The 139438-nt window shown below is 51.9% G+C and overlaps 5 protein-coding genes and 1 pseudogene across 6 annotated transcripts in view; 4 read left to right on the forward strand and 2 right to left on the reverse strand.

Moving 5' to 3' along the window:
* Nucleotides 1-19743: 19743 nt before the first annotated feature.
* On the forward strand, nt 19744-20407 carry LOC129681991 (60S ribosomal protein L10-like; annotated as a pseudogene).
* Nucleotides 20408-26590: 6183 nt separating this feature from the next.
* Dagla (diacylglycerol lipase alpha) lies at nt 26591-81563 on the forward strand. Its single transcript, XM_055614011.1, has 20 exons — nt 26591-26654; nt 59675-59812; nt 60182-60393; nt 61594-61695; nt 62075-62213; nt 65425-65512; nt 67293-67427; nt 67978-68055; nt 69751-69875; nt 72935-73088; nt 73560-73643; nt 73724-73801; nt 74157-74237; nt 74955-75097; nt 75444-75512; nt 75824-75896; nt 77040-77239; nt 78100-78229; nt 78626-78813; nt 80587-81563. The coding sequence occupies exons 2-20, from the start codon at nt 59718-59720 to the stop codon at nt 81545-81547; spliced, it is 3135 nt and encodes a 1044-aa protein (XP_055469986.1). The 5' UTR covers nt 26591-26654; nt 59675-59717; the 3' UTR covers nt 81548-81563.
* Nucleotides 81564-88426: 6863 nt separating this feature from the next.
* Myrf (myelin regulatory factor) lies at nt 88427-120007 on the forward strand. Its single transcript, XM_055613745.1, has 27 exons — nt 88427-88634; nt 100344-100431; nt 100537-100800; nt 104008-104069; nt 104864-105143; nt 105713-105963; nt 106040-106163; nt 107873-108068; nt 109061-109137; nt 109310-109420; nt 109809-109899; nt 110271-110471; nt 110693-110804; nt 111223-111332; nt 111906-112066; nt 112146-112218; nt 112457-112545; nt 112831-112899; nt 113265-113345; nt 113520-113605; nt 113696-113875; nt 114096-114347; nt 115711-115798; nt 115993-116067; nt 116404-116509; nt 117543-117617; nt 117751-120007. Exons 1-27 carry the CDS (start codon nt 88589-88591, stop codon nt 117829-117831), a joined length of 3429 nt encoding a protein of 1142 aa, XP_055469720.1. The 5' UTR covers nt 88427-88588; the 3' UTR covers nt 117832-120007.
* Nucleotides 120008-120535: 528 nt separating this feature from the next.
* Tmem258 (transmembrane protein 258) lies at nt 120536-124195 on the reverse strand. Its single transcript, XM_055613744.1, is given in 5 exon segments — nt 120536-120641; nt 121110-121246; nt 121875-121984; nt 124087-124113; nt 124115-124195. Coding segments are annotated over 4 exon segments (345 nt in total). The 3' UTR covers nt 120536-120641; nt 121110-121119.
* A 61-nt stretch (nt 124196-124256) lies between these two features.
* On the forward strand, nt 124257-128963 carry Fen1 (flap structure-specific endonuclease 1). Of its 2 annotated transcripts, none has more exons than XM_055614248.1 (2): nt 124257-124667; nt 126995-128963. In XM_055614248.1, the coding sequence occupies exon 2, from the start codon at nt 127014-127016 to the stop codon at nt 128154-128156; it is 1143 nt and encodes a 380-aa protein (XP_055470223.1). In that variant the 5' UTR covers nt 124257-124667; nt 126995-127013; the 3' UTR covers nt 128157-128963. The 2 variants fall into 2 exon arrangements, with proteins under 2 accessions (XP_055470223.1, XP_055470224.1); XM_055614249.1 differs by having other exon boundaries at nt 124257-124560.
* A 2359-nt stretch (nt 128964-131322) lies between these two features.
* The window catches only part of Fads1 (fatty acid desaturase 1), a 14286-nt gene continuing 6170 nt past the window's right edge, over nt 131323-139438 (reverse strand). Inside the window, exons 6-12 of the mRNA XM_055613979.1 lie at nt 136958-137018; nt 135275-135351; nt 134390-134487; nt 134110-134206; nt 133817-133896; nt 133611-133736; nt 131323-133352 (exon numbers count right to left, since the gene is read on the reverse strand). Coding sequence (XP_055469954.1) covers nt 133301-133352; nt 133611-133736; nt 133817-133896; nt 134110-134206; nt 134390-134487; nt 135275-135351; nt 136958-137018 — 591 coding nt within the window. The 3' untranslated portion in view covers nt 131323-133300. The remainder of the gene's footprint in view (nt 133353-133610; nt 133737-133816; nt 133897-134109; nt 134207-134389; nt 134488-135274; nt 135352-136957; nt 137019-139438) is intronic.

Genomic DNA, 139438 nt, shown 5'->3' on the forward strand with positions numbered 1-139438 from the left:
TTCGACTGTTCTCCCTGCCCTGTCCTCACAGCCACCTCTACTGCCATAAGTGCCATGTTGACCATGTCACATGGAATTGCTCACCTAACCCTCATGACAGCAGGTACAGGAATTGCCTTATTAGAGACTGACAGGTGCAGCAAGAGGAGAGTTTGTCTGCTCCCATATGGAAGGCTTGTAGGCTTCAAGTGTGGTGAGATCAAGGCTCCCCCGTCCTCACTTTCCTCTGTATCCCATGGCTTCCTTGGTGGCTTTGAGGTGGCCATGAGGGGCATCCAGGTACAATGCTTCTCTATTCTTGTCCAGCAAAAGAGAGACTGAGCTTTCTAGAGTTATCTTTCAACAATGAGGAGGATGCTCACCCTGAAACCTCATCTTACATTTTGTTTTCCCAGATTGGCTTAGACCTACCCATCCCCTAACCCAGTGGTCCTCCCTCCCAACTAATGGAACATCAAAATCACCCTGTGATTTTTGGAGAAAATTAAAAATACTGACACCCGAGAACAATGTTAAGGACCATCCCCCTGGTAAGTTAGGACTCTGTGTGTGACCCCAGGCACCAAGGTTCTAAACAAGAAACCAAGGTATGTCTAGCATACAAGGAAAGCTTTGGGGTTAGAATTTGGGCACCATTTCCAAAAGAGGTCCTAGCCCTGGGCTGAGGACCCTGGCCAGAATAAATGAAGACGTTATCAGAAAACATCACACCCATGGCCTGTTGCTAGACCCCACTGCCCAGAGTGTACCAGTAATTAATAATTTTTAAAATCCTGTAATTTTCTTGTGAATAGCATAATTATATTGCTTGGCAATTTGCGTGTGTGCTAAGAGCATTAATTTGCTAAATGTAAACATCTAAATCTATGCCGCAATTATTGTAAACCATGTTAGCATGCCTTGATTTTTAATATCCTGGGAGCTTCTCCTATTATGAGGCATCCAGGAGCTGGGGATGTGGCTCAGTCAACAAAGCACTGTCTTGCAAGCACGAGGGCCTGATTTTCACCCCTAGAATCCACATTAAAAAGAAAGAAAAGGACAGGTATGGTGGGACAAACTTGTACTCTCGGTGTTGGGAACGGGGGAGGGGGCGCTGAGACAGGTGGATGACTGCCGCTTGCTGGCCAGCCAGCCTAGCCCGCTCAGTGAGTTCCAGGACACTGAGAACACTGCCAAAAACCAAGGTGGATGGCACTTGGGGACTGACATCTGAGGTTGTCCTCTAGCTTACACACACACACACACACACACACACACACACACACACACACACATCCAAGAGCTCCTCAGCTCCTAGAGACTTCACATCTGATGCTCAGCCATGGGCTGAGCTTCACAGGCCTGAACACACATCCCTTCTGTGGATATTTGCAGACTCGATCCAAGTCTCCACTGCCCTCGGCTCCATTACACACAGTCTCTTGGCCATGGCTTTGTGGTGGGTTGGATATTCCCTCGGTCCCTTAACTGTGGCCTTACTATGCAGTTAGTACTGAGCAGTGAGCTAAGAGATGGACAGGGACTAAACAGGTCCCATATGGCTGCGGCCCATCAGCCTGAGCCTGGGATGGTTCATTGTATGGGTGAACTGGACTGGACTAAGGGATGCCCGGATAACTGACAGACACCATGGGTGGGAATGGCTGTAAGGGCGTCTCTTGTCTCTGTATGAGATTAGCACTGGGGTCTCTAGGTGACCACCCATGGTACTTACTTTTTGTTGTTGTTGTTGTTGCTGCTGCTGCTGCTGTTTTGACAAAATACCCAACAAAAGCAACTTAGGAAGGGAAGGGCTTATTCTGGCTCCCGGTCTGAGGCTACAAACGGTCATGATGGAGAAATCGTGGGGGAAGGAGTGTAATGCATCTGGCCACACTGCATTCAAAGTCAAAAAGCAGAGGGAGATGGGTGCTGGCCTCAGCTCACTGGCTCCTCTTCATTCAGTCCAAGACCCCGGCCCATGGGATGGAGCTGCCCGAATTTTAGGAAGTATCTTCCCACCTCAATGAACCTAATCTGGAAACTCCCTCAGACGTGCTCAGAGGTGTGTCTCCTAGGTGATCCTACAGCAATTGATAACCAAGGCTGACCATCACATCACCCTCACCAATGGGCCTAGACAGCGGCAAGTCCTCCAAGGGCCTGGACTAAAGGAGGGAGGAGGAGGGGTGAGCTCTCTTTTCTCCAGCTAAGCTGATGCTTCCTCCTGCTCTTGGATATCCACACTCAGATTTTTATTCCTCTGCTCTTAGGCTAAAGCATATCCCCTGCTTCTCTGGCTCAGCAGCTTGCAGGTGGCATGCTGTAGGACTCTTTGGCCCCCAGAGTCATGTGAGCTGATTTCCACAATAAGCTCTCGAATGCACATGTGCACACTGTTGGCTGATACAGGGCCACAGGAAGACACAGAGCACTTGTGCAGTGCCTGCAGCTATGTTTGCCTGAAAGCTCTGAGGGAAATAGCCAGACTCACTTCTGGAAGCTTCTGGAAGGACATTTCAGAGCGGGTTGACTGAGGAGGATGCCCTGCCTCTGATGTGGGTGGTGCCACCTGATAGGCTGGGAAGAAGGAAAGAAGAGCGAAGCTCCTGCCTCAGGCATTCTCTTCTGTCTCCTAGAGGCGGACAGCCATGTCTTCCTCGCTCCCCTACAGCCATGTTGTTCTCTGTACCTGTGATCCCAAAGCAGTGAGCCTGGCCAACAACTAGCCAACACCTCTGAGACCATGAGCCAAAGGAACTCTCATCCTCGAACCTATCTTTCAGGTATGTTTCACAGAAAAATTGACTGACATGTCTGCTTTCTGGAGCAGAACCATGCCACCAAGCAAGACTGTGTTGTAGAGGGTGCGAATACCGGATTGTTGTTTTATATCACCCAGCTTTGGGATGTCAGTTACGAAGCATCATTTGCAGCATTAGCTGCCTAGTACTCATTTTGAGACGAGGCTGGAGATAGATATTCAGCCTTAATGATTTTTTTCCCTCAGAGATTTAAAGGCCTAGCCCAAGGGCAAAGACTGACCAACAGAGAGAACTTCCCTGTTGGTGCCCGGTGATCACATCTAGCATTTTGAGGGATGTGGTCAAGTCTTAGTCGATGGGTAGAGATTCTTTACCTTGATATTTCAAAATCAAACAACTTAATTCCATCTCATCTTGTATGTAGCTTTAGCCAGGCTCCTAAACTTCTCTGGGCCTCAGTTTCCTCCTCTATAGAAGGGGACAATAATAACAATAGCTGCCTTGCTGTGCAGATTAAATAATCTTCATAATATGCCTGGAGCAGGGTGTGGTCCACGGTTACATCAGAGGAGCAGGTGTTCTGTCCACATGATTCTCTTAATAAACCAGACAGTCTTATCATTCTTGGGAGCTGAAGTAAAGAGAGGTCCACTGGCCAATTTTCTGTCTCCACTACTGTGGTGGATTGAATGAGACATGGCTCTCATAGTCTTGAGCATGTGAACACTTGCTCCCCAGTTGGCGGTGCTGTTTAGAGGTATAGGAGGCACAGCCTTGTTGGAGGGCCCGCAATATTTCTGGGGGTGGGCTTTGAGAGTTAAAATCCTGCCTATGTCTAGGGGGCCTAGGTCCAGCCCATGCATGTTCTTTGGTTGGTGGTTCAGGCTCTCTGAGGCCCTATGGGCCTAGGTTAGTTGACTCTTTAGGTCTTCTTGTGGTGTCCTTGACCCCTCCGTCTCCCTCGATCCTTCCTCCCACTCTTCCACAAAACTCCCCCAGCTCAGCCTATTTGACTGTGGGTCTCTGCATCTGTTTCCATCAGCTGCTGGATGAAGCCTCTCAGAAGACGGTTATGCTAGGCTCCTGTCTGCAAGCAGAGCAGAGTCCCGTTAATAGTGCTGGCTCTCTCCCATGCGCCAGTTGGCTCTCTCAAGTTGGGCCAGTCATTGCTTTGCCATTCCCTCGATCTCTGCTCCACCTTTATCCCTACAGCTCTTGTAGGCAAGACAAATTTTGGGTTGGTGGTTTTATGGGTGGCTTTGTGTCCCCCCCCCCTCCACTGGAAGTCCCACCTAGCTACAGAAGGTGACAAGTTCAGTCTGCTAGGAGTCTCAGCTAGGGTCAAGACTCCTGGGAGCCTGCTCAGTCCCAGAGACACTGCCCTGGCCCACAGATTTCCATTCTCCCTCCCAGTTCTCCCCCAACCATCCCACCCCCACTCTCTCCACACCTAATCCCCAAACCTTCTCCCATTCCAGCTCCCTCCCTTCATCTACTTCAGATGTCTGTTTTATTTCCCTTCTGAGCAAGATTCAAGCTTCCTCCCTTGGGCCCTCCTTGGCTTCTTTGGGTCTGTGGGTAGTAGCATGTTTATCCTGTAGTATATGGCTAATTATGAGTGAATACATACCATAAGTGACTTTCTGGGTTTGGGTTACTTCACTCAGGATATTTTCTAGTCCCATCAACTTGTCTGAAAATTGTATGATGTCTTTGTGTGTAATAGCTGAGTAGTGTTTCACTATGCCACATTTTCTTTATCCATTCTTCAGTCGAGGGACATATAGGTAGTTTCCAGTTTCTGGCTATTCCAAATAAAGCTGCTATGAACACAGTTGAGCAAGTGTCCTTGTTGTATGGTGGAGCATCTTTTGGGTATATGCTCAAGAGTGGCATAGCTGGCTTTTGAGGTCGATCTTTTCTCAGTTTGTGAGAAACCTCCAGTTGATTTCTACAGAGGCTGTACAAGTTTGCGCTCCCACCAGCAGCGAAGGAGTGTTCATTCCTCTTGCTCCACATCCTCACCAGCGTGTGCTGTCGTTTGACTTTTTTATCTTAGCCATTCTGATGGTGTAAGATGGAATCTCGGAGTCGTTTTGATTTCTATTTCCCTGATGACTAAGGACATTGAACATTTTTTAAGTGTTTCTTTGCTATTAGAGATTCCTGTGTTGAGAATTCTCTGTTTAGCATCTTGGTCATTGTGTGGGATCCCTAACAGTGGGAGTAGGGGCTGTTTCCGACTCTGTGGCTGCCTTCGGATCCCTTTCCCCTAGTTGGGCTGCTTTGTCTGGCCTCAGTGGGAGAGGATGTGCTTAGTCCTTCTGTGACCTGAGGTCCCAGGGTGGGTTGGTACCTTTTGGTGACCTCTCCTTTTCTGAGAATAAGCAGAGGGCATTTGAAGAAAGAGGGAATAAGGGTAGAACTGGGAGGAAAGGAAGGAGGGGGTTGGGATCAGGCTGTAAAGTGGTTAACAAACAAACAAATAAATGATATAAAAAAAAATCCTGCCAATGCTTCCAGTCTGCTCTCTCTGCTTTGTGCTTTTGGTTCTGTGTGTGAACTCTTTGTTCTTGCCACCATCTCTGTTGCCATGCTTCTGCTCTTCCGTCATGGATGCTTAGCCCTCTGGACCCATAACCCAAATAAACCCTTCTATAAGTTGACTTGTCATGGTGTTTTATCATAGTAACAGAAAAATAACTAATATAAGTACTCACTTTTATTGATGTGTGTGTGTGTGTGTGCATGCACCTGTCCATACAGGTCAGAGGACATCATCAGGTGTTGTTCCCTGGGTACTATGCACCATTTTTTTTAGCCTTTCACTGGCCTGGATCCCCAATGAGGGTGCCCAATGAGCCCCAGAGACTTTCCTGTCTCTATCTCCCCAATGTTGGGATTATAAGTAAGCACTATCAGACCTGTTTTTTTGTTTTTTTTTTAATGTAGGTTCTGGGATTTGAACTCAGGTCTTTGTGCTTCTACTTTACCAGCTGAACCAAATCTCCAGTGCCTATTAGTGAGTACTTGGCTCACATCAGACAACCATGAAGTGGGAGAGTACATGAATAGCATGGCAGGGTTGAAGCAGACTAAATTGTGAGCAAAGCCCTTTAGCCAGTGCCCTCATTGTGTCATGTGACTTTGAACTGGGCTGAGGATTGATTGGTCAGAAGGGACCTTCCTGGGGTTGGTTGGACAGGGGAGGGGCAAGTTCCCTGGGTTGGTATGTGTGTCCTGGAATTGCCTTCTAGACTCTAAGACTCACTTTGTTGCAAAGTGGAAAGGGGAGGCTGCTGGGAAGTGGGGTCAGAGCTTCCTGTCCAGTGTCCTCCACTGCCTGTAGCAAGGCCCCTCCTTCCCAGGAAGAAGCTGAGCCCTGCTGAGCCGGCAGATCCTGGGGGCCTGACAGCTGTGTCCACAACCCCATCCCAATACAAAGCTGGTCTCTCTAAAAGGCAAGGATAGGAGCAGGGTTTTCTCTGGAGAACAGTGTGCCAGGGGCCTGACCTATACGCTGGGCTCAGAGGTCACCAAAGCCAGGTGCTCTGGGCTCTCTCCTGATGGAGAAGGTTGGCAGATCCCTGAGGCCAAGGTCAGGGGAAAACAGAGAGGGTGTCCTAACGCTGTCACTTTGCTCGCGGAGTCGCATTTTCCTTGACATGACATTCATATTCTCATGCACCTTGGCCCAGGACAGATCTTCCAAACGGGTTCCATGTGGGAGTTGGGGTGAGGAGAAAAGACCTTTGCTAAATCGCAAGGATCCAAAGGTCTGAGGGGCTGCTCCTGAGTGCTCAGTTCCTGTGCTGTAAAACCCAAGCAAGAAGCTTAAAGAGCCTCGCAGCAGGGACATGCCTCTTACCCAGTCCTTCCGAGTGACACTTTCTTTCTAACTCTGCCTTACCCAGGAATGTGACGTGTGCGTGGGAGATGCCACCAACCCTTTGCACTCTTATCACTCAGCTACAGTCACAGACTTCTTTTTTTTTCCATTTCATTTAGAGACAGGCTCGCATTAAGTTGCTCAGGCCAGTCTTGAACCTGTGCTTGTCATGCTCAGCTTTCCAAGTAGCTGGAATAACAGGCCTGTGCCTGTATCTGAATCAAAAATATTTCCTTACCAGTCTCATGTTTTGAACGGCCAGGCCCCGGTCTGCATCTCTATTTGAAGGCTGTGAAGCCTTTAGGAGGTGGCATCTGGCTGACAGACATGGGCCACTAGGGTTGGGCCTTTAAGATTACACGTCCTATTTCTCATCTAGATGTCTCTGTTTTCTGATCTGTCCCATGTCAACAGTCACCATCACACGCTCTGGATGCCATGAACCTGCTTGGCCTCATGATATACTGGTCCCTCCAAAAACCATGAACCCAAATCAACTTTCCTTCCCTTAAATTGCCAGATATGTTGTCATAGTGACCAATACACTGAATGGCTTATGCCTGTAAATGTAGATGACAAGGGATGAAATGACCAAAATGACACAGTGCCGTCATGATAAGTCAGTCCCAAAGCAAGGCTGTCTTAGTTTCATTTCCTGTCACTGATTAATATACTCTAACAAAAGCAACTTACATGAGATAGGGTTTATCTTGGCTCACAGTTCCAAGTAAAATCCTCCATGATGGAGAAATAAAGGCAGGAAGAGCTTGAAGCAGCTGGTTACATCCCATCCACAATAAGAGATAGAGATGAGTGCTGTTGCTTAATCCCTTTCTTCAGTCAGTCCAGTACTCCAGCCTGGGAATGGTCCTGCCCATGGCAAAATGGGTATTTTCACGCCAATGAACAGAAGATAATCCCTCATATGCAGACCCAGACACCCATTTTCCACGTGGTTCTAGAGTCTATGGCGAAGCTGCCTCAGTCCTTCCAGATCTTTCTGACACAGGGACTGGGGAAGCTGAGACTTGAGGGCCTTGTGGTATCAAAAGGACCCGCACTCCCGGCGATCAGCATGAGGGATATTCAGGGACAATGAAGGAACTTGAGGATGGCGGAAAGAGCAGATGAGGCTTAGAGAAGTGGCTTGCTTGCTAAGCATGCCCAAAGCCTGAGGACCAGTGTTACAATTCCCAGCACCCACACCGGGTGTCTCACAACTGTCTGCAACTCCAGATTCAGGGGATTGTGTAGCCTCCAGGGGCTCTGTCTGGCCTCCAGATATCTGTCTGGGCACCTGAGCACATGTGCCTCAACATATGGAAACACGAACCCACAAACACATAAAAAGTTAATCAAATAAATAGTTTTTAAAGAAGAAAGTTATAGATGGATTGGCAGAAAGAGGCTGAGGCTGTCCCTGACAGCAGGCAGCAGGCTCTCATATTGACTAGAACAGTCACACTCCTAAAAAGAGGCCAGACAATTGGCTGTTTACAGCGAGACTCACCAGGGGCACAGAATGACAGCTTTATTTCCTTATTTTTTTTTTCTCATCTGTGTGTTTAACTTCCAGGATAACAAAGGTTTATTAATTTCATTTTGAAACAAGATCTCAAATGCTTAGATTCTAGCCATCCTTCCACCTTGGCCTGCTGGATGGCTGAGAGTCCAGGTTTTGTTACAGGCCAGGCCCATTTATTTATTTATGTATTTATTTATTTATTTACTGGAGATGGAACCCATGGCCCTTTATATTCGAGGCAAGAGGTCTGCCACTGAGCTGCAGCTCTGCCACAGTTGGGAGTGTGGCTTCATTGGTAGGGTTCTCATCAAGTATGCCAAAGCCTTGGGCTTGATCTCCAGCTCTTCTAGTATAAACTGCTTGGCTTTGGGCAAAGAATTGCTTTTCCAGGCTTCAGTTAACTCCATCACCCATGCTGTTGCTTTTTGGTGGTGGTGGGAATCAAACACAGGGCTTTGCACTTGCTAAGCAAGAGCTCTCTCTACTTCTGAGCTATATCCCTGGTTTGTTAATGTCCCCACTATAAACGGTGTTGAGGGCAGGCCCTGAGTCCCAGGGCTCGTTGAAGGGTATCTGAGTTGAAGGTGGGTCCCAGTGCTTGGTAGCTAAGAGGTATGGGTGTCATTCTTATTGATCATGCATATAATTGACTTGTGCATGGTGTGAAGATGGAGAGGGGGATTGCAGCCCAGCTTCCAAAACCCACAGAACACGCACTTTGTTCTGCTCATCATGTTTTGCCTACCACCTCTCAGGGAAGACGTCAGCAGCCAGGCACCTCCAGTTAGCTCTGGTCTGATGCCACTTCCCAGGACCCCTCACAGGGTCTCCCCACCTTCTTCCCAGCCACCACAAGTTGGCCCCTACACTCTATTCTTTGAAGCTGTCACCACACATGTGGCTCAAAGAACAATGGTGCTGAATGAGCCCCGGCCAGCTCCTCAGAGGACTCTGGGAGATCTACAAGGACATCTTCTTGGTCACAATAGCTGTGTGCATCTGTGTGTGTGCAGGAGTGTGACCTGTTTATATATAAACACGAAGTAATCTTTCATGCTTCTTATATACACAGAATTTTCTGGGAACGAGACTATTGTGTATTCAGAGAGAAGATTGGTCCTTTGTTTTGTTTGGCATCTTGCCAGGACTCGGCGCCTAATTCATGTCATTGGCAACAGGGCGGCTCATGGTGGCTGAGTCAGCCTCACAGCCACCTGTGTCCACTGTCTTTGTGGCTGCTGTACCCCTCACGGTAGCATCTCTAGGAGCAAATGTGGGGCCATGAAATTTTATCTACCTACTATAGTCGGTTTTCACCCTGAAATTCACATTATTATGAATTACTTTTCATTTTTCCTTCATAACATAGTTAGGGTATTACATTGATTTTTTTTTCATTTGCTTAAAAGCATATGCGCACACAGGTTCGGTTATTTATGAATTTCATTTCCACTCAGTAAAGGGGGCACTAGGAAATATTTGTCATCTACATTAGGAGTCAGGCACCAGCCTGCAAACCACCACTCCAGGACCCAAATCTGTATAATCCAGGAGACCCATTTCTGAACTGGCCTCAGCATCGGCCATCAGCCGGGAAGAATGTTGGTGCTGAGATGGAGTGCTCAGCCGCTCACTTGCCCGTGGGGTATGGAGTCTTCCTCCATTGCTCCTCTCTTAAATGGAGCCTTTCCCTCTCATCCAAGGAATGTTCTGGATTTGCAACTCTGTGATTGGTCTCCTTGCCCACTCCTGTCAGTCAGTGTCTTTTCTAGACTCCCCCAAGGTCTGGAAAAAAAAAAAACACATACTTGACTTGGCCACCCTGTCCCCTCATATGCTGCCACAAAGCCTCCTTGCCTTGGTCCTGAGGCCTCTTCTCTCCAGAATATCCAGTCACCATCTCCTCTTCCAGCTCCCACCATCCTCACCTCCACCCGGCTGTACCCGTGACTTCCTATTCTGTTCTGGCCTCAATTAGACATTCCCACCCGGGTCTGGAACTTGCCAGAGAAAGGTGGCTGCTGGTGGCGGTTGGGGTGGGGGGCAAGATGTTCGATTTGAGAGGCCTCAGGGAAGAGGCTCTTTCCATCCATGGCAGAGCCATTGTAAGGCAGAGGGAGAGGTGTCTCCCTACATCCGTTCATACCCAGGCCAAGTGGGCTTTGGATGTTCTCATCCTTGAACCTGACATTCGTCTATGACACTGCTGACTCCGGCTCGGTGGGAATACTGGAAGCTGCTGTCAGATCAGTAGACAGTTTGCACAAAGATGGGGCCAGGCATGGCCCGAAGCTTCTCCCACAGATGGCTATCAGCTAAGTCACGTCTCAGCAGAGGAGGAATGAGGATGGTGAGTATGGGCATTCCTGGGACTCAATGGCTCCTCAGTGGAGAGAGGGCAGGGAGGCAGGCCAGCTGCTGATGTCCAGGCTAGTGCTGATAGAGGCTTAGATGGCAAGGGAAGCTGAGGCTGAAGGAAATCCAGAGTTTCCTATTAGGATTTGTGCAGAGAATTTGCTTGATTCAATATGACATTATAGTCTTGTGTGGGAACATATACTTGTAATCCCAGCACTCGGGAGGCAGAGGCAAGAGAGTTGAAGCCAGCTTTGACTACACAGTGAATTTGAAACTAGCCTGGACTACTTGAAGCCCTGTCTCAAAATAATCATCAGTCAAATAGCACCTCTCCCCTTTATTTTTTTGAAATAGGGTTTTGTGTTGCCCAGGCTGGCTTGGCCTTGAACTTTGGATCTTTCTCCCGTCACCTCCTAAGTGCTGGTATGCCACACTCCTTGGTTTATGCTACACTGAGTGGAGCCTCCTGGGAAGAAATGGGAGCAGGGCAGGGTTGCAGGAATGTAAATTATGGGTTTACTGGGGGATTGTAAACAAGCACTGGAGAGTCTTAGAAACATCAAGAAGGGTGCCGGACTCTCTGCTGCCATTTTAACAGGGTCGCAAGGACAGTGAGCCTTCTGTCTGATGTGAACCCTGGGCAGCCTTGCTGACTGACACCCAGGACCCATCTCTCTTGATTTTAGAACTCTTATATTCCAATCTCACCAATTTCACTGTTTGTCGGTAGCTGGCTTTTAATTTTCATTTTTAAAATCGTAATATGTGGGGTGGCATCTGTGTGCATGTGACTGCAGAGCCCAAGGATACCAGAAGCAAGTGTCAGAGCTCTTGGAGCTGGAGTTACAGGTGGCTGTGAGCCACCTGACATGCGTGCTGGCAACCAAAGTTGGGTCCTTCTCAAGTGTAGCACTTGCTCTTAACCACTGAGCCACTTCTCCATCCTCCAACAGCTGAATCAAATCATGTGTATTTACTTACACATCATGGCACCCACGTGGAGGCCAGAGGACAACCTGCAAGAGTTGTTAACTCCTTCTACCACATCAGTCCCAGAATCGAACTTGGGTCATCAGCCTTGGTGGTAAACACCCTTCCGAACTGAGCCATCTTACCAGCTCGGTAGCTGAAGTTTGATATATTCATTGGCTCAGAAAACACAGCACAAAAGATGACTTTGAGTTTTGGAATTCTTTTCAGGAAATGGATGATATTAATCACTAGGGCATATGCATACATTTGAGAGCCTTTGTGTGTTGTAGAAGCCAAATGCTTTCCAGTGAGGCTGCCTAAGAGGCACAGATGGGAAGTAGGAAAGGTATGTGAAGGGCAATTGACGCTTCAGCCCCACAATCTCTCATTGTATTAAGAGGATAGAAGCAGTCTGATCATGTGTCCAAAGGTGTGGTCCCCCGGAAAATATTAGAGTTAGATAAGGTCACTAGCTGATGACCACCTCATGATTGAATTGTATTGGCTTTACAAGAGAGAAGAACACACACACTCACTCACTTATATCCACACACTATCTCTCCCATCCCACCATGTTGCTTAAGGATGCTGCCAGCAAGAAGGCCATTGCCAGTTGCAGGCATTTGACTTTGGTTGGACTTTGAGAACTGGGAGTCAAAATAAGCCTTCCTTCCTTCCCTCCTTCCTTCCTTCCTTCCTTCCTTCCTCTTTTTCTTCCTTAAAATTCTATGTGTCTCAGTGTTTTGCCTGCATGTATGAATAAATGCCATGGCATGTGTTGCCCATGTAAAATGATGTAAAAAGGCCAGATGAGAGTATTGGGCCCCCTGAACTGGAATTACAGACTGTTGTGAACTGCCATGTGGATGTTGGGAACTGAACCTGGATCCCCTGTAAGAGCAGCAAGAGCTTTTGCTTGCGTTGTAAATTGCTCTAGCCCTTAAGCCATCTTCCTTTATAACTCCCCCAGTCTATAGCCCTGTGTGACTCAGAGTAATATGGGAGGACTTGGTGCTACTTGTTAGCAAGCCACTCCACAGGAGGGTAGACTGTTCAAAGTGCCTTTAGGTTGGAAACCAGGCCAAGACAATCTGCTATGACCAGTGAAACTACTTCAGCAGATGGAAAAACAAGCAGGCTGGGACCACGTCCCCCAAAAGGTGCCTGGAAATTTTGCTAAGAATGAAAATTTATCTGGCAGGGATATGAAGTGACCAGAATAATCTTATGTAATTGGTGGGAGTAAAATGAGAAAACCTGCTTTGAAAAGCAGGAAACATGGATTACAACACACCCCAAACATCTTCCCCTTGGAATATACTTCACAAAAATGAATGCATGCCTGAAGAAAAAGAAGAAGACGAGGAAGAAGAGGAAGAGGAGGGAGGGAAAAAGACAGGAGAGGAGGAGGGTTAGAAGAGAAAGGATGAGGGGGAGGAGAAGAAAGAGGAAGAAGAAAAGAAGGGGGGAAGAGGGGAGGAGGGAAGAGGAAGGGGAGGAAGAGGAGGAAGAAAAGGAAGAGGAAGTGGAGGAGGAGAAGAGAGGTGGGGAAGCCATAAGATGGGAGAGTGAAAGATGGTGAGGAGAAGAGAGAGAGAAAGAAAGCATTCTGAGATGGAATACAACTTCTCTTAGTAAGGGCAGGATCACGGTGGGCCATGAAGTAGAACATGCCTCTTCCCCCAGAGGACAAATAAGTCTTGGAACTTTGGGCCAAGGGCATACGCATAGCATCTGTGAACTCCTTACTGGCTTAGCCCAAAATTTGCTAAGAAAGAAACAAGGAAGGAAAGAAAGAAAGAAAGAAAGAAAGAAAGAAAGAAAGAAAGAAAGAAAAAAGAAACATGGAAAAGACAAATCCCAATAAAGATGATTTCAGTCTCACCCACTTTCAACCAGAAGACTTATAAAACCCTGCCAGGCAATACAACAAGATGGCTCCTCTCTCAGAGCCCCTCCCAGTCTCTGAAGATGTCTCTCGCTTCCCTCCATAAAACAGCTTTCACTCTCTTCACTTCTCTGTTTCCTTAATCTTCTTTGGCATGAGACAATGAACTCGGAAGCCCTGGCTGGGGTGGCTTTGGTTGCCGTCAGCATCCTAGCTCCCTGGGTTAAGTAGCCATTCAGTATCAGACACTTGAGCATTAGTGGGGTCCGTTACCTTTCATGGTCTTGGAGCTCCTCTTCCATAGACACTGAAGCGCTGCTCTCCTGAGGGTTAAGGATCTGAGATATGAGGCTGGCCGCAAGGTCTCCTGGAGCCATGGACTATTCTGAGACACCTGCCTCCTGTGCCATGGGGTTCAAAGGCGTGCTTGCTTCCGTTCTTAACTCTGATCTCAAAAGGCAGAAAAGCTTTGTGAACGACTCCAGGTTGGGACCCATTCCAAAGTCATCATTCTTCATGTTACCTGAAGCAGAAGACTTCGGGGCTAGATTCTCTTGGCTCTGAACTGCTGTTGAAGACCTTCCTTCCTGGGGTGATCCTTTTCCTAGATATACGAAGAGGCAGAAAGAGGCAAAATCTGTGATTATTAATATGACCATTTGCTCCCACCCCTACATGGCAGGATCTCATTACCCAGAAGTCAGCTTGGTGGAAGAGGCTCATAGCTGCTGGAATGACTTCCTGTATCTCCCTCCTCTTTGTGAGCCAACCCTTTCCCAGAAAGGAAACCGTGAGATGAGAAACAGGAAAGGGCTCCTGGTGGAGGGAGTTCATCTTGAATGGGTTGAAGCAGGGCACTTTGGGGAGGGGCATACCACCTACCACATAGTGGTAGGAGCGAAAGGAACTCTGTAGTGGGAATCAGCCCTCAGTTTTGGTCCTAGGCCAGCCTCCAACATGTTGTGCAACCTGAGGTGCCTTTCCCTCTCTGTGCCTCTATTCCCTTATCTGTACATCTTTGGGATTGATGTTCATGATTCCCAAGGGCTCATCCACAGATTCCGCAAGTGTTAACTGATCCCCTATTTCAGTCACCAACCAAGCATCAGAGACAGAGCAGTGAACAAGTTAGGCCTGGCCCTTCCCTTGCTCCTGGAGTTGAGCCAGTGTCATTAAGACTGCTATACAGAAGTCCAGTAAACTACAGACCTACACCTCAGTCCAAAGACCCAAGCCAGCCTGAGAACAAGCTTGTTCCCACCTGGGCATTACCCTGAAGCCCTTGAATACATTCCTGTTTCCCTGGTGCTTCAGGCCCTGCCTTTGATCAGTGCGTCAGGATGCTTCCACTTTAGGGGGATGCTATTAACCCCATTTCCTGATGGATCTGAGGAGAGACATAAAGTGTCCTCGAAATCTGGCTGGAAGGGCAGATGACACTGTGGATAAACTTGCGAACAGGTGACCTATCCAGAGGCTGGAATCTGTGCAGAGGCCAACGGGGAAGGAGGCTAAACAGGTGAGGGGTAGCTTGGTCTGTCCAGGGACAAGCTGGCTGCATTCTGGACAGGGTAGGGCTCTGGAGAGGTAGCAGAGCAAAGGTCAACCCCAGCCTTCATGTCAAATTCTATATCAACCTCCAGATGAAATAAAGATGGCTAGTTAAATGGGAACTTCATCTGGATCACAAATGATATTTTAGTATATCTTGGCAATCTTTGGGCTATACTGATATTTTAAATATTTGTTGCTGTTCAACTAGAGTTCAAATTGAATTTTTTTTTTTTTAAGAAACAGAATCATTTTTTCTTTTCTTTTTTTTCTGTAAGGATGGCCTTGAGTTCCTGGTTTCCTGCCTCCACATTCCGATACTGGAATTACAGACTTGAATCACCACCCTGTGGTTGCAGCGGCTAAACTGGCCACCCTGACCACCTCAATACACATTGAGTTCAGAGACAAGAGTCACAGGTTTGAGTCCCAGCTCTTACTTCAACATGATGGCCTTACCAACTCACTTCCCTACTCTCCTACTTAAAATATCCTCCTCCCTAAGTGTCAAGTGACTGTTTCCAAGTCAGTGAATAAGAGTCACAGATCCCTGGGATGTGCTGAGCTATCTAGATGGGAATACTAGTTTTCCTCACGAAAAAGACCATTTCCTCCTGAGTTGAACCACATTGTGTGTGTGTGTTTGTGTCACACTCTCAAGTTGATGTCATAGGACAACTTTCAAGAATCAGTTCTTGAGCTGGAGAGATGGCTCAGTGGTTGAGAGCACTGGATAATCTTCCAGAGGACCTAGATCCAATTCCAAGCACCGGAAGCCCACAACTGCCTGCATCTTCAGTTCCAAATGATCTGACTCTCACAGAAACATACATGCAGGCAAAACACCAGTGCACAAAATAGATAGATAGTAGATAGATAGACAGACAGACAAATAGTCCTTTCCTTCCATCATGTAGATCCCAGGAATTAAACCCAGGCTTGGTGGGAAATGTCTGTACCTACTGAGCCATCCCACCAGCCCATCTGGATGGTTTTCAAAAGGCTTCTTAACCTTGGGTAATGGAAAGGAAAAGGAAAGCTATGGCCAGACCCTGGACCATGATGGCTCCCAGAATGTGCTTGCTAGACCAATTATGTTGTGGTGCACCCACAACATAATTTTACAAAAAGAAATTAATTGGCTTGCCAAGTTTCTTTGGCTTTGTTTGTGTGTGTTTTTGTACTGAACTGAGAATACTTGGTTCTAATAATATAATTGAACTTTATTTCTCAATTCTTCATAGTTTTAAATGTGACGAAGTCCAAGATTAAGGGCCAGCAGATTCAGAGTCTGGTCAAGGCTGAGCTCTGACTTCAGAATGGTACCTATTAGTCATCTTTCTCACTTTTGTGACCAAATACCTTACAAAAGCAGTTCAAGGAAGAAAGGGTTTATTTTGGCTCATGGTTTCAAGAGATATAGTCCACTATGGCATAGCAATGGGAAATCCAGTTTTAGCTCGCTGTGGTGGCATGAATGAATATGGATATGGCCCCCACAGGCTCATCTATTTGAAGGCTTGATCCCCAGTTGGTGGAAGTGTTTGGGAAGAGTTAGGAGGCATGACCTTGTTGGAGCATGTGTGTCATTGGGGGTGGGCTCTGAGGTTTCAAAAGCCCACACCATTCCCAGTTAGCTCTCCGCCTCATGGTTGTTGTCTCCATATGTAAGCTCTCGGCTACTGACCCAGCACCGTGCCTGCCTGACTGCCGCCATGCTTCCTGCTGTGGGGGTCACGAAATCTACCCCACTCTGGAATTGTGAGACCCAAACGAAATGCTCTCATTCATAAGTTGGTAGTACTGAGGACAATGAGAACCACGGTTGCCTAGCTCAAGAGGTTGCACAAGGGAATAAGTTTAGTAACTGGGTGAGAGATCACTCTTATGATATTTTTGGAAAGCATATGGCTGTTCTTGACCTTGCCTGAGAGTCTGCCTGTGGTTTGGACTAATTTCGTCGGCAAAGATGATTCTAAGACAACCTAGTATTGACTGTGTCATGTGATAATTAGGGATCATGCTCAGGCAGATCTACAAAGAAAAAGAGCAAAAAGAAAAAGGAAAGGAAAAAGATCTACAAAGGAAAAAGAGGGCAAAGAGAAATACAAAACGTACAGTTTGAGGAGGAAAGGAGCACAGGGGAATTTAATGCTGGAACCTTGGTTTGTGCTCAAAGAGACAAGAAAAAAAAATGGAATAAAGAAAGTGGTGCCTTCAGATCAAGACCCCACTCAGCTAATCCTGACACTGGTGAAAGGAAAAGGCCTCCTCTGTCTTGAAAAGCAACTGAAAAGGAAACCTTATGCAAATGTAAAACAAGGAGGGGCCAGACTCCTGCCCCAGCAGAGCAGAACTCTGCAATTTGGACCCTGTGGTTCTGGCTTCAGGGTCATGAAGGGTAGAGGAAAGGGGTTGTGGAATCTCCCTCTGAAGTTAAGAAAAGCCACATGTGTCAGAGGAGTCCCCTCAGGGAAGCCCTGAGAGACCAGCGTGTGAAGCTGTGATGGTGAAGCCTGGATTGTATTGGAGACCCAGGATGCTGGAGATGTCAGAGCCATGGAATAGCCGCCAAGGAGAACAGTGTGCTGGAGTGGGCAAAGATGGAAGGGCAGAGCCGTCTAAGTCCTTTGACATCAGAGGCAGAGCTACAGGATTAGGCCTCTGCTCTGCTGGGATTTGGTCTTGCTTTGGTCCAGTATTTCCTCACTATGCCCCTATTCCTCCCTTTTGGATATTTTGTGCCATTGTATGTTGGAAATACATAATTAATTTTTTTTTAATTTTACAGGTTGTCATAATCAAAAGATTCCCTTGAGTCTCAGAATTGGGCTTTTATCCTGTGTTGAGACTGTGAAAGACTATGGAGGACTTTTGAAATTGGACTAAGTGTATTTTTATTATGATTTGGCTGCAAACCTATGTGAACCAGGTAGTAAAATGTGGTTTGATTGAAAATGGCACCCATAGGCACATATATTTGAACTGTTTAGTAAGGATTAGGTGGTGTGGCCTTTGAAGGAGACATGCCACTGGGGATGCTCTTTGTAGTTTTGAAATCTCATACTTGACTTTCTGCATCTCTCTGCCTCATAGTTATTATATCAACATTTAAGCTTTCAGCTACTGCTTCTGTGTCATGCCTGCCTGCCTGCTGCTCTGCCTTCCACCATATTGGTCATGGAATCTAGAACTCTCTGGACTGTGAATCACAAATTAAATTCTTTCTTTTATAAGTTGCCTTGGTCATGGTGTTTTGACACAGCAATAAAAAAAGTAACTAATACACCCACTTTCTCCTTTCTATTCCTTTTGGGATCTCAGACCAAGAAATGATTCTGCTCATATTCAGGTGAGTTTTCCCTCCTCAGTTGCTCCCATCTAGAAACTCCCTCACAGGCATGCCTTATAGTTTTGTCTCTTAAGTGGTTTTAACTCGTGCTTGACAAGAATAATCATCAAAGTGTCCCCTGTCACGTCCTCACTTGGCAAGAGACTCAGAAGGCACTGACAATGTCCCTCGAGCTCTTTTCAAAGTGATGCCCATGGCATAATTCCCAATGTCTCCACATCCTTTTTCTCCCAGCATAATATTTTATTAATTATGTGGGCATTTCATACAATGTGCCCCTGTTACACTTGCTTCCCATGGCCCCCAGGTCTCTGCTCTCACCCTTGTGCCACCCCCTCCCCCAAAACACTGAGTCCAATTTGTGTTGTCCATATACTCACTGGACATGGTCAAACTACCAGTGACCAGCCCCCCCAAAGGAAACTGAGTCCTTCCCCACCCCCTTCCTGAAGCCTTTGGCTGCCTTTGTCACAATTTTTAAGGACTCTCTTCAATAGCTTTCTGCCTGGAATGTTTTTTACAGAGCAGAGCTTTATGAGTTTGAGGCTAGCCTCATTTATGTAGTGAAGTCCAGGACAACCAAGACTGCACAGTGAGACCCTATCTAAAATTTAAAAATGTAGAGATGAGATTGAGGAAGCTATCTGCCTTTGATGTTTGGCCTTCACACACATCACTCCCTGACACATACAAACACAAAACCAAATTCATGCTTTTGTGAGAACCAAGTTCATGGATGTATTGCCTAGAAATGGAAGATGAGCAAAATTAATCAGACATGGGAGCATATTGTATTAGTCGGTGCTCTCCAGAGGAACAGAACTTATAGAATGTGTAAATACATAATATATAATCTATACATTCTATAAAGTATAGAATGTATATATAGAAAGATTGGAGAAAGAGAAATATACAAAATATTTCAATTTATTAGATTTATAAGGATGGTTTACAGACTGTGGTTCAGCTATTCTAATGGTGGCTGTCTACCAATGGAAGGTCCAAAGTCCAGCAGTAGCTAAGTCCATGAGACTACATGTCTCAGCTGGTGTTCAATATATGTCAGAATTCGGAAGAATCAGGCTCTGATGCCAGTGAAGGAATCTACTTGCTAGTAAGAATGAGAGCAAGCTGGCAAAAAAGAGCAAGCTTCCTTCTTCCATGTGCTTTATATAAGCTGCCACTAGAAGGTATGGTTCAGAATAAAGGTAGATCGTCCCACACAAAAGATCAGAATTAAAGGTATATCTTTCCACCTCAAAGATCTGGAATAGAAGTGCATCTGCCCACTTTAAATGATGGTGGTGGTACATACCTTTAACCACAGAACTTAGGAGGCAAAGACAGGTGGATCTTTGAGTTTGAGGCCAGCCTGGTCTAGAGAGTGAGTTCTGGGGCAGCCAGGGCTACACAGAGAACCTACGCCACATAAAACCAAAAAGACCATTTTTTTTTTTTGGCATGCCACTGAATATCTTATTGTCCTCATGGGTCACCTGGTGTTACCAGTATTGTAAGAACAAGCCATACCCAAAGTCTCGCTTCTTCCAAGGTGTTCCTGATGCCAAGATCTTTATCTTTGACTCGGGACAAAAGAAGGCAAAAGTTGATGAATTTCACTTTGTGGCCACATGGTGTCAGATGAATATGAACAGCTTCTTATGAATATGAAGCCCTGTCCGAATTTGAAGCCCTGTCTTCTGAAAGCTGTCTGTATTTGTGCCAACAAATACATGGTAAAGAGTCGTGGCAAGGATGGTTTTCCTATTCAAGTGAGGCTCCACCATTTCCATGTCATCTGAATCAACAAGATGTTGTCCTGTACTGAGGCAAACAGGTATGTGTGGTGTCTTTGGAAAGCCATTGGGCGCAGTGGCCAGGGTCCACATTGGCCAGGTCACTGTGTGCATCTGCATCAAACTGCAGAAAAAGGAGCATGTGATCGAGGCTGTACAGGGCCAAGTGGAAGTTTCCTGGCTGTCAGAAGGAGTGGGGCTTCACCAGATTTAATTCAGATGAATTTGAAGACATGATCACTGAGAAGTCGCTACTTCCTGATGGCCGTGGTGTCAAATACATGTCCAACTTTGGTCCCCTGGACAAGCAGCAGGCCCTGCACTACTGAGGGTTTCCATAGTGCTCTCTCGTATCCTATCAAATCGTGTTCAGAAAAAAAAATCTCACATTCAATTCTCCTTGAAAAAAAAAAAAAGGAAGAAAAAGAGAAAAAAAGAAAAAAATCCCTCATTGATGTGCCCAGCCTTTTGAGTTTTAGTTAATTGCAAATGTAGTCAAGTTGACAATCAAGAATAACCATCACAAATACCTCCTATGTGATTGCTTTGGTAAGAACATTACTGACAGACAAAAACCATCCAAAGGACAGAAGTCCAAATAATGGGTACTTTTAGGGAGGCAGATGCTGACTGTGAAGGAACTGGAAATGTTCTGAATCTTCACTTGGGTTGTGGTGGTACGTAGATACATATATAGAAATCCATCAAGGAACAGCCTTTACCGTGTTCAAGTCATATCCAAGGGGAAAAAATGGAGTCTGTCTCTTAAGAGTAATGGGAAACCACAGCTGGGGTTTAAACAGTGACTTGACATAATTTGATATTCATTTATAAAAGGTCACTCAGCTGCATGGAAATGGAAATGGATGAGAGGTGAGAGCCGCACAGTTTCCCTGAAGACAGCCAAAGCACCCTGTTGGGAGATTATGATAAAAATGGGCAGAAATGGCTTTTCAAGGATATTTAGAAGAGGGTTGGAGAGATAGCTTGTTGAGTGCGGGTGCTTGCCACCAAACCTGATGGCTTAAGTTCATTTTTTGGAACTCACACGGTGGGAGGTTAGAAGCAATGAGCATATGCTGTTCTCTGGCCGCCACATATGCATTGTAGGACGTGTACATGAGTGCTCGCTTTGGCTCATGCTTGAGCACACACACACTCCCCACATTCATGTAAAAAAAAGGGGAAAAAAACAACAATTGGAAGGAAAAATGAAGAAGAGGTGATTTAAGAGGATAGGTGAGAGGGTTAATGGATGGAAGGAAGAATAGATGGAAGGATGGTGGGTGTATGGGTGTGTGGAGGGAAGGGTAGATAAGTCAATGGATGAGCGGATGGCTAGATGTATAGGTTTGTGGAAGGAAAGAAGAACGGAATGACAGAAGGATGAGTGTATGCGTCGGTTTGTGGGTACAAAGAAGGATGGATGGGTTTGTGGACAGAGGAATGTGTGGGACGGTGGGTGGGATGAAATGACACATTGGATTGATGGCAGAGGAATAGATGTGTAGGTGAGTGGGATTAGGAGTGAGTGAACAGATAGATAGAAGGGTACCCTCCAGTAACCAGACTCTCTACTCTGGCTTTTGGTGTCCAGAGAGTACAGATGAATCATAGCAGTCAGTGAATACACTGACTTTCCCCTGAGACATCTGTGTTTACACTTCCATCATTCCCCAGTGCCCCAAGGAGAAAAACTAGTTACTACAATGCCCACCAAGGAGCAGACACTTACAAATGGGCTGTCTTAATGAGATGAGAGGATCTCCCAATCCTCTGGGCATTTGTAAGAAGGTTCTGGTGATGCCCGAGTGAACAGGGGTGAGGCTATGGTAGAGAAACTTCCTAAACCATCCCCTGGGAAGCATGAGGTTGCTTGGTCCCCTCTATCATTTCCAATAGCAAAATCCCATCATGTTGGTCTCCTCCAGTACGTTAACCATTGCCATCCTCGCTGAGATACTCTCATACAGCTCTTGAGCTGTTATTAGTAAACTAAGTTCATTTAGGCCAAAGATGTGGGCTTGCAGCTCCTTCCTGGTAGGAGGGAAGAACTTTCACCCCCTTAGGACCCCAAGCACCCTTCGGTGATGGCTAATCTTCCAGTCCTTTGGATGCCAGCTAAGCCACGTGGCCCGCATCCCACTTCTAGCCAGTTAGCCCCTATGATCTATTCCTGTTACTTCATAGCAGCAGGTCAAGGGAAGACAGGGAGGGCAAAGGTTTGGTAGTGCAGATACAGCAACTGTTTGCGGAGGCAGAAAGGTCTGAACTCCTAAGTGGGGATGCCTGAGATGATCCAGACATGACGCTGCCTCCAGGTGCCCCAAAGTCCAATTCACATGCATTTCCTAGACTTTGCAACTGGCTAATCTCTCTCCCTGTGGGAGTCTGACAGCTCAGCCTCCAGAGCTTTGCTCTCGCCTCCCCAGGCTGGCTGAGTTTGTGCTATTTGGATAAACAACATTCCCCTCTTGGGATGCCAGCAACAGACTTATTTACCTGGTGGTAACCGAGCAATTCCTTCCCAGCCTACCCCCACCCGAGGTGCCAGGATACAAGGGGAGCTGAGGCTTTGTAATACTCAGGGGGTGGAAGCCCTGGCTCTTGGGGGTGGTCAAAATTCTCACACCAGCTATGGAGATCAAGGGATGGGTACCACAAAGTCACCGTGCCCCAGACCTGTGATTTCATGCAGTAATTCAATATCTTACACACGAGTAAAGGAGTCATAGTATTTCCCCAGCCCCCGGCCATGAACAGACTCTTTATACTTTTAAACCCTGGGTGTTTTGAATTCTCCCAACCCTTTGCAAAAGTCAGGAGTCTCTTAGTGACTCTTTCTCCCTTAGGCTTTCTCTCTCTCTCTCTCTCTCTCTCTCTCTCTCTCTCTGTGTGTGTGTGTGTGTGTGTGTGTGGCGGGAGGAGGAGGTAGTGTGTGAGATCATCCAGTCCAGGCCTCCAAGGGGCAATACAGTTAGAAAAGAAAGAAAAACCAGGGGTGGTGTTCAGCTTAGGAATTTTGCAGTCACTGGCTGAACCACCCCTGTCTACAGCTGCTGTGAGAGTCTGGGGCAGGGTACAGTGGTGCCAGCTGTTGGAGACAAATTATACTATGAAACTCAGCCTTGAGTCATATTCCAGCACAGGGAAAATGTGCAAAAGTTAGACGCCGTCTTTGGGGGAGGGGTGTGTGTGAGCCAAAAAACACCATCTTGGTTTTGTCTTGTAAGATGTTGAACTTGCAGAAAGTGGAGCAGACGGAGGAAGGGGGTGGGGAGGACAGGAAGGGGAGCAGATCTGTCTCCAGCCTGTCACACACCCTCCATCGCGTCTAATAACAACACCCAGCATTTAATCAGCCCCTTTGTGGAAACAGGCTACGCCACACTCGTTAATTACTTAATCCACACAGCCCCCCTGGGAGGAGGAGCCATGTTATTATCCCCACTGCAACCTGGAGGGAAACTGAGGCCAGAATGAGGATTTGGCACAGACCTCAGAGAGCACAGCTAGACAGCTGGACCAGGACCAGTCTACAGCTTGTCGTTGGTTCTGGTGTCCTCATTTCATCTTCTTCATCTTGTCCCACTCAAGATGACTAGTCAAGCCTTGTTGACTATCTCCTGTGACACCTGGCTGAGCCAGACCAGAAGGTACTATAAGGAAAAGCCAAGCATGGTAAGGGAGTCACACAGGGACAGGTCCCAGAGAGTATGGGTTCATAGCCAGCCACCCTACATCACTGCTCTTTGCCAAGGTTCCCCCCCCCAAAAAAAAATGCTGGGGGGGGATGGCTCATTTGGCAAAGTGCTTGCTTAGCAGGGATTTTAGATCCCTAGTACTCATGTAAAAAGCAGGACACAAGCCTGGTATGGTGGCACATGTCTCCTTCCCCATGTGCTTGGGAACAGAGGCAGGTGGATCTCTGTGACTTCGATGCCAACTTGGTCTGCAAAGTGAGTTCCAGGGAAGCCAGGACTAAATAGAGAGACCCTTTCTGGAAAGAAAAACAACAACAACAACAAAACAAACAAACAAACAACAACAACAACAAAAATGCTGGACACAACCTGTAATACCAGTGTCAGGAAGAGAGAAGACAAGAGGATCCCAGTCTAGCCAATCAGTAAGTTAGAGAGTTCCCAGCCCAGTGAGAGAGGAGGACATTCAGCATCAACTTCTGGCACACACAACACACACACACACACACACACACACACACACACACACAGAAGGGAACTCCAGAGATCCTGTGGATGACCACTGAAGGCCTCAAGGAGAAAGACTTAGGTCAGCCTACCAGCCAAATGAGACATGGACAGGAGGCAAGGAAGGATAAGGAGTTAGAGGAAGGAAGTCGTAAATTCCTTCCAGGTGTTCAAAAACAGTTGCAAAAATAATGCCTGCAGCTTCTACCCATGTTTCCTTGTTTCTCACTCACGTGTTTAAATCCTAAATAACTAACCAACATCTTTTGTCTGCTTTGGGGTTGGCGATTGCATCCAAGATCTCATGTATGTTGAGCATACGAAACATTTCCTGGAGCCTGTCTTTTTATGATCACAATTTAATGATCAGAATTAAAAACATTCTTTTCCCCTTACCTTTGCCTTTCCACTTTCCCCCAGTTTCACAATGACAGTTTCCCAAACTTTCCCATACATACAGATCCCTTGAGGCTTTTGTAATCAGGCAAAGATCTTGGGTCTGAGGTTCAGAATTTCTAGCAAGCTTCCCTGTGGAGTGTCCATGTCACCTACACAGCAGTCCAAAGGCTGTGTTAGCAGCCGAGAATGGACCCTTTAATCCTGTTGTGGAATGCCCTACATGGGAATCGCTGAAGCAGCTGACCAAGAATAGGACATCACCTTGAGGATACCTAGTAATATCACCTCCCACATTATAGACGGTCAGAAACGGTTTGGTGAGGGCTTCATGAATGGGAAGAATGGTGTGTGTGTGTGTGTGTGTGTGTGTGTGTGTGTGTGCGCGCGCGCGCGCACGCAGGGAACTTGTGTGGGTTCATGTGCCGGACAGCGAAAGGGTGGACTGTAGTAGACTGTCTTGGGGTGGCCACATAGCCCTGTTCTCTCCATTGGGAACGTCTGTGAGTAAGGAAGAGGGCTGCTACTGCCTGACAATAACTGATCCACCACGGTTCACAGGACCAATACAGTTCTTTCTTCCAGGAGTCTGGAACTTCGAAGCAAAAGATATTATCTTTGGCTGAGTGGTTTGAATGAATCATGACAATCTAGAGATAAGGTCCCTGAATAGTCGCCAGGGCCTCCCCTGATCCCGGTATTTCCTGAGACATCAGGAGCTCCTCTTCTTGAATTCTTTGAGGTGCCCGGCATCTGTTCCCACTTCCCATTTTCTTTACCTAAGCCAGAGCTTGTCTTTGAAACAACCACATATGATACCAAACCACCTGGGGAGGGGCAGAGCTACAGCAACAAAGACAAGCCTGTCCTGGATTCAGGGTTTCACTTTCAGCCAGATGTCCACCTGTGGCCTCCATGCCTACAGAACAAGGGTCAAGAGTCCTGATTTCCCAGGATAATGACTGGGCCCCGGAAACATTTTATAGGCTTTTCTCTTACTCTCATTTTTGACCTCTCATGTCTTTCTGCTGGACTTTTGAGACCTGGCTGGTTGCATCATCATGACCTCTACCTCCATTACTACTCATGACCCTCTAGTGCAGCTGCAGCTCTCAGCTTAGCCCCCATGTGAATGCATCGGCCTCCCTCAGTGACCCAAGATCCTTAAGGGCAGGCCTGCACTGCCACCCCCTCCCCAGACGCAACCCAGCACACCAGTATAGCTTTGCCCCTGCTAAAAAGCAGCTTTCAGGAAGGCGTGTTGAGCGACTTGCGCGTGAATGAATGGGCGTGTGCGAAGGAGACCAGGAGGGGCGATTTTCTTCATTTACCAGAAAATCAAGATTGATTAAACTCCCCTTTGACTGTCAGGCAAGACTCTGGGTGTTGAGGAGGGTGGGAGTGCGGGAAGAGGAGAGGACATAGATAAAGATGCGTCCCAACTCCTCAAGACACAGCTAGGTCCCCTGAAGGAGATGGAACCTATCTCTCTCCTTTTCTCTCCCCCAAACGAACCAGTTCTCTAGTGATCCTCTCCCACGCTAAACCCTGTCACGCGGGGCCTGAAGGAGGGGGAACCTAAGCAGCCCCTATGCCCCTGTGCAGCGCCAGCGGTTCAATCCCTCCCGTCTGCCCACGGAGCCCCAGTGGAGGCCTCAGCCCCGCGCCCACCGCCCCCACGCACAGGGAGCCGGGCTCCTGCAAGGGCTCCGCCAGCTCCGGCCTGCGCGCCTCTTCCCTCCCTGGCGCTAGGGGGCGCTGCCGCCCCACGGCCGTCGCCATGGTCACCGCTGGCGGCGGAGTGGGGTTTACGTAAAGGACGCAGCGTCCCCCGGGGGGCGGAGGCGGCCTTCGCGCCGGCGCCGGCGCCCTGCGGAAGCAACGTTAGTGAATAGGGGCCTTGGGGAGCCCAGGATGGAGGTGGCGGTCGCAGCGGCCGCGGCGGGCCGAGCCCTGCGGCGCGCGGGAGGTAAGGGGGCCCGAGCCGAGCCCCGGGCGCGGGCGCCCTGCGAGCAGCGTGGCGGGCTGGGCAATGTCCACTGCGCGCGGTGGCCGGTCCGACAGGTCCGCGGGCGGAGGTGCGGCTGCCACGCGCGCCCGAGGCAGGTGTGAGGTCCGCGGAGCCCCGGGCCACCGGCGTAGGAATGGTGACACGCGTGGCACGGGCGTGGGCAACGTGGATACAGCACGGGCAGCGTGATTTTTCCCAGCGAGGGTGTCAGAAGACTCACCCCCGCCTTGGTGTGGCGGTGGCCGCCCAGGTGTGAGGAGGGTGCACCCTCTGTACAGGAGGGTGATGCACGCAGCTGGTGCGGGTGGGTGACCAGCTGGTGCCGGGCCATGGAGGTGAGATGGGAATGGGTGTGAGAAAGTGCTGCCATTGCTTGGGTGTTGGAATGGTTCTGGCCTTGGGCTTGACATGGTTTGGAGGGATGGTCCTGGGGCTTGAAGAATCAGGGCATGACTAGTGGCTCCGGCCCAGCTGTGAGAAATGGCCTTGGCTTAGCGCAGTGCCCTGGAATGACTGGCACCGTGAGGGGAGACTTGGTAGCCCTCAGACCCTGATAATTACCCACTCTTACAAGGGAGATGAGGAGGGGCAATGTTTTAGTTATGGAACTCAGCTTTAATGCATATTGGGTCTGCTGGCCTGGGGGCAGAAGGCTGGAAGAAGGTTGGTGTTCTTTATGATGGATGAGAATGAGAGACACCATGAAATTTGTCTACCGTGAGAGTCTTGATTGCTGTCCCAGGTAGAGCTCTGCCCAATTATAAACCTGTACCTGGTCGTGAATCCTTCCCACTTTGGGGAAGATGGGAGAAAAAGGTGATTCTCACTGGTGGTCCTTTGTTTCTGACTGTATGAGACTCAGAAAGGTGCAGACAAATGGCCCGTATCTATAGGTCAGGGATGGGCCCTTCGTTTTCACTGGATTTATGGAGATGCTACTGGGTTTCTGGGAATTGTCTCTTTTTAGGTCCAGAGGATCCTTTGAGGGTTGCGTTGAAGATGATTCTGTGGGAGTGTTTTGGGATTGCATCTGTCCTCACCAGTCTTCCGAAAAGCTTTGGGGAGGGTCTCTTTCTCTCTCTCTCCCTCCCTCCTTCTCTCAGTGCCACATGACGTCCTACTTCACAGAGCATCAGTTTGCAGACCCCCTAGAGAAGTCTTGGGGAGCTGGAGAAGACTTTAGGATGTTACAGTTTTCTTGGTGGGAAGGACTAGGTAGAAGTAGAAGCAAAGAGCTGAGCTTTAGGTAGAAGTAGAAGCAAAGAGCTGAGCTTTTCGTAAAGAGAGTGTTTCTTCGCAAACGGACCTTCTCTTTGCTTGGAGAAGCCTCCCTCATTTGACGGCACTGAGCTGAGTTCCCCAAAGCTGGTGTATTGTCCATTATATGTAGAGCCAGATGATTCAAATTCCAGTCTTGGCTGTTTGACCTTGAGCAGGTGTTGTTACCTTTAAGAGCCACTTCACACAGTGGTCCCAGTGGTCCCAGAGAATGGGAGGAGATGTCGAGCATGGAGTCTTTTATAAGCAGTGAAATGCTAGACAAAGGTCAGGGATTCTCATCTGGTAAAGAGACCAGGGCAAGAGATAGGAGGTGGTCGGAAATGGAGTCATGGAATGTGATTGGGCAGGAAGCGAGCCGTAGGTCAAGGGCTTGTCATAGGGAATTAGAAGCCCAGTATACATGCTCCTGCTTGGGGGGGATGTGGGATCTGTTGACACTGTGAGTCAGCTACTGAGCTGGAACCAGGCCCTGGGTCTCCCGAGGACGGTTGTGGTTCTGGACATGGCTATGGCAAGCGTGGTCTTCTGTAGGAGTGGTCTACGCAGGAGGAAGCCCTTTGCTTGGGCCACAGACACACCTCATTATCTGGGAAGGTCTGGGAGGCATCTGTGGCTGACAGATCTAGGGTACCTGTGTGGGAGGGAGACTCGGAAAGTGTGTTTTCTCTTGAGAATTTCCCTTGGTTCTGAGAATGGGAGTGGGGAGCAGTCATGTCAACCCTGTGGAGGTCATGGCCTAAAGAAGATGAACTGGGTCAGGGTGCCTACCAAGTGGGCTCAGGGCAGGTGGTCCCGTGGGGGAGGCTGAGGCTGTATGGCAGGGGAATGGGGGACAGTGAATGATGCTCTAGACACATGGAGGAGGAAGAGTCACTGAGCATCCTTAAAGGGTACTCCAACCTGGATAAATATGGTGAGAAGTCCCAAGACATCGATCCTTATGTGATTCCATTTCTGGCTGAACACCCTTTCCAGGTTGGGAAGGTGAGGGGGGACTGTAAATTGCTTTGTTTTGGTGTCTTTTTCTCAAGCATTCCTATGAGTGTCTGCATGGACAATAACTTATTGCCAAAGCTTGTACCCTGAAGTAAAAAGTTTTCTGCCTCATGTCCAGGCTTCGGTGTTGAGCCATAGGTAAAAGGTGTGGTGAGATGACTTTTCCATGCTGGGGAATTCACCCTGTCCCAATAGCTGCCACTTAGGCAAAGCGTGGCATGGTGAGTGTTTTCTTGGCTGTTCCCAGGTTGACATGAGGGGTGTCCCTGGCTGTCCGCATGCTCCCTGCAGTACCTTTCTACCTCCCCAGGGGGAAGGAAGCGCTTGGCACTTCACCTCCTGCCTGGAAAGCACTCTGTAGAACAGTTCCATTATGGAGGAAGCCTTCAGTCTCTCTGCTCATGTCCCCTCAGCTCACCCTCCACACCTCCGCCTATGTGTTCTGATTTGTAGCTCAGCCTTATGGTTTGGGGCTCCAGGGCCCTTTCCAGCCACCCCTTGCCATCTGCTTGGGATGCTGGGACTCTGTACAGCGGAGCTGGGCAGCGTGTGGGGTGGATCAGAAGATGCTAAGAGGAGGAGTTGGCCTCTGTTCCCCAAAGCAGAGCTGAGCTCTCTGAGCTGTCCCCAGGGTTTGAAGATGGTAGGGAGCCTAGCCAGGGGACTGGCTTGGTCACTGTACACCGATGATGGTTTTGACAGGTCCAGCAGAGGCAGAGGTCAGTAACAGAAGTGGACTTTGAGGGCAAGCCGCCCATTGGAGCTGAGGTTTTCAACTCTAGTCTTTAGTTTTACTCCCGTTTTCTTTGTCCATGTTTCTCTCAAAGTTGCTGTACTCAGCTTCTGGCGTCCTTTCCTTTCTTGGCTGCTCCATAAGTCACAATGCCCAGCTGCTCTGCCTGACACAGAATGCCAGGGAGTCTGGTGTTACTGACCAGAGGTTACCGATCAGAGGAGGGAGCACCAGGTGAGCCCACTGCAGCCAAAAGTGTAGTCCCTCTTGCCCTCGCCTTCTTCCTCTTTGCAGGCCAGAGGGGGGAACCTCTGAATTCATTACCTGTTGGGCTAGCACTCCATCTGAGTTCAATTTCTCACCAGAATAGTATAACATTACACTCCAGCAGACCGGGCAACCTGCGCTTGGGGAAGTATCAATGAGTGTGTGGTCAGGGAAAGATAAATCTTTAGAACCGCGAAGTCGGGGACATCTGAGGATGTGGTTACCAGCAGGCAGGGCTGAAAATGTTTATCTTGATTCTCCCTTTCCTTACTGATCCCTCTGAGTTGGGGTGGATGGGGACGAGTCTTCATGGCTTTCCAGGACACAGGAAGTTGACTTTTGGTGGGGACTGCTTTGCTGCTGAGGGGCCCAGGAGAAATGGTGTGTTGGGGAACAGTGTAGCCAGAGACAAAGGTGCAGTTCTCATGAGGTGCTTAGCAGGTTGCGGTTGAGGAAAGCAGGGCAAGGCTGTTCCCACCACAGAGCTGCTCAGAGAGTACACATGTGTGGAGCCACGTGTGCCTGCAAGTGTGTCTGTGGGAAGTGAGGGCTGAGGGGGTGTGAGCGGCTGGTGGCGTGGGAATTTGTGGGCTCTGGTGTCTGGCTGGCCTGGTGTCAGTGGGTGTGTGGAGAGGGGATTTACAGCAGGAGGAAGCAGTGGAGCCCGATGGGGGAAGCCTTCTAGATTGGGCAGGATGGGAGGGTGGGCTTCATGCTTCCTGTGATGGTGTTTGCTGAGGAGCCCTTCTGCTTTCTTAGTATTCTTTAGAAAGAGCCTGGCTCTCAAAGGTTTACGTGTACCTGACCCGGGAATTGGGGGGTAGATTCATGCCTGCTTCCCACCCCTTCCTCTAACACCTGGAAGTCCAATGAGGACAGTCCAGATAGTATCATAGCCTGTGGATATCATGACTCTAGATGCTGAGGGCACACAGCTTTAGATTTCAGTACTGGTACTTTTCCACACCTCAGTCTCCTTATCTGTAAGATAGAGATGGCAACCCTCTGACAAAGCAGAACTGTAAGAATTTCACCCTGTAACACCCGTGGAACAGAGGTCATGATGGAAGCCACAGAGCATTCACCTGGTCAGGGGTTTTGCTCTCTAGTCAGAATCTATTCCACCAAAAAGTGTGACATCCTGATATGAATAGATTAGAACCAGAGAGGAATAACAGGTTCCAGGTCCTGCTATGGAGATGGCAGGGCTATCCTGCCCTGGAGGAGTGTAGCTGTCAGAGGTATCACCTGTGCAAGTGCTTCTGTTAGATGTGGTGGTTTCTTCTTGAGTACAGGCTATGGGTTGGAGTCAAAGAGGGTCACAAAGACAAGTATACTAGAGCAGAAGGTGTAGAGTCTGCCCTCAAGAGGTTTGAGTTTCTAAAAGTGGTGCTTCAGGAGGTTAAATGAGGGTAAGTAATTTGAATGCTGTGATTAAAGGAAACTTGAATGGTCTTGGCTTTTCACCCAGGCCCATTAGGACCAGTGGGAAGATAGATCACAATAGTGGATGTAGCTAGGAAGGCCAACAGAGTGCACAAGCCAGAAGTAACTAGAAGCAATAAAAGCCATGTTTGGAAAAGTAGGGAACAGCTAGGTCCCCAGGACCACGAGAGTAGGGCCAGAGGTTGGATTTCCATCTATGTAAAACATGACCATCACTGAAATGTCCTGAGTAAGAATCTGGGGCCTGGGAAGACGTATCTGGAACAGGTTCCAGGGCTACTGGTGGACAAGAACATAGAAGGCCCAGAGAATAGAGCTGGAGCAAGGTAGTGTCAACCCTGAGAAGCTCAGTAGAGATGCAAAGCCTGATGGAATATGGAGGGGAGGCAGAAGCCACAGAAATCTATGGGTTTGGTCTCTAGAAGCTGGACATGAGGGGCAGGAGGCAGGAGGAGAGCCTGCAGAGGCCTGTAGTGTCTTTACCTTGTGTCTTTTAGATGGTGGTTCCCAGCAGAGCAGCGCCAGGCCAGAATGTATTATAGAGGCTTTCAAGGATCTCCATGAGGTTGTTGACACTGTCCTCAAGGCTGTCCTTGCCTCTGAGGCCACTGAGGGCTTCTGCTATTCCTAGCACTTACTTCTAGACATTTTTTAAAAATTATTTTCTCACCAAATTACCCCTTGAAATTTCGCCTGCCTGAGTTCAACCCAGGAGGTTACTATTCTGGGAAGTTTCATCAAAACCCTTTCAGCGTTGGAGAGTTCTCCAAGCTGGGGGCTGGGTGGGAAGAGAACAGGGCTTGTCTGCGCTTGTGTTTTGGGGAACTGCATTTTTGCCTGCATTTGTGTTTTGTGTTTCGAGGAGTATCCCCCAACCTGGAGGCCTCCCTGACCAAGGAGCTGCTATGTCTCTGAGTCCTGAGGAAGATGGCCTTGGCTGTGGAAGCTGATATAGGACTCCCGTACTAATCCATCCCCAGTAGGCTCTTATCACAGTCTCTCATGGAGCCATTTAATTAATTTATGATTGATGTTCCTGGACTCACTTGTGGTTAATTCATTATTGATGTTCCTTCATTATGTGCCATACACCCTGCTCCTCCCCCTTCTGTTGCCCTGGTGGACAGGCCATGTGAGGGGTGGGCTCCATGGGGCTGTAATTTTGTCCCTCAGACTTGAGTTTGGTGGCACACAGCTGGAATCTCAGCATTCACGAGGCAGAGGCAGGAGGATCCCTGCAAGTCTGAGATCAGCCTGGTTTACACAGAAAGATTTAGGGCAGCTGGGGTTGCCTAGATAGACCCTACCTCAAAGCAGCTGCATCAACAGTAACTATAACAACAGCTTTCATCTTGTGCATGGCAACTTGAGAGATAGAAGATCTTGTTTATTCCTTGCAGCAGGCACCCCTTTCACTCCTCCATCCCCCGTAAGCTCCATTTTACTGGAGGCTTGAAGAGGTTGAGTCACCTGCTCAGGGGTACACAGGCGACCAGGTGGGGAATGAGAGTTTGAAGAGCTTTTCATTGTCATGTCCCAGCCCAGCCCTGCCTCTCTTCCAAGCTCCACACAAGCCTCTTCCTACAGGAAGCCATTCTTCATGCTCCACTGAAGTGCACTCTATCTAGACAGCCCTAAGAATGTACATGGCTCCCTTTGCTCAGCCTTGCTTCTTGAAGAGTGAGGAACTAGTAATATAACATTTGCTGAGCAGAGGTGCTAGCACCAGGCACCTCTCTGTTCCTTAGTTCATTTCGTCGTCACCACCCCAGGGGTAGGTGGCACGAACCCTTTTTAAAGATGATGTTTTGAACCTTGCTAAAGGTCATTCAGTTGCCAGAGTTTAGGGTATTTAAAGTCTCCTTCGGATTTCCCTCCCCACCCCACCCCACCCCCTGCCCCACATCAGTCAAGAATGCTGTGTTTATCAAATAGCACACCTGTATGTCCCATCTGGCCTGTGTCAGGTTCCCTCTTTGCTGTGAGGACCCATTTCCATATGGTGGGTACTTTTGGAGACATGAAATGTGCTGAATTGGGCCAGGATTCTGTTCCTCTCTGCTGGGCATTTATGCATAAGTTACTTGTGAGTTCTGAGCTTCAGTTTTCCTGTTTGCAGACCAGCAGTAAGGACATCCATCCTAGCTTGCCCTGTTTAAACATGATGCTGGGAAGGAAGGGGTCTGGGAAGAGAATGTACTAAACAAAGGTTAGGGTTGCCAGTGAGGTCTCTGGCAGGTGGACCAAAGGTGCTAATGGCTGGACACACAAACTCAGGCTAAAGCATGTATACCCACCCTCCAAGACATCCAGACAGGCTTTTAGAGAGTCCTGTGGCTTTCTAGCTGCCAGGAACTTCAAAATCCTGTGGTGCCAGGAAAGGGGCAGGAGGTTCCGAGGAAGGTCCTCAGTCCTGGCCTATGTTTACTAGTCTATTGGTTGGCTGAGAAGTACCTGGGTTCTGGTTGTATGAAGTGCAGAGGGCTCTCCAGGATTCTTGGCCCTACTTCTCCTCTGTTTCCATGTGCACCCTAACGAGGTCGATTCAGGCTGGGTTTAGTGAGGAAGAGGGAGAGTTTGCCAAGCAGCCACCTCGAACTCTGCTACCCCACCCCACTCCCAAACATGCAGCAGCTGGGAAAGAGGTGAGCCCTGCATCCCGGAAGCAGGACACGGCCAGACTCTCCATGGCAGGGTTCCCAGGCGTCAGCTAGGAATCCTCTGCTTTCTCATCAGCTCTCCTCAGCGCCCAGCAGCTCCGTGCCTGGCAGGGGCTCTCTCTGGAAGGCCACAGGGCTCTGCATGGTTCTGCCCTGATCCTCCCAGGGCCCCAGAGCAGAGGGCAGAACAGAGAGGATTGACTTGTGGGTGGGGGCAAGGCAGGCCTGGCACTGCCTGTTGGAAATCTGCAGCTAGGCTGCCGTTAGGTGACGATTCGTTTCACTTCCTAAGTTTCCGCCTTCTGCAGGCTGGGATTACATCAGGCTCCCCTGGCACGCCCTGTAGCCTACTCCCACTTCTCACAGCTCTTTCACTGTCCTGGGACAGCTGCCCTGCTGCAGTTTCTCTGCAGGCTGCAGAATGGCTGGGTAGTCCTGGGCTGGTAGCTGAGAATACAGTCCCAACCTTTGCAGCCTCAGCTTCAGGAGCCTGGAACTCCCAGTACCCTGCCTGCTTCATGCTCTTCAGAGACTGCCTGTCTCCAAGTGCATGCCACCCCTGCCTACCTCTGACCGTCTGCTTCCAGTTCATCTTCCCTGCTTTTAAATAACACAGGTTTTCAGGCAGGGACTGTGCACAACGACAAAGCTTCACTGTAGTACACCACTGCTTGGGCGGGTCACATGACCTCTTGGTTCTCTCTCAAACAGGGAAGGGGGCTCTGCTGGAATGTGGCACATTGGTATCAAATGACATCCATATGGGAGTTCCTGTCCAGAGCCTAGAATGACAGGTGTCCAATACTGGCTAAGGATTGTCAGTAATTTTCAAGATTATTTCTTTCCATTATTCTGGCAGCCAAGGCCAGTGTTAAGGCTAACAAGACCCTCTTTTTAGCCAGTGCTGTGCCTCCTCTGAAGCTAGATGACCCCAAACCCTTACTCAGTTCAGGCCAAGCCCCTTGGGCATCCCTCCCCACCAGCATCTGGACCTCTTCTCCAAGCTGGCACTGTTTTGCTGGTCCCCCTCTGGCGTCTCACTCTTCACATCCCAGCCTACTCTGAAGCTGGCCTTCCCAACCCCCCAGCTCCTTTTGGTTCCTCTCCTATTTTGGTTTGCTTCCCTCTGGCACCCCTTCCATCCGGCTCTTGCCTTTGTCTAATGTTCCTCTCCTGAGGCCTTTGGGGAAGCCAGTTTCACTTAGAGCTCCTGTAAGTAAGCAAAGCTATGGTGGCCCCTCTGGCCACCCTGGGGCTGTAGGATGATGGATGATGGGCCTGAAAACCAGATTAGTCTTCACAACGTGGCCTGGACGTGGCAGCCTCTTCAGTGGCTGGAGAATGAAGTGAGCCCAATCTGTAGGTACCATATCATGCTCCATTAAGCTTGAAGTCCCAGAAAGAAGTCCCCTCAGTTCTAAAGATGTGAAGGAGAAGGCCAGGGGAGCCAAGTGCCCCTGGGAACACCAGCTATGCAGATGCTTCATTCTTGCTAGGTCAAGAAAGTCTTCTCAAGGGTCCATTCAGTTTTGGCCAGGCTGCTGATAAAAAGGTCATCATCAAGCTGAGCTCCTGCTGTACACTAGACTTTTGTGTGGAGCTGGGAGGCATAGGAGGAAAGTCAACCAGATTCTTCCTGGTTCTGTTAGTGGCTGACAAATGACACACAGTCCCTGGGATATCCCTCCAGACCCAATTCAAAGTACTCCAAGCTCAGGGTCACATTTAATGCAGAGTAGTGGCAGCTTCTGTGTTGCGGACACTTATTCCCTTTGCACTCAAGGCGCCTAGGAGGAGCACTGAGTGTTTCACAGCTGAGAAGCATGTGGGAACTCAGCTTCCTTGGAATGTCCAGGAAATCTGTTGGAAGCCATACTCCTGCTGCCACTCTCTGTGTGGCCCCTACTTTCCGGGTGTTGATCCTGCTTGCCGCCCTCAGCTCCCACTGGGGACTTTGTGAGCCCAGTCATCCTTCTTTCGGATTCTCTTTCGGATTCTTTCGGACTACTGAGAAGTCCGCCGTACCCCCAGGAAGCCCCAGGTCTGTTCCCCCATGTGCAGACTGAGTTTTCATCTGTGTTGCTCCACTTCCCAGCCCTGTCCTCCTCAGACCCCACACCTCCCTGGTCTTGGCAACGCCTTTTATGCTCACACAGGATGGTTCCTCTCACCCCGCATGCCCCCTGCCAGTGCTGTTGAGCTGTTCCAGATTGTTCTCCTTGCTGCCTGCCTGCCATACTATGCAGTTTAATAAACAGGCTAATGAAGGCTCTGGGCACCTCAGGAGCCGCCTTCTCTGTTTCTTGGTCCCTTTAGAGAGCCTGCCCCCTCCCTTCCCCAGGTGAGCCCCATTCAGCAGGCTTCTGGAAGCGGTAACTAAGCTGGGCACCCAGCCCACCACCTGCTCAGTACTTTATAAAAGTTTAACCTTAATGGTGTAATGAACTCCCATCATAAAGCAGCTGGAGCAGTGCATCCTGGGATGTATAAATTATAGGAGCCATCTGAAGTTGTAATTGGAAATGGCAGCAACTGGAATGTTGAAAGAGGTCGGCCTCACTGGGCTGAGCACAGCTATTCTCTACTTCCTTTCAAAAGGCACACAGAACTGGGTCTGGCTGCGAAGAAAGAATGTCCTCAGACCAAACTGAGCTCCTGGTTCCTCCGCCCCAGATCCTACTTCCTGTCTCCAGCTGTGTCTGCAGAGACTGAGAGCTTTGGAGGCAGGACATCCACCCTGGCTCTGAGCTGCAGACTGCAAGCACAGTGGGCCGGGAGGGAAAAGGGCTCCAGACACACAGTGGGGGTCAGCTACAGCTCCGCTGTCCAGGGAGGGCTGCAGAGCCATTGATTTGGCTTCCCCTCTGCTTCCGTGACTGTGGCTTGTAACTGGACCTGATCTGTCAAGTGGGACTGGAGCTCCCTGGGAAGTAGCGAGTCCTCTGCCCTGGGGCTCCTGCCACAGCTTCTGGATCTTTAACCAGATCTTTAATCTGAGTTATTTAGCCTCAGCTACAGTTCCTGCCTATAGAACAGGCATGACTGGACCTCTGAGAACACCAGGAGAGACACAGGGGATGCACTCTCTAGTTGCTTGTCCAGGACTGGGCATGGCACAATGTGACACTCACATTTCATGTGGGGAGCTTGCTGATGTACGCTCTAGCGCAGGCCAGATGGACCCCATCTGTATTTCTAAGATGCTTAGATTCTAACTATCAACAGGCTACGGATGATCCATGGACTGTGGTTTGAGTGGCAAAGTCATACAGTATGTGATCCTTAGGGAGTGTGATGGTCTTGACACTGCTGAGTTCTTACACAGGTACTTGTGTTGGTACTGGTCAACATTCCTGAATGCAGCCTCACCCTGGAACAGGCAAGAGAGCAGGCTGTTATTTGACACTGCTCCCCCAGCCACCATCTGACTTCTCTGAGATGGAACTCAGACTCTAGGAGCACTGGATAGTTTCTGCAGGCTTAGATGGCAGCCCCGTTGGGATCCACTCTCAAAATCAGGGCTCCTCTTAACACATTCTTGGACCCTACCTTTGATTCAAAGATTCAGAATTGCTGGGTGGAGGAGTGGTAGGGGGACTGGGAATTTGCATTTGTCAGTCAGCACTGCTATTCCCCTTTGCCCATCTCTGGGAATCACTACCTGTGAGCTGTGTGAAGGGCACAACCCCAACTCCTCAAACTCAAGAGAACAGAAAAGACAGGATCTGCCAGGGTCCTGTTGTCAAGGCCTGCAGCACAGAGGTATATTCCCTAGGCTTGCTTCAAAGGTTTTCTCTCAACAAGAAGAGGGAAACTGAGGGGCTGGGTGAATATGCTACTGTGATTCTGCTGTGTTGAAGAGAGGTGGTGAAAAGCCATTTGATGCGCAGAGTTCACTCTTGGGTTCCCTGAAGAGAAATGGCAGGTACAGAGCAGCCCCGTGAAATAGTTACTTTGCTCATTGTTATTTTTAAATACTGGACAAAGACATCTCCAGGAAGGAAGAGTTTATCCTGGCTCACAGTTCAAGTCCACCATGTTGGGGATTTGATGGCAGCAAGAGCCTGAGGCAGCTGGTTACATTGTATCCAGAGTCTGGAAGCAGAAGGGGACACAGATGCCGGTGTTCTACTACTGTCTTCTTTTTATTTAGTCTGTGACTGCAGTCCATGGAATGGTGCCACCCACCCTAACAGTGGGTCTTTCCTCTTCAATTAACCCAATCCCCAAACTCTCTCATAGGCATGCCCAGAGGTTTGTCTCCTAGGTGATCCTAGATTCTGTCAACAGTAACCATCACACACTATATTTGGACAGAGAAAACAAAAGACTAGATAGTTTTTCGTAGTTAATTTTCCAAGTGGGATCAGGAGAAGCTTCTGGTTATTTTATTGTCAGTGGTGGTGGTTTCTGTTTTTTATAGACAATGTAGTAATGTAGGAAGGAGGAAAATGTGACATAAACATGTCTGGTCTGGGGTCCCAGGGACACAGAAGGCTCACCCAGCATGAGACAAGAGGCCTTCCTGGCTAGTGGAAGATTCATCTGCCAGGACTGTGGCACCCTGGCTGAAGTAACCTTGTCCATGTCCCCTCGCCTTCTCCAGGTCCAGGTGCTCTTTGTCCATTGTTTTGATCTATTGCTTTCTTGCTTCTCCTTGTTTCAGTTTCCTCTAGTGATGGTGAGGACACCTATATGCCACACAGAAGGAAAATATGGGGAGAGATGGCCGGAAGCCCCTTCACTTCTGGTTTGTAGAACTCCAGAGGTACTCTGGATGTGTCACCTAGGTGCCCAAAAATAAACTCCAGAATCGAGACTCATAGAGCATGCTAAGGAATTAATGATGGAGTAAATGAGGCTTGAGTGGCATTTCTGACAGGGCAAAACCCAAAGCTATGTGACCTTGGCCATGGCAATGTACTTTCCCTGGACTCCAGGTCCTTGTCTGTAGATTGTGAGGATAGACTGGCCTGAGCTGGAACCCTGGCGCCTCTAGCTCTGCTCTGGTACTCCATTCCTGCTATACTATCTGGTTTTCTGGGCAGCTTCAGTTGCCAGAGAAGACCTCTCCTGTCTGTTCCAGCTACTAGGCTTGTATCTCTAAGTGGCTGCTAGCACATGGTCCCCTAAACAAGGGACTGATAAGGGCTGTCTGTCTCTGATATCTAGGCCTCCAAGGCAGCGGCCATAGGGATGTGGTGAATGGTGGGGGAATTTGTGGACTAGCTGGCTGCAGAGACCCAGGGCATCTGAGTGATCCTGGCCCTAAGGTTGGCCTCCTAGATCTCATGGGTGGGATCTGCCCTGCCTTCTCTCTCTCTTTCCTGTTCTGAGCTGCCTCAGGAGCATCCCAGTGCCTGGCTTTGTGTCTGAGGCCTCACTTCCAGCAGCCCTAAGACTCAGTACTTCAAGCTACTGTTTTCCATTGAGTGGCTCAGTTCCAGGAGGGGTGGGGATAGGAGAAAGTCATTCAAGAGATTTGTTTGAAAGACATTTAAATAAACCCAGGAGATTTATGTGGCCACATGTTTCCAGTCTTCTTTCAAAGCAGTGGATGGGTTTCTGAATCTCTCCCACCACCCACTTCCCCACTCCGGAAGTGTAACAGGCCAGGCTTTAAGAAGAATCAAGAAAGAGGAAGCCCAGCAGGAGCTGAAGATCAAAGCTGGCAGGGGCTGGAAAAGCCTAAATGGGAGCTTTCCCAGTTACCCATCATGCCCATGGAGAGGGTCCTTAATACCTGCCCAGGCAATAACCAGCATGCATGTGATCCTGATAAGGTGGGGAAGCTGCCCCTGGGGCATTGTGTCTTCTCCACTGTGTGCCCCCTGGCTAGGAGCCCAGAGGAGCTGCTTTTGTATGTGACCCAGGGAAAAATGTGGGGAACCTTCTGCTCAGGGGCCTCCTGGCCACAGTGGTTAAAGAGCAGGCCCTATATCTCCTGCTTGGTCCTGGGGTGAAAAGAGGGGAGGAAATATGATTCAGACAGGCATCCTCCCTCTTGGATCCATTGTCCATCTCCTGACTTAGCACTGACCCCATTTCAAGGTCCCTTGTATCATAACCCTGCACTCACTGGCCCACCTTGGCCCTTCTTTGTCAATCTGACCAGAGAACTCCTAGAAGTTGGACTGTAGCATCTCCTGAGGTCTTGTAGAGTGTGGCCATTGCCTCCTGGTCTGGGAGCTCCCAGGCCATAGATCTTCTCTCCTGCTCTGGGCTTTGAGCCACCCAAGGTTATGGGTGAAGCAGGCTCAGAACATCATCCTTACCTCACTTCTCTTACCTAGGCAGAGGTAAGAGCCCTCCCTATGTGAGTGCCAGACCAGAAAAGGATGGAGGTGTGTGTGTGTTTGAGTGTGTGTGTGTGAATGGGGAGCCGGGCCTTCCTAAGGTCGGATGTTACAGCCGCAAAAGGCAGCAGTCTCTCTGCACTGTCAGGCAAACCACAAGAGGTAGCCAGTGGCCTCCAGCACCAACTGGTCTGGTGGGTTTACAGGCCTGGCCATTTTTCCTGTTTCTTCCAGAAAAAGACATCTTGCTGGCTCTGCCTGATTCTGTCCTGGCCTTGTTTTCTGCTAGGCTTTGGTCTTACCTCTGGACATCTGGTCTGGACCTTAGTCCTCCCTCCATCTTGGCTTGACAAGGAGGAGGCCCCTCTAGAATGAGGTAGAGTACCCATTCCTTTATCATCTGGAGTTATGCAGATGCCAAAACCCTGGAAAGCAGGGTACTTGGAGGTCAGGGTCCCTGGCACTAAGCAGGAGCCACCAGGAACTCCTCTCCACTTATATGCCAATCCTAAGGGGTCAGGAGCTATAGGAGGGCAGCTGTGTGCCCATGGCCTACCTTTCAGGGCTGTCTGCAGTGTGACTTCTTCCTGCTCCACCTGCCTGGCTCCTCTCTCAGGGAGCAGGAAATGGGGGTGAGGGAGCCCGGGTGTTCCTCTCACCCTCTGTGGGAGGGGCTGGATACCCCACTCATAGGTGTCAGCAGAGCCTCTCCAGTGGTGGGTGCTGGTGCTGGGACTTCCCTAGCTGACTCACCCTGGGCCTGGCTGTGCCTCCGCTGAGGCAGTTGTGAAGGTGTCTGGGTGGTGACAGCAACTCACACTCAGTCCCAGGATGGGGTGAGGGGGATAGAGTCAGTACAACATCCGAGGGCTGACAAAGAGCCTGCCACCCCTACCTCCCAGCATGAGACAAGTAAGGCTCAGGTCTTGAGCATGGCTGTTCCTAAAGATTCCTGGGCCAGATGCCTTCCTTGCCCTGCCCCTGTCAAGAGACCAAAGAATAGGGAAGCCATTGATTCAGAGGCATTTCCCAGACACAGACAGGGCAGCCAGGCTGAGGACTGTGAGAGTCAGGAAGTGGGGTCAGCCCAGTGGCCTAGCTAGGGCCAAGGACCCCTGGGAGAAAGGAGAACACTGTTGGTTCCCCACCCCCAGGAAAAAAAAAAAAAGACACCTCACAGGTCCTGTGTACTTGGTTCTCAGACACCCATAGCCTCCCCCGACAGGCAGTAGGACAGAGGTGTCGCAATCACAGTGTGGGGAGGGGTGGAGGAGGACCGAGCAGACAGCACTGGAGTGCATGGCTTGCTAGCAGGCCTGTGGGGGCGGTGGCAGCAGTGCTGCGTGGGGTGAGCTGGGGGGGTGGGTTGGGGGGATGTGCAGTTCTGGGTGACTAGACCCAGAATCCCTAGCTTCCTGTTACCAGTGGGAGAGGGGGTTACCCTGACTCCCTGGGCTGGAGTAGCAGGAGATGGCTGCTAGGAGTGAGAGTTGGGACCCTGGCATGATTCAGTTATGACACCAGTCCATTGGCCTTGTGAGAAATGTAGCAGTGTTGTCGGACAGATGCCACAGCCAGAACCTCTGACAAGCAGGGTATCTGGATGTCTGGGCCATAGGATGCTGATTCCTTGTGGACAGGCACAGTGGTAAGGTGGCCCAGGCTGGAATGAGACTGGCAAGCCCAGGTTTGGCCAGCCTTAAGCCTAGCCTGGTACTCAGCTTGGCCCACAAAGGGAAAGAAGCACCGAGGCTGCCAGCTGTGACCCGAGCAGGCAACAAGCATGGGCAGCATGAAAGAACGTCAGGCCCCAGCTGGGATGGTTCTTCCCAGTGGGCTAACATAGTCTTGTCCCTCTAACGGGACTCTCTTTAAAAATAAAATAAAAATTGTCAAGCTGCTTGTATAGAAGCAGGGCGGCCCTGTGCAGTAAGTGAGGCAGTGTTGTGGACAGGAAGGTGGGGCCGGTCCTGCATCAGGTGGGGCAAGGCTATAGGAATCTGGGTTCTTGGGTTTGCTTTTTACCTGCTGCTGAGCTTGGGTGGCCCATGACAGGTCTTTGTACCTTTCGTCCACAGGTGTTCTGTTTATTGTTTCCTGGGCTCTAAAGAATAGTCAAGGGGCAGGTAGTGATGGCACATGCCTTTAATCCCAGCACTCAGGAGGCAGAGGCAGAGGCAGAGGCAGAGGCAGAGGCAGAGGCAGAGACAGAGGCAGAGGCAGGAGGATCTCTGTGAGTCTGAGGCCAGCCTGAGCAAGTTTCAGGACAGCCAGGGCTACACAGAGAAACCCTGTCTTGAAAAACAAACAAATAGAATAGAATACTTAAGGACCCTAGAACCTTGTTTGGGTGGGTCCTAGGTAGCCAGGTCCCTCTATAGGGAGGAGCAGGACCTGGCCACCCTTTCTTAGACGGTCTTTGCCCTTCTGTGGGAATGATGGGGTGAAATGAGATGATGGCTGGAAGTTGCATTGATGAGACTCGGGCAGGCACCTGAGTTTTCAGTTAACAGTAGCTAATACTGTTGTTCTTAATACTCTATGTTTAAGTTATCATTATCATATTGTGGAATCAGCTCCCCAAAGCCTGGAGCATCCTGGCCCCCATATGCTCAAGATTCAGAAGGCCAGGAAGGCACAGCCCCAGAGTTTGGGTAGGACTGGTCCTAGCGCCCCTTGTTGGTCTCTCATGTCTTGGCTTAGATGCCTGTTCCCATCTGCAGAGAGGCCACCCCACCCTCCCAAGTTGGCTGGGAGACCTCAGAGCTAGGAGCGCATGTTCTCCAAACATCTTGCTCACAGCAGATGGCAGCCACAACTGCCTTTCTCCCTGCAGTTCCGGTGCACCTCCCTTGCTCACCCCCTGTTAACTTTGGTTTCTGCTTTTGGAGATGGGGAGGCAGCCTTCATGTCCCCAAAGCTACCTCTGATTGTGGGTGAGGCTTGGAGCATGCAAGGTGGGCACTTTCTGAAGGAGCAGAAGCCTTGTACTCCCCAACTCAGGGACACAGTCTTACCCTAGTTCCTGCTAGCTGACTTTGGATCTTCTTGGCCAAGTGTGTTGGCAGTATGATCTGGGAAGAGCAAGGAGCCGCGCTGGGGCCTTGTTTGACATTTCTTTAGCAGCTGCTAGGCACCAGGCTCTGAGCTGTATGCCAAGGACATGGAGATGTAGAGTATGAAGCCCTGCCCTGTAGTAGCCCCCAACCTTGGGGAGCACAGGATGGAGGAGCACCAATTATTCCACCTAAGGGGTTTGGTGGGCCCCAGCAGCATCTTGGAGGTAGTGTTTAGGCTAAACCCAGGAAACCTGAAGAGCTCGGTAGACAGCATGATTGGAGAAAGCACTGTGGGCTGAAAACAGGAGGCCTGCAGCCCCCCACCCCCCAACTGAGGCACACAGAGCAAAGGGAGACCATGTCGCCTCCACTCGACCCGGGGAATATATATAACCTGTCTTCTGTTTGCATCTAGGTTGGGGTCAGCCTAAAGCCAAAGCTCCAAAGGGGAGTGGTACCCATCTCTTTCTGCTCTAGGGGTTCAGCCCTGGGGCTGCAGCCCTTGACAGTGGAGTAGGTATGGCCTATCTTTTCCTTCTGCCTGGCCCTGCACCCACAGGTCAGTGGCCAGGTTAGCACTGTTTGCCCAGGGGGTCCAAGAACAGCTGGGCCCCTGCAGCACTACCCCTCTTTCTGAACCTGCCTCCAGTCCACCCACACCCACACGCACAGGCAGCTCTAGGCTGAACATCCACATAGTAAGCGGCTTGTGTGTGCTGTGCCCTGTGCCTATTACTGGAGTGGTAAGGGTCAAAGCCTGGGCACTGGCAGACCCAACAAGCTAGACTGACCATCTGTTCCCTGTTGGCCAGTTAGAGACAAGTAGTAGTGAAAAAGAGAGCGAAGCGTGGCCATGCTGGGGGGGGGGATCTAGAAGGGACCAGTGCCCCCACCTACCAAGTCTGTCTGTAGGGTCCTAACAAGATGTTTAGCCTTAAATAGAAGGCAAGAGGTATGCCTAACTAAATAGTCCTGGTCAGGCTGTGATCATTGTCTCTGTTCAGTCTGTTCTGCAAGGTAGTTGGAATTGTGTGAAACTTCTTCCTAGGAGGTAGGTTTGTCCTCTGGTTGGCATCAGGCTTAGGCTTTTCTCTTCCTACAGCATGAGATTCCTAGGGACATATTTTTAATTCTTTGGAGACTTGTTTCTATAGCCTGATAGCCAAAGGGAGGGGCACAAGTTTCTCTCTTTAGAGTACCTTCTGTCCTGCCAGACATATGTCAAGGACTCCTACATAGGCCTCATCCAATTAACTTTACAGGTTGTGAGTGGTGGGCACCACTGCCCCAAGGCCCTATGACTTGTTCAAAGACTCTAAGCCCAGGTGAGCCTGCCCCTCTCCAGGATGTCTCCTGTGGGGTCACTTACCCTGTTGCCTAGACAAAGCTTGAGGGAGCTCGTGTGGCGGGCCTTGGTGGGTGGCAGGCAACTGTCGGAGCCTACTTTTGAGGCCTCAGGCCCTGCTCATTCTTCCTGTTGCTGCCTCCCATGCTTCATAGTCAGGCGTTCTAGAGGAGTGCGTAGCAGGGAGTCAACTCATTGCTCTTCCAGACTCTCCAAATACCACAGGCCAAGTGTTGGGACACTGATGGCCGCCTCAGGCAGGGCCACAAGAGCACAGTCCAGCAGGCAGCAGGCCGAATGCAGAGCCAAGGCCTTGGTGTTTGCTTTTACCCTGCCCCCTCTTTTTGCTTTGCTTCTTGCACCTGTCTCACTGTTTCTGTTTGCCCAAGGATTTGCCCTCCTGGAAGATGGGCGGGACTGAGCTCAGTGGAGGAGGTGGGAACAGGAAGGTGGCAGTGCTTCTTGGCCCTGTGGTGGCTCTTCTGCCGGCCCTGTACTGCACATGAACACACACCTTCCTGTGCTCCCTGACGCTCTCCCAGCCGTGCATGGCTTCGCCCTCGCAGAGCATGTGACTTCATATTGCCCGGGCCTGGCATGCCTGGCATGCCTGGACAGCAACAGCGGCAGCAGCAACAGCTGGACTGTCAGCTAGAAGCAGGAGAGGCCCCCAGAGCCCTGTTCTGGGGCACTGGCCTCAGGGTGTGGGGGTGAGGGGCAGCATCAATGGGACTTTTGTGTGGCTGGGGCAGAGGAACACATGGCCAGAGGCAGGAACCCTGTGCAGGCACATCTGCTCTGTCTGGAATGGCCAGCCTGCAGGCCTCTGCCCTTTCTCCTAGCAGGAGAGCTCGTCTTGGTCCAAGCCGTCATATCCCTGACCTTCCCTTCACCCCTTTCATCTGACTCTACTTCAGCAACTTGAACTTCTCTAGTTTGACGCTGTCTTCTAAGGGTCAGGCCTTTCCGCACCTTTCCCTGGCCTGACAGAGCTCATCCACAGTGGCTCCTGGAGACTGCAATCTGGGTGCTCTGGGTCAAAGGGAACAGGTTAAGTAACCAATGACCAGATCCAAGGATGAGGAACCCCCTTTCTCCCTTAGCTAGAAGCCGCAGATGGGGTTTGCACTAGCTAGACAAGCCAAACTCCCTGCTTCGTGTTGTCTTGCCTATGACCAGCCTTGTGGATTAGTTTTAGTCCTGTAAGATGGGAACTCTAAGCACCATCTCTGGGTTTCCATTCTGCTTTGTGTAGTCACCTTTAACAAAGTCAACACCATGTATGACCCATGACCTCTGTGTCACTGCCCATATGAGCCATGAGAACAATCAGGCTGTCACCAACAGGCTGTGCTGTACCTCCCATGGGTGAAGACTCTGTAAACAGAGGGAAGCTGAGAGGGCACATTTGCTTAGACTTGGTATCAACCTTTTCAGGTGGGCACAGCTGCAAGAGGTTGCCTGGATACTTTCAGACTGGCCTGTGAGAGCTCACCCATGTGCTTGGGTGAGAAGGCAGCCATGGGGATCCCAGGTACCCAAGGCCAAGCAGGATGGATGAGAAAGAGAGAGCTGTCTCTCTGATTCCAGGATGGGCATTGGGATGGGGGAGTTGTCTCAACGTTCTGCTGCCTGGTGACAAACATAGTTGGTTAGCCTTGGGGAGCACTACAGAGCCCAACCCCAGGGGCTTTCTTCCTATGCCTTGTCCTCCAGTGGTGGACAGCTTGGTACCAGCTGCCTGCCATGACTCCTCCCCATGAGCAGTCCTGTGGACTATGACTCTTGGTATTCTCGTTTACAGGTAAGGAAACTGGTCTGAATTGCTCTTCCACCAGCAGCCCACAGTTGTTATTCCTCTTTTCCAGGCGTCAGAGCTCAAAGTGGCTACAACTTGCAGTTACCTGTTCAGTGACCAGCCCTGTTGTAGCCCACACTGACTGACCCCACGTCTCGTGTATTTTCCCACTCTGCCCCTGCAGTCAACAGAAGCACTAATAAAATAAACACATTAATACTTAATTAATCCTACCTCTATTCCTCCGGCCTTTCCTCTTTGAGCGCTTCCCAGACGTGATCTCATGCATGCTGTCAAAGCCCCAGAAGAGCTGTGAGGAGGCTCTGTGCAGATGATGGGGAAGGGCTGGCATCCATGGACCACAGGGACGTCAAATCAGCCGTTACCCAGCCTTAGCTCTGACACCAACCTACCACCCTTCCTTAGCCCTCAACCTCTGAGTAAGAGGTATTAGGCTGAAAACTCATCTGTACCCTGCCTCTGGTCTCTTTGGGGTTGTGCTGGGGTAAGCAGGAAGAAGAGAAGCTATGGTGAACCCTACCACACTGTGGTAGGATGTGTCTTGTGTGCACACACAAGAGTAGTGGGCATATTCGTTGTAGACTTCCTTGTAGCAAGCTGGCAGAGAGTAAGTGAGAGGCCCAGGAAGGAGGTAGAATGAGTAAGCATCCTGAGAGCAGGCTCAAAGCTCAGGATCTTCCTCCTTTCCACAGTGGCCAAGGATGCAGCGACTGCTTCTATCTTCATCACATGAAGAGGAACCCAGGCTCTAAGCCTTGCCTGGATCACATGGACTCTCAGAGGTGTCAGGTGTGAATAGACTTGTTCTGGCAGACTTCAAAAATGGAGACCCCTATACAGTTAGGTCATAGTAATAATTCCTGTCCCATTTATAATACCCAATGCTTGGCAGGGTCCCTGAGAAGGGCAGCAGGCTTGAGCTCCATATCTCCCCAGGCCTTGTTCTTTACTTACAGGAAGGTTGCCACTGCATCCTTGGTCAGGCCAAGGCACAGGCCCTGTCACTGTGAGAGGAACCAATCCCTTGGGTGTGTTCTAAGAACACAGGCCTTGGTACTCTTTTCTGAGCACTTCCTTCCTTCTGTCCTTGCTTACATGTTGAGGAAGACTTGGAGCTCAGATCTGGGAGATGAAGGGAAGGCAGATGTATTGTCATTGCTGGGGAGTCCCTTAGACAGCAGAACCTTACCACAAGCAGAGCACTCAACCTCCCTTTTCTGCTGCAATCTTCCCCGTAGGATGAAGATACCGCACTTACTCCTGCTCTGCCCAAAACACCAGTGCCAGTGTGAGCTCCTGTATTGCTCCTGCCAGGGGGCAGAGGGGCTTGAGCTCTAGCTTCCTGGCAAAGAAAGCTTGAGCCTTGGCCATCAGAGCCCTGGGCCCTGGTTCGGGTCTGCACTAGTTCCTGTATATCATCTCTCTGTCTGTTGGGCCTTGCTCAGAAATGGTTCTTCCTCCACGCAGCTGCCTCCCACCTGCCAGGCCATTTTCTGGGTGCTAAGGACATAGGAGGGGGAAGAACAGGAGAGGTCTTCACCCCTGGGAAGCCATATTCTGGTTGGGGAGCCACCCAGAAAACTAGAGATCATTCAGTGGTACACAGTGCTGAGAGGAAAACACAACAGTCTTGTGTGGTGGGGAGGGCTACCTAAGACAGGGCAGGCAGGCCCAAGGATAGGACCCCTGAGCTAGGAACTGAATGGCATCAGAGAGATAGGCATTCAGAAATGGGACTGGGGAGCAGATGAAGAGAAGTAAGGATAGGGTTGTGTTTAGGAAAGAGATGAGACAGCATGAGAGGAGGTGAATATAGGCGAAGACAAACCCTACAGGACCAGCTTCCCAGGGTGTGTGTATGTGAGAGAGAGTGCATTCTAGTGTGATTGGCATTGTAGAATGAGTAGAAATGGGAGGGCTATAGAGGAAGGAAGGATGTATAGATGAATTCTTGAGTTAGTTGATGGGTATATGTGTTGGGTAGATGCGTAGGTAGGTGGGTAGATGCTTGGGTGAATGGTTGGATGACTACATAGGGAGATGAATGATTGGATGGATGGATGCTTAAATGTATGTGTGTATGTATGCATGCATTCATGCTTGAGTGAATGTATGTACACATGCATGTGAGTGGATAGATGGATTGGTGGATAGTTGACTTCAGATAGATCTGTTCTTCATTCCCCTCCCTGGGATGGTTTACATTAGTGTGGAGTCTTTCTCCTGAGTTAAGCCTCCCTGTATGGTTATTATCATGGTCAGGGCTGGATGACCAGAAGAATGAGAAATTGACTGTTCAGGGGAAATGGCCCAAACTCCAGGCATCCAGAGCAGAAGCCAGTGACCACTCCTCAGTGGTACCTGCCATGGGCATGTTCCCTCATACAGGTTCATCTGCATCAGGACTGGGCTGAATCAGAACTCTTTGGAAATATGGTGCTTTTGTCTGGGGCAAGGTAGCTCCAGGCCTGTGGTTTAAAGGCACCCCTCCAGGATCTGCTGCCCAGGACACAGGCCAGTGACCTACCTATAACTGCTTTGTATGCTGACTCTCAACCTGGACCATCCACGTTCTTTCACCTCTGCCTAGGCCAAGGTCTCAGGATCTGGCCCACGAGGCCCTGTCCCATTGTCCCACCAGTGTTCTTCCCCTTCAGCCTTCTCTCTGTCCCTGCCTCTGCTAACCTGGTCTTGGCCCCATCCTCTGTTTTCTCCCATACAGCCTGTGTAGAGGTGTGTGCTCTGTGCTTGTCCCCTCTCACCCCTCCGGTGAGCTCTCTGCCTTGCTCGACCTACCTCCAGCCCCACAGTCTCTGGGCAGCCACACTCAGGTCTGTGACCTCTCTGTCTTGTGATAGAATTTTCCTTGCTCTATGTGAGACTGGTTTGGATTCTCTTTTTCTTTCTTAGACTGGAGGTATCGTGAGAATCTGACCTCACGTCAGATTGTTTTCTTTATTGCCACCCCTTAGGTCCTTGGCATGTGGTGGGCACTCTTGATTGTCTGGGGAGTAGAGGATGACTACAGTAAAGAATTGCTTAGCCAGATGTTCACATAGCCCTGGGCACTCCCCTGTTAGCTGTTCCTTGTCTCCCCTCAAAGCTTGCCCTGACACAAGCCAGAAAACTTGGAACCAAACCCTACCACTGAGAGGATTTCTGTCTTGCCTCTACCAGGCTTGGGAACCACCTTCTGTCCTGTGTGCCTGGTCAGCCAAGCCTGGGCTTCTAAGAAGGTCTCCCTTGTAGGCAGGCTGCCAGGTAGGAGGAGGAAGCTGCCTCCTGTCTAAACAACTGACACTCCAAAGGCCCCTGTTAAAGTGGAGTTTGTCCCAAAGAGGCTCCCAGGGTGATGACATGTTTGGAATCATTTGAATCAAAAATCACCAAGATGCTGTGGGGCTGCGAAGGTGAAAAGGAGGGCTTAGGACCCAGTGGCTTTGGAGTTTTCAGCTCTGAGTGGGGCTCCAGAGAGAGCTCAAGGCCAGAGGCTGGGGTAATGGTACAAATAGAAGCAGGTCTCAGGTGGCTGGTGTCCTTGGGCACTGTTTCTTTGTTATCTCTTGGGCTGGTCAGGGCCTGCTGCCCTTATTTGTCCTGTGGAGAGGGTTTGGAGTCAAAGTGCCGTCCTTCGGGTTTGGGGTTGCCTGTGGCTGGCTGAGGCATTGCTCGGATCTGAGCCTACTGCTCTAGTCTTGCCCCTTCTTCAGGTGGGAGATGGCTCTCCAGCTGCAAGGATGTTCTGGTCAGACAGGCTCCATCTGAAATGAGCAGGGAGGGGGCCCCAGGAGGCCTCCAAGCCCACAATTCTAGGTCATCTCCTGCAACATCCAGAGAATGGAGTGGTATTTATAGCCACCAGCGGCCACTGAGGGTGGAGAAGCCAGCACGAGCTATGACGCAGGCCCGACCCCCCCTCACTGCCATCCTCCACTCCAGAGCCTTCCTGGGATGTGCAGGAAAGGACTGTGCCTGCTGAGGAAGCAGGCTTTGTCACATTGCTGCCCAGAGCCCTGGGGGAGATGAGGTATTAGTCTTGGCCTGGCAGGAGCCTCAGCCTCTCTGGTCTCACCAGGACCTTGTCTAGCCTGAAGACACTGGATGGCCATCCCAGTGTCTCAGCTGCCCTGCTGATCTTTCATGCACGTTGTCAGCTGTTCTTTCTTTAAAAGGTCTGCCTCCTGAAGATGGGGCCCACTGAGCTCTCTCATCCAGGTGAGGGCCAGCACAAAGGCCTGCTTCATCCCTCTTCAGTGGGAAATAGCCCCAGGCTGACTGAAGCAGGGCCTGCTAAACCCCTGCCCCTGTACCTGCTCTGGTCTCTCCAAGTGGCAGCTGAGGACCCCAGCTCCACCTCCTGCTGCACCAAGGGAGTGAAATCACAGAAGTGACAACGTGACAAGGCTAGTTATCAAAGGCAAGGCCTCTGGGAAGGAAGGTAATACCAAACAGGCCAGGCCCTGCCTCTGCCCAGCCATAACCTCTCCTAACAAAGTGGACCATGGGTTCTGTCCAGGTCCGGGATGGGCAGCTCTATGCTGGAGGCATGTGTCCTGCTCCCCAGTGCCTCTTATTTTAGCCTCCTGGTTTCTCTCAGTCCTGTGGTCTATCCTCCAGACCAGAAAAGAAGTAGGCAGAAGCTAAAGTTTTCACCCCGGGAATTTGCAGTGTAATAGAGAAGGTAAAGCCGACACACCGGAAACCTGCAGAAAGTGAGCCACAGGCTGAACTGACCCACCCCAGGGCTGGAGCTTCAGGGCAGTTGGGGACAGGCACCCAAACATACCTCCAGAATGCATCAGCAGAAGAAGCACATGAAACAAGAGGGCAGGAGAGGACAGTCTCTGGTCAGGTGCATGATGGGAACCATGGACAAGAGCAGGACCTGGCACCCAAGAAAGAGTTGGGATATAGAGGAGGTTCTTGGGGATCATGGCAGGGTGCAGGGCATCTGGGCGGCTGGTAGAAAGCTTTAGAGCCAATGCCTGAGAGTTGTTACTTTATTTAAAGGACACTGAGACGTCATGATATGCTTTTTAAAATTTATTGGTAGTGTATATGGTGGGGGAGGAAATGCATACATTTCATAGCATGTGGAAGTCTGAGGACAACTTTGTGGAGCTGATTCTGCCTGTGGATTCCATCAGACTCAGGTTATCAGGCTTGTGTGGCAAGAGCCTTTACCTGCTGAGCCATCCCACTGGCTCCAGTGCTGGGCTTTTGGAGAAGAGAGCGGTTCCTAAAGACATGTAGTTCATACCACCGAGCATCCTGTCTCTGTTTCACAGCCTGCACTCAGCACTCTGCAACTTTGAAATGGCTTTGTCCTGCCATCCCCCGACCCACGAGGGAAACATTTTCGTCAGTGTCAGCTTTTTACTGAGGGGGAAATGCTCGTTGACTCATCGTAGGAAGTGGCCAGCCCCTCCTGCATTGCACTCTGAAGTCTTTGCCCAGTGGATGGCTGAGAAATGAGAGTCCTTGGGACCAATGCCAGGTCCAGCCTGTGCTCCACCCAGCAGTAGGGGCCTCTCGGGCACTGCCTCTTCTTGGAAGCCCATGCAACTTGTGATGAGTTCAGCGTTGCCCTACTGAAGGGTAAGAGGGAAGAAGGAGTATGAGAATGAAGAAGCTGTGACCTGAGATCAGGAGTTTTCTCCTATGGACCCTTCCTTCTGCCCTCCTAGCTCAGGCAAGGGAGGAGATGTGTGATGGTCTCAGGAGTCTAGGAACCTAGGCTCTCCCTAAATGCCAGAATTAGCCAGAGGACTCCTCCATCTCATGGCACTTAGTTCAAAGCCTAGCAATGCATACAGCAGCTAAACCTTGCTCTAAATGACAAGAAGTGCCAGGCCCCAAAGACCTGCCTCCCATGATCACTTCCCTTCATCTGGGGTCTCTTCAAATGGCACAGAAAGAAGGAGATCCAAACAAGGAGAGACTGGGCCATAGCTTGTGCTGTTGGTGGTCCCATATTGCACAGTTGGGGAGTGAGGGTGGGTGCTGGCCCTTCCAGTCACCAGAGCTCTGTGGAGCAGCTCCCTGGGGAAGGAGCTCTGCTTGCTGTCACTTGATCCCTGCTGGCTTTGAAGATGACTTGGGAGTGGCTGAAACCCAAGAGCCTGAGCCTCTGGCCTGTGCCCTAGATGGCTGTACTGCCCAGGAGGTGGCCCTCTGAGGCACACAGGGCTCATCTGGAGGCTTTCTTTCACCCCTGAGCAGCATGCACCCAAGCAGAGCAGAGCCAAGGACTGGCCCACTGCCTGAGGAGGTGGGGCTGAACATGGCTCAGGGTAGGCTGGGCCCAGGGGGTGGGGCGGGGGTCCCCAGAGGGGAGGTGTCACGCTTGGTATGCCCACTTAACACCTCATTATCGACCTCATTAGAGATCCCCTAAGGAAGTGGAAGGTGCTAATTCCTCTCAGAGGTGTCCCCAGCACCAGAGACTGACAGTCTCCTCTGGAGGAATTTCTGAGGAGCTGGGAATAGGATACAGCTGAGATCTGGTGATCTTACCTGCAGGGGTCCAGCTGGGAAGCCAAGGGCTCCCAGCATGTAGCCCCAGCAAATAGGGAGCCTTTCAGGAAAGAGCAGGGTGGTGGAAGGAATATTGGACTGGGCAGGGAGCATGAGGTGGCCTCTGTTCCTAGGCCATGTTGAGTCTATGTAGGGAAAAGTTCTTCAGTGTGCAACCTGAAACTCAGTTGCACAGACAGATATAAAGCTTTCTTAGAGGAATGTGGATTTGGAGTGTTCTACAGCCTTGTGGCCTTGGGAAGGAGCTCAGTAGTCCAAGTTGTGACCTGGAGAGAGACGGCATTCCTAGCTCACTGATTTGTGGATTCAAGGAGTCAATACTCTGGTAGTTTCCTCAGAGAGACCACCAACCCTATCTGAAAAGGTCACTAGGACTGGGGCCTGTGCAGGTCTGCCTGCCACTGGGAATAGAGGGCCAGGGACTTCCTGTTGCCGGGCAGCAGGTTTGGTGCAGAGGTAAAGGTTCTGTACATACTGCGGGAAACTGAGGAATGAACCAGAATGGGAACAGACTTCCCTGAACCACTCACTCTGCATACGGTTGCCTGCCCCTCACAACCCCTCCGAGAAGTGAGTACTGTCATTTTTTCATTGTGCACACAAGGAAACTGAGGCTCAGAAAGGTGGTTACAGACGAGTAGATGTGACAGACCCCAAGGTCCAGCACCAGATCAGCCCTGATCCAGATCCAGAGGGAAGGTGGTGATTGCTTCTGGGAACAACCTTTAGGTCTGTGTACTTGAAAGAGGGAGTGGTTAGGGGATCCAGTGGAGTGAGCTGGACTGCAAGAGATGGGAGGAGACTGGCTGTGTGCCTGCTGCCACCTGCCTGCTCCAGCTCAGCAGCTCCCCGGGGAAGAGTGCCACCTGAGGCCAGCACAGCTTGCCTGTCTAGGTCCCTCCAGCCCACCTCCATCCAGAGAACCCAAACAAACAAGAGAGGCCTACGGGGAGGAAAAGAAATGCACTCTAAGGAAGAATTTAGAAGCAGAGCCTGGCCTGGCCAGACCTAGAGGGACCCTTCACCTTCAGGAAACCCTCCTGCCCAGGACAGAATGTAAGGAGTCAAGTCCAGGCTGCCAAAGAGAGGGTCCTGCCACTCTCTCTGGCCCTCCCTCCCCCATTCCACAGCAATCAGCAGCCCCTCCAGAACAGCCAGCAGGAAGCAAAAGGCCCCAATTGATTCCTGGGGAGTTGGCTGGTGTCAGTGGCAAGGCCCGGTGGCAGATGGCAAATTCTTTTCATTGAAGAGGAGTGGAAAATAATTAGCGTGAGAACTAGAAGTGGAGCCTGGTGATAAATGGAGCCTGGTGAGCACTGGTGGGGAGGGGCCAGCCTGGCCAAGCATGGCCTTTGGAGCCTTATGCCTGGCTCAAATGGTCACTGAACTGAGTGACCTTGGACAGGTTGCTTGAACCTCTCTGAGCCTTGGTTTCCTTGCCTCTAAAACAGAAAATAGCAGTTCATAGGAGTGTTAGAAGTATTAAAAAGGAATTCTATGATTGCCTGATACCATATCTAGCAGCACTGAATATTTGCATAATTAAAAAAATAAACGTGGCTGAAAATTGTTGGGGCTACCCTACGGTTGGTTTCTGATTGCCTCATTCCCGAAACTCCAACCCCCTAGATGGTGCTTTTATAGGACAAGGTCTCCAGTCACAAGCTCAACAGAACAACAGGACTAGCTTCACAGCCTGACTCTGCCCCTTGCTGTGTTCCTAACTTCATGGAGCCTCAGTTTCTCCATCTGTGAAATGCAAACAGGCAGACTAACCTGGAGTGAAGACCCCTAATGGCAAGGGACAGAGGAAGTGAAACTGTCTCACTGCCACAGTAGCAGTGAGACTGTGTCAGGTTACCCTCAGACACTACTGTCTGGGGAACAGAAGACTGGCTTTCCTCTCCTGGCCCAGCTTGCCCCAGGCATACTGTCTATGCTCCGTGGGGCCAGGCATTTGAGGACCCCATTCCTGTTGAAATTCTGCCTCTGCCCTGGGCAGACTCAGCTCTGCCTTCTGCTCCAGCACAGCTGACGTGTGAAAAGCAACAGCTTTTGAGCCCCCTAACTTGGGTTGCACACGCCCGGGCACAGGCTGGTGGTGCACGCGGCCCTCAGCCCACGCGACTTTCTGTCACCTCCTTTGCTACCATCTCCCTTCCTGTGCTTTCAAAGGCCAGCCCCTCGGCCAGCCCCTCAGCCAGCCCCTCAGCCAGCCTGTCCAGGTGGGCTGCAGGCCTGGAAATGAGAAAGGCAATAGTCCCTAAGGGATTCTGGAGTAGGAGCCTTGGTATGTGTGCGCCTGAGAATAAGGTGTCGGGCTGACACCTGCTACTGTGTCAACAACAACAAGCTACTGTTGGTCCTCACTGTGGTATCTACAGACCAAGGGCTTCAGTATATCCAAGGGGTACTTCTTTTGGTTCTTGGCAGTTCTAGGGTATGCGTAGGCCAGAGGGTGTGAAGGTGGCATCCCATTTTACAGAGGCAGGAACCACCTGCCTCTGTTCAGATGGTTGGAGGGGGCTCCACTGAGCTAGCAGGGAGACATTAGTTGGCAAGCAGAGCAGGGTGAACCAAGAAGGGGCTGCCGTTGCCCTCCTGACCAGGAAAGGGCTGTTACTGGCAGCTGAGCCTTGGGGATACAGTGGTAGTTTGGTGTGATGACACAAGGCCCGGTTATGCCTATTGAAGTCCCAGCCCCCAAGGCGCTCAGCTGAGCCCAGGCAAAGGCAGCAGCAAGGATTTAGTAAGTTAACTCTAAGGAAGTCTGTCTGGGGCCAGACTGGATTGAGGGGCCTGCAGCTCTCTAAGTGAGTGGGCAAGGAGGATGTCAAAGGGGAAGTGACTTTTGGCTGGCCTAGAGTTTGCATGGCAGAAGTACAGGGTAACCAAAGCATGGCTCCCATTGAGGCCTCTGCAGAGAACAGAAAGCATGAGGTAAGCAGGGGGTATTTCAGGAAGGGAATGTGATACAGTGAAGGGTTCGAGCGCCTGCCTAGCTAGACAGTTCCTGCCAGCTGAGGACAGGCTATGTGCATCCTGAACCCTGTCTGGAATCAGAGAAGGTGCCCAGATTTGATCCGCAGTACCACATAAAACCAGGCGTGGGCACATTACCTGTAATTCTAACATTCTAGAGGTAGAGGCAGGAGAATCAGAAACTTAAGATCTCAACACAGAGTTTGAGACCAGCCTGAGATACAGCGACTGTATAACCAAATGATGATGATGATGATGAAGGCAGCATGTGCATTTTAAGAACAAGTTTGCATTTTTAGCAAGAGGAACTCTCAGAATGGGCAATATTTAACCCAGAGGCCTGAATCATCACTAGGAAAATGTGGCCATGGTAAGGGAGGAGGCAGAGAAAGAGGCCCCGTAGAGCTACCTACCAAATTCATTCCCACAAAGGGTACTCCTGGGAACCCCTTTCACAGTCACCTGGAGCCTGGAACCCCTTCACACCTGCTGGGTCCTGGTACCCTTTCACACCTGCCTGGGTAGGGGCAGCAGAGCTTCTGCTGGAGTGGGTGTGGCCTGCCCTGGAAGTCCTCAGGGTCTGGGAGGCAGAGTACTGACCCCACCACAGTTTAGTCCTTAGGGGCCACTCTGGGCATGGAAGGGGGACACTGAGGAGGTGCTCTACAGCCACCCTGCCCCAGGCCAGGAAGTGGCCAGGCCTCCCCCTCCTAAGACATTTCCTTCAGATGAAATCACAGCCCCAGCAGGGGAACAGGCCCCCATTGTGATGGGCTGGGGTCTCCAAAGAAAGGACGTCTTTCAGGCTCATAAAAATAGAAGCCTTAGGGTTTGTGACTCTGTACAGGGATGCCTCCCCCCGCCCCCCCCATCCTGTGACCTGGTGGTGACCAGCTGAAGATTCTACTGCCTGGCCTGGGAGGGCAGCTGGGCTGCCAGGGGTTCACACGCATTCCCTCGTCCCTCCACCCACACCGATGTGCTCTGGCATTCGTCCAGCACTGTGAGGGTTCTGCAGACCTTCTCTCTTGGGATCCTGGCTGGAACTTTAAGAGGGGAAGCACACTCAGCATTTCACAGATGAGGAAACTGAGGTACAACGAGTAAGTTACACAGTTGGCTGGTGGATGCTGGGCCTGGACCTACCGAGTCTAGGATCTCGTTGTGTTAGCTGCCCTGGGCAGAAGCTAGAAGGGACGTTGAAGGGGTATGGAACCCTAATGCCAATAAGAGGACATGTGTGGGGTCAACCCTCCAAAACTGCCACACTGTAGGAAGGCCCTGGTACTTACCACAGCTGTTAGCCATGGTCTGATCATCCCCTCACTCCCAAGCAGAGCAGAGGTGTGATTGATCCTATTGTCCTAACGTCGGCATGGTTTTGTAGTCATGGCTACAAGACCTGGGGTCAGTCTTTGCTCACTTTTCCAATCTGTGAGCTGGAGATGGCCTGTGGGCAAGGTAGGGGTCAGGACAGGGTTCTAAGTGCAAGTACCGGGGTGCTGGGTGCGTGGTGAGCTACAGCGTTAGCCTTTTTGCACTTCTTGAGGATGGGAAAGAGGTAGCCAGTGTGACTGAGGAAGGGCCGTGTTCTGCTTGAGAAGGAGATGCACTGGGTTGCTGGCAGGAGCAGGACAGAGAGCAGTCTGGATAGGCAGGACCCTCCCTGAGCAGCCTCTCATGGCAAGCATGGCACTGCATCTCCTCCGGCCTGATGAGGGTGAAATGCAGAGTTTTAGCAGGTGATGGCTCTGTATCAGCCTCACCTCCCTAAATGCATTATGTGTGTGTGTGTGTGGTGGCTGAGTGAGTGTGTGTAGGGTCCCACCTCTAGCTTCCCACTCTGCGAACCACCTGCAGACAGGGAGGGAACAGGTACACCAGCCATAGGCAGCTCTGCCTGCCCCAGCCTTGCTGCCACCCATGATGCCCCAGGTCCCTCCCATCCCATTACTCCAAAGCCTAAAGCTGTGCCCTGGGGTGCTTGTCCCAGATTTTGATCCAGTCCTAGGCCTCTGTCCACAGTAGACCTCCCCACCCCCAAGCCACCCCAGCAGCAGCTGCTTCTTCACTCCACATCCTTCTCCTGCTTCCCACATGCTGCTTGACTCCTCCTTGAGAGTGGGATGATGTCACTTCCTGAGGAGGACTAGGCACGACCCCAGCAGCCTAGCCTAGCCGCTGCTCAGGCAGCCAGCTCTGCTTCTGGGCACCCCTTAGGAGCATGCAGTGGCTGCTCCTACGAGCTAAGACCAGCAGAGGATGGCCCAACATGACACACTGCCCAGCCACTTGGCCCCATGTCCCTTCATCCACTGTCAGTGCTGTGCTCACTGGTCTAGAAAGGCTTGGCTGGTGCTTTCCCTAGTGAGTCCACACACACCCGTTTTCCTTGGAACTGTCTCTAGGGAAAGAAAAACCTGCTGCCCATCCCAGGACCAGGTGCCATGTAAGCTTCTGCTGGCCCGGGTGGGCAGCTGACCTCTAGCCTTCTGTGGCAGAGGTTCTTTTCTGCACAGGGCACACGGAGCTGCCCTGGAGAAAGTCCTGGGTCTCTGCTTAGATTAGCCTTCTACCTGTGCTACCACTTTTCTCTCCCATCTCCAAAGGAGGCCCCCAATTCCTGTCTACTCCTGAGCTTATTGGTGGCTGGTTTGGATCCAGCTACTTCAGAGAAGTAGGCATCAAGCAGTGAAAGCTGCCAGGCCAAGGGTGAGTGAGTTAGAGCAGCTGCTATTCTCACAGTGAGGGGCAGATGTCCCTAGCCACAGTCCTAACCCATAGCCTTCTACCATAGCCTTCCTTGTCCAGAACCATGACAGTGCCTGGGAGTTTTGTAAGATGGGTGTGAAACAGTCATGCCACACTCACCGCTCAGTGGGCTCTAGTGAACAAGAAACCAAAGCCCTCACTGTGCAAAGACCTACCAAGAACTACTGCATGCTGGGCATCCCACCCTTAGTCCTAGCCACCACCACTCACAGACTCCTCTCCCAGTCTTCCCAAGCCTTCAGTGTTCCTCCCGCTCTGCAGTGCTTTGTGCTAAGGGACACTTGTTGTTGGTTTTAGAAGCTTTGGCCCAGAACTGTGAGTATGGATCAGATTTCCTGTGGAAAGACAGGCTACTGGGGACTGAACATCCCATTGATCCTATGTAGGGGGAAAGTGAAAGTGAACTCAGGGTCTTTTGTCTCTTTTTTTGGGGGGCGGACTCAGGCTAGCCTCAAAATCTGTTCCTTCTGCCCTCATCTCCCAAGTGCTGGAATTTCAGGTAGGCCAACCAGAGCCTAGGTCTTCAGTGAAGCTGAGCAGTTACTATGGGAATGATGTTAGCCAGTGGCTATCTGGTGGTAAGCAGGAGTGGCCTCAGGCGACAGGCGTCTCAAGGCCTTTGCTGTAAGAGGACTTGAGAGGGCAGGGGCAGCTTCTACCTGGGTCAACATCTCTAGTGCCTGGAGGTCCACTGGCCATGGGTGGGGATGGTTGCCAACACCCAAGATGTCTCACCATACCTGATAGTAGTCCAGACTGCTCCAGGGTCCTCTTCTTGCTTTCAGGAGGTGAGTGCCAGGCCCGCTGAGCCTCCCTGAGCTGCCAGCCATGCCCGGGATCGTGGTGTTCCGGCGGCGCTGGTCTGTGGGCAGCGATGACCTCGTCCTGCCAGCCATCTTCCTCTTCCTCCTGCACACCACCTGGTAAGTGTCAGAGCTGAGGCCACAGCCCTGGGTTTGAGGAGAAAGGTCTGGAAGGAAGCTTTCCAGCTACTTGTTTATCCAAACCAGGCCCAAACCTGATCCTGTCCTGCTCCCAGGCCCTCCTCCAGGTAGTCCTGCAGGATTCAGGAGGCCCTTTCTGCCAGCGGTCCTCCTGACCTGGCCATGGGCATATAGCTGCTGCTGCCTCCCCATGCTGACAGCAGGGCACCTCGCCACCCAAAGCCAGGTGGACAGTGTTCTGGTTGCGGAGACACCTGTCTTCTGAGCTATACCAGGCCTGCCAGGTAGGGGCAGCACAAGGCACAGAGGCAGCCCAGCCTTGTTCACCCGTACCGTACCGTTCTGCAGGTTTGTGATCCTGTCCGTGGTGCTCTTTGGCCTGGTCTATAACCCACACGAGGCCTGCTCCCTGAACCTGGTGGACCACGGCCGTGGCTACCTGGGCATCCTTCTGAGCTGCATGATTGCTGAGATGGCCATCATTTGGCTGAGCATGCGCGGGGGCATTCTCTACACAGAACCCCGAGACTCCATGCAGTACGTGCTCTACGTGCGCCTGGGTAAGGGACCCCTACTGAGGGCTGGGACTGTTCTAGAGCCCCACACCCTTCTCCTGCACTCATTCACTTCCTTGGGTGTCAGTTATTAATACGAACTAAGAGCCAAACCCTGAGGAGCAGGACCTTACTTGTCTGACATTCTAGACCCAAGGGCCCAGTCCAGCCCACCAGCTCTAATGAATCTTTTCATCAGAGAACACACCCACTTATTTATGTGTTTTTTTCTTGGGTTTTGGTACCATAATGGCACCTGAGAAATTGCTTGGTGGGTGGCCACGGAGTCTAAAATGCTTGCCCTCTTGGTCTTTCATAGACAAACTTAGTTGACCCCTATTTGAAACTGTGAGCTTGTCTGCAAAATGCATTAGCGATTCTTCTGAAACATCAGGAAAACCCTGAAGCCAGGCTGAGCCAGCTCCCCAGAGGAGCAGCCTATATCTCTTTTGGGCCATGTCCCAGAAGCCTCTGGTGCATTCCCAGCATGCACTTCTCTCAATCTTCTTCACAGATCATGGGGAGGAAAGTGTTAGCTTTCCTGGACACTGGGGCCCAGGAAGACTAATTAGCTCTTTCAAGATTACACAGCAAAGTCAAGATAGAAGAGTCAGAGCTGGGATTTGAACCCCTGCTGCTGTCTAGCTCTCTGGTCTAGGCTCTTAGGTGCTGTACTCTGCTGGCTCTGCCAGGCTGTTGTATTTCCTTCCCACTGGGGCTCTGGGCTTAGTACACTGATGGACTGAGTGTGTGGCCACTGTGGGTTGCCTCCCGGGACTCCTCTCATCCCTGTACTCCACCGAACCAAGTTCCTTAGACTCTTCTGAGAAACAACAGTTGTCTTCTAGTCTTCAGTGTTTTGTGTCGAAGTTATTGGTACTCTTAAATATGGATGAGGAAATAAAGGCTCATAGAGATTAGGTAACTTGCCTAAAATGAGTCTGATTCCAGAGCTCATGCATGCAACTCTGAAATCCTAAAGAAGCTAGGAAGTACTTCTTCCCTGTTCATCTGTCCAGGGAGGCAATGGGGACTTGAGAGCACAATGCAAGGGGCCAGGCTAGGGCTCTGTGCTCCCCTGCTGTGAGTTACTTTAGAGGCCTGGGAGCCTACTTTAGAGCAGGAGCCAGGCTTACGTTCTTGGGCCCTTCCCTAGTTGCAGACAGTGGCCTGCAGCTTTGGGTCAGAATCCGCCTCTTCTTGCAGCCATTTTGGTGATCGAGTTCATCTACGCTATCGTGGGCATCGTCTGGCTCACACAGTACTACACCTCCTGCAATGACCTCACTGCCAAGAACGTCACCCTCGGTATGCACCCCACCTGCCCCATCAGCTGAAGCCAGCCCTGGGGGTGGAGGTAATAGGGCCCAGCTTGCAGAGGAAGGGGCTCAGGCACCCAAGCATGGTTACTTCCTTCACCAGGAGGAGACACAGCAGACATACACCAGCAGCAGACACACAGAACTGCGCAGGCAGCATTAGGGCTTCTCATCACCTTCTCTAAGGCCCACTCTAGGCCTGCTCTGTGCCATGAGTGGGCCTCAAAGACCACGGCCTTCTGAGTCCTTGCTCTTGGGTCTTAGAAACAGTTGGGGACATAGATGCTACAGTGGCCTTTGTTAAGAGCTCATGTCCCAAGAAGACGGACACAGTACCAGCTCTTTCTTCTCATTGCTGCTGCCAACAGGGATGGTTGTCTGCAACTGGGTGGTCATCCTCAGCGTCTGCATCACTGTCCTCTGTGTCTTTGACCCCACGGGCCGAACCTTCGTCAAGCTGAGAGCCACCAAGAGGAGGCAGCGCAACCTGCGGACCTACAACCTACGGTCAGTCGGCTGGGTAGGCGGGTGGTGAGCCTTGCAGGCTGGTGAGCAGGGGAGGGTCCTGCCCCCTCCCAAATCACACATCAACCTCACGTGAGCCACAGCTCCTTGTGAATGCCTCGGTCGGTCTCACTGACCCAGTTCCTTCCCTGAAAAGGTTAGACTAGGCTGGGGGCACACACCTTTAATCCTAGCACTCATACTAATGAGGCAGAGGCATTTGGATCAGTTCAAGGCCATCCGAGTGTACACAGAGTGTTTGAGGCCAGCCAGAGCTACACAGTGAGATCCTGTCAAGACGAAACAAAACAAAAAAAGTAAGAGTAGCAGTTGCTGGCTCAGGATGTCATCGTGAGATTTAAGTGAGATAATATATGCCAAGTGGTTAACACTATGGGCAAGGGCTGAGTTAATGGAAAACCACTGTCAGCAGCAGCAGCAGGACTCCTACTCAGTTATGGTTACAGCAGAAGACACAAACATTGTTCAGAGTGAGTTACAACCCATGTCCTTCCTGTAATGGGAAGGGGGGGGTGGAGAGCTTGTGTGGTAAGTAAGGCTGGTAACTAGCTCTCAGCCTGATTATAACCACTTAACCACTAGGTGAGGCTGCCTCTAGGTCTCAGAGGCTGTAAGAAGTTAATCAAGGAAGGCTTCCTGGAGGAGATTTCACCTGGTGTTTAGAAGAAACGGCATGTCAGAGAAAATGAGCGTCCAGTGTGTCCATAGTGACTTCTTTATTGAAAGCAAGGGATGTTCCTAGGATGAGTCACAGTGACCCCTATAATGGGGATTCTCCTGGAAGGCAAGCCCGGTGCTTAGCCAGCCCTTTTGCTATCCCAGAGCAGCTGTGAGAAGCCCTTCTACAGATGAGGGATCTGAGTCACTGCCCCAAGCCACAGTGGTGGGTGTGGAAGTGGCCTCCATCTCCAGCTCAGTGGAGCAGGCTGCCAAGACCCCTGCCCAGCAGGCCTGTCCCCCACCCCCACTCATGCCTCAGACCTTCCACGTCAGCCCATCAACTTGTCACTGCCTCCAGAACCACACCCATGCCTGGTCTGGCCACCTCCCAGCCTGAAATGTCAGGACTTGGAGCCAGGGCTCCGGAGCCCATTTTTCCCTCCCAGAGCAGCTGGCCACCGCCCCCTGGCCCACTTTGCTGTTCTGAGCACACGCTGCACCCGACCTGTTTCTTGGCTCCCGGGCCCTGGAGAAAAGCATCCTTCCTTTCCTGACTCTGGGTGATTGCCTTTGGGGCTCCCGGCAGGAGCCTGTACAGCAGGGCCTGGGGCTTGCTGTCATTTTAATTAGGAAGCTCCCTGTGGTTTCCAGACCCTGTCGGAGGCCACAGCTCATGGGCCCTTGACCTGTGATGGTTTCTCCAGGTCTCTTTCGAGGAGGCAGGAAAGCGCCGTCTGCCTGCAGGGCTTTGTCACACTGACTACCTGCCTGCCTGTCCTCCCCTGGCTTTAAAACTAACAGTTTTTCTAACAGGGACATTCTTCAAGCTATCAACTCCCAAGGGCAGGGACACACACACCCTGGCTAGTCACATGGTTTCTGAAAGCCAGGAGTGTGTCTGAGTTTTGGTCCTTTCTCTTTCCAGTGAAATCTGGTGGGGACTGGGGGAGGGTGTTATTCCCCGCTGTTTCCCAGGAGGCCTGACCTTGGGTTTTTGTAAAAGGAATGTCTGCCCCCACCTCCTTCCACGTAGAGCCTCCCAACAGAGAGCTGCTGGGGTCCATGAACTTTCTGTCCAGACTTGATATGTGTCTCCCTGGTGTGGTCAGTAGCCCCACCAGTGGTTGCACAAACCTGTCAGCTTCTCAGACATCCCTACAATCATCTGCCCCCTGGAGGTCATGAGGAGTACTGCTCAGTGGAGTGAGCGCTTCCATCTGGCCAGTGGCTGAGGAGGAAATTTCTCATCCTGCATTTGAAAGCCCTTTTGGATCAGAAAGCAAAAAGTATGTGATGCCCCGAGAACCCAGCTTCACTCTCTCGTCATCAAGCCCCCCGAGTAGTGGGGCATTGGTTTGGGATGCAAGGATGCTCCATTTTCTAGGGACTGCAGGTCCTCCGACAGCTGGTCTCTTACATCATCCCTATCCCCTCCTGCTGTCTTCCTTTTGGTCAGCTGCCTATGTATCCAGGGTTAAAGGAATTGGGAGCAGTTCCTGGCTGCATAGAGGAGCCAGGAAGCTCTTCAAGAGCCAGTCTGTCATTCCTGATGACTGTTAAGGGACTTAAATGCATCTGAGTGCCGCCTTGTCTTTTGCCCCTGACCCAGTGACAGGCATTTAAGAGTGGAGAATATTGCTCAAAACCCAGCCAGCCTCTTCTGGCTTCCTTTGGAGATTCACGTGGATCCACGTGTTTGATATCAGAGCTATTTTCTTTCCTTTTTTTTTTTTTTTTTTTTTTTGGTTGGTTGATTGGTTCTTGTTTTTGTGTTTTAGTGCAGCCCTGGCTGTCCTGGAACTTGCTCTGTAGACCAGGCTGGCCTCAAACTCAGAGATCCCCCTGCCTCTGCCTCCCAAGTGCTGGGATTAAAGGCGTGTGCGCCACCACCTGCAATATCAGGGCTATTATCTCTGTCTTAAAATACACCGGCTTCCTGGTGCTCAGCATGAAAGTGCCTTTGTTGGAAAGTAGCCTGTTGTTCTCTGCTCCCTGACTCCTGAGCTGAGGATGGAGAAGAGAAGGGACAGGGGAGGGGCAACCATGCAGGCAGTGTACCTGCCCTACCCAGACAGCAGCTGTGAGAAACTGGAAAGTGTGGGGTCTTACCCAGTCCCCAATTTCCTATAAGTACTTAATACATGAGTTTCTGAAGTCTTTTGCTAGGAAAGGCAGCGAGGACACATCTGGCTGATATCTCTACTGCTCTTTGTTTAAACCTTTAGACACCTGGCTGTAGAGTAGCCCTTACTTTGGATTCCCAACTTTGAAGTCCGCAGTCATGCCAATGAGTCAGTCTACTAAAAGTCAGAGACCACCCCACTCCGCAACAGTTCACCAGGTTGTCAAGCAAGAGTCTCCAGGAAACACCCTGGCTGGCTGACAACTGGGTCAGTGGCCACCCAGCTGTAGCTAGCCTGCTGCCTCCTCCCCAGGCCCACTGGGGAGTTCTTTGCTCTGTCCTGGGAACAAGCTGTCCTATTCCCCTAACATCTGGTGAGCCCCCTGGCCTCACACATGTCCACCTTCACAGGCACCGTTTAGAGGAGGGTCAGGCCACCAGCTGGTCCCGCCGTCTCAAAGTGTTCCTCTGTTGCACCCGGACAAAGGATTCCCAGTCAGTAAGTACCCTGGGATGCTTGCCCCAGGTCCTCTCTGCCATGTGCATGCGCCTTACACTACTCTGGTAATGTTTGGAGGCGGGGCACTGTGAGCAGGGTGACAGCCTACCTGTGGGACTGTCTGCCCTTTCACTGACTGCCCCACCCTGCAAAGCAGCCATCCACCTGCTTTGTTGAGGAAGAAAGGTGTGGTGACTGATTTGACAGCATTGAAACATAGTTTAGTTTAGAAGAAAAGTAGCATGTGGCCAGCAGTGGATGCATCTGGAAGGCCGGGGGTGCTGTTGAGTGCTTAGCCCGGGGCTGGGTAACACATGGTCAGCCTTCATCTCTGGCGCCCTGAGAAGTGGGCAGACCCATAGTGTTGAGGAGCAAGCCCAGCAGAAGGTGTCTCTGAGCAGGAAGGGCAGGCAGGTTAGAGGTAATCCAGCCCTGCCCCTCATTGTGCAGGTCAGTCAGTTGAGACCCAGAGAGACAGGGTCAGTACCAGAGCTAGAGAAGTCAGGAGACCACTCCTCCCTGGGGCAGACAGCAGAGTGCCCACCTCAGACGTCTGGGGGAAGCCTGGAGTGTCCCCTTCTAACAGCACCCCCTAGGGACCTTAGCCTGAGTAAGCTAGTAGAAGGAATGCCCGGTGTTCCCTGGCAGGTAGAGAGTACCTCACAGGGCTGTCTAGGTTTGCCTGCGAGATCTTGGTCCAGGCCTAGCTGCCATGCAGAGAGCAGGGAGTGGAAACTGGAGGTGGAAACTAGGCTTGCCTGGGTTTCTGAAGGGCATACTCTTCTCCTGCGTACAACGCAGGGTAGGGTTTGCTGTGAGAAGATAGTGGAAAGGTCACGTGTGTCCAGAGCATGGTCCTATTAGACACAGACAGCCCAGGGGTAGATCCCATCAGAGTGGTTTTCATCAGCTTGACTGTGTTGCTAAAAAATTATACTTGAATGCCAGTCTTTGAAAAAAAAAATTGACAGCGTTTACGTAAATGCCTGTGTGTCCAAACCTGGCACCCTGAGCTGGGCAGCTGGAGCTGAGCAGTATTCGGCTTTGTGTGGCACCTTAGAGGTTTGAGCTTGCAACCATTGGCTTTTCTCTCCTATCTTGCCCGGAACTTAAGGGTGAGACCCAGTGAGATAGATTCAGTTGCCATGAGTTTGCTTCCACCATGCCCTCTCCTGATAGGTTCAAGGCAACAAAAGGCAGGGGAGACCTAGGACCCACAACTAGCAGGGCCTGCCTCCGTCCTTTCCTTTCTACCCAAGGCCCAGGGCCAGCTCAAAGCCAGCAAAGCTACCCACTGTGAAACTGTACTTCTTCTCAAGCACATTACAGGGGCCTCTGAGCTGAGGCCTCTGAGAAGCAGGGGAATCTTGAGATCTGAAAAGCTTACAGAGCCCTTAGCAAGACTCCAGGGTCACAGCTGATGGGGCAAGGGCAGCCAGATGCCTTGTGTGGCTCCTCTGCTGGAGAAGGGCTGCCTGGGCCTTGATTGTGGGTATCTAGAGAAAGATGTAATGGCTCAGGCTGGAACCTGTGAGCTGTGGGACCTCAGTGGAGAGAAGAGGCCTGGGAGGTAGGGGGAGGGTCAACAGCTAAGATGGTGAAGGCCAGGAATCCAGAACAGGGTACCCAGGTTCCTACTGCACAGAGGCGTTGCCTGAGGGCAAAGCTGGCCAGTGCTGTGGAGGTTTCTGGTGAACCTGCCCTGGGTATTCACTCATGGTCTCACCTTTCTCCTGCTGCCCTGCCACCGCCTCCTGCCTTCCCGGGCCTTGCTTGACAGGATGCCTACTCAGAAATTGCCTACCTCTTTGCTGAATTTTTCCGTGACCTCGACATCGTGCCCTCCGACATCATTGCTGGTTTGGTGCTGCTTAGGCAGCGGCAGCGAGCCAAGCGTAATGCGGTGCTGGATGAGGTGAGTCCCCTTCGCTCTCCTGTGGGCCCCTGCGGCTGATCCTGTGGCATCCTCTCTCCATGGGCCCCCAGGCCACCGTTTACTGCTCATCGCCCTCCACTCTCCTAGCTCAAGCCTTCAGCCAGCCATTCCACTGACTCCCAGTGGGGTGACTTGTTCTCTGGATCATATGTGGCCACTTCTGAGGCCAGCCTCAGAGGACGGCCTAGTCACTGGAGCTAGATGACCAATGCCACTGTTCGAGTGCTTCAGCCTCTGTCAGAAATTTTCCCTGCCCCCTGTCCTCACCAACACACCAGTTCTGGTCCCCTTCCCTCTAGGGTGGCTTGGGACCATCCCCTGAGGTCTGAAGGTCTGGGTAGAATGGCAGGGCGGGGGGCGGGGGGGCGGCGGGCTGGAAAAACAGGGAAACGTGATTCCAGAAAGCTGCTGGATATTGGAAGAGCTACAAGCCGAGAGTTCCTTCAGACCTGAGAAACAGGCTGAAGCTGAACTCCCTTCTCATCTTCACATCTGGAACATTGTCCATCTTTCCATGCCTGTTTTCCAGGCAAACAATGACATCTTGGCTTTCCTGTCTGGGATGCCAGTGACCCGAAACACCAAGTACCTCGACCTCAAGAACTCGGTGAGTGGGAAGTCTCCTCCTCTCTCCAGTGCCCCTCCCTGCCACCTCCCCACAAACACATGGTGAGCGACCCCACCACTCCTGCTCAGCAGTCCTTCGAGTCTCTTCTAAGATCAGGTCCTCAAGAGCCCTCACATCATGCTGTTTCTGTAAGCAGGGCCCTGAATCTCTTAGCCAAGCTCCAAAACACTTGACCCTGGCTTCTGGAGATTGTCGGGTGCCTCATGGGGATGAGCTGTGACATTCCTATGGCTGCCGCCCTCATGATAGACACTGGAGTGTGACATTGCCGTTGAAAAGCCTTTTTAGATGTAGAAACTTTCCTCAAGCACCTTCGGTAGAAAGCCCATGTGTTACAGGGAAAGTGGGTCTCATGGTAGGAAGGCCCAGGCCAGGCCAGCATGGCTGAGGGTAGAACCACAGCTGGCAGCAGGTAATAGTCAGCCTGGCCCAGAGAAAACAAACTAATTTAGGTACATCCCTGCTTAATAGCCCCTCTCTCTATGATCTGGAGCAAGCCTGGCACCCTCAAAGCCCTCAGGACAGACGTAACATGCGCCACGCACACCTTTCACCCAGAGCCGGAGGAAGAAGAAGTGACCTATCTTAAATCCAGCCCAGCAAGGTGCTGGGAACTGGATGCCAATCAAGACAGGTCTGGAGAGGTTTCGGCCCTTGGAGATCTGTGTCTTTAGAAGAGCCCCAGGCGACTGTCTCCCCAAAGCAGACGTCATTTCATTTCACCAATCACATAGATACATAGCCAGTGCCCCTAGCCAGCTGCCTGCCACTCACTAGGACCTCACCTGGGTGGCTCTTACTGTCCCTGGGGGGAGGTGCAGAGTGTGCACCTGCCACCTGGCAGAGGCTGCCAGCGCCCCGCCTCCCTGTCCTGTCACCCAGGGTAATTGCCTCTGCAGCTACTGACTCCTTCCTGAGTTCCTGAAGAGCAGGCAGAGGGTGCTGATTGAGGCCTACCTGTTTCACTTCACAAGATGACTAATCACCCTCCTTAACTTTTACAAGGTGACTAATTCCCTCTAAGTGCCTCAGTCCTGGTGCCTAGGGGCTGGGGACTGACTGACAGGCTTTGCTGGGACAGTGCCATCCTGCCTATGGACGGCTTGTAGCTCTGATACAAACCATCTAGAGCAGCTGCTGGGCGCCTTCTCTAGCGTGATCCCAATCTCAGGGAGACAGCTCCCCAGCCTCAGGAACCTGGGACTCCATGAGTCAAGCCTGAGAAGACTGGAAAGCCAGAGACATTTGGTGATGGGTTTCCATGCCCAGCATGGCTCATCTGGTTTCTCATAGCCACACACCCAGAGCTGCAGTCCCCAAGGCTTTACTGGGTTAAATCTCCCAGGGCCTGATGCTGAGGTGGGGCACTCACACCCCATACCCCCTTCTTTCTTGTAGAAACAAGCTTATGCTCTGAGTGGTTTTCTGTCCCCTAATCATGAATTCTGAGACTGTAGTGATAGGATAGGTCTCATGAGTGTGCTGGCCTGGGTACAGAGAGAGAATTGGGCAAATATAATCAGTGTCTGAAGGGGCTGTCCCTTCCTCACCTTGGGGCCCAGCAGCTGTCCCCCCCCCTGGAGGAGGTAGGCAGGCTCCCCTCAGGGACTGGTGGTGGCTGAGGTAGCATGGAGGACTGGCGGAGGTCACCGCCCTCTGCGTCCTGTCTTCCAGCATGAGATGCTACGCTACAAAGAAGTCTGCTACTACATGCTTTTTGCCCTGGCTGCCTATGGCTGGCCCATGTACCTGATGAGGAAGCCCACCTGTGGCCTCTGCCAGCTGGCTCGGTCCTGCTCGTGAGTACTCAGCCAGTACCCAGCCACATCAGCATAGGGTGGAGGGAGGGGATGCAATGATGACCTGGTGCTCCCTTCCCCCTAGGGCTTCAAAACTGCTGTCCTGCTCCCACCTCCTCTGGGTCCAAGCAGCATCTCTCCCATACTGTCACAGGGCCATTGCCTTTTCCCTTGCTTCCTCCCTGGACTGGAATTACACAGTTCATGGTTTGAATGCAGGGTTTGAATGTGCCTCTCAATTGCTACCTTGGACAAGCCAGTGCATGCCTGTGAGCCTCAGTTTCTACATCTGTGAAATGGGATGTTTATGCATCTGTGTTTGAGATGCGATACTGTAGCATCTACACTGCTGATTTTCTTCTCTTCTTTGGGCTCTCCTCTGCCCCCTACAGCCATTCCATTCTGCCCACATCTCCCTTCTCTTGGCTCCCCTCCTGTGTTCTGCCTTTTTAGAAGAAAGAACTTTCTTAGGAAGTAAGCCCACTCCTTTGAGGTCTCTAGAAATGCGCCAAGAAGGCACTTTGGTACAAGGCTCTGAGCAGAGAGAGAAAGGTCTGGACCCAGATCTGACCTGTCACCCTCAGCCCTGCCCCTGTGACAGAGGGTGGAGCTCTATGCTTCTAAGTGGGCCAGAGAAGGGCTTTGGAAGGGCCCTGTCCTTCTGTAGTGTCTCCGCCCTCAGTCCATGACAGGCAAAAAGAAGCAGGACAGTTCCCTGGGCTCCTGTTCCAGAAAAGCTGACCTGCTGGGCCAGTGCCTCTGTCCTCCATGCCCCCTCCCGGGGGACAGCAGCATCCATGCCTGCTCCACCTAGAGAAAGTTGCTGGCTCTTGGAACCTTGTTCTCACTACCCCAGCAGCTGATCAGAGAGGATCAGGTCATTGCCTGCTCCACCCATCTCTACCATATGTACACACCTGGCACTTCCCCCTGCGTTCCTGGGACGTTTAGTCTGGATGGAAAGGCTCTCAAGATAGGCACTGGGCCAGGAACACCTAGACCTGTGCTTAGATAGCCCTGTTCCCCTTTCCAGGGGCCTGTTTCCCTGGGTCTAGCAGGTGCTATCAGCCTACGGGACAGTTCCGAATCAGAGCCACAGTGGGGCTCTGAGTGCTTTGGGGACAGTGGGAATATCAGCACCTGCATAAGCCAGAATTGTAATGGCCAAGGACACAGCCCTCAGCCTTGGCGGAGCACAAGGCTGATCCCCTCGTGGAAGAATGTGCTTAGGGTGGCATGGAGACAAAGAGCCAAGGCATGGAGATAATTGGAGAGAGATGGCTGGGCACTCTTCTTAGCGTCTGCTGTCTGCCTGCTGCTTGTCACATCCACCAGCTCTCAGATCCCGAAGATCGGTTGTCTGCCTCAGCGGGTGACACACTGCCACATTGTAAGAGTGGAGAGTGGAGCAGTCAGGGCGTGGCATAGGGGACAGGCTGGGGACTAGTAGCTTTGGGAAGCAGCAGTCAGTGCTGGCTCTGACAGGAGGAAGCTGAGGCTTAGTTGGACTATGGCTGCACAATCACAACATGACATACCAGGAAGGATTTGAACCCAAGTCCTGCCTCTCCCCTACCTCATTAGAACCTTCTGCTCAGCTGAGAGAAGAGGGGAGCTTCCCGAAGGCTTGAAGGTAGGAGCTCAGACCTGGAACCAAGCCTGCCACCGCTTGACCTGCTGGTGGCTTCTGCAGGCTCAGTTCTGGGATGAGTGTCCTGTGTATTATATCCTGTGTATGGGGCAGTCTCTGCTCCCACGCTCAGGCGTTTCCAAGGTCTTGGCTTGACTCTGGGGTTTCTTGATGAGGCCTCTCCCTATTGGGAAGTCACAGTCCCACAGGCACTGCTCTGAGAAGACAAACACCTCACACTGAATGTCAAGACAGCCGGCAGGCCTGTCACTCTTGCTCCCAGCTCCAATCTGTTGGGTGCTGGCTCCCTCTGGTGGCTTGAGAAGCAGATGCATTTTCCTCCAACCCCTCCCCCCCAACTCTCACTTCCCAGCAGTGACCAATTCTGCCCTGGCTCATCTACCCTGGGGAGCCTCCTGTATGCCTAACAGGCTTGGTGCTGGGGGAAACATCTGGGACTGGCACAGAGCAGACCCTGCCCTGTATAGCTCCTGCCACAACAGTATACAGATGAGGGGCGGAGCACATGAGGCAGGTCAGAGCACATGGATGCTTTGGAGGGGCATAGCTAAGGGCTGAAGCAGGGGGTCAGGTCAGGACTGGCCCTGTCAGAGAGGTAGCTGGGGAAGACCTCACTGAAGGATCACATTTGGATGGAGACTAAAGGATATGGGGAGGGGGTTAACCTGCATGGACTCTGGTGAGGGAGCTAATCAGGCAGAGGAAGGAAAGGCAAGAGCGGTGTAGATGAGGGGAGTGCTTGGAGGTCAGTGAGATGCGGCAGAACCAAAAGGACTCAGACCTTTGCGCTGGAAAGGAAGGCATCGCTGTGGGATTCTATGAGGCAACCTCATAGTGGCTTGATGTATGTTCAAAGGGTCCCTCCCTGTGCTACTGAGTTGGTAGTGCAGGGGCAAGGGTGGAGGGACAGCGGGTAGGTTGGCTTTTAAATGTGAAGACAAAGTGGACTGGTGTGGGTTGACTGGGAGGAGCTGGTATAGTCAGGGAGTAGGCTGGGTTCCCAGAGGGCTGTCAATACAGCTAAGGGAAGATTCCATGTAGAAGTTCAGTAAGGTGCTTTTGGAGGTCTGCACTGGATCTACTTGGCTCCCAAGAGAACTTGTGACAAACACATGAAGTAGGTTGCTACAGGGGAGGGAGGTTCAGGCTAGACCTAGGACCTTGGAAGTAGAGGACAAGCTGTAGAGAAGGCTCAGTCTGGGAAGAAAGAATAGCGGTGAGGTGTTCAGTCAAGTGGGGACAATTCGTGGGTCATGTTCAGCCTGGAGACCATGTGATGTGCTGGTCCATGGTTTGACCACACAGAGGTCACCAGGGCTTAGCAAGGAGACAGAGACAGGGTGGGGCTGAAGCTACTCCAGAGAGGATGAAAAGAGAAAACCCTGAGCTCTCTGCCACTTCGCCCTAGGTGCTGTCTCTGCCCTGCACGACCCCGATTCGCCCCCGGGGTCACCATTGAGGAAGACAACTGTTGTGGCTGTAACGCAATCGCCATCCGCCGTCACTTCCTGGATGAGAACATGACTGCAGTAGACATTGTCTACACCTCCTGTCATGATGCGGTGAGGGACCAGGCTGGGGACAGGCAGAGCTGAGTTCTTCTGGAGGCTACTGGGGATCCAGGCCACCAAAGCAATTCCTCAGGCCAGTGGAGACATCTGTAGTTTCCAAATAATTTCCAGTGTGTACTCCAGAGATGGCCTCCTCCATTTTGGTGCCTGATACCCACACTGCCCCAAGCTAGGTGGGAAAATGGATGCCAATCTCATTCAGTGTTAGGGCTCCAGGCCCAGCCTTACGGAAATGGAAGAAACAGGAGGCGGTGGGGAAAAACAGTGAACCATTTGGACTGAGCATAGGGCTGCCTGAGGCAGGGTGCAATGGGAAGGCTGGGACTAAAGAATCCTCAGTGACCTCCAGGAACCTTGCCTTTGGCAGGTGTTAGGGACCCAGGGGCCCGTGGGGAGTTTTATTGACATCCCTAAGTCTGGCCTTATTCCGAGTTGCGTAGGCTCACAACCTGGTACTCCTAGGTCTATGAAACTCCCTTCTACGTAGCAGTAGACCATGACAAGAAGAAAGTGGTGATCAGTATCCGGGGAACCCTGTCCCCCAAGGTAAGCTGACCATTGCTCCCCCACAGGCCCTGGCCTGTCCTCCTCAGCTACCCCTTACCTGCCTTTTTTCTTTTCCCCAGGATGCCCTGACCGACCTGACAGGTGATGCTGAGCGCCTCCCTGTGGAGGGACACCGAGGCACCTGGTTGGGCCACAAGGTATCCACCTCAACACCCTGAGGTCCCCTCACCTTTGCCACCCTCCACCTGGCGGGGGCTCAACCAGAAGGGTGTGGTTAGTCTGCCTGCCCACTAAGGCTTGAGGGATCCCTGGCTGTCCCTAGAAGCATCTGGGCAGGCAGCTGGGGACATGTCACACCTGTTTCTATCAGGTGGACTTACTTCCTCTGATCCTCCATTTTCTATGGAGTGGAAAATGCAATTGAAAATGGAGACAAGTACCCACCAGCCCTTACAGTCTGTTGTTGAGGGATAGAAGGGGTGCTTGCTGAGATCACCAGCTGTGCTGGTACCTGAGGCTTCCCACAAGCCCTGCTCTGTTCCTCCCACCCAGGGCATGGTACTTTCGGCTGAGTACATCAAGAAGAAGCTGGAGCAGGAGATGGTCCTGTCTCAGGCCTTTGGGCGAGACCTGGTGAGGAGTTTTCCGTGACATCCCATCCTGGAGAGGAGGGGTGAATAATGGTACCCCCTTCCCCAAACACTAGCTCCTGTCCCTCCCTTCCTTCTACATCCCCAGCTCCTAGCTGGCTCCATCCCACCCCACCTGACCTCCCAGGCCATCTCCTCTCAAAGTGTCCTGATACCAAATGTGTACTCTGCCAGCCTCGTAGTCAGGACCACTGACTTGTTGCAAGATGCATAACAGACTAGTGATAAAAAAAACAGCTACAACTAGGGAAAGGCTGCACCTGAGCTGGACAGCAGCCTGAGTCAGCCCAGCCTCTTCTCTCTGCACAGGTAGCTCCAATGGATGCTGCCAGCCCCCATTCCCAGGTCTTAGAGATTCGGGCTAGTGGTTAGGGTAGAGAGATGAGGACAGTTAACCAAATGATTATAAGTGTAATCACCAGAATGGTCATAGGGAAATTACAGTTCCTAAAAGGGAGGGAGCTCTTTCTGGAAAATCAGGGAGGCTTCCTCAAGGAGGGAATTTCTGAGCAAGGCTTTAGAGGATGAGTAGAAGTTTGTGAAAGCAGTCTCACTAAGTCTTTGCCCTTTGAGGACCTAGCTTGGTTCTCCCTCAGCCCTAGCACCCTTGCAGGACAGTATGATCCCAGGACTCTGAGAAGAGCCCTCAGTGTCAGCTGGGAAACTGAGGCAGGGCTCTCAGATATCTCTTGGTCCCCAGGGCCGTGGAACCAAACACTATGGCCTGATTGTAGTAGGCCACTCTTTGGGCGCTGGCACAGCTGCCATCCTGTCCTTCCTCCTGCGTCCCCAGTACCCAACCCTCAAGTGCTTCGCCTACTCCCCGCCAGGAGGCCTGCTGAGGTAAGCAGCTTGCAGCCTCAGAGCTGGCTGGAGCAACTGGGACATTTGAAAGCCAAAGGCTGGATGGGACTGGGAGCTGGTGGCTGGACTGGGCAGCCCAGCTTCTGATGACGGGACACCTGGGAATGGCATAGGACATGACTGTGGTAGTGGGTTGGGGGCTTTCTAACATGCCAAGTGGACCTCTCCCAAGGCCTTGTGGTAAAACATAGTCAGGAAGGGCAAAAATAGAAGCTCAGCCTGGCACTATGAGCTTCCTGAGAAGCTGCAGCCCAGGTGCAGAATGGGACCACTTCTACCAAGGCCCTGCTCTGGGCCTGAGCCCCTTCCCTTGACCTGTCTTTAGTGAGGATGCCATGGAATACTCCAAAGAGTTTGTGACTGCTGTGGTTCTGGGCAAAGACCTTGTTCCCAGGTAAGTCCACCTCTCTTGCTATGTCCCCTAGCAAGAGCTCACCCCACTCCTCAGTGCTCACATCTCTCAAGGCCCCCTCACCCTCTTCCTAAGCACTCTAAGCACCCCTTCCCACTCTTAGTGGCCCTGTGGTGCGAAGACAGAGCCAGTGTAGGTGCTATACATTCCCGAGTGGCCTCTCTGACCTGCACAGCATGATCCAGGTGGTCTTGTCTTCTTGTTCCTGGGGAGCCAGGTGTTCCCACCACCCCCTTTTCCTCATGTCTCCTGGCCCATGACTGCCCCAAGCTGATGCTCATCGCCTTCCACAGGATTGGCCTTTCCCAGCTGGAGGGTTTCCGTCGGCAACTTCTGGATGTCCTGCAGCGAAGCACCAAGCCCAAAGTGAGCTCCCATTGGCTCCCTGACCATGGGGGGTCCTGTCTGTCCCCTACTGATCCCAGGGACAAAGTGCAAGAGGCCACAGCTGTGTTATGGATGATTCAGGCTGTCAGACCCTCAGTGTCCAAGCTCAGCCTATCCAGCCCCTGCCATTGTAAGGAGACTGAGGCACAGTGTGGGAGAGCCTTTGTGCACATGCTAAGCTGTCATGGGGTCATAACTGGAGATAAGGTGCTTCTCCCACATGGAGCTAATGTGAAAAAGGTGATCCCTGAGGTGTGGTGCTTTGAGTGGACAGAGAAGGACCTGTTGAGGTGTCCCAGGCTTGAGGAAGGCTGCTGCCCCATGTGTTCAGCTTATTCTGCTGGGGCCAGGAGAGAGCCAACTTGTTCTAACATGTACCAGATCTTGGAAGACCTTGGGGGCCCTTTCTATGCAGAGACCTTCATTGTCAGGCAGGTGGGGTGAGGCAAAGTTTTGTGGTCAAGCATCCTGTGGTAGGCCAAAAGTAGGAGTCCCTCTGTGGCTAGTCTGTGAGATAGCTGCCCACCCCGAGTTGGACCCTTACTGTCTTTCTACTGCCTGTCTGCATTTTTCCTAGCCTTGATGACCATAACCCTCTGTCAGAAGGGACCCTGGGTCAGGTGTCAGGCCATGGGTCACCACAGCTCTAAGAGACTGTCTCCCTGAAAGCCTAGTCCTTGGAAACAGCATCTGCTTCTCACAGGGCCAAGCCCAGGCATTCATCAGATCCAGGACCTAACTCAGCCGGTCCAGATGGGTCCTCTTAAGGCCTCTCCTACCTCTGCCTTGCACAGTGACCCAGAGTAGTTCCATCCCCTCACCGGGTGTGTTTCCTACCCACTAGATGAGGGCTTGACTAGTCTTCTAGGTCCTTGCCAGCTCTGAAATGCAACAATTTTGTGTCGTCTGTCCTTGGCATCTTATTGGCCACCTGGCTACCATACACATCAGCCACTGCCTCTTCAGGTGGGCACAAACCTTTAATGCTCCAGCCACTGCCCCCATCTCCAGCCCACTCCTCTCACCTGTTGAACCCTTCCTTGCAAGCACCCCCCTCCCCAATCCTATCCACCCAGCCAGAGCTGCTCAATTCTGTTCCCTTCTCTCCCTGGCCCTATACAGTGGCGGATCATCGTGGGGGCCACCAAATGCATCCCCAAGTCAGAGCTGCCTGAGGATCAAGTAGAGGTGACCACCCTGGCCAGCACACGGCTCTGGACCCACCCCAGTGATTTAACCATCGCCCTTTCAGCTAGCACCCCACTCTACCCACCTGGCCGCATCATCCACGTGGTCCATAACCATCCTGCAGAACAGTGCTGGTAGGTACTGATGGAAGTCCGGGCCACTCCTGTAGGTATGGGTCCAGGGAAGGAGCTGCTCAGGGCCGGACCAGCCTCTGCTGAGTTAACCACTGACAACTGGGGCAGAGGTAGAGACCATAGTCCAGGACCCAGCTGCCAGCCATGGAGAGAAAACCAAAGACCCAGTCCCCAGCTGTCCCCAGAAGGGCTCTGTGGTACACTGTGTATGCCTGAAGGAGCCTAGTTCTTGGATGCAGCTTCTGCCCCTCACACTGCCAGGCCCCGACATTCATCAGCTCCAGAAGCAGATGTCAGGGACCTGACCCAAAGGTGTCCAGGCCTGGCAGGTCCAGCTGGGTCAAACTGAGGCCTGTCCCACCTCTGACTTTGCACCCCACTGTCAGCCCTTCGCTGGTGTTTCCCAAAGCAGTTCTCCCTGTTCTTGGTGCATTTAGGAGTAGATAACCTGTTGTAGCCATCTGGCCCTGGGCCAGCTCGCCTAGTGTCCTTGGGTTATACCCAAGAGCAAGAACAGTGTGCTAGAAGGTAGCCCTTCCTTGCTTAATATGCTGAGAGCCTTGGACCCTGGGCTGTCTTTCTTAATGCAGGCTGCCCCTCCTGACAGAAAGCTGGGGAGCTGAGCCTTGCCCAGGGGTGGCAGATGTAGCCTAGACTAAAAGCAGATGGGAGGCCTTGCAGGGACTGCAACTAAGGCTCTAGGTCAGCCTTTCATAGGCTTCAGGCAAAATAGCCAGGCCTGGGAACATGAACCTACTGCCTAGGGTAGATGGGGACCCCCCAGATCACCTATAGATCCCTCAGCAAGTGCGCAGAGCAGAACTCTCTGACTCCCTTCTCCCTACCCGTGTCCCCCTCAGCTGCTGTGAGCAGGAGGAGCCCACGTACTTCGCCATCTGGGGAGACAACAAAGCCTTTAATGAGGTGATCATCTCGCCAGCCATGCTCCATGAGCACCTGCCCTATGTGGTCATGGAGGGGCTCAACAAGGTGAGTGCAGGTAGGGCCCTTCTGAGAGACAGGGGCCTGAGGCTCAGACGCTAAGCAGCCACAGTCCTGAGCTGGGCCCTGGGAGTCAGAAAGACTCTGTACATGACATGCTGCTCCATGGCAGGAAGGGTGGAATTCAGAAGATTCTTAGGAGCCGATCCCTGAGAAAGGCTGAACTGAGAGGCCCTAGAGGCCAGCTGGCCACTGCCAGATATGTAGTCAAGTGGGCCACTACCTTCCTGGGCCACTGAAGGACAGAAAAGAGTGCTCCAATGGCAAGTCCCCGGCCTTCCACAAGGAAAGGGGACCCACTGAACCGTCAGGCAGTTTACTCTAGGAGGCTACAGGGCTGGGCTGGCTACCTTCTCCCACCAGGCCCCTCCCTCCTGCCCCCAGGTGCTGGAGAATTACAACAAGGGAAAGACAGCACTGCTCTCGGCGGCCAAGGTCATGGTGAGCCCCACTGAGGTGGACCTCACTCCTGAGCTCATCTTCCAGCAGCAGCCACTGCCCACGGGGCCACCGCTGCCCACCGGCCTGGCCCTGGAGCTGCCTGCCGCAGACCATCGCAACAGCAGCGTCAGGTGAGTCTCATGTCCCCACTCCACCCCAAGGGAGCTCGGGTGCAGAGCCTGCAGAGGTGTTCCGTGTGCCTGTCAGGGCCCAAGCACATTCCCAAAGCTGTGTCCGTGAGCTCAGTGTGGGAGTCTAGCTCTGCTCAGGGTCTCGCTCTTCTGTAGCTGTCTCCCACCTTGTCACCAACATCTCGGGATTTCCCAGGTAGGATAAGAAGTTTCAAAGCACACACAGACCTACACACACCAGACCCAAACACCAATGTTCCCATTCCCACTTAGATCCAAACAGATGTTACACCGTGGTACTTACACAACTGTGCATCTCTATTGAGGCTTATGACAATATTGAGGCTTATGACAAACTTTACTCATGACTACACAGAAAACTGTCCACATAGGACACACAGCAAGGCGAGCAGAACACACACTTGGACAGGTGGTCATGCAAATGAATGGCTGCACCTGTGATAGCTCCACAGCACACAGGTGCATGTGGTCCACCTGCACACGGGTACCAAGGCATACACATACACTCACAGATGTGCACACACAGCATCCCAGGTTCTAGAGTGATGGTTCTCCCAGGGGAAGGTTGTTCTGCCTTCCTGGGACCCTGACTCCCAGGCCCTACATTATTGCTTCTAAATCTGGCTGCTGAGAAGTAGGAGGTGGTGTCACTGCTTGGCGGGGACCCCCTTGACACTTCTCCTTGTGTGTTTCCTGTGGTGGCCACTTGTATCCTGAAGAACCCAATGTCTGCCCTTAGCCACTGTGCATGAAGCAACCACCCATTTCCCAGCTCCCCCTTCCTTTCCAACAGAGCAAGGGGCTCCAGAGCTTGCTGCTCCTGTCCAGCATGGGGCTACCTCATGTGACATGTGGGAGAACCCTGGGATCAAGAAAGGATAGACAAGGCACTTGAAGATGCTGGCCTGAGCTTAGGGAGCAGAATCCCTCTTACCTTCTTCCCTGATCTCTTTCCTTCCCTGTCTCTCTGTCCTTCCCTCTGCTTCCCTCTGCGTCTCCCATTCACTGTGGCCTCATGAGTGAGCCACAGCAGCCAATCTCTTGATGCCTAAATCTCTTTTTAGTATCATGATAGATATGGATGCACAGGACCCAGAGTCTTCTGGGAATCTTAATGCCTTTCAGGGACCCCATTTCTATCTACCTAGTGTCAGCTTTTTTGTTTTCTATCTGCGCTTCTTATGAGTCGGTTTTACTTCATTTTATTTTAGATATATTTTATTATTTGTCTGCATGTATGAATCTATGTGAGTGTCTGTTACACATATGGTGTGGGTGCTCATATAGGCCAGAAGAGGGCATTGAGTCCCCTGGAGCTGGAATTACTGGGGGTTATGAGCTGCCTGACGTGGATGGTAGATCTCAACTCCTGTCCACATGATTGTGCAGGAAGCACTGGAACCTCTGGACTGTATGAATTGGTTTTTATTTTCATTTCTTTTTAAATTTATTTTTTATGTGTATGGGTGTTTTGCCTACCTGTGTGCCTGTATTCTTTGTACATGCTTGGTGCCCTTGGAGGTCAGAGGAGGATGTTGGATCTCCTGGAACTAGAGTTACAGATGGTTGTGGGTGCTGGGAATCAAACTCAGGTCCCCTGGAAGGACAGCCGGTGCTTTTTACAGCACTGAGCCATCTCTCCAGACTGAGTTGGTTTTCAAAAGTCAGGGTTTCCCTTCTAGCCTGGAGAATAGGGGCCAATCTCCTTTACTCTCCTGAGTCTTATCCTTTTCTTGCACTCTTTCTCTGTAGGAGCAAGTCTCAGTCTGAGATGAGCCTGGAGGGCTTCTCTGAGGGGCGGCTGCTGTCCCCAGTGGCTGCTGCATCAGCAGCCCGCCAAGACCCTGTAGAACTGTTACTGCTGTCCACCCAGGAGCGGCTGGCGGCAGAGCTGCAGTCCCGGCGGGCACCGCTGGCCACCATGGAGAGCCTCTCAGACACTGAGTCACTGTACAGCTTCGACTCGCGCCGCTCCTCAGGCTTCCGCAGCATCCGAGGCTCACCCAGCCTCCACGCAGTGCTGGAGCGTGATGAGGGGCACCTCTTTTACATCGACCCGGCCATTCCAGAGGAGAACCCGTCCCTCAGTTCACGCACAGAGCTGCTAGCAGCCGACAGCCTGTCCAAGCACTCGCAGGACACCCAACCCCTGGAGGCAGCTCTGGGCAGCGGGGGTGTCACTCCTGAGCGGCCACCAAGTGCAACCAATGAGGAAGAAGAGGAGGCAGCAGGTGGCGAGAGTGGTGGGGTGGCCCCACGAGGAGAGCTGGCACTGCACAACGGGCGCCTGGGGGACTCGCCCAGCCCTCAGGTGCTAGAATTTGCCGAGTTCATCGACAGCCTCTTCAACCTGGACAGCAAGAGCAGCTCCTTCCAGGACCTCTACTGCATGGTGGTGCCCGAGAGCCCCACTAGTGACTATGCTGAAGGCCCCAAGTCCCCTAGCCAACAGGAAATCTTGCTCCGGGCTCAATTTGAGCCCAATCTGGTACCCAAGCCCCCAAGGCTCTTTACAGGTTCTGCTGAACCCTCCTCTGGCATCTCACTCTCACCCTCCTTCCCACTCAGCTCCTCAGGGGAGCTCATGGACCTGACACCCACGGGCCTCAGCAGCCAGGAGTGTCTGGCCACAGACAAGATCCGGACTTCCACCCCAACAGGCCACAGGGCCAGCCCTACCAAGCAGGATGACCTGGTCATCTCAGCACGCTAGCACCTGGCAGTGGCTGCCAGCTCCTCCCTACCAGAACTCAAGACCCCGTGGGTACCTAATGCCACTCGGGCCCCAGTAGCTTTGAGGAGAGCCTCCCAGAGGCCAAGTGGTCTCAGGCCCTGGAGCACTGCTGCTGAGCAGGGGGTCTGCATCCCTACCTCAGCCTAGGACCCCCAGAACCAAGATGTCTGGGAAAAGCAGGGGTGGCTTTGGTATAGGGAGGAGCTTCCAGGTTGGCTGGTCAATCCTCAGCCCTCAGCCTGTGACTCCTCTGTGTGGGCAGCCTGGTATCTCTGTTCTGGGAATGGCACTAGGCAAGCTAGCTTCCTGTCACTGCCCTCCAGCTACTCTCCCAGAGCCGAGGCAGAAAGCAGCCCCCTCTCCACATCTTCTCATATGTCATTCAAGTTGGCACCCGCCCTGGCCACTATCCCCCAGATCTGGTGCCTGCTGGCCAGCCCCCTGGGGTGACCCCCACCAAGGTGGCCCACAGTGCTGTATATGTTTACAGAATCTGCTGGGCTTGGCTCAGGTTGTATCCTGGGCTCACAAGCCCCCATTCCCAATCATGTGTTTAATTGTCCCCTCTATATGGGACTTGAAGACCAGTGGGGCCCGAAGGAGGGTGGGGTCAGGGCCGCCCCTTCTCTGCCTGGTGCCCCTTATCTTCTTGGGTCCTGGCCCCTGGCCCTGCCTGCCTACCTGCCACTCCCTGGCTTCCTGGCTCACCTTCTACCCCCAGGACTCTGGCCATTCAAAGGGTGGTGGACATTCCTGTGACATCACCCCTGGCTGCAGAGTCAGAGCCCTGGGAAGAAAGAAGGCATCCCAAGCCCTGTCTCCTTGGTGTCCCGCCTGACCCCTTTATGTCACCCCACCATGCCTAGGCAGCTCTGGGCCCTGGGGTCTGAAACCAAACATGCCTCTGCCCACTTGTTCTCCTGGCTACTTAGCTCCTTTCTGGGTCTGGGCTCCACCTCCTACTGTGTCCTGATCATAAGAAGAGGGGCCGAGAGTAGAGTGTTGTGGGACCAGGCTGGAAACCCCTGCCTACTGCCAAGGAGAGGGGCCAAGGACTCAGGGGCTGTCCCAGGTTAGCCTGAGGCCTTCATAGGTTTTCCTATGGTTTGGAGAAGCAGGCCAGGAGGTAGGAACCCAGCCCTTTCCCCAGGCTGGGGGTCTAGGGGAGGTTGTGCATGGTAGTGTCAGTTGTTTTTGTGTGTGCACGTGCATGTATGTGCACCACTCCTGAGGAAAGGGGCTGCAGAGGGCTGCCCGCCCTCCCCACCTTGCCTGCCTCCTGCTCCTCCTAACCTGCCCATGAAGTAAAGCTTTGGGACAAGCCAGTCACTGGGATGTGCAGGCAAGCAGCTGCCCACCCTTGTGCCCTTGTCTCCTTGGAAGCATGGTCCCTTCCACCCTAGCCCCACTCACAGCCTCTCTGGGCTACCTAGGCTCCCCTGACCACCTCATGATCACCGGTACCTGGGCCTGAGCCCCAACTCTAACCCCCACAACTGGGGTGGCCTGGATAGCTATCCACTCTAACAGATGAGGAAACCTGGGGGCTGGGCCTCTCCCTTACTCTGTGACTCCCCCCTCAACAGACTCCTGGTCACTCTGCCTCCTGCCAAGGCACTGCCTCAGCCTAGCACAGAAGTAAGATAAAAATCAGTGATTTTTAAAATTCAAATCTTAGACAAACAACAACAACAACAAAAAAACCCTTAAATCAGACGAATAATCCAGTGAGCAACCCAGCTTGCAGCAAGGAGAGTTGTGGATCTGGCCTTCTAATTCTTCCTCTGCCAGGGTAGGTCTAGGGGTCCCCTCTAGGGTGTGCCCTTATGCCCAGGACTGAGCCATCAGGGACATAACCCCCACCCCCAAGGCTGCAGCCATACTGTGTTACAGGCTTGGGGCTGGGGCAGGCTTGGACTCAGCCCTAGACACCCAGGGCCAGCCCACCCCTCCCGTTCCCTCCTTGCCTGACCCTAGAAGGGTGGGCCTGCTGCACGTCCCCTTCACTCCATGCCACATATGGGGGGTCTGAGCCACCCCCTTTATCCCAGTTCAGATTGACCCCCACAATGTCCCCCAGACCCGCAGCACAAGCTCCCCCAGCCGTGAGCTGGCCTGTCCTCCCAGGGATCTGGGTGGCCTCCATATGCAACTAGTAGCAAACAGCCAGGCCCCCATAAACCCTCTGCACTCCATGTGCCATTCTCCCATGACTTTTTTTGTACTTAATGTATGAAAGATCCACACTAATATTGCTGTAAAAAGGAGAGACAAATTAATATAGCTTATTCTATAAATATATCTGTATATAAAGTTTTCTGTATATTGTATAGAGCTGTGTATAAACTGGATGTAGAAGCACACCTCTGCCTCATGTGGTCTTTTTTATCAGGTGGGGATGGAGGCAGGATAGGGACCTGGCCGCCAAGGTCACAAAAGGGTAAGGGAATGAGGACCTCTGAGACCATTTCCTAGATGAGCCAGAAAGCATAAGGGGAAACCTTGAGGACCCTTGGGATCAAGACTTTTGTGCCCCCAAAGACAGAAGGCATGTACAGCTGTGTAAGAACACCCTGTGGGTTAGAACTGTGTGGCTCAACCTTGGCACCAGTTCCCATGCTCTTGTTAAAATGTGAATGCTAGCAAGATGAATTAGGAGGTAAGTCAAGGCACTTGTCACTAAGCTGGAACACCTGAGTTTGCTGCCCAGAAATCATATGGTCGGTGAGAAGTGACTCCCATGAAACTGCCCTTTGACCCTCACACAACATGCACTGTGGTACATGCACCACCTCCCCACGGGGAAATACGTAAACATAATAAAATTGAAAAATAAAGCACAGATGTGGTTCACTGGCTTAGGGAGGGCCCTTCACTTTTCACTTTTCATGTGTCAGTATCCAGGCCCCAAAAAGCAATGAGGTACATCAAGCGTCCAGAAGTCCCCTCAGCCACTTGCTGAGTCCTGCCCATGTGAGATGTTCTGGGGGAGGGCTTGTGTCCATCACAAGTGCCCTTGAAGCATGGGAGCTCCTTTTCCCTCCTGGAGAGCTCTGAGACCTAAGGGTAGGTGACCTGACCCAGACATGGAACCAGCAATTGGAATACCAGGCTCATTTCATGCCCACCCACCCCTCTGCCTCACACTCATGCTGTGAGCTAGAGCAGGAATGGGAGTAGCACTGCCATTCAGAGGGGTAGCACTGAAGTGTTGAAGCCACAAGAAGCTCTGTGAGGGTTTGTAAACACCTGTGCAGCCACAGAGATCCCAGCCCAGCCTGGATCCGAAACACTGAGGCTGGGGAATGGCAGGAGCACCCAGGAAGACCGGCAATGCTGAGCATCCTGCCAGCCTCAGGCCCTGAATCTTCCACACAGCAGAGGGCGCTGTTTCCCCAACTAGTCTCACTATGCAGCTAAGCCCTGGCTCCAACTTCTTCCCACTCTGACTGCCCCCAAGTCCAGTATGAACCCACTTGATGAGGAGCTAGGGCTCTTGGCCTTGAAGGCTGTCTCCCCCTGACAGCCTCCAAACAGCAGAGGAAACAGCGTGCTCTGGGTCATACAAGAGGTACAGGCAGATGAAGGACCAACTCCAGAGGTTTGTCCTCCTAGCCTAGGACCCTCACCTGGTAGTGGTTTCCACCTTTCACTAGTCTGCAAATGATCCTGGCCCTAATGGAGCAAAATCAGAGCAAATGGCCTGAGAGGTGCTGTGGCTTGCTCAGGGCTGTACAGCAGATGGCAACCAACTCCACAGACGACAAAGTCTGATACAAAGGTATCCCTAGGCTCCTTTACCAGCCCCAGGGACCCCTGCTGTAAGGCAGGCTTGGGTCTCAACCTCTTCATGATGTCTGAGCCTCCTCCTTCACCCTAGGCCAGACATGAGAAGCCCTGGGGCTTGGCTGTTCTTTTGCTCTGTGGCCTAGTGGAATGGGGAATAAGGGGAAGGGCAGGGCTTGAGTGCCCCAAGTTAGGCCAGCTCTCATGAGATTCAAATGGGCCTGCATCCTGCCTGGTCTAACTTCAGGGCTAGCATGGATTTGAGCGAGGCCATCATCTTGATAATGTGGTGGGTCTTCCATCCTCAGCCCTTGGTGACCTGACAAGGCCAATACTGAGGTCACCAGCTCCCCCTTAGACAGCAGACATTTAGGCACGGAATTCAGGTGTGGAGTACGGAGGAGAGATCTTTGGGTAGCTGGGGTTTCAAAGGGGATGCTATTTCTCTAGCAGTCCCAGGAAACTCAGGAAATAAGTTCATCTTTGAAAGTTGCATGGCGTGACTGGGTGTTCACTTTGTCAGAACAGGCCTGACCCTGGCTGGAGGAGGGGCCGGAGTGCAAGATAACAATTGTCTTAGGGGAGTCTGCAGAGGAGACAAACCTCTGGGTGCATGAGCTGGAAAAGAATGGGCTGCTCAGTGTGGCCCCCTCCCCCCTCGGTGGGGCCCCCAGGCTGGAAAGAGGGAGCTGTGGTCAGTGCCCACAGCTGGGCCTCCAGCAAAATCCTACTCTATATACCTAAGAGAGGCAGCTCTGAGAACCGCCCCCAGAGGGACAAAACCTCATTGTGAGGCACCCGCCGGGCCTGGGCATCCCCTCCCCCAAGCACTCCTCCGAGGGCCACCACAAGCCTGCTGACTGGGCCACATCTGGAGCTCAGGCTCTGGCTGCCCTTCCCCCATGCTGGCCACTGAGAAGGAGGGAGGCAGGAGGGGCGACAGGAGAGCTCATAGGGTCTCACTAGACTACCTGCAAAGCGGGGCTCATACACTACCTTAGTCTGGGGGACACTGCCAGGAGGAGTCAAAAGTCCTAGGGTGGCCAGGCTAGTATCTTGATTTGCTAGCACATTCTCCCAATCTTCTGGGTTGTTTTTATGGTGTGTGTGTGTGTGTGTGTGTGTGTGTGTGTGTGTGTGTGTGCGCTCGCACTTGCACATGCTCTGTTTTGGGCTGTTTTTATGGTATGTGTGTGTTGTTTTGAGACAAAGTTTCACTCTGTAGCCCCCCACTGGCTTTGCATTTGCTATCCTCCTGCCTCAGCCTGCCAAGTACTTTGAGTACAGGTGTGTACCCCCATGCTGTGTGTGCGTGTTGGGGGTGGGGAGAGCTCAATTTTATCTTTCCCAAACAGTGATACAGTGGTATAGGTCCTTCTGGTTCTGACTTGCTGTACCTAAAGGTCTTCTGAGTTTGTGCACTGAGCCACTCTGTAGTGGGATTTGCTGGGTCTGGGATTCCAGAATTCTCTGCCTCTAGATCTAGGGTTCTGGAGTTTGCAGATGCCTTTGTTCACACATTCAGCTTGTACTATTTGAGCACCTACCCTGCCATGTGGTGGGTGAGCTTTCAGGCCTTCCATGAGAGGGAGGAGGATGGAAACTAAGTGGAAAACTACATTCCTGTGAAGTGAGGAAGGCTGGGGTGGAGTGGACTGCTTAGGTAGAATACTGTGCATGGAGGCCTGGTAGCTGAGAAGAACTAGCCTTTGGGGAACAAGCATCACAGATGAACTAACATGTGCCGTGGCCCTGTGGCTGACGTGGCGATGGTTTAGTGAGAGAAAGCAGTGGAGAAGCTGAGGTCATTGTTTCAAGTAGAGAGAGATGATCCAAGGCCTAAAAAACCAGGGCAAGAGGTTTAGATATTGGAGTGCAAGGAGAAACCACTGGTTTTACCAAAGGCACGATACAATCTGATTTCTGCTTTATGAAGAGTTATTCGATAGGACTGCAGAGGAACCCTGTAGGAGAGATGCTGTATAGTCGGGCAAGACAGAGATGAGAGTAAAAGCAGGAGTCAGGGAGTGGCCTCATCCCTACGAGATTTCAGATTAAACATCAGACAGGGCAGCAGGGAATAAGATCAATCTCCTGCTGGACAGTGGTGGTACATGCCCTTAACCCCAGCACCCAGGAAGCAGAGACAGGCAGACCTCCAAGTCTGAGGCCAGCCTGGTCTACAGAGCCAGAGCCACACAGAGAAAACCTGTCTCTAGGGGGAATAATAATAATAATAATAATAATAATAGTGTGACTCTTATTAAACGCTAAACCCTACTGACCTTGAACTCTTCCACCTGTACTGTCCAATACCACCGTGATCTTACATGACCAATTAAACTCATGCTAATTAAAAGAAAACCAAACAGAAAAGTCAGGTGTTCAGTCACCAGAGCCATGTTCCCGGTGCTCGGCAGCCACTGGTGGCTAATGACAGCACTAGAGCATTTCCATCAGTCCAGAAAGTTCTATACAGAAGCACTTCTGTAGACGGGCCCTCTTTTAGCCTCAGTTTTCTCATCTGTAAATGCAAATTATAATAGTTCCTTCCAGACCGGTGGTGGCAAAAGCCTTTAATCTCAACACTCTGGGAGGCAGAGGGCTGATCTCTCTGAGTTCAAGGCCAACTGACTAGTGAGTTCCAGAACAGCCAGAGCTACACAGTGAGATCCTGCCTCTGGGCGAGAGAGGGAGTTCCTCCTTAGTAAAGACCAGCCCAGATTAACTGCGGTAACACCTCTAGGATGCTCTGTGCAGGCCTAGCACTTTACAAACAGTTCTTTGATGCCTGCACGTTGCTCTCACTGGAATAGAGTGGGAACCTAAAAGAATAGGAGCCATCTCTACGATCCGGTTCTGGAAACCCTCAGATTCACAATCTGGAACCTTACCTACCCAAGGAAAGAGCGAAAAGCGGCTGACCCTGAATCACTTCCCAGACTACCCAGGACACCATCATCTCGTCGAGCGCCCCCTGCAGGCGACGCGGCGTCCAGCTACCTGAGGTTGCGACTCGGCGCGTACCGCCAGAGGGCGCTGCGGGCGGCGGGCGGGGCGCGGGGCAGGCGGAGTCCCGGCTAGGGCTGCGGGTAGCAAGCGTGAGCGAGCCTGGCGGGACTGTAGCGGGAGCCGAGCCGGGACTGTCGCGCGGGCCGCTCCGGCGATGCCGCGCCCCCGGGCCGGGCTGTAGCGGGGCTGCGGCCGGAGCAGCACGCGCCGGGAAGGCGGGCCATGGAGGTGGTGGACGAGACCGAAGCGCTTCAGCGCTTCTTCGAAGGTGAGACACGGCGGGGCTGGCTGGGCGACCAACCTCCTGCCCTGGGATAGGTCAGGGAATCTCCCTGAGGCCAGGACTCCCGTGGAGTTTCCACCATGCAAGAACCCCGAGAAAGCCTCCTTTGAGCAGGGACTCTACTCCAGACTGGCAACAGCGAGGTGGATGGCTTCGAGATTGGAAGTCGCAAGGAGGTGTCTGCCCACGCCTTTTGGATTTGGGCTTCCCATCCGCCTCCAACACTCAACTTCCTTTGGGATAGGTTCCCTTCCGTGCTCGGCCCTCCCTGGAGCCTTTCAGGTTCCGCCGTCCTCCTAAATGGTGACACTCCAATCCTCAGCTCACTTGTCCAGCCTGAGAACTCTGTACTCCACTTCCCCGGTACTACTCCATCCATGCCAGGCTCCCACTCCATCTATCCTGGGACATCCCATATCCCTTAAGGCTGGGACTCCAGAGCCTAGCTTACCTCCTAGGAGCAGGGACCTTCTGATTGTGCTTCCTGGAGGCTGAGACACCCCAGGAGACTGCGATGCCCTTTGAGACTGTCACCTGTGTTGGGCAACGTTGCTTCCTCCGCTAAGACTGAAATTCTCCTTTAAGCAGCTACTGCTTCCCTGCCTGGGGCAGGACCCTCTCTTTAGTATGATTTCCTAGAGATGGAAAGCCCTTGAGGCTGGCATCTCTGCCACCAGCTACCTCTGCCCTTGGAGACCTTCACAGTGCTGTAAATGGCATCCCACCAGCCCCATGTGGCTCATCGGAGCTGCCCTCACACCCAGGAGCTATGTCTCTCCCTGCACCAGGAATGACCTGGGCCCCCTCACCTTGACCCGAAAAAAACCCTTCTCCAGTGAGATTTATGTACGATCTACTATATGTTTTTTTTTCCCCCTCACCCCCGCATTGATTTTAGAGTCTGTTCCTAGTCTAAATACAGCCTCAGCTTTTCCTGAGCAGTCCCTGCCCCTCTTCCAGGACTGCCCCTCCCCCCTGAGAGCTGGGTTCAGGAGGGAAGGGACTGGTGTGGGAGGGGGAGGGGAGGTGCAGGCTGACATCTCCCAGCCTGCTGGGTTTCTCAGAACCTTACTGGAGTATGAGGCCAGGCAATTGAGCCCCTTTTGTACCTATCCCCAATATGTTGGGAGCCTTACCCTCTTCCTAGTCCCTAAGTTAACATCTTGCTAGTACGGGAAGAGGCTTCCATGAGTAGAACCTGTTGCCCTGGACATACCAGGCTGGGTTGAGTTGCAGGATAGAAATTAAGGCCCAAGTTTAAAGCCCAGTGCCCAGTTCCTGAGAGATTTCCCTGGGGCAAGAGGAGGACTTTCTCTGTCTCTGTTTCTCTTTCTGTGACTTAGGCAACCACAGAATGGACTTTTGTCCACTCCTGCTTGCTGAGCAGCCCAGGACTGGACAGCCCTAAGTCTCAGCCATCTTCACTTCAGAATGCTGAACCCCCGGCCAGAACAAGTCCCAAGGCCCCAAAATGCTTGGACTAGAGTCGATGATTAATTCTGAGGGAGCTTCGTCATTTGAGAGTGCTAGATAGCACCCCTCAGTTTCGGGAGCTCTCTTCCGGACATTGTGCATAGGTTAGGAGTATTCAGGGACCTTGTGAAGAGTAAGGACCCTAGAAGATGAGTCAGTCATCCTGGTAGAGTACAGGTGCTGATTGGGGGTACCTTGTGCCTGCTCGGTGCCCTAATGACCCATGAACCAGGACCCCTTGATTCTTGAAGGTAGCCCTAAGTTTCCTCCCCTACCCCACCCCCACCTGGGCTCTGGGGCGGGTCTAATTGGCCTGAGCTCCTCACTTCTTGAGCCAAACTTTCCCTCCTGGCCTAGGGAGGGGGTGGGGGGAGGCTGACGCCACAGCTTAGCCATGCGGCTTGCCTGGCAGGGAGGTTGTGCTGCTCCCTCCAGAGAGATAAGAGGAGACTCAAGAATGTCTGTGGGGAGCAGGCAGGGTGTGGGGCCTGCTCAGGAGGGCCAGGCTTCAGCAGTCTCTCAGAGCCTGGGGATAGGAGCAGGGTGGGTAGGCACCTGGTTCGAGTCCTCTAAGTCTGTCTGACAGGGGAAGGCCTTCGCAGGAAATCTGTTGGGTAGTGAGATGGGGGCTCTCATTGTGAGGTGAAGGGGCCTGAGGAAGCAACCATGGAGCGTGGTGTGCTCGTGAGCATGAGTGAGACCCTACGAGGAAGTGTGAAACCTTGTGTTACGGACGGTGATGAGTCATCTCTCAACTCCTGGTGACAGTGTATGCTCTCGCACTCAAATGGGGACCCTTGAGTCCTCGTCCAGATTCCCACATGGCCTCAGTCATTCCCTCTAGACAGTGGGCAGAGGTCTCCATGGTTTGCGTTCTGAGCCGGGAGACAGAATGGCTCTTGCTGATGGTGCAGTCTTGAAAAGTGCCTTCTCCTGCCATGGCTCCCACTAGCTCAGCGTATAGGGACATATCCTGCCCTGCTCTGAGCAGACAGTGGGACTGGGGGCTAAGGCGCTTTGGGCCTTTGGTGGGAGGCTGGGACAGAGCGTCCCCCTCGAGGCTGGTACAGCTGGGTCCCCGTGACTGCCCAGTTAATCCCCTGGAGATAGGCACCAGCAGTCCAGAGTGGAGGGCATAAGGCCTGCAGAGAGCGGACCCTCCGGGCAGGATGCATTGGCTCCCAGCAGGTAACTGGGTATAGGGGATGGTGTATTTCTCTTCACCTGATTGGTGGGGCCCTGACTTCTTAGAGCCAGGTCAGGGATAGAGCAGGATCACGTTCAGAGCTACTGAGAGCAGTGAGACCCTAGGCAGAGCCTCGCTGGGATTTTTTTTTTCCTCATCTGGAACATGAGTCAGTAGCAGAGGTCTCCATGCTACCCTTAGCCCTGCTGAGCCTTCAGTCATAATTCTGGGGAAGAGAGACATTTGAGAGTATAGACAGAAGATTCTGGGTATAGGCTGTGCCGATGGTGAGGCTCGTGTTGCCTAGCTGGTGCTCCGCAAAGCAGGTCTGTGTAGGGGACGGTTTGGATACTGAAGGAAATTGGGTCTCCAGGAAGTGTGGAATAGGCCGTTGAGGTCTGGGGGCTATACTAGCCTCTGGTGCCTCGAGGGTTGCAGGAGGAGACCTGAGTCTTACCCTTTTTGAACCTGAGGGTCTGATCAATACTTTCCTCTCTGGTTTGTTTTCCTGGAAGGGTAAGTCAGTTAGGCCAGCTGAGGAGCTTCTTTTTTCTCCTGAGACAGGGTTTCTCTGTGTATCTGTGGCTATCCTAGAACTTCCTCTGTAAACCAGGGTGGCCTCAGACTCACAGAGGTCCACTTGCCTCTGTCTCCCAGGTGCTGGGATTAAAGGAGTGTGCCACCACAAGCTTAGAGTAGGATCTTGTAATTGGATCAATTTTTAGACAAACTCATGACCTCCAATGGGATGCGCAATAGACAACAGAAGTACTAGGAGGGCGGGAGGGGGGACCAGAATGGACCCATTTCCCAGGAGCCAAAACTGAGGTTCTGAGAGACAAGGTTAGCTGGGTGATAGTCTAGGCTGACTTCAGTCCCTCAGCTTTCTCCTCGGCCATCAAGGCCTGTGGGAGGGGCAACCAGTTGGGGACAGCATCCTTCCAGAAGGCAGGAGTCTCAGGAGGGAGGACACCACCCACCGTCTGCATAGCAGGGCTGTGAGATAGGGGTGGCTCTATGGCCTCTGTCACCTATCTGTCATTGGTGATTCTGTTTTTCCAATGAGACCAGATCTGTCCTGGGCCTACCTGGAACCCACCCCTAACTCCACCAAGGACTTGGATACCCACCCCAGTCCCACAAGGCTTCTATCCCAGCCCCAGTTTGTAGTGAGCTGATGGCTAGGCCCACCCTTTAAGGCCCTGAGCCAGGTAGGAGGGGAGAGATAATAAAGGGGGTGTGACTCATCCCTATGTCCCCACACATGTCACAGAGCCACACAACACAATGCAGGCAGGAAATTCTCCCTGGCAGTGGAGACCACGATCGATCGATCCGTCTATATGTAAAGGAGCCCTGGGGTGGCTATGTGTCCTGGAAATCCACTCTCTGGGAGTGGCTGGGGTCATACACCAGCCCCTTGGCCTTAAGTTTTTCCTCAGTCTGGGGGTGCTGAATAGAGTACCCTTTGAGGTCTCAGGCAGAGCCAATAAGACTATTTGGGGACATAGTACTCTAGGTAGAATGGCATCTCCCTGGGAGACCTGCCCAGACAACTCCCAAAGGGTTACAGCTCTGGGGGGCCCTGGCAGCAGAGGCTGCTGGGTAACCACCAAGCTAGGTTTTTGATTGGCTGTTGCTCTCGGACTTTGCCCTCCCTGATAAGAACAAAGCAGAAATCATTAACTGGATTATTAACTAGGGTGGCCCCGCCCTGAGTAGGCAGCCTGCCTTCCCTTCCTCCTCCTCATGGCCTAGGCTTCAGACACTCCTCTCTCTGGACCTCAGTTTCCCTCAGTTGGAATGGCTCTTCTCCTATTTCAAGGTCTCCAGCCATTATCACTGGGCGTGGGTGGCCTGCTGATCAGGGGCTGGGATCCTGGATTCGAGGATTCTGTGCACCCACTAGTAGGCAGTGGGAGCTGCAGCTAGCCCCGTTAAGCACATGGCCCTCCTCTTTAGTCTGTCACTACAACTGGCTGGGCCCTGTTGTCTCGGCTGTCAAAAGGAGCACAGCTGGACTGGTTAATGATCACCTCTCAGAGCTTCTGTGGGGTTGGGGGGAGATATAGCACCTGTGAAGGGCCTAGGGACAATGCCCGGCCTGTACACCAATCCATGGATGTCAGCCCTATTTAACCTACATCCCGTGAGCTTGCATGGCCCCTTTGCATGGCCCAGGGCCGGTGGCATGTCCCCACCTTCAGGACTGTTGATCCACTCACGCAGTAGGCTCATGCCTCAGACTTGGGCTCACGTTTGGCAGCTGGTGCTGTATGCTTTGAGAAAGCCCCTCACCCTCTCTGAGATTCTTACTCCAGGACAGGGCAGTCATAGCCTGCTGAGTGTATCCTGTGTGCAGGCAACTGCATGATAGGCCTGGCCTTGCTTCATCTGTTGTCAGGTCTTGGTCCAGTTAAGCCTGCTTCCTCCTCCATCACAGAGATGTGGAACTTGTTCTCTGGAACAGAAGAGTACTTGCCCACTCTTGATCTTTGCCTGCGGTGCATCTGGGCTAGAGTATTCTGCGGATGTGCGGACCTTAGCACCAGGGGAGATAGGTGTACACCCTCCTCTAGAGAGAGAGGAGCTGAAGGTGATGTGCCATGTTCACTGCTTCTGTGGCTACAGAAGCAGGAATGGGATTCTGGACCACAATGGAGCCCCCTTAGGGTAGGTAGGGAAGGAGATCTCATTGCATACTGAGGTGCCTGACATGCCGGTAGCCATGACAGATGCCTATCCAGCCCTTGGTCTTTCTGGAACAGACAGCCCTCACTCCTGTGGTCAAGGCTAGCAGGGTGTCAGCAGGGAGACCCGAAGAGTACCGAGGTCAGAGTGGAGGGGAGAAAAGTGGGGATGAGAGCAGAAGAAGCACCTGGGTGGGGCACACTTGTCTCCAGAACCCCCACTGGCTTGTATGATGCTCAGCCTGTCCTTGTCCCTGGTGTCCTCTCTTCCATTTGTGGCCTCTAAACTACCCACCAAGCGAGGGAAAGAGCTGCCTCTCTGGGGGACATGGACCAGTGACATGAATTTATTTAGGCCTATCTGACTCTAGGTGCAGCAGATGGAAGGCTCTGACTTTGGACTGTGTGGAGAGGGTAGGAGGAAAGAAAAGGGGAGAAGCTTGTGCTGGGGGATCCTGACCCAGGAATACAGAGGGGTGCTAGTGGGGCCTGCCTTGGGCCAGCCTCACTTGTGTACATGAGCACTTGAGGACATGCCTGGGAAGTATGTTGAGATGTAAACTTGGACCAACAGGCATGTGCCGAAGGCTTTGTCACTACCACCTTGCACCCTTGAAACTGCAACAAAAGGGCTGGAGATGTAGCCTCGTTGGTAGAGCGCTTACCTAGCATGCACAAACCATCCCACCAAATGCTTAAATCTAAGCTACAGTTGCCTGTGTTCCCTCCTGCTTTCATACCAGAAATAGAAGAGCCCCCACCCCACCCCCAGCCTGCCGTCAGAGATTCTGCTCTTCCAGGGGATCCAGTGGCTCAGCTCCCCTTGGACTATATCCTTCCCTCGTCCCCACACAACCATCACCTTGTACTCGGGATAACTCAATCTGAACTCAGCAACAAGATGCTCCTGAAGCCAGGTCAGGAAGCTGGTTCGTAGGAAACCCACACTGTTCTATCGCACTTCACTTCAGGGGCACAAGGCTCTATCTCCAGGGGCAAAGACAGCCCCTCCCGGTGCCTCTGACCCTTTCTCACAGGAACCAGGGTGGACCTGCCACACACACTGTGGGAGGATCCTGCAGCATGGGGAGCTTGGATCTCTATCAAATACTCCTGTTGATTTGTGTGAACACACCAGCATGACCCCTGTGGGTATGCGCCAACACACTGGCAGCACACACTGTGTGGTCTACAGGGGCCCCTTCGTTTATCCAGGAAGCTTTCCCCAAGCCCCCACTGTGTGTCAAGCACAGTGCTAGTGTTTGGAGACAAAAGTGACAGACGCCCCCTGCCATGTGCATATGACATTCTAAAGGACAAAGTCAAAGACAAGGTAATCCAGTCACCACCGCCTTTGATTCAGGGTCTCATGTACCTCAGGCTGGTCTTGAACTTAGTATGTACCTTGAACTTATGACTCTCCTGCCCCTACTTCTGAGTGCTGTATTTATAGGTACACTCTACCACACCCAGTTAATTTGGTGCTGAGGATCAGGCCATGGAGCCTCTTCTGGGTCTCTGATGAAGAGCTGACAGGGACACAGACAGCTGTGACTTGGGCTTGAGGGTCTGCGAAGACTAGATCTGCATTGCTACCAGGTGTGGCTGCCGGGCCCAAACATACTGAGGATCTGACGCATCTGCGCACAGATCCCGCTTTCACAACCTACTATCCAAGCCGAAGGCATGAGATTGAGAAGGCCCTCGTCACAACTGCAAGCTGGAGCAGGGCCAGCAAGCGGTTCTGGCTCTTCATGAAGATAGAATGTCTAGCTCAGAGAATTGTGACAGCCCACTGTGCCTTGCTGCCACATGGTCTGATTGGAGCTCGTAGCTTAGTTCGAATTGGTGGTCCTCTGTGGCTGGGTGACTGGGAAAGGACTGCCTTCGGCAGGCTAGGAGGAAGGCACAGAAGGCATCTCTACCGGAGTATGCCATAGAAGCAGTATGCTGGTCACATACCTGGACGGACTTACTCACAGACAGACAGGGGTCCTCGGAAACCCAAAGGTACGGCAGAGCTCACAAGTGCCAGGAAAGTTGCACTACCTTGGCAAGAGGGCAGGAATGGAGTAGGGACACTTGAAATGGAAGGACAGCATGGCTGTGTTGGCTAAAGGATAGCTTTCTGGGGTATCTGACCACCCATGGACACTCGGTGGAGAAGGACGCTGAAGCTCAAGAGACAGAGGTCAGGAAGTCACTCCGCAATTACGCTGAGGCCCATGTTGGCAGCCAGGCCTCTCAGAGGATCACAGGGATGACAAGGTAGCAAGCATCTGACAGATATCCAGCCACTGCCGGAGCCAAGGTACCCTCAGATTCAGACACCTGAGGGTGACACTCGGGGGCTTGAGCCTTGGTGCCCTGGCCACCCTGAGTTCAGATCAGCCCACCCTGCCCATGGCCACGTGGCTGACGGGATTTCCGCCATGTTTGGGGCATGAATTGACAAGTGCTCCATTGACGGGGCAGGGGAGGGGGTAGGCAGGGCACAAGACTCCCACTGTGCTGTGTCCCCACCCTCCCCACCCGCCAGGACAATGGCCGAGACTCAGCCAGCAGCCACAGCTGGTGGGGGAGAGGCATGAGAAGGGGGACAGGGACAGGGAGGGGTCCAGGGTAGAGGGACCACCTGGGTCCCTGCCTGCTGCCTCCTGCACCTGGCTTGGGTGTTCTCATCCCCTTGATGAGTGGTCTTAAAAGGAGGAGGAGAAAAAGGAAACACAGTTTTCCCACAGTCTGGACCCTGGCCTGCATGGGAAGAAACAGTATCTGGGTCTGGCTCTTGTTTCTAGCAGGTAATAAAGACCCTAATTAGTGTGTAGCTCCTGGGGCACAGCTCTGCATGAAGACCTGGAGAGGCCTTTATGATCTGCCAAGGTCTCCAGACATGGCAAAAATACCTCTAGTCTCTGGCTCATCATCTTGCCATTCATTTGTTCTGTGGCTATTGACCGTGACCAATATATACTGGGATTCTTAACATCACAGGGAGCCATAGCCCAATCCCTGCCATGGGACTATAGGCAAAATACCCACTGTCCGCTGCCGTCTCTTCATCTGTACAATAGAGGACATCTGCACCACAGGGCAGCTGTGCTTTAGAATGTGGAAGTCAGACGGTGGACACTCACCTTCCCTGGGGAGGAGTGAGCCAGCCTGGGTGAGCAGGGAGACAGCCTGACATGAAAGTAGAAAAGGGGTCAAAAGGAAGAGGCATGGAGGCCACTTGATTTGGGGTTTTGGATAAGAGAATCCCACAAAAGAATGGGAATTTCTCTGGTAGAGGCAACAGCATATGCAAAGTCCCCAGGGATGGCATGTTTGTGCTGATAGGAAGGAAGCGGGAGCTGGGCTCCAGAGAGTCCCACACAGGAGGGACTGAGGAAAAGCCTAAGGCAGAGAGTGTCAGTCAGGCCTTGGACAGCTGAGGGGCTCTGGGTTTATCATTTGCTGGGCGAATTTGTTGGAGTGCTTGAGGAGGAGGCTAGATAATGATCTGTGATACCAGGGTACCACTTTCTCTGGATGTCTACCTTCAGTGGCCTGTGGCAAGCCAGGGCTCACTTTCCAGCATTTGAGCATTAGGATGAAAATACGTGTCCTGTCCTGAGTCTCCAGCCTTGCAGTCACTCCTCACTGGAATCCAGTGTTCCACAGTTCTGGCAGTGAGGTAGCACTCCTAGAATGTACCTTGAAGATTATGTCCTCTCCTGAGCCCCTGAGGGGTTGGGGGCCCTGTTCCAGCCTTAAGATCCCCCACTCCTGCAAGCCTCTGTGTCTCATCTCTATTGTGGGGTTGCTGGCTAGGCTGGGACCCCTGCATGGTGTCTGGTGTTTGTGTGTGGGGGGGGGATACGAGACTTGTAGAGAGGAGGAGATGGGGGTCCTGCATGCCTCAGGAAGCCTCAGCTTCTCCCCCTCCAGAGCCCTAGACCCACCTCACTCTGCCATCAGCCTCTTCCTCCCCCCTCCGTCCTCCCGGACCCTGGCACGAGAGGGTCCCTCCTCCCCTAGCCACATCTGGTTCTTGTTAGGGTCTCCCAGGATGCCTGGGCCTGAGGGCCCCATCCCCCTGGGGGAGGTGGATAGGAGGATTAGGGGCGATTAGAAGTGCTCCTGGCCAAGGAAGGAGGAGCCCAAGAGGAGGGGCGAGGATAGTTATAAACAGCAGCCCATGACCGCATCAGCCCATCACTCACCCAAGGTGCCAAGTTCAGTCTCAAAAACCTGCAGCTTCAGCAGCTGGGGCCGTGTGGGGGTAGGGCCCTAGGCTCTCCTCCTTCCTTCCTCAGAAACCTTCAGCAATGCTGTGGGGCAGAGACCAGGCTGGGGGAAGATACAGAAACATCAGCCACACATTTCTCCCTGGGGTCAGATTGGCTCATTTTATTGTGTGGCTTTGGGGTGAGGAGTGATGTCTCTGAACAATGGAGGCAGAGGTAGTAACAGCAAGTTAGTGGGAGTGGTTGAGGGGTAACGTGAAATGTGTAGGTACTAAGTAGTGCCTGACCCGAGCCTGAGTCTCCATCATTGTCCTCAACACAGTATGAATTCAGAAGGAGTGGTAGGCCCTTCATTACGACCTCCCATCACCAACAACGGCACTTTCCTCATTGCTAGGATGGGTTGTTAGGACTTAGCGACACATTGCCTGAAGTTGGCAGAATGCCTCATATATAGTAAAGTCGGTGGTGAGTGCAACACACAGTAGGTGCTCAGTCATGAGCTGTGGCCCTCAGAAACGGGTGAGGTGGGGTTGGAACTTGGGCAGATGGACTGACCAGGAACAGCCTCACAGAGCAGGGCCGGCAAAACCTTGCATGGTGGGTGGGTGCCCTCTCTTCTCAGCTGGGGTAAGCCCAGGTGGGGGTCAGCGAGAGGCCCTGGCCTGTGGCAGGCAGCAGGCAGCGTGTGACTCCTAGGAAGGCTTAGCTGCTCATGCTCATTAATGCATTAATCACCTAAGCGGGGCTCAGCATTCTTCAAATGCCTACTGGGGCCAGGGAAGGGCCTGGGCTGGGGGCTCAGAGACCCCAGGGTGCTGGGGTTCGGGAGGTGAAGACAGCCCTTCCATTTGCAGGGCTCCCACTGTGTGCCAGGCACTTTATGATCCATATCTTTGCGGCTTTACAACCAAGAATTGTCCCAAGAAACAGCTGTTCATCCCCATTTTCCTAAGAAGGATACTGAGACCCAAAGAGGCCTGCTTTAGGTCACACAGCAGGAAATGGCTGAGTTGGATAGGGTTTGTCCCTGATCAGTCCGAGCTCTGTTCCCAGGACTCCCCAGACGAAGGACTCAAGGTGCCAAGCCAAGAGTTGAGGCTTTAGAGTCTAGAGGGTCGTTCCAGCCTCTGTGGAGCTGGCCAGCCCCAGTCTGCAGTGTGGGTGCGGAGTCCTCCATTATCGGGGCTGACGCATCTTTCACGTCAGCCCCCTTATCATTCCTCCCTCTGGCTACCCCCTTCCTCCCCCGACAAGGTGACCCTGGGAAAGGAAAGGCCATCACCACCCCCTCTCCTTCCTTGCCATGCCCAGGAGCCCTGGACAACATTTCCTTTATCCTTCTTCTTCAGGGGTCTGAGAGCATGGGGGGAGGCCCAGGAGAGGATAGCAGGCAGGGAAGCAGGTGGAGAGTGGAGGAGCAGAACTCTGGCCACTATTCCTCCCTGTATGAGGCCAGGACAAACTATGCCTCCCTCATCCTCTGTCTCCTCTGGAGTGTCGGGGCTAAACTCCCAACCTGTAGCAAGAGGCAGTGGACCTAGCCACCAGAGATGCACCTCACTGGAACTACTGATTCTGATCCCAGGCTCTCCCTAAAGCTGGGGGCCTGGGGTGCAACAATTTCTTGAGTTCCTGGGCCCCAGGAGTTTGCACAGCTTCCACGTGCTCAAGGCTTGGTCTCCTGGAAGGACAGGGCAGGAATGTCATTCTGGGCCTGAGCCACTGGGGTGGTAGGACCTTACTTGCTCCTCAGAGCACTCGGTAAGATAGAGGGAGAGTTGAGAGAGAGGGAGATGATTCTGTCACATAGATAGAGAAAGGATGTGGAAGGACAAGAGTGGCTTCTCTGTCCCCATACATTGGGCTATTGACCTCCTGGAAAACTGAGTGTAGCCTTGACGGTTGTGGCCAGGTGTTAATTTTGGAGGGGCATCAGGGGTGGACAATGAAGGGGGCTATGCATAGAGGGGAGCTGGGGATGGGTTTCAGAGAGCCTAGCCTCATGAGGGTTGGTGGGCCCTAGGCCTGGGGTGCCTAGCCGCAGGAGGGCTGGTAGGTCCTAGGCCTGGGGTCTTCATGGAGCTGTTTCAAGCCCAGCTGCCCTGCTTTTCAGGCCATGACATCAGCGGTGCCCTGGAGCCCTCCAATATAGACACCAGTATCCTGGAGGAGTACATTGGCAAAGAGGACGCCTCTGACCTGTGAGTCACTTCAGCTGAGACCTCTGGGCAGTTCCCTGTGGGAGGGGACGGAACTTCCCCTCAGGCCTGGGGACCTGGGGGCTGAGCCTCCTCCCTTCCCCACAGCTGCTTCCCAGACATCTCTGCACCAGCCAGCACAGCCTCCTTCCCCCACGGGCCACCCGCCATTCCCGGCTCCAGCGGGCTCCACCATCTGAGCCCCCCTGGGAGTGGACCATCCCCTGGGCGCCATGGTCCCCTCCCACCCCCGACCTACGGCACCCCACTCAACTGCAACAACAACAACGGCATGGGCACCGCCCCTAAGCCCTTCCTGGGGGCCTCTGGGCCTCCCATCAAAGCAGAGCCCAAGGCTCCTTATGCCCCAGGGTGAGTGGGGGCAGGGAGTGGGTTGGGACAGGATACAGGGGCCCAGTGGCTACTACCCAACAGGTGTTGGCCTGTGGAATCAGTGGGAAGGGCTTTAATGACAGGCTCCCTATAAGGTTCAATTAGGGGTGGCACCAGGCTGGTAGGAGATGTACATGCTTTGTTTTGAGGCAGTTGCCCAGCCACGGGGTTCTGAGTAGGACCATAATGAGAGTAGTGCTAGAAAAATCTCAAAGCAATATAGGGACAGAGGAGAGACTTGGGACCCCAGGTGACACTCACAGGAACTCCACCCCATATATGCACCCTTGCATGGCACCCAAACCCACTCCCACGCCCCATCTACCCATGGAGCATTTAGCTCACATTTTCTGTGTTCGGAGAGTTGCCAGTACCTTAGGTGTGGCGTCTTAAGTTGCCCTGCCTTATGGAGCCAATGTCAGTTACATCCTGAAGAGGCTTCTTCCTGCCAGCTTCCCCCATCAACCACACTAATGTCCTGATTCAGGGATGAGCCTGTGCCTGGCTTCGATCACCTGCAGCCATAGCCCAGTCAGTTTCCAGACTCTGTGATTCTCAACCTTCCTAACACTGGGACCCTTTAATACAGTTCCTTGTGCTGTGCTGACCTCAACCATAAAATTTTTGTTGCTACTTCATAACTGTAATTTTGCTACTGTTATGAATTTTAATGTAAATATATGGCATGCAGAATATCTGGTATGTGAAAGGGTCGTTTGACCCCCAAAAGGGTTGCAGCTTATGGGTTGAGAACCACTGCTCCAGAGCACGCTCAAGGGGAAGTGCCCAGGGCCAGGGTCCACCAGGCTCTCCACAGATCTCCGTGAAGCAGGGCGCAGGTCTTGTCTTTAGGTAAAATAAGGCTACAGGGTGTATGGATGATGCAGTGTTCAGCAGCCTAGCACCAACCTGGTCTTCCCATTTGTCAGCCTCTGGGTTTGGTGACCCATGACCTCTGCTAGAGGCTGGGTTTCCTCACCCACGTGAACCCCACGTTCATGGTGGAAACTAAGTAGGAGAAGCAGAGAGGAAGTACTGGGTAGGTACTCCACACATTGTCAGCAGAGACTTCTCAGTTTCTGGCTTAGGGTGACCATAGTGACACATAGTGCCAGGGGCAAACCTTGGTTGCCGAAGGGTGTCTTTAAGCCCAAGCTGCCTGAGGGTGGAGGTGAGAGGGCTGTATAGAGATCCTGTCTCAAACACCAGAAACAAAATAGCTTACACAAAGCAATTTATTGTGTAAATTAAGTTTAGCAGGCCCAAGTGAGTCCCTCGGGCTTTGCCCTGAATTCGGCTTGTCCAGAGTCACTTGGGCATTCTGGTCTAGGCTTTGTTCTAAGTGATAAACAAGAAAAACATGCCCCATCATGGGTGACTAGAGAGGAATGGCTGTGTCCCAGGACTGAGGGTGCTGATCAGTGGTAAAGTACTTTCTAGATTTAGTGGGGACCTGGATTCTTTCTCCAGCATTATAAAAAAATAAAATAAAATAATTCAGCACCAAGCAGGAAATAACAAGTGAGAATAACAAGAAAGAATGCAGGGCCATGTGGGCTCTGACATTTGATAGCAAGAACTAGAGGGTGTGAAAGACCTTGACTTATTGGAGGAGCCCAAGAACACTATTAGGAAGTGCAGGAGGCAGGTGGGAGAAGGAGTGGCACAGAGCTGGGGCCACCCACCCAGGGACTGAGGCTATAGGTAGGAGGCCCTATGCTGTCTACTTCTTCGTGTCATCCTTAGAAAACTTTGGTTTAGAGTCCACTTTTTTTTCTTAATGTTAATTTTTTTTTTTATTATTTTTTTAACCCTGGCTGTTGTCCTGAAACTCACTCTGTAGACCAGTCTGGCCTTGAACTCAGATCCACCTGCCTCTGCCTCCCAAGTGCTGGGATTAAATATGTGTGCCAACACCACCCAGTTTAAGACCCACATTTTTTCTTTGGGATTCTAAGGATTGAGCCCGGGAGCTCTTCATGCATGCTAGAAGAGTGCTCAACCAACAAGCTATATCCTGGGTCTTTCTTTTCACTTTATTTCTTTATTTATTTATTTTTGGTTTTGCTTTGTTTTGTTTTTCAAGACAAGAGTTTCTCTGTGTGGCCCTGGCTGTCCTGGATCTCCCTTGGTAGACCAAGCTGGCCTTGAACTCACAGAGATTCACCTGCCTCTGCCTCCCGAGTGCTGGGATTAAAGGAGTACACCATCACTTCACTTTTTACTTTTTGAGACAGGGTCTCATTAAATTATCCAAGGTGGCCTTAAACTCACTCTGCAGCCCAGGCAGGCCTTGAACTTGTGCTCCTCAGTCTTCAGACTCCTGAGTAGCTTGGGGTACACCAGATTCAGGGCCCTTATTCTTGAACCAATTTCAAGATGTGACAAGGTCTCCACAGCAGGGGTAGGGTTAGGGAAGGAATGTCCATGGCTTATGCAGGGATGCAGTAAGATTCTGCAGTCGGGGCAGGAATGTGTCCACCGTGATCCTGAAGCCTTACTGGTGGTCCCTGGGCATGGCAGAGGGGAGCCTCTCCGGATGTGGAGATGAGAAATGGCCAAAAGTCGGGTCCCTGGGCAGCTGCAGTCTCTCTAGGCAAGCACATGTTTTGTACAGGACGTGTTGACCTCTGGGCTTGAGTTTGTTCTTTTGCCTGAACCACTGATAAAATAAAACTCGCAAGAAAAAAAAAATAGAGCCCAGGCCCAGAAAAGCTGGCTTCCTGCCTGGTCCACACCTGCCTCTGGCAAGGCAGCTTGTGGTGACCCACTGAACCTCCTTAGACCCAGCCCCCAGGGCCTAGGATTTCCAGGAAGCTGCGGGCTTCAGTGGGTGCCCAAGAAAGGCAGATGCCTGCAGGGTCCTTCGTTCTGTGGGCAAGGCTCCTTCAATCCCTGTGCCACCACCACCAGAAACCTAGCCACTGGCCCACAAATAACTATTGTTAGGTCTGGAGATGCAGGGCAGGATTCCAAAGTCCTTCAGTCACAGTTAAGCCCTGGACCCTGCCCAGGGCTCCAGGATAGGTGATACCCTGGGATAGATGTGAGAAGAGCTCAGTGGCCTCAGTCTCTGGCATGGGAGTCTTTGCAACCCTGATCACCAGAGTTGCTGCCTGGCCGGAGGGTTGGGTCTAGGGGTTCAGCTGCTGGCCCGACAGTCTCCCTCCTCCGGCCCCCCTGCAGCACACTGCCAGACTCGCCCCCAGACTCAGGCTCTGAGGCCTACTCCCCTCAGCAGGTGAATGGTGAGTCCAGCGGGCAGCGCCACCCTCCCCCTCTGGGTTTGGGCAAGTGGTTGGTGCAGCCTTATCAGGGAGAGAGGGAGGAGGGAGGGAGGGGGCCAGCGGCTGCCCAATGGGCCAGATTATCGCTGGTCAAATACTCCTCGGCGCTGGCTATTGTTCCCCCATGGGCGGGTGGGGAGCCTGGTCCTGCCTCAGAGCAAGTGTCCCTGCTGGTGATGCCACCGTCTGGCCCCCTGTGCCATCATGGATGCGCCCTTTGGCGGTAAGTGGACAGCTGAGGAAGGCTGCCCTGGGCCCACCTTTACAGGGTGCTGAGGGGCACAGTGGCCCCCATGTGGCCAAGAGTAGAATGGTCATGGGCAGACTGAAGAGGGGTCAAGAGTTCTGTTTAGCCTACCAAAACATCCCTGGAATGCTTTCTGAGGAACAAAGAGAGCTACAGCCCCCTCGGGCTGGGGGACTGGCCCCTGGAACTGGGAGTGGGGCTGCTGGAGGGAGGAGGCTGAGTGGGGGACTTGGCTGGGGTCTCCGGGAGACTCTTTTTTTCAGGCTTCAAAGGAGTTAAGAGTGGGGATCTTCTAGGGGCTTCATCCAGACAACCTGGGGAAGCGAGCTGGCTAGAATGGGAGCCACCTAGCAGTCTAGCTTTCCCTGCTCAGGCTCTCACTGGCTGCCCAGTCTCCCCACCCAGCCTCTGGCATGACTCAGGAAGCGGGAGACTCAGGAAGCACTCTGAGACTAGGGGGAGTGGGTGAGGTGGGCCTCTGACTCCTGCTTCCCCATCTCTTCCTCAGACCCCCATCTTCTGCGTACCATAACCCCGGAGACTCTGTGCCACGTGGGAGTTCCTTCCCGACTAGAGCACCCGCCCCCACCTCCAGCCCACTTGCCGGGGCCCCCGCCACCCCCACCTCCCCCACCTCACTACCCTGTCCTGCAACGGGACCTCTACATGAAGGCTGAGGCCCCTGTGCCCCCCTATGCTGCCATGGGGCCGGGCCTGGTGCCCCCCGAGCTCCACCACACCCAGCAGACCCAGGTGCTACACCAGCTGCTGCAACAGCATGGAGCTGAGTAAGGCTTGGCAGGAAGGTGGGGTGGGAGTCAGGGCATCAAGAGTATAGGGGACAGTGTGCCCTAGGGAAAAATAGAGGAACGATGCTCTGAAAGCCTACGGACATAGCTGATTGGTGACACCTCCCCATTCACAGATGGGTAATCTAACATTCTAAGAAAGGAAAACAGTTTTCCGAGGTCATGGATTAGGAAAAGGCAGAGCCAGGACTTGAACCTGGAATTGAATTCTTAACCCAGACTCCAATGCTTTTCTGCCCACTTACTGAAATCCTCAGTGACAATTGCAGGATGCTCTGTGTAACAAAGATGTTCAGCGGAGGTACATAAAAATTAAGTGTGACCCCTGCTTACTTCCAAAGGTGTAGGGTAAGACTGTGGCAAGGGCAAAGAATGGGAACACTGAGTGACAGGCCTGAGTACTGGGGGAAGTACCTGAGGGCTTCCTGTAGGAAGTGTCTTCTTGGCTGTGCTGAAGTGGTGCAGAGGGGAGAGGGGTGGGCACTGCACAGGAGGAGAGGGCTCATGGAGAGAGAGCCAGCCCCCATGGCCCTCACCTCTGCCCCCAGGCTCCCTCCACACCCCTCCAAGAAGAGGAAGCACTCTGAGTCACCCCCCAACACCCTCAATGCCCAAATGCTGAACGGAATGATCAAGCAGGAACCTGGGACTGTGTCAGCCTTGCCCCCCAACCCTGCCAGAGCCCCGTCCCCACCATGGCCTCCCCAGGGCCCACTCTCACCTGGCACTGGCTCCTTGCCCCTCAGCATCGCCCGAGTCCAGACTCCACCTTGGCACCCACCAGGCGCACCCTCCCCAGGTAGGTGACTGACTGAGCACTGATGCTGGGAGTGGGGGCCCTGGGCCTAGACCTCAGCAGCCTTCCCTCCCTCCAGGCCTCCTGCAGGACAGTGATAGCCTCAGCGGTTCCTACCTGGACCCCAACTACCAATCTATCAAGTGGCAGCCGCACCAACAGAACAAGTGGGCGACCCTGTGTGATGCCAACTATAAGGAGCTGTGAGTGACCAGTGCTGCCTAGCCATGTGTCTTGGGGATAGCTCAGGACCCCATTGAAGTCCTGGGTCTGAGCCTGGAAGTACTCTGGGTATAAAAGAATCACGTTTGAAGAGCCAGCAGGCTCAGAGAAGAATTAGGCCCAGGGCTCAGGCTTCAGGGCCTCTCTGGTCAGCCTATCTCTCTGAAGGTACCTATCTGCCAGGGAGGGGCGTGGGAGCCAACTCAGGAAGGAGTGGGCGGATGCATGTTTCCTGGCCCCTCCTCCATGTTCTCCTCCTACATTCTAGGAAGGTAGCCTGAAGCTTAGTATAAATTGGGCCCTTACAACAGCCCCCCCCACCCCCATGAAGGGAGAACGGGTAGGGGGACCTAGGGGTGCAGCTGCCCAGGGTGTTCCTCGGCCTTCTTCAACACCGCATGGATCTAGCTTCCCAGGCCCCAAGAGTGAAGTGGGGACCACTCCCCTTTATCTCCTAGAAGGCCAGGGTGTGTCAGAGGCTGACTCCCCCCAGGGTACTTCAGGCTTAGCCAAGCATTAGCTGGGTGACTGGGTCTGGGGCCCTGTCATTAACAGTGGCTGAGACCCGTCCTGGATGGGTGCCCTGAGCTGGGGAATTTCTATCCAATAGCTCCCAGGGCTGGATGGGGTGGGATGCCCAGTTATGATGGCAGCTAAAGTGATGTAGAGGGCATTTATGTGATCCGGTCCCTATGGTCTGGAGAGAAATCTCTATTCACACCTCCACAGTCTTTGGGCACCTTGCTGTCTCCCCACTTAGGCCTCAAGGCCAGAGAGCTAGCAGCAGAGGTCTGCAGTATGACCCAGGAATTTTCTGGTACTTTCTTAGGTCAGACAGACGGGTGAGCCCTGTAAGGGAAGAACGGGTGAGACCAGGCCTTCCCTTGGAACTTGCTCATGAGTTGGAAAGCATTCTCCCTGTCCAGTTTCCTGTGGGTGGGCATTATCACTCCTGTGTCCAGCGGGGTACCTCTAACGCGTGGTGGCCTAGGGAAGGATGAGTCAAGTCCTTTCTTTACTGCCCCTGGAGGTACCCTAAAGATTCCAGACACTGTCTCAGTGACAGATGGCAAGCTTCAGTTGATCCTGAGGGGGAGGTCAGAAACCAGAAGTACTCCCCTCTCTCTGGGGCAGTTGGGGGAGTCAGAATGAGGGCACTGGGGGCCTTGAGCAAGGAGGTGGGGGGCCAGGGTGGGTCAGGGTGAGCCCAAGGCAGAGCTGGCTCCTGGTTCCACCGTTTCCAGGGAAACCAGCTGTCAGGCGCAGTGAGACTCTGCAGATGCAGCCCCTCACATCCCATCTCCCATGAGGGAGGGGGCTTCAAGCAATGTGTGGGCAATGGTTAAGTGTGCTGAAGGGTGGCAAAGGCCTTCCTCTGGAGTCCTCTCACCTCTGGTGGGCCTTTAGAGCCTTGTCTTGCTTCCTCCATCCCAGCACAGAACAGTGGGTGGCCCCAGGAACGTAATGAAAAACCAGTGCAGCTCCTCTTGTGGGCTCAGTGTTTGTGCCTGGAATGGAGACTGACCCCTTGGTGATTTGAGGGATGAGGGATCTTGGGGGTGGGGGTGGGGATGGGATACAGAATAAGTAATGGGATTGGAGCATGGGCCTGTAGAAGGAAGCAATGTTCCATATTCAAGCCTGGGGGACCCCTGGCGTGTCTCACTCCCATCCTCCACTCCCCCTTCAGGCCTATGCTCACCTATCGTGTGGACGCCGACAAAGGCTTCAACTTTTCGGTGGGCGACGATGCTTTTGTGTGCCAGAAGAAGAACCACTTCCAGGTGACGGTGTACATCGGCATGCTGGGTGAGCCCAAGTATGTCAAGACGCCTGAAGGCCTCAAGCCCCTGGACTGCTTCTATCTGAAGCTGCACGGAGTGAAGGCAGGTGCAAGTGATGAGGAAACGCCCCACAGCTATTACCACGGCTGCCCCACCCATCCTCCTCTTCTAGTGTCTGCCACCTAGATGTGGGGCTGCTCAGACCTCACCATCTCCAGCCCTGCTTCCTTCTCCACCCCACATCCCAAGTCTTCATCTCCAAGCCAAGACCCACCTCCTGGCCCTCTCACTGCTGCCTCAGCTCCCAGACCCAAACTAAACACCCCACCCCTCGTCTCTCTCCCCTGCTCCATCTCAGGGTCCTAGCTACTCACACCGTGTATCTAAGGACCCTTTTACCCTGAACTTGTCATACACTTGGCTCTGTTTGGAGGTTCTGGAGTAGCCCTTGCTTCCTACGATCCCATCCCAGCACCCTATCCCGTTCTTCTTGGCCGACTCTATTCTGATGTTCCTGTGGGAAACCTGCCTTGTGCCATTTGTGACTGAGAGGTTTCATGAGCACAGCCACTGGAGCTCATGAGCTCCCTGGGGGCAAGACCAGGGCTGTCTGATTCTGTCACAGGCTGGGCCTTCTGTGTGGGCATGGCTCAGCCAGTGTTTCTGAAGAGATGAGAGGCTGTGGGTATGTGGGGTGCACTGTGTGAGTATGTATGTCTTGTGTGTTTGTGTGTAGGCTGGTTATAGGTGAGAAGAGTGTGCAGGTATGAGTATGGGTCCTAAGGCTAACTGGAAAACATCGGCATGCATGGGGAAGTCAGGGAGTCAGATGATACTGTGATGTGAGGCCATCATGGAGGTGACCACGATCACCACGCAGAAGTAGGGGAAGTGATGTATTGTGAGCTGACACGAAGGCTATGTGTGTGTCCTTGAAATGTCTTGGGAGTGTGGGGTGTGGATGTGGGGGCCCCTGAGTTTGTGAGAAAGTGAGGTGGAGGCAGAATTATGCTGCAGACCAGGGTGAGGGGGTAAAGGAGGAAGAACAGGTGGGGAACCTGGTCCTGAAGTGCCCTTGGCCCATTTCTCTCTAGCTAGAGGCCCTGAACCAGTCTATCAACATCGAGCAGTCACAGTCAGACAGAAGCAAGAGGCCCTTCAACCCTGTCACGTGAGTATCCAGCCCTGCTGGGGTGGTGCCTGGAAGGGCCCATCTTAGAACTGGCTTGGGAGCTAGGGAGACAGGCAGGCACCCATAGTGCCCTTTACCTGCAGTTGCTCTGCAACTCGGCTCCTGGCAGCCCCCTTTTCTCCTCCCTGAGCACTCTGCCCATCCTCTGCAGGGTCAATCTTCCCCCTGAGCAGGTCACAAAGGTGACCGTGGGGCGGCTCCATTTCAGTGAGACCACGGCCAACAACATGCGCAAGAAGGGCAAGCCCAACCCTGACCAGAGGTGAGCTGGCCAACCTGGCCACAGGAACCCCTCCCTTCTGAGGCGTAGGGTCAAAAAGGGGCCTCTGAGGAGCATGCCAGGTCCAGGCTCCACAGATGGCCTGTTTCCCAGGGGAGGAACCCAAGGTTCAAAATATTTGGCAGATTTAGGGATTCGGGCACAGAAGACTGGCTTTTGAGCTCAGAAACAGCTCTGCTGCTGTTTCTGGTGGACCCAGGGAGGAATTCTGCCCCCTCGTGGAGCCTCATGTTTCTCCCCTGTGGAATACTGTGATAACTCCACCTCCTGGGAGTGTGATGACAGAGTGGGGCTATGTACCAAGACATCTGGCCCAGGGAGGATGGCTGGGGGCAGCCCTGAGGGTTCCTGAGTCCCCGGTGTATCCCAGGTATTTCATGCTGGTGGTGGCGCTCCAGGCGCACGCACAGAACCAGAATTACACGCTGGCAGCGCAGATTTCAGAGCGCATCATTGTGCGGGTGAGCATCTTCTCTCCCCAAGGGGGAATGTCCTCCCCTGAGCTGGAAGAAAGAGCATCAGAAAAAAATACCATGGAGTGGGGTTGGGTTGATGTGCAGCTCTTGTCTGAGCACTGGGTGTGTGGCCTTTGGCTTTGTCACCTTGTCTAGGCCTCAGGGCCTTCTTCACTGTAAAGCATGAAGGTGGATCACACCTAGGAGCCTCCTGGGTCCCACAAGTCGCTCAGTGTTGTCACAATGGACAGGGCAGTTTATTGGATGTGGTGGGGTAAGGAGACCTGACTGGCCTAGGTATTTTTGGGGTTTCCCTTTTTCTCAGGGCCTTAAAGTTCCCCTACCCCCAAAACTGATCCAGACCCAACTTGCCGTAGGCCTCTAACCCAGGTCAGTTTGAGAGTGACAGTGACGTGCTGTGGCAACGGGCACAGCTGCCCGACACCGTCTTCCACCATGGCCGTGTGGGCATCAATACGGACCGGCCAGATGAGGCACTGGTTGTACATGGCAATGTCAAGGTCATGGGATCACTCATGCACCCTTCCGATCTGCGGGCCAAAGAGAATGTGCAAGAGGTAGGAACAAGGCCATGGCTGAGGTGAGGGGCAGTGCTGTGGGTGAAGAGTAGGACCACGGGGAAGGACCAGGATGCCAGGGCAGGGGTCGGAGGCTGGCTTTGTACCTCTGTACCAGGGTCCAGTGCAGCCCCCAGGCTGCCATCCAGCTGCACTTGAGGCTTGCTCTGGAAGGTCACAGGAGGGGAGGAAGGTTCAGTCTTGGCTCTATCCCCTTGTAGGTGGACACCACTGAACAGCTGAAGAGGATCTCTCGAATGCGGCTGGTGCACTACAGATATAAGCCCGAGTTCGCTGCTAGTGCAGGCATTGAAGCCACTGCACCAGAGACAGGTAGAGATGTAACTGTCTTCAAGCTCTGGCCAGTATTCCTGCCCAGAAATCCCCGCATTGACCTTGCAGCTCCACCTCTGAAATACAGACCCTTAGGGGTTCTGCCCCTCCGCTACTGGAATATGCTTCTCAGGGCCTCAGATGAGCTCTGCACTTGGCATCCTAAGAGTCACTTGGCTTAGAGTCTTTGTCACACAGTATTCAAAGATTCTGCAATCTCTCTGAACCCTGTCTCCCTCCCCTCAGATGCCCCTAGGATCCTACCCACCCAACAAATCCCACATCTTGAGTCTGTGAACTGCTGTCTGAGGGAGCCCCTGCTCCAGGGCTCCTCAAAACTCAACACTCAAGTACTTCTCCAGAGAGCTATGAGCAGGATCCCCAACCGCACACGTTTGTTTGGCTTGTCCCTCCCCAGGTGTCATCGCCCAGGAAGTGAAGGAGATCCTGCCCGAGGCTGTGAAGGACACAGGGGATATAGTCTTTGCCAATGGGAAAACCATAGAGAACTTCCTGGTCGTGAACAAGGTCAGTCGTGGGGAACTAGATGAGGCTCTGGAACAGAGGAGCTGTCCAGCGGGGGCCCCTGGCTGGTAGAGGGAGGAAGGGACAGCTTTTCCTCCTAGTACCTTCAGAGTCCCTCCCCACCACACAGGAAGGGGACCAGTGTTCAAGATGGAGGGGCAAGTTAACCACTGGAGGAGCAGTGAGGTTGCTCTCCCCCCCCCATCAATTAAAAGAGGGTAACAAGATGTGTCACCTACTTGTCTCAAGGCTCGAAGACAACATGGTTTATTATGAAGGTGACATTTGTACTCAGTGACATGAACCCTAGAGACAGACACATGACATGTTTGCAGCTACCTGAGGGGGTAGGTCCAAGGGCTGGAGTTCTGATTTGAGAGAGGCAAGGCTGTTTAGGCAGATGTTTAGCCTAGGCAGGGGCAGCAGACATGGAGCAGAGGCCATCCACAGGCAGGGATATTTCTAGGGCCTCTGTTGGCCACGGAGAGTGGGGATTCTGCTCCTGCCCCAATCCGGGCTGCAGCTTGGGGGCCTCTGGGCCAATGGTGCCCTCAAGGCTGCCGCTGCCCTGGGCAGGAGCGAATCTTCATGGAAAATGTGGGGGCTGTGAAGGAGCTATGCAAACTGACAGACAACCTGGAGACTCGCATCGATGAGCTGGAGCGCTGGAGCCACAAGCTGGCCAAACTGCGGCGCCTTGACAGCCTCAAGTCAACTGGCAGCTCCGGCGCGTTCAGGTTCGGGCACCGGGTGGGGTTGGGGGGCAGGAGACACCTCCTTCTGGAAAGCATCCTAACTCTTGTCTTCTTACTGCAGCCATGCAGGGAGTCAGTTTAGTCGGGCAGGCAGTGTCCCCCACAAGAAGAGGCCCCCTAAAGTAGCCAGTAAGGTGAGGCTGTGCAGGCTTGGGAGGCTCATGGGGCCAGGGCTTCCCCTTTCCGGCTCCAAGCTCACCGACCCCAGCTCTGAACCTCCCTTTTCCCCTTTTGACCTGTAACCCTTCCAGCCCTTTTCTGCTTCCTCTCTCTCTTTCGAACCATGAAGAATGGGGTTGGGTCAGGTTGGGTGAGGAAGTAGGCTTCCTAAGTCCGCAGTCTTCTGCTGTGTTCTTTTCTCTCGGTCCCCAGTCATCACCAGTGGTACCAGACCAGGCCTGCATCAGTCAGCGCTTCCTGCAGGGAACTATCATTGCTCTGGTGGTGGTCATGGCCTTCAGGTGACTTGTCTCTTAGATTCTGGGGAGTCTGGCTTGGAGAGTAGAGCTATCTACCAAGTGGGTCAGATGTGCCTGGGGTCCAGGCCCTGGAGCTGGGGAGGAAAATGGACTGAGAATCAAGCAGCTGAGTTCAGGGAAGGTGGGCTGCCTCGTCTGTCTCCTCCTCCAGGGTCTGGGGAAGTCTATTGGCAGACATCATCTGGGAAGACCACAGAGCCTGCCCTAGAGAGATGGTGTTGGGTGGTGGCTTGCATTCAGACAGTGACCCTTTTCTGTGGCTCCCAGCGTGGTGTCCATGTCCACACTTTATGTGCTGAGCCTGCGCTCTGAAGAGGACCTGGTGGATGCTGATGGGTATGTCCCTGGAGATTGGGTTGCTGCTAAGCCCTCAGGCCAGGTGGTGCTAATGGAGGGTGGCCTGGGTCAGAGGTGCCAGGGAAGCGCTCTAATGGGGTTCGGCCTTAGGCTTAGAGCCTACTAGAGACTGTTAAGTAGGAGTGGGGGTGTCCCCTGGTACTTTCTACAGGCCCTCTGGCCTTCTCAGTACTCCTTTAGTAGGCCATCCAGAGGAAGATAGGTGTAGGGAAGGAGGGCAGAGCAGGACCTTGGGCTCTGTCTGTCACTGTCACATCCCAGCTCCGGGGGTTACCTCTGACTTTGTCTTTTTTTCTCTCCTCCCCTGTTTCTGTTTCCCTCCTGGTCTCTCTGTTGTCTCTTAGCTCTCTTGCCGTGTCCACTTCCTGTCTCCTGGCCCTGCTCCGGCCCCACCACCTTGGGGGGAGTGAGGCCATGTGCCCATGGTATGTGTCTGACCAAGTGCCCCTCCCTCCTCTGGCTCCTGCTACCCTTCTTCTTGCTTTTGCTCCACATTCCTCCTCTCCACCACCTCCTGCCCATCCCTGCTTCTCTGGGACTCCCAGGCCCACATCAGGCTCCCCCAGTGCCTCTGAGCTCAGCCTACCCTTCTTTAGCAGGTCCAGCCAGAGCTTTGGGACCACGCAGCTCCGACAGTCCTCTGTGACCACTGGACTGCCAGGCACACAGCCTTCTTTGCTGCTGGGTGCGTGACTGGAGGGATGAGGTGGGGCATGTGGCTGGGGGCGGGGCTCCAGTGTCCTCCTCCTGCTCATCTAGGTTCTGGCTTCTTCAGTCACCAACTCAGCCTCAGGTCCAGCTCTCCGTACCTTGGACCTGTGCTCCAGCCAGCCCTGCCCCATCGTCTGCTGCTCTACCCCCACCTCCAGTCCTGTTACAGATCCTAGCCTTGGCCCCACTGTTAACCCTGCTCCAAGCCCTAGCCCCGGCCCCAGCCCCAACTCCAAGAACTCAGGTATGAATGTTTTGGGGGCAGGACCAGGGTCGACAGAGGTGTTTGGCATTATTTGCATCCAGAAAAAAGGCCCCAGAGGGAAAGCGGGAGGGATTCCTGGGTTGAAGGTTTGGGGAGTCATCTCCGAGGGAACCAGGAAATACATAAGGTTCACAGAAGCCCAGGAAAGGAGGTAGCTGGTTCCTTTTGTTTCTCAGCTTATCTTTGCTTCTGTCCATAGGTCCCAGCCAGATGGCCCCACTGCCAGTCACCAACATCAGAGCCAAATCCTGGGGCATTTCAGCAAATGGCATCGGCTATTCCAAGCACCCTAAGAACCCAGAACCTCTAGCCAGTCCTGTGGTCCCCTTTCCTGGAGGGCAGAGCAAGACCAAGAACAGCCCCAGCTTCAGTCTCCACAGTCGTGCCCGCAGAGACGCCCCGCAACTCAGCCCAAGCCCTGCTCAATTCACTCAGACCCAGAGCCAGCTAGGTACTTGCCTCTCTCCACACTTTCTAGCCCAGCCTATTCAGGCCCACTGGCTAGGACTCATTTCAGCCCAGTCACATGGCTGACTGGGAACAGAATTGTCAGTCAAGCAGACATTAGGAATCAGACCACAAGACTCATGTAGATCATGTCGTGTAATCCTCACGACTTGGGTGGGTAGATAACTCAGTAGGTAAAGCATGAAGACCAGAGGTTGGGATCCCCAGAATGTACCAGGTGTGGTGGTACACACCTGCCATCCCAGTGATCAAAAGATGGGGGTGCCTGGTTGGGGAAGGTGACGACATACTAGGATCTCAACCTCAAATCTTTGCTTGTAACCAACCTAGAAGCATTTTTTTCAGACTGGCTGGTTTGTATTCTTTGGCCTCCCAGTAGCCTTAACCAGTGTCTCTGTGCAGCGATGTGGGCCTCCGCCCCTTGACTTTGTGGCTTGGTAAACAGACACCTAGAAGGTGTGCTTTGTGCAGAGACAGATGTTCAAAGTGGCGGCGAACCCTCAGGGTTTTCTGTGGGTGCTCGAGATACGTGAGATATACTCTGAGTGTGCAGAGGTGATGACACCTCAGAGTGACGACGGGTCCCTAGGAGTAGGGAGGGAACTTAGTCTAGGCAGACCAAGGAGGGAGGCAACCCAGGAAGGCTTCCCTGGAGGGGGTGACATTGAGCCATCTTCAAAAGACATCTGGGGATTTGCCTAAGGAGAAAGCAGTCTTGTCTGTGTTGGTTAGGTTCACAGGGTGTTCTGGGCGCTGCCAGAAACCTTGGGCTTATACTTTAAAGAGCTGAAAATATACCAGGTCAAGCAAATGTCCAGAGGCTAGTGACCATAGCTTCCCACTTCTGGGGTGAAGGACTAGGCAATAGCAAGCCTGAGATAATGAGATAGACAAACAGCCTCATCCCCCCCCACCACATGGCACACCTCTGTGGTGAGTTGGCTCAAAGACAGCCACATGCTGGGGGCAGCCCCAGTTGTGTGTACCACTCTTCTGCCCTTTCATGCCTAGTTTCTGGCTGCCAGGGTGACCACTGCTGAGCCTAGGGCTGGGAAGCAAGATGTGTGGTCAGGAGCGGAGGCCTGAGAGTCAGTTTCTGTACATTGCTGGCCAGGGAAAGGACTCTACCTGCTTCTGGGTGTCGTGGTTTTGTTAAAGAGGCAGAACCTCAGGCTCCTGGCAACTGTTTCTAGGGCTGCTGGGAAAAGGGTGTGGCATAATCCTGTTGTGAGGGTCTGGAAAGAATTCTTGCTTCCACTGAGGTGTGAGTGAAAGTCCAAGTGTGATGTCGTTTGCGTTCCACCTTGTCCCCTTCCTCACCAGCTCAACAGCCTCTATTCTTACAGACCCAGTGCCATCCCTGACCTCCATCCAGCTGCTGGAAAACTCCATGCCTATCACTTCCCAGTATTGTGTACCAGAGGATGCCTGCAGGTATAGTGGGCTCCCTGCTGTCACTCCAAGGAAGAGCTCAAGATGCTCAGATCTAGGTCCTTGGGGAAGGATTTTTTCCCACAGATTTGAGCAGCCCCTTACCAGGTTTCCAAGGGCTTCATTAGAGGAGGCTGAGGCGGAGAGAGGGAGGCTGGCAGAGTGGCCTTGCTCAGGCACCGTCTCTGCCCCTCTAGGCTTGGAAACTTCACCTACCACATCCCCGTCAGCAGCAGCACCCCACTGCACCTGAGCTTGACCCTGCAGATGAAGTGAGTGCTGGTGTGGGGAAGGCTCCCACAGGTGGGAGCCGCCAGAGCCTCAGGAGAGTCAGAGCTGAGCACTTATTACACAGAGGGCCCCGGCTGCCTGGGAGAGGGCTGCAGAGGCGCCACTGCTGCTTGGGGTTTCTGAGGGCCTTACTGGGACTATGTGAGATGGCAGGAGAGGTTTCCTCCGTTCCAAACCTTGGACTACTCTATGTGGTTCTCAGGCTGTGTGAAGATACAGCTTCTCTCGGTGGGAGTGGGCTGGATGGGAGATGGGGATGGGGAGGCTACAGCTACTTGCATGGAAACCCCATTCCCTGTTAACCACCCATTTCCTAGTTCCTCCACCCCTGTGTCCGTGGTACTGTGCAGCCTGACATCAAAGGAGGAACCCTGTGAGGAGGGGGGCTTTTTGCAGAGGCTCCATCCCTATCAGGACACCCAGGTAGGGGCAGAGGGGAAGCTGTGGGCTGGCCAGGTCTCAGACTCTTCTCTGGATAGCGATCTCCAAATGATGGGAAGCAGAGCGCAGGTGTGCCTACTGAGACGCATATAGTCAGGACCCTGTGCACGTCAGTCTTCATCCATCCATTCTCTGATGGGCATCTGCCTTCCCTGTGACAGTGCCCAGTGGAGGAGAGTTTATAGGGACTGATCTGGAATGAGCATTGTGCCCATAGCAGGAAGAGCTGGGCTCCCCACCCTTACTTCCCAGGAAGCAAGTATGGAGCCCACAGCCCTCACACACAGGGCAGGGCAGTGATTGATAGATGGCATTAGAAGAGCCCTGGGCTCCAGGTGGAAGGAGCTGTTGCAGCCCAGCTCATGGCGAGTTTTGCTCACTTGTGTTTATTTGACATTTGTTGAGGCCTCACTTTTCTCCTTCCCTCTGCTTCCAAGAACCTGTTCTCCAGGGAGGGAGGGAAGACATGCATAAAATACCTTGAGCAGAAGAGGGAGTAGATGGGAGGAGACTCCTGGCCTTACAGAGAGGGACACTTAAGAACAGTGGGACAGCAAGTCAGTTTTAACTGTGGGGGTCTGGCCTAAACCCACACAACAGAGGCCAAGTTAAAGCCTTAGGTAAGACAGCTAAGCTGTTTGTGGCTGGCCCCCAAGCCTCTGCCATACTGTGAAGGATTGCCACAAAGACCTGGGTTTGAACCCAGCCCTGCTGTATATGCATCATGAAGGAGGCAAGCGGCTCAATTTCCCGTCTGTGAGATGCAGATGGTAGCAACACCAGTGCATACACTGCATTGCATTGTGGGCAGGGTTAATGAGATGCTAGCACAACCTAGAGCAGGAGGAGCTACAAGACAAAGGGAGGCCGGGGCTAGGGAAGGCAGTCTGTGGAGTGGCTATCCCTGCCCTCAAAGTGGGTTGTGATCACCTCTGGGTTGCAATGACCATGTTGAGAGTAGTGCTGGTTAGGACGAGGGAGGCTGCCCTGACCTCTCTCTTTCTCCTCTCTCTAGGGCACCTCTCATCAGTGGCCAGTAACCATCCTGTCCTTCCGTGAATTCACATACCACTTCCGGGTGGCACTGCTGGTGAGCACAGGCCCACCTGTCCGCAGAGGCTGAGGGCACTTGTCTGCAGTATGGGGCTTGGGAGAGGAGTAAGGGCTTTGCAAAGCATGGTAGGGCTTGGGGCAACCACCTCACCCACTTCCCTTCCACATAGGGTCAGGCCAACTGTAGCTCAGAGGCCATCGTCCAGCCAGCCGCAGACTACTACTTCCACTTCTACCGCCTGTGTGACTGAGCTGCCTCCTGAGGCAGTGCCACAGCCGGGAATGGGGTCCCCGGGCCCACAACACTGGATGCAAACATGTTACACTGGAGCCTGCTGCAGGCCAGTTCTCTGCTCCTCACTGCCTCTCCTTCACAGGGGAGACTGGAAGTCTTCACACTGGAGCTGCTGGGCCAGCTGGTCACCCTCACACAGCGGAGGGTCCTAGAGCAAGCAGCCTCCTGGCCACCTCCTTGGGGCAGCACAGGACCAATTCATGGCTGTCTAGATATGGTTGCTGGAGGGCCGGCTGCAGGGGCCCTGCAGGCAAGGGGAAGTTGTGGCCCTGACTTGCCCATTCCCACTTTACCTGCTTTCCCTTCTGAGCTGTGGTGGAGAAGACCCATGGGGACTGGACCCAGAGCAGTAACACCTAGCTGGATCCCATGAGTCCATAGAGAGCTGATAATGCTCACCCTTTATGCTGTTCCCAGGAGGGACAGCTTGGTAGTAACTTTCTGAGGTTTGACTGTTACACTAGACGTGCATTTCTAAGCTTTAAGTGTGGTTGGTTCGGGAGAGTTCTCCCTGGGAGAGCTTAGCTTCTAAGAATTCCTGAGCAGTCAGGGCCAGCCCTGGATGGCTGGAGGAGCTGACCTTGTGCCTTAAGTACTAGTGCCTGATAGAGCCACTGTCACAGGCCTGAACCAGTGGGGCCAAAAGGCCAGGTCAGCCTTGGACCCTTGAACCTGGAGTACCCTGGAAGGGAAGGTTCCCTGTGAGCTCCCAAGATCTGTGTTCCTGGGAGTTTCCCAAGCTCATGATGGAGTTGGTGACATGATCATTCTCTCTGAGCAGAGGAGCAGGAATCCCTGCAAGCAGTAGGCTGGTTTCCACCGGAGGGTGGACGCAGATAACTTTTATTAATGATATAATTACTAAATGCACTTAAACTAGGGCAACAAGGAGTAGGTCAGAGCTGGAAAGCTGAATGGGCCTCAGCCTGGAGGGACACTAGAAGACAGGAAGGCCCTGGTGCCCCCCAAATCAAAGTTCCTCTTCTGGGGCTTGGATCCTGCTCAGTGGGTTCCATCTCTGCCTTTTCCACCGCAGGAGAGGAGCAGAAGGTTTGAGTGTTTACTCAAGTGACAGCTTCAGCGTTTCTTGGTAGCACCTACAGCATGCTGATCACATGCAGGCTCCTGGAAGGAGTGTGGCAATCATTTAGCCGCATGTCATGGGTTCAGCAGTGGGAAAGGGAACTGCTCTTACCTTGTGGTACTGACCCTTTGGAAACTGGGCCTTGCCTTTTCCAACCTTCCATTCTAACTCTAAATGGAAGGCCTTTCTACGGAGGAGCTGAGTTCGAGAAGCCTATGAACTGTGAGTCCTGCCATGGGTCTCAAAGCACTTATCCTCAGGATAGGGAAAGAGCAGGAACACCTTGCCCCAACTTGGTTCCATTCCTCCATTCTACCATAGGAATCATGACTCACCACATCAGGCCATGCCGGCCCTAAGATCTTGTTCTGTCCTCCCACAGGGCAGTCCTACTCGCCTCAGGACTACCCAGCCCCACTGCTTTTAGTAGCTCCCTCACCAGAGGGCCAAGTGTTCTCAGCCTGTGGCCCCTCAGATCTTAACTGGAAAGTGAACCTCCACTACCCCCTGGAGTCCATCTGGACACAGCCAGCCCTAAGCCCATTGGCGGTTGCCTGTTTGCATGCCTGGGGAGCAGTCCTCAGTGAGTTGGGGCCAAACGTGGGCTCCAAGCTGCTTGAGGGGGTTAACCTTGGACCAAAGTTGCCTTAAGCCCCAAGTATAAAAGGGCTTAGGGGAAGGTGTGAGGGCCACAGGCTGGAAGCTGACAGCCTGTCTGGCACTCCCTCCCTCTCTCCCTTCTGTTGTGTTCCTGTAGCCACTGGGCTAATCTCCTCCTCGCTTTAAGCTGTACATAGGGTCCCAGCACACATGCCTACCCATGCTGTACCTCTTAATGGCCTGCGTGTTCATAGAGTATCTCCCCGTTAACTTCCCATTTTCTCCCTGAGCTCTGACTCCTATTTATCATGTACTCATTCTGACTCTGAGGAAGGCAGAGGAAAGCCACTGGGCCTACTTTCTTCCTGTCCCCAAAACTGTCCTTTTCTTCTGAAGTAAATATACATATATAAATAAATGTATAAATACTGCTTTGTATGTGAACTCACCTGGCGTCTTCTTGAGATTGTTCTGGTGGGAGGGGAGTCATCTCAGACCAAGCTGTCTAGAATCTAGTTTCTGAAGGGCTTAGAATTCCTGGCCCCCACACAAAAGGGCCAGAAAGCTACTTCATATCTTTATGCCCGTAATCCTTGGATTTGGGGTTTGGTTTGACCACACACACTTCCAGCAATCCTTCCCAAAATACCTGCCACTGCTTACCTAGAAACAGTCCCCCTAAGGGAACAGGCAGAGCCTAGAGGATCACAGTCCAAAGAAGGGGGGCTGCATTCAGAGAAGATTGGCCCAGGGTAAAACTGACTGCTGCTGGGTTCTGGAGAAGTTTGTTCTAAAACAACATAGAAGTAGGTCTGGGCCTTTCCTAGCCACAGGTAAGCCTTAAACTAATGACAAGATGACACTGTTAAATAACCCTTGCCCCCATGGAGAGAATACCAATTTCTAGCATCAGCTACTGGTGAAAGGCAGCTAAGAAGTGGAAACTATGGGACTTCAGCAGTCAAGGAGACTCTGATACTGTCATCTGCTTTTATTGTAAACAGCAGCAGGTGGGGCACTTGTAGCAATGGTAAAAAATTAATTTACAAAAGCAGGGACTTGCTGGGTTGCCTGGTGGGTACCTGGAAGAGGACAGCAAAATTAAGAATAAGACCAATGACCTTCTCCATTCCCTCCCTGTAACCCTATGCCCCTTGAGCAAGGGCTATGTGAGGGCAAACAGGAATAATCACTGAGGATGTGTCACCAGAACTGACTTCAGTGACCTGCTTGGGGTGTTATCTGTTTTAACTCTCAGATCCTTTCCAAATCATCGGTGTGTGACTTGAAAGAATGTAGATGTAAAACCATGGGCAGCCTTCACCCGCTTCCCTCCCAAGTATACCCCAAAGCTTGAGTGAGGCCTTAGGTATACGCAGAACTCAGAAATGACACACCAGGTTACACTTGGTTCAAATACCCATGGGGACAGGGTCCTGATCCACCCCAGTGTTTCTGTCCCCATGAACCATACAGTCTTGCATGGAAGAGAGAGGACCCATTGATACGGCTGTAGGAGGCTTCTCGTACCATTTTGTCTTAACTCTTACCCTTGGAGACTCATACGTATATGCCAACCCAGAGCAGTAGGAAGAGGACTCCAAAGCCCATGAAGAGTGAGGCTACCAAGGAGATGAGGAGCTCTTTGTAAATGTCGCGTGTGTACTTGGTGGAGGTGACCTCATAACTAGCAGGATTGTTAAGGAGAAGATGCAGGAGCTGTCCAGGATTACTCAGTGTGGGGAGACACAGGCTAAGGGCTTCCTGGGAGGACTTTATGGCTTGCTACAGCCAAGGGAAAGGGGCTGAAAGATGGTATGGGTGCTGATGTCCCACACCACACCTCTAACATCCACAAGGAAAAGAAGCCCATGGTATTTAGGGCAATTGCCTCTAGTCATTTATCACTTATGGTACAGCTAGGACCAGGTGCCAGACTTCTTGACACTTGAACACACCCCTGCTTAAATCATCTTTCTGCTGGGTGTAGTGGTGTATGCCTAGGATCCTAGCACTCTCCAGAGGCAGAGAAAGGTGGACCCCCATGAGTTCAGGTCAGCCACGTCTGCACAGTGAAACCCTGTCTTAAAACAAAACCCCCAAATACCAACAAACTACCTTTTGAATCTCACTCAGCTAACTTGGAAAACGAGGTATGGCCTGCCCTTGGGCAGCACCAGCCTCCTCCTATACCCACCTTGTCTCAATCCCATCTCAAAGAAAAAAAAGTGGCAGGGCTCCTTTACCCAGTATGGTCTCCCCCTCAGTTCTCAGGTCATTAATTCTGGCCCCCGGGCTGTTCAGTAAAAGGATACACGAAGAACCAGGCAGTAAAGAACATGCCAATGGCCAGAAGTACCACAGTCAGGTGTGGGAAGACAGCTGGGTTCACTGGGCTGGTGTACCTACTCATGGCCTCGAGCTCCTAGGGAAGAAAGGAGATCAATCTTAGTTTCAGTCTGGGAAGACCTTGGAGCAGCTATGTACTGTTGAAACTCTTACAGGCACACATCAGTCCGCGAAATGCAGAACTCCTTCAAATAACTGATTCACTATGGAATTAAAATTACAACCTGTGTGTGTGTGTGTGTGTGTGTGTGTGTGTGCATGCACACACACACACGCATGCATTTTAAAATTTTATTACCTTTTATCTACTCTGTGTAATGTGTGTAAGTTCAGGTACCACCGAGTGCACAGGGAGGTCAAAAGACAACTTTCAAGAATTGGTTTTCTCTTTCCACCATGTGGGTCCTAAGAATTGACCTCCAGTAACCAGGCTTGAAAGTAGGTGCATTTACGTGCTAAGCCATTTTACAGGTCAGCTTCCCTATCCCTTTCTTTTTAAATACATGTGGAGGTTAGAAGACAGCTTTCTGAGAGCTGTCTTCCACCATGTTTGAGGCAGGGCCTCTCTTGTTTTTATTTTTATTTTTTATTTTTGTTCACTCTGACATGCACTCCAGGTTAGCTGGCTCTCAGGCTTCTGGGTGACTCCCTTGCTTCAATTTTCCATCTTGCTGTGTGAGTTCTGGGATTATCACATCTGGCATTTAAAAAAATAATGTAGGTACTAGGACTGAACTTAGCTTATCAAGCTTGCACACCAAACTCTTTGCCCACCGAGCCATAATCACATCTTAAAGTAGGGATATGGCAGGCTTTGTGGTAGACCATTTGCCTATTATGCATGCAGTGTGAAAAAGTGGGAACAAAACAAAACATAACAAAACAACAACAAAGAAGCATGGAGGCAGTAGCTTTTCTTTTGGTGAGATAAGAAGAGCAGCTAAGGGTCATACGCTCAGGCACAGAAAGGGATAGATATAAATGGCTCTTAGGGTTTTCTAGCCAATGGTCACTATGAAAGTCATGAATCTGCCTGGGGAAAAACATACAAAGAAAAAGCTTGTCCACAATTTCTACTGCTTTTGGACCGGTATCTATAGACTCTAAGCTACTAATTTCTGCAGGAAGTCAGAGCCGAGAGTACTACACCGATCCCAAATTCTAATTTGAGAGTACTCTTTTTTTCACTGCATCATGAAGGAACCATGAGCTCTCCTGGCAGAAGACAACTGTGGTAATTCTGGTTTTATGGAATCACTGGAGTCTGAGTTAAGTAATTATAACAGTATCTGTGTCACAGGGCTGATGCATGATGTGAGATGATGAGTGTTGACATATCTAGTTTACTGGCCAGCTTAGAATAACTGCTCAATAGGTATTTGTTTCCTTCCTAAGGTTTCAGAGAAGACTATGAGATAATGCCTGTGAAAGGGCTATAAACGTAAAGTTCTGTACAAATGTCAACTTCCATTGTCACTCTCCAGCTAATGCTTCTAAAGTCCAGAACATAACAACTTCAGAGAAGTAAACTGAGCCCATTGTTCTAAGAGACACAGGAATTCAATTCAGTAAACAATTATGTCCCCCTTCCCCCCCCCCAAAAGCGCCAAGAACAATTGCTGCTATTTATGGGGCCTCCAAATGCAAGCCCAGTGTTTGGCAACAGGAATACAAAGATGAATAGACATCATCCCAGTACTAGATGCACGTCAGACGGTGGTCACTAGGAGGCGTGGCAGATAAAAGAGAAGCCCATGAAACGTGGCAAGAGGTGTGTATAGACTGTGAGAGCTCCCAGAAGACAGGCGAATGCCTATAAGAGTTGCAAGTGTTTCACCAAGAAATGACATTTATACAAGTGCCTAGCGGGATGAGTACGATTTCAGCAAGGAAAGCCTTCTAGATAGATACTGATCATAGGAAAGAAAAGCGTGAAGGTATCCAAGTGCACCTCTTGCCTTTCAGCCTTGTAATCAAAATCATAAAGCCCATTGTGATGGAAACCTCAGGCAGAGGAATCCATGGCAAGGGGCTTGCTTTCCCCGTCATCAACATGGGTTTCAGCGGCGTCCCACCCTCGGGGCACGGCATGCTGAGGCCTCCGCGTAAGAGCACGGTGTGGTCCGGACACCCAGGAGTCCTCGCCCACAGCCCTGTCTACATCTCCCATCATCTCACCATTTTGCCCCGCACGGGATAAACCACCGGTCCGCCACCGGAAGAACACGTCGGCAGGAGCAGGCGCATTGAGCAAAAGGAAAAGGATGTGGTCCTTTGCGCGTGGCATTGTGGGACTTGTAGTCCCATGTTTTCCGGTGTAGCGGAAACTAGGACTGTGGAGACCCGGTGTGAGTGGCATGGGGTCGGATTGTAGGAAAGGGCAGTACAAGATCTTGGTTTTAATCATTTTTTTTTTCCTGGAAAGAATGCTTACTGTGAAAGCTGCCATTTGAAGTGGCGGGGCGTGCACTACACTTCCCAGGAGGCTGTTCGCAGCGGGAGGCTCACGTGACGGGAGCGCGGGCTTTGGAAGGCTGCGAAGCTGTAACCGAGTTCGGCTCCACCTCGGAAGCGCGGGCTCGGGGCTAACCAGAGCACGCTGGGGACGCCGGGCCACCGCTAGCTGCTGAGGCCTCGTCCAGTTGAGGCGGGGTGAGTCCTCGCGGAAGCGCCTCTGAGAGCGGCAAGGGTAGCGGGAGCAGCACCAGGAAGCCCGGCGCTTGGGCCATTCGCGCTGCTCGGAGCGTCTCTCTTAACCGGTAGGAAGAGGGTGATAACCTCCCGCGCGAGGACTGAGAGACCGGAGCGTGTTCATCCGAGGGCCCTTGTGAGCAGTATGGAGCGGGGCGGTTGTGTGCTTCTAAGGAAATGGGTTTAACGTCTGCAGGCAGCAAGAGACACCGTGCTTTCTTGTATTTCTGGCTGAGGCAGGTGTTGGAAAAGTCCTAAGGACATTTCTGGATAAGGGAAGTCTGGAAGAATCCTCAGAACAGTGGGGCCCAGTTAATATGGTGATTGATCAGTTGACTTCCGAGCCGGGCCAGCTGGGCATGCTTTTATCTTGCGTGCAAGCCATTTCATTTACCGCTTTGCTATCTGGAAAAGTCCTGTGGTGTGCGGGACTGAGTATCAGCACAGAACAGGTTCCCCTCTGTGTGACATGATGGGTGGGTGGTACTCTTGTTTTCATTCTAGCAAAGCAGTAAGTGAGGTGTACCCGAGGATTGAATGGGGAACATGGGCGCAGCATCTGGTGATGGGTGCTTTCCATCTGGTATTTTGGTTGACTAGTTCTGCAAAGCAGAAGTAATTAGCGTTCTTATTTTACAACTCAGACCACAGAATAAGTGACTTAATTGTGTTTCACAGAGCTGAAGATGTGGTTCAGTGTAGAGCACTTGCTGGCATGTGTGAGGCCCTAGGTCAGCCCCACTGTTAATACACTCAGCACACCAAATGGTTTCATGGATGGTGGCTGCGTCCAAAGCTGAGCTTTTTTATTTGGTTTCTGGTGCTGGGAATTCAACACGGGGTCTTCACCCATGCTAGGCAAGCATCTGAACCAGGGAGCTGCAATCCTCAGCCCTAAGGCTGAGCGTTTGCTGCTTGTATTCATAGAGGAACCACAATAAGATCAAAGGAGAGAGGCAGACTTTTTCATTAGGGTTCCATACTGTACAGATAGATTGTGGTGCCATCGAGCTGAGGTGGCTGAGCCATTGGACTCAGGGGACTATAACATGTCACGTGGGCTTCAGAAAAGACACAGTGAAGTAAGATTGGGAACAATTAGAAGAATTGACAGGATTTTCTTACTGTGTGGACCCACTTAACATTGGGTGAGCAAGATGTCCTTAGTAAATTGCATATTAGCAAATCCTTTTATTATACATTTAACACATTAAAATATGGCTGGTACAGTGCGAATATTTTTGTTTAAGCTGGATTCTCTTTCCCAGCTTAATTTTTTGTTTTGTTTTCTTTTTTGAGACAGGGTTTTTCTGTGTGATAAGCCCTGGCTGCCCCAAACTCTCTTTGTAGACCAGGCTGGCCTTGAACTCACAGAGATGCACCTGCCTCTACCTCCCAATTGCAGGGGTTGTTTTTGAGACAGTGTTTCACTATGTAACCCTGGCTGGCCTGGAACTAGCTAGACTAGGCTGGCCTTGAACTCACAGATCCACTTGCCTCTGCCTTCCAAGTGCTTGGATTAAAGGCATGTACCATCACTCACAACTAGTCCTCCACCCCCACTCCTTTTCTTTAAAGTCCATTTAAAGAAAAATATGAGATGAAGGAAAAATTCATGTTTCATTTGGCAGGGGCAAAAATTGTGAGGGTAGTTTTGGAAACCCTGCCCAAAGAACAATCTGATGGAAGTCTGGAACCACAGAAGTGCAGTATTGGGCTGTGTGATTCTAGCATGCTAGCCCTTAATTTAGGATATGGTAGGAGTCATGGGGTTCACTTGGTGGTGGGGAGAAGCACAAAGAGGCGGGCTTAAAACTTCTCCAGCATCCTGATTTAAAACAGAAACCTGTAGGTGTTAAGGGAAATGGGAAGGGAAGGATAACAGCGTGTGAGATGACCACCTGGTTCTCCTTCAGAAGTGTATCCCTCAGAGCTGCTGCAGCAGTTAGACATCTGTAGAGAAATCTGACCAGACATATTTGCATAGCTAATACTTATCCGCTTGAGGGTTTATTTCTGCCTTTATGATCTCAGGACCCTTGAAGCTGAGCCAAGCACTCTTGTATTTTGTGATTCTTGATGTAGGTGAAAGTTGAAGTCATTCTTTGTGCCTTTGTGTTATTCCAAGTTCTTAAATTATTCAGGAATATCCAGGGTCTTATTCTTCGAGGCACCCAAATCAACTCCGGATACGGAAGAGACCTACTTGTTAATTGAATGCACTGTAGATGTTTTAAGACTGATGTAGCTTGTTCATCTTTGCATTATCTGCTCTTCTGATTTGGAGTCCTCTTGAATTTTATGTTAAATTTAAGTAAATGTGAAATTGGTGAATGCCGCCACTTTTTTCCTTTTGTTGCCTCCAAGTTCCTCCTCTTCTCTTTCTTTGTTTTAGCCATCACTTCTGTGTTACCATGGGAATTCAAGGCCTTGCCAAACTAATTGCTGATGTGGCCCCCAGTGCCATCCGCGAGAATGACATCAAGAGTTACTTTGGTCGCAAGGTGGCCATTGATGCCTCCATGAGCATTTACCAGTTTCTGATTGCTGTTCGTCAGGGTGGTGATGTGCTACAGAATGAGGAGGGGGAGACCACCAGCCACCTGATGGGCATGTTTTACCGTACCATTCGCATGATGGAGAATGGCATCAAGCCTGTGTATGTCTTTGATGGCAAACCACCACAGCTGAAGTCAGGCGAGCTGGCCAAACGCAGTGAGAGGCGTGCTGAGGCTGAGAGGCAGCTGCAGCAGGCTCAGGAGGCTGGGGTAGAGGAGGAGGTGGAAAAGTTCACAAAGCGGCTAGTGAAGGTTACCAAGCAGCACAACGATGAGTGCAAACACCTGCTGAGTCTCATGGGCATCCCGTACCTCGATGCACCCAGTGAGGCAGAGGCCAGCTGTGCTGCCCTGGTGAAGGCTGGCAAAGTCTATGCCGCAGCCACTGAGGACATGGACTGCCTCACTTTTGGCAGCCCAGTGCTAATGCGACACTTGACTGCCAGTGAAGCTAAGAAGCTGCCCATCCAGGAGTTCCACCTGAGCCGGGTCCTACAGGAACTGGGTCTGAACCAGGAGCAGTTTGTGGATCTGTGCATCCTGCTGGGTAGCGACTACTGTGAGAGTATCCGTGGCATTGGGCCCAAGCGGGCCGTGGACCTCATCCAGAAGCATAAGAGCATTGAAGAGATCGTGCGGCGGCTGGATCCCAACAAGTACACTATTCCAGAAAACTGGCTCCACAAGGAAGCCCAGCAGCTCTTCCTGGAGCCCGAGGTGCTGGACCCAGAGTCTGTGGAGCTGAAGTGGAGTGAGCCAAATGAAGAGGAGTTGGTCAAATTTATGTGTGGTGAAAAGCAGTTTTCTGAGGAGCGAATTCGCAGTGGGGTCAAGCGGCTGAGTAAAAGCCGCCAGGGCAGCACCCAGGGCCGCCTAGATGATTTCTTCAAGGTGACAGGCTCACTGTCCTCAGCTAAGCGCAAGGAGCCAGAACCCAAGGGGCCTGCTAAGAAGAAAGCAAAGACTGGGGGAGCGGGGAAGTTCAAAAGGGGAAAGTAAATGTGTTTTCCCCTCCACTGTCCTTTGACGCCAGGATTTCTGCTTTGTACCCTCAGCTAGAGCACATCCCTCCTGTGTCGGCTGGAGGAGAGCCCACTGCTTTTTAGCGCTGCCTGCTTTCCCTTTTTACTTGGTCCTGTGGCAGAAAGGCCACAGGTGTCCTTTGTAGCTCAGGAAAAATGTCAGGCTCAAACCAGGTTAATGGACACTGCATTCATTGTTCTTTGAAACTGATAGCAACATTTTAAAGGAAGATAAAGCAGGGAGAGAGTGTAAGGAGATAATTTCCTGGCTGGCCAGCTGTTGGCGAAGAGGTGCCAACAGCTCTGTAGTCTGTAGAACATGACTGCTCATTCTGATTTCACTGTGCCCTGAAAGGCAGCCATCAGATCAGGCTTAGCTGATGAAAGAGCTTCGAAGAAAGACAAGCAGAGGAGTCTGGCTGACAATGAACTTGCTTACTGACTGGCTGTGTTTTGTGGGCAGAAACTTGAACTTGCTGTCCGGTGAGTCTACAGTAGATTTTTAAAGGAGTAAAACACCAGTGTTTTAGGTTTTGTTTGTAGTTTTGTTTTTGTCCCCTTCCTGTCTCCAGTGCTGGGAATTGAACCAAGGGCATACACAATTAGCATACTACTGGCCTGCAGCCCCAAGTGACATTGTTCTGCCTTTCCTTGGCAATCAATTGAATTGAGGTTTTTGGGAAAAAACAAACAAACAAACAAACTGTTGTTTGTGTGTTATTTCTATTTTAAAAGATGTGAAGAGAAAAAAAAATCAATAAAATGCAAAAATGACCAAGATGTATCATTCTTTGCGAATGTTTGAAAACACCTTAGCTTACAGTAGTATAAAATGATCTTTTAGATGACAGACAGGCTGGGATTGCCCTTGTAATAAGTGATTTGTTTAAGTGACCACAAGGTGGCACTACACCCCATGTAATGTGGCCACAGCAGTTAAGGTGGCACCGGCCATTTGTACTTCAGGAGTTTGAATAGCTTGACTGAATTTCACATGTTCCACCTGGTCTGTGAGGTAAAGGAGTCCCCTCAAACAGTCTTGCAATTTAGATCAACTATCTCATAACATCCAGACAGTTTGTTTTGCCGCTTGGTAAACAGTTACTGTTCTGAAGCTTTGTTCCAGCAGGTGGTGGTCTAGGTGGTGGTGGCTGCAGCAGCGGCACATATCTTTAGTCCCAGCACTCAGTGGGCAGAGGCAGGTGGATCTCTTGAGTTCAAGGTCAGCCTGGTTTACAGAGCTAGTTCCAAGACAGCCAGGGCTACACAAAGAAATCCTATCCCCCAAAAAACCAATGAATGAATGAATGAATGAATGAATAAATAAATAAAAGAAGCCCTGTTCCTATTGAGATTTCAGGTTCTCAGGATGAATGAAAGTTTTAGAGTACTGGTGCATTAGGGTTCTCTGGAGGAACAATGGATAGAATGAGTTTTGTTCAAAGGGGATTCATGGTTTACAGGCTCTGGTTCAGCTAGTCTGATACTAGCTGTGTGATGAAAAGGCCAAGAGTTCAGTGGTTCAGTCCACAGGGATGCCTCAGCTGGTCTTCAGTCCACGTAAAGAATCCCAAAGAGGGAATGCCTCAGCAGGAGTGACGGTGTGCTGGCAAGAAGCAAAAGCTTTCTTTCATGTCCTTTTGTGTGGGCTGCCATGAGAAGGTGTGACTGAGCTTTGGGGTGAGTCTTTACCACAAATGACCTGGTAAAGAAAAGAAAATTCTCCACACAGGTTGGCACACCTGCTTGGGTTCTACTTGATTCCAGATGTGGTCAAGTTGGCAACTGGGCTAAGCCATTACTACTGGTAAAGCTTAGTGGGGAGCTAGCCTGTGTGAGTTCTGATCTCACAGCTCTGTTCACAGTACATGACTTTAAGCTGAAAATGCCTTGACAGATTGAGTAGAAAACTAATACTATTTTTCAAGTCCTTTAAAATTTTATTATATGGTGTGGGGGGAAAGATGTGCATGTGTGGTGGCACATGTGGAGGTCAAAGGACAGCTTTCAGGGATCCTCACTACATGTTAATGGAGGCTGAACTCAAATTGTCAGTGCTTTTACCTGCTGCATCTTTGCACCCTGGTTTTAAGTCTCCTCCCCTCCCCCAACCCCATACATACAACACACAGGGTCTCACTATGTAGCCCTGGCCTGGAACTCAGTAGGCCAGGCAAGACTTTTCCAAATGAACTCTTTGGTGAATGTAGACACTACATTTTGTCCTGAGGGCAGTTTGTTCTCTGCTCTTAGCAGTTGGTAAGTAGAACTGATTTTGCCAGATTAAAGCAAGCTGCACTTACTGGATTTTTTTTTTCCTTTTCCTTGATTCCATAACCTGATTCTAATCTACAGTGGCAATGAGCTAATTGCACTGCCTCAGCGCAGTGGCTTTAGGGGCTTGCATGCTGTGGTCAAGCATTTAGAGTTCCAGCTTGCTGCTTTCAAATTTGCTCTGCTTAAGCTTTTCTAAATTTGCTAATTTTTGCTTGGCCCTATGAATGTCCTTATGTTTCACTCAGCTGTTGAAGGAAGAGTTAAGAGGCATTGGCTCTTTAGTCTGACTGAGGCAGTGCTAGCAGAGAGACAGGCAAACAGGACTTCTAGGTATAACTATGCCAAAATTCAGATCAGGCTCAAAGGGAGAAATGACTCAGAATGAAAAGTTGAAGGACAAGAGGGTGAAGACACTGAACCATGACACTTATGAGATCTGGCAGTACTGGAGAAGTACAGCATCTCCAGATGAGAAGACTGGCAGCAACTCATATTCCAGAGGGAGTTGAGCACACAGGTGGGAGGGGAATTTCACGGAAGCGTGTGTATATATGTATGTGTTACATGTTCCTGTGTGCTTGAGTGTCAGAAAGGTCAGAGGTCAATATCAAGTATCTGCCTCAGTTGCCTCCACAAGTTTGCCTAAGGTGGCTGGCTAGTGAGCTCCAAGGATACACCTCCCCTTATGCTGGGCTAGACTCCACACCTGGCTCTTACCCAGCTGCTGGGGATCTGAACTTAGGTCCTCGGGCTTGGAAAAACAGTGCTTTACCAGCTGAGCCAGCTCCCTGCCCTGCACCAGGGAATCTGGTAGACATGTGCAGACAAGCAACACAGATTTCAAATGAATAACAGCATTCTTTTGGTCCAAATTAATTTTTATTTTTCAGCTTCATCAGGATGTGGTAACGACATTGGCACACAAAGATACTGACGTTAGGCCCAATGAAAGGAAATGCCTTCGGCCAGGAAGTAGAAAGATGAAGGCAATAAAGATAGACATGGAAGCTAGAGTTTTAACAAGGTTAAATTCAGATGTTCTGCCACTATCTACATGAGCAGAGGTGACTTTTCCTCTAACCCTGTCTTATCTGTCAGTGGATTGAGATACCTTACTTTACCACTGTAACATTCTGAGTCTTGTCACTTGATGTCTCCTGTGGCTATGCAAAAGCCACAGTGAAGGCTGAGGAGGGAAGGCCACAATGGTTCAGATGCTCTGAAGCCCTGGTCTTGGTACAACAGAGATCACTGGTATTTGCTCAGACTGGCAGCTGATGGCTCAAAGCCAGTGAGCTACACAGACTAGTGGTGCCACACCCTTATCCCAGGAGTTAGGGAACGGGCATGGGGAGGGATCAGCACCTATTCTTGAGGGAAGGAGCCAACACACCAATCGCTGGAAAATATGTGAACTCTTCTGGAACCTGCCCTCTCTGAGCATTATCCTGGAAAACTCTAGGAACCCTGCCTGTCTCTATACCATACCCCAGCATCCTTCAACACCTTCATCTGGACCACTTGCCATTTCTCCACGAACATGCACTGCACTTCGCCTTCTGGCTTGAGGCTCTCAAATTCCAGACAGAGAGATGGTTGGTATGCATTAAGGAGAATACGTTGAGCAAGCAACAGACTAATGCCCGTGGGTTTGGGGAACGGGAGCATGAAAGTGGATGGGCAGGCTAGGACTCTCCAGGTATGTTTTTTAGAAGGTTCCTATGTTTTTTAGAAGGGTAAGTTAAACCGTTCTTATCTTTTACAAACCAGAAGATTACAAAACCCTATTTATTAGACTGTCATACTTTGTCAAAAGTTATCCTAAATCCCTATCTGGCCTCCAGTAGAATAAGACACTTGAACAAGTAGAGAGACGAGCTGCCTTGCTGCAGCAGTGACATTCACAGACCTCAGTTACTAATCTTCCTGTTTGTGACATGGAACTGTGCTATATAATGCTGGAACATGACACAGGGATCAGGGACCCTGCAGCTGCTCAGAGCCCTGACACTAACAGAAACCCCAGTCACTGTTGATGAGTGTTTTGTTGAACTTAGAATTACAGGCTGGGACACAAAAGGAAACTATAGGAACCTAATTGTTCAGTAGAAGGAAAGACCTCATTCCTTGCTTGTGTATTCCTTGGGGACTGATTAGAAGAAGCGAATCAACAGAGTTTTAAAGACCAGTAACTCTGCCATCCATTTTGTCAAGAGCTAGGATCTAATGTTCTCTCTAGAACCTAGATGGAACGAGACAAGAATTCTGTGTGCCAGGATCCTCCAGAGCCAAATGCCTCCCAAACCACAACCCTAACCTTTGCCCTGCCTGCTTCTGAAACTAAAAAACAGCTTCTCCAGCAACCAGAGGCAGACATGGGCACACCCAGCCCTCAGCAGCAAGCTAAGCTCCTGGGCAGGGAGCTGTGCCAGGCCTCAGGATTCTATGCATGAATGCCCCTTTCTAAATCTCGTTCAAAAGGGGCATCCTGACCCTCCCAGACTAACAAGGAGGGTGGAGAGACACACAGCTTGGTGAGACGGGCTCACCCTTTACAAGAGGGGAATAAATATCTAGTGCAGGGTCCCTACTTTATGCTGGGTTTCATAGGTCCCAACCATTTGCCTCTGCCAAAGTAGAAGAAACAATAGCTTTTTATCCCTACCCCAACAGTTCTCCCCTCCCTCAAATTCAGTACCTAGAAGGCAAAACGGGCAGGAGTGAGCACGAAGATCTATGCCTCCTAACCCTTTAAACATCAGATTCGTAGTGGCATTGTCCCTCAGACTCCCTCGCTTTGGCTCCAGTTGTCCTCTTTCTCCCCCAGATGGAGGACGGCTGCCGCTATTGGTGAAGGTAGGCATCCAGCCAGAGCTGCCCAGACTCCTTCAATGAGCTGCAGGGACAACAGGAGCAGATAGGGAGGTGGGGGTTGAGCCACCTACCTGCAGACATGTCCCCTTCCCCTCGGAGGCTTTACTCCCTTGCTTGGTAGAAGCCATGGCCTAGACACAGACCAACACCACCCTGCCGTTGCCATGGCAATGCCATTGCTAATGACCAGGAACCCTTCCTGTGGCTCCCCACCCCGCTTTGTGCCACACGCCCACTATCCTTCCTATTCCTACTGTCAACTTTCCAAGCTCATACTCACTAAACAATATCGGCGAAGGCTGAGAGGAGGGGCTTGGACTCATACTTGATGCCGTACTTGGCGCACAGGGATCGCACCAGGGGTGCCACTTTGTGATAGTTGTGTCGGGGCATGGTGGGGAAGAGGCTTGAAGGACACAGAGTAGTTAGTGGCTCCTGCTCCTCTGCCCCACCCCCACTCCCCGCCTCCTAGGTCTCCCCACTCACTGGTGTTCAATCTGGAAATTGAGGTGGCCACTGAACCAGTCGTTGAAGATTGATTGGTGAACATTGCAGGTTGCCTGCAGCTGGGGGAGAAAGTTGAGGGAGGGCAGGCCTCCATGTCAGAGCACTCAGTCTTTCCTAGGGGGGTTGTGTGGAACTGTCCCCTGTCTCTGGCCACCCTCTTCAATGGGAGAAATCTCAAGCTAAGAAGACTTGTTTGAGGAGACAATTTTGCCTATTGCTGTCCACCACCCACCCTTTTCAGTAGTGGTGGCACGTCTTCCCAGTCTTCTTACCTGGGTGGAGACCCAGTCCACATTCCGGTCATGATCGATGTGCATGGGGATATGGTTCATCTGAGTCACCCACACAAACCAGTTGCTCTCCAGGAACCTGTTGAATATGGCATAGGGCCAGTCACTACAAGCAGAGCACCTAATTCTTATTCTCCAGTAGCAACACTAGCCTGCAAGTCTCCCAAGCCAACTCCCTGAATGACCCCTAAGGCCCCAGCATGGCTCCCAGACCCATCGCCCCAACTTTCCCTGCCAGCTGCTACATTTTATCAGACACTACCTGACAATGAAGAAAAGACCCAGGAAGCCTTTCAGCCCCAGCAGGGGCACGTAAGTGAAGAAGACACGGACATAGAAGCTGAGCATCCAGGCCAAGTCCTGCAGTGGGAACAAAAAAGTGGCACTGTCCCAGCAGCTCCTGCTGCTTTCCTTCCCCAACTGTTTGCAACAGTCCCCACCTCCTCCCGTGTGGGGGTGTTATGGCACTCAGTGATCCTCAGCTCCTCTTAGCCACCTGCCCTGCAACATCTAATGGCACTGCTTCTATTCCAGGTGCTACCCCAGCCCCCTGCCTGTCCCTTCACAGGGGTCCCCAGTCTCCCTGGCTACACCTCCCCATCCTGTCTAACTGCTGCCAGATGAATGTTCCAGGACCAAGTCTCTGTCTAGGTCACTGATTGAAGCTCCAGGTCCTTTTCTGTAGTGGACCAAGCCCTATGCTCTTCCCCAACACCTGAGCCCTCTGCACTGAGACCAGCGTGCTAGCTCACACATTGGTTCCCAGCTTTTCTGCTCAGACCCTGTCTTTCTTATGTCCTTCGTCTGAGGCTAGCTAAAAAAGCAGACCCAGCCAGACCCCAAAGCCTCTTCTGGCTGCATGTCTTCTCTCAAGTCTATCACTTTCAGCTTCATCCTACATTCCCTGAGAGCAGGGACCATCTCATGCTTTTCCCTCATTGCTCTCTGCACACAAAGCCTTGCATGGGGAAGCTGGGCAACAGTGAGCCCAGGCCATTTGATCTTATCTAGAGAGGAGCATCTCTTCCTGGTTCTATTCTGCTCTGTCCGGCTTAGGGTCAGTCTCCTTGCTCCACAGACCACACCTTTTCCTGTGCAGGGTACTAGAGAATCTGGCATGTGGGATTTTTGGGCCAAGGATACTCACCACCCATTTCTTCCGCTGAAAAACAAAATAGAAAATATACCACTGGAAGTAAAGAGGTAACAAGGCTGGGGGTCCAACTGGGGAAGAAAAGGAGATGGAGAAGGCATGAGCAACCAGGGGTCAGAAAGGGCTGCTGTGGTAAGATGATCCCCAGCATAGGACTACCTCCTGTTACCCCTCCTAGCTGCCTTAGTGCTCCTCAATCAACCACAAGCTGTGGGTCCTTGGGCAGGAACACAAGCCTAAAAGGCCAGTTCTGTAAGGGGATGCCAGGGAGGCTGAGGGCTGGGAGCAGGATCCCTTCCTGTGGAGGAGGGCATGGGGGAGCTTAAGCCTCAAGCATGGAATGTACTCTATTCCCAGGCCTTTAAAAGGGCACATTGATACTTCTCTCGATGCCTGGACCACAGCCCTGCCCCTGCAGTCCTGTCACATTCCCACTGCCCCACCATGTATGTCAAAGGGCAGGGGAAGGACTCTGTTGACCCATCACAGTCTAAGGCACAACTAATGCTATCCCAACTTCTACATGACAATCCCCACCCATAGCTTCTTCATCTTGATATGCCACAGATTCTAAAATTCTTTTCTTTTCTTTCTTTTTCTTACTTCCCTCACTCCCTCCTTCCTTCCTGAGATGTGTATGAGGCGCATGTATCAGTGTGAGACCTGGCACACATGTTGAGGTCAGAGGACAACTCTGCATAAGTTGGTTACTCTCCTTCCACTGTGAGTTCCAGGGACTAGACTTAAGCTGTCAGGCATAGGCTTTTAAGCCATCTCACTGACCTTCCATCTTTATTTTCTGAGACAGTCTCTCACTAAACCTGAAGCTATTCTCGCTGACCAATGAGCCTCAAGAACTTCACCTGTCTGTGCCCTTCACACCCTTCCCATCTCCAGTGCTGCAGTTACAGGCATGTGTCATAACCCCTAGATTTTTTATGTGGGTTCTAGAAATCCAAATTCAGGTCCTCATGCTTGCAGTCTCTTCATCGGCTGAGCCATCTCCCTAGGCCTAAAATTATTTCTGATGGAAGTCTTTGCCCAACCCTCCTACCATCTCCTGCTTTCTCTAGAAGGGGCACTTGACAATAAGCAGATAAAACCCTTCAGTTCTTCCCCCGTTCTCCTTAAAAAACTTGAAATCAATACAGGTGTGAAGGCTTGTGCTGATACAGCAAGTCTGAAGCCAACTTGAGCTACAAGACCCTCTCAAAGCCAAAACAAAACAAGACTCATTAAAAGTAGCCCCCAGCCCCAAAACTTGAAGTCTTAAAGGAGTTTTAAGGCCTAAATTTGGGGACTATGCAGCAGGCTCTTATAGCAGGGAGTATATAATCAAAATGTCTTCTCAGTTGCCACCTTTCTTCGCAGGCCCCACTGCCTGTCATCTTAGCTGACCTCACCACTGTGTAACTAGTTTTAAGGCAAGGCTTAACACTAAACCAAGAGGCTCCTGCTAACCGCTCAGTTTCTTCTTGGAAGAAAGGTGAGACTGGAGGATTGAGTTTGGCCCCCAACACAAATGACTACCCAAGCATTAGCCTGTTGACTTTACTCAGTGGGAAAGGCCATCTGCTCCCAAGTGGGGAGTATCAGCAGACAGTACTTCCTCCCAGGCCTGTCCTAGGGGAGTCTGCTCCTCCCATGGGAACTCCTATCCCTGTGGCTGACACTCACTCAGGAAGAAGTACTTGTGCTGATGGTTGTATGGCATGTGTTTCTTCTTTTGTTTCCCAAGCTGTGAAGAAACAAACACGAGTCAGCAGCAGAGACCAGGCTCCCATTCCCCCACTGAGTCTCCTGCTTTCTCTGCTCTGACACTAAGGCCTACTTCTGGAACCCTTAGCTTGATGCTGCCATTGGAGGGCTCTGGCAGGCCTGGAGTAAGTGGTCCTGCATGGTGACCTATGAATGTACCGTGACAAGGAACACACAGGAGTGTACACAACATAGTCTACAGCATGCCTATGGCTATCTAAACTCGGTCACATGGTTTCCAGGTACAACCTCTCCTGATTTTGGTACTTTGGATCTCAGACTCTTACGGAAAACTATTTTTGCCTGTATATGTATCTTGAGTCTTTCCATCACAATCTTTTGGACTCTTTTCTTTTTTAGCTCCTGTGTACGGGTGTTTTACCTGCATCTATGTCTGTGCACCAAATGCATGCAATGCCTGTGGAAGTCAGAAGAGGGCAGCAGACCAGCTGGAGTTACAGATGGTGTGGGCTTCCAAGTGGGTCCTGGGAGTTGAACCCAGGTCTTCTGGTAGAGCAGCCCATGCTCTTAACCACTGAGCCGTCTCACCAGCCTCTCTTTTGGACTCTTGACTTCAGCATGAACCTCCCACCCCAACCCCTTGAAAGTTTAGTAACAGATGTCGAAAGGTTACCAAGAACAACCTGACAACCTGAGGGCTTTGGCAAAGCTTTGCCCACTGGGTGGGTTACTTTATTTAGGTCAAGCTACTGAACAGACTGGCTGGGAGTCACCAGGCCACTCAACCATCCCAGAGCCCCTTACATGGGTTCATATTTGCTCTGTTGTCTCATTCTTTGCCTCTGGCTTTTCTTGCCCAATTAGATTTGGTGACCTCAACCCAGAGCACAATCTGGCTTATCTTCTCACATGTTTACAGCCTTGTCCAAAAATAATTCATCAAAACTTCTTCTGTGCAAGCTGAACTTTGGCTAGCTGAGACAATCTTTCTACATTTCTGGAGTCATTCAACAAGCACTAATGGATAAGCCATTCCTAAAGCCAGTCACTGTCTGAGGTGCTGAGGGCATGGAGGTGAAGAGTATGAAACTCGGATCTTGTAATCTGAGGAGATGAGTGGGTAATATATTTGTAAAGAGTTCAGGATCATTTACAGATTACAGACAGGAGAGCAGGACAGACAGAAAGGCAGCAGCTTTACAAAGATGCTCAGGCCCGCCTTCTCTTGGTCCCTGATAACCAAATAATGAGAAGTGCCAGGAATGGAAAAATCCAAAGAAATGAAGTCAAAGCACAGAGCACATCAAGAGCCAAAGCTCTTGAGACCCACTACACCAGAAAGCTAAGGAAAGCCAGGTTCCCCAGGCCCTTTGAAATTCATGGTAAAGCCAAGGGTATGCCAAGATCTACTCTATAGTCCAGGCAGACCTTGAACTTGACCACAAAGGGTCTTCTCTGTGTTTTGTGTGTGGTAGTTTTGTCCAGAGGTGGAGAAGTAAATTTCAGATACCATTACAGGGGCAAACGGAGCAGGGATGGGCTAGGCAGGGTGCTATGTTCAGTGTGGTGCAGTGGAGTTTGTTCCTCAGGGGCTCACGTGCTGCATGCTTGGTCACTAATGCAGCGATGCCAGGAGGCACGCCTTGCTGGGAGTTGAGGAAATCACCTTCTGAAGGTGTTCCTGTGATTCCAATGGGATCCTACTGAGTTCCCCCTTGAGAGTGAATTGTTTTAAAGACTATTCTGGCTTCTCATCTCACCCCAATTCCTTTCACAGCCACCCCCACCAAAGTCTGGCATCTCTCACAAGGCTCTTCCTAAAGACAAAATTGATGGAGCTGCTCTATCTTGAGCTTTCACTCTCTTAAAACAGTGAACTAAACAGATATCTTTCCTTTATAAAGTACCTAACCCCAGAAAGTGGGCAATTTACCAGATTAGAGGGGTCATAGGTGCTGGAGAATTTGATGGAATTAGCATTAAGTCTGGGGACAGGTAAACAAGCTATACAACATCAGCCAAGGAGATTCCATAGAAGAAAAGCTTCCCTCTTGGTTGGTGGGGTGAGTAGGGGACCTCTGTGGGAAGGAACTCTGTCCACTGCTGCCTCCTTAGACAATGATCAAGTACATTATAATTCACCCCACTGTGCTTAGATGCTCAGGGGTCAGACGGTTGAGGGCAAAGGTCTCCTGTGCCTCCTTGTTCTCCAGGAGTGTTAAGGAGACATTGGGCAGATGCCCTTAAGCTAGGGCATCAATAGTTATGCTGTCTCCAGAGACCAAACTAAGCCCACATTCATTCATTCATTCATTTTCATCTTCTCTCTGTGAGAGTAAGGGCTAGACACGTGCATGTGTGCAGGTGTACTTGCGCATGCATGTGACGATCAGAGATCAGCTTTGAGTGTCTCCATTGTTCTCTATTCCTCAAGCTGGA

This window comes from Psammomys obesus, unplaced genomic scaffold, assembly GCF_907164565.1.
Source record: "Psammomys obesus unplaced genomic scaffold, mPsaObe1.curated_primary_1811, whole genome shotgun sequence".
NCBI lineage: Eukaryota > Metazoa > Chordata > Mammalia > Rodentia > Muridae > Psammomys > Psammomys obesus.

Excerpts from the sequence above, each read along its gene's own strand:
- Fen1 (XM_055614248.1), top strand. The coding sequence starts at position 127,014 with ATGGGAATTCAAGGCCTTGCCAAACTAATTGCTGATGTGGCCCCCAGT.
- Dagla (XM_055614011.1), top strand. The coding sequence starts at position 59,718 with ATGCCCGGGATCGTGGTGTTCCGGCGGCGCTGGTCTGTGGGCAGCGAT. Across the intron at positions 61,696-62,074 it reads TGCCAAGAACGTCACCCTCG|GGATGGTTGTCTGCAACTGG; the intron begins GTATGCACCCCA and ends TGCTGCCAACAG. Across the intron at positions 75,513-75,823 it reads GGCAAAGACCTTGTTCCCAG|GATTGGCCTTTCCCAGCTGG; the intron begins GTAAGTCCACCT and ends CGCCTTCCACAG.
- Myrf (XM_055613745.1), top strand. The coding sequence starts at position 88,589 with ATGGAGGTGGTGGACGAGACCGAAGCGCTTCAGCGCTTCTTCGAAG. Across the intron at positions 100,801-104,007 it reads AAGGCTCCTTATGCCCCAGG|CACACTGCCAGACTCGCCCC; the intron begins GTGAGTGGGGGC and ends GCCCCCCTGCAG. Across the intron at positions 112,546-112,830 it reads GTGGTGGTCATGGCCTTCAG|CGTGGTGTCCATGTCCACAC; the intron begins GTGACTTGTCTC and ends TGTGGCTCCCAG.